This window comes from Crinia signifera, chromosome 8 (genome assembly GCF_055691185.1).
Source record: "Crinia signifera chromosome 8, ASM5569118v1, whole genome shotgun sequence".
Taxonomy (NCBI): Eukaryota; Metazoa; Chordata; class Amphibia; order Anura; family Myobatrachidae; genus Crinia; species Crinia signifera.
Genome location: NC_139224.1, coordinates 110802564 through 110946600, shown reverse-complemented (window position 1 = coordinate 110946600; position 144037 = coordinate 110802564). Strand labels below are relative to the sequence as shown.

General features: G+C 44.1%; 2 protein-coding genes and 1 pseudogene across 3 annotated transcripts; all 3 read right to left on the bottom strand.

Moving 5' to 3' along the window:
- Positions 1-30064: 30064 nt before the first annotated feature.
- On the bottom strand, positions 30065-85090 carry LOC146026368 (flavin-containing monooxygenase 5-like). Of its 2 annotated transcripts, none has more exons than XM_083156983.1 (9): positions 84802-85090; positions 55618-55769; positions 54496-54684; positions 52153-52315; positions 47357-47499; positions 39179-39375; positions 36998-37353; positions 36610-36682; positions 30065-35289 (listed from the first exon to the last, which is right to left on the bottom strand). In XM_083156983.1, the coding sequence occupies exons 2-9, from the start codon at positions 55747-55749 to the stop codon at positions 34944-34946; spliced, it is 1599 nt and encodes a 532-aa protein (XP_083013109.1). In that variant the 5' UTR covers positions 55750-55769; positions 84802-85090; the 3' UTR covers positions 30065-34943. The 2 variants fall into 2 exon arrangements, with proteins under 2 accessions (XP_083013109.1, XP_083013108.1); XM_083156982.1 differs by lacking the exon at positions 84802-85090 and adding an exon at positions 73195-73241.
- A 789-nt stretch (positions 85091-85879) lies between these two features.
- Positions 85880-86027, bottom strand: LOC146029937 (U2 spliceosomal RNA; annotated as a pseudogene).
- A 455-nt stretch (positions 86028-86482) lies between these two features.
- On the bottom strand, positions 86483-121435 carry LOC146026366 (flavin-containing monooxygenase 5-like). The gene is made up of 9 exons (XM_083156977.1): positions 121291-121435; positions 108435-108586; positions 105667-105855; positions 104069-104231; positions 98518-98660; positions 92257-92453; positions 91288-91643; positions 91111-91183; positions 86483-90133 (listed from the first exon to the last, which is right to left on the bottom strand). The coding sequence occupies exons 2-9, from the start codon at positions 108564-108566 to the stop codon at positions 89791-89793; spliced, it is 1596 nt and encodes a 531-aa protein (XP_083013103.1). The 5' UTR covers positions 108567-108586; positions 121291-121435; the 3' UTR covers positions 86483-89790.
- Between the last annotated feature and the right edge of the window lie 22602 nt (positions 121436-144037).

Here is a 144037-nt window from a genome sequence, read left to right as displayed (position 1 = left end):
TACTCCAGTATAGGAGCTTGAAGAGAGTAACGTCCTGGCTGAGCCTGTCACTCTTTCTCAGTGCCTGTCTTGCCGCCTGCGTGTGCTCACTCTCCCCCACCCTGCTGCCTGTGCCCCAAGCTGCAGGGCTCCTGAGTCAGTGTCATTGAGTAGTTTTAACTGCTTAGTGACTGTGTGCTTATAATTTAGTAGTACTGGTAGTAGCTACTGTAGCTAGTGTATATTTAGTTAGCATTCTCCTCATTGCTCTCCTCTAGTAGTATCCTCCTGAGTCCTCTAGTAAAGTAAAGTTAACTTTCTTTCTGTTCTGTAGTCCATCCAGTCAGTGGCACTGACAGAGTCTGTTCCTGTGCCTCATTAATTATATTGTCCGTGGAGTCTGTGTCTGTGCCTGTCTGTGCCTCATCTATTTACCTGACTAGGTGGTAGGTACAGTCAGTGTAGTACAGTTCAGTAGTCCAGTGACAGTGCAGTGGCACTGACAGAGTCTGTGCCTACCTGGAGTTTGTGCCTGTGCCTCATTTACCGGTCCTTAATCTGACCTGCCACAAAATATTATTTTTATAATAACTTGTGGTTTTATATATATAATTAATATATTATATATTAATAATCTTTCTGTCTCTGATGTGTGTGCCTGTTAGGGGTACTCCACACTCCTTTGCCAGCAGCATAATATTTGTCCAATATAATAAAGTTTATATTATTGATCCTTTAATTATTTCTGTCTCTGACGTGTGTGTGTAAGGGACAGGGTACAGTTTTCTCTTCACCTGTGTGCAGGGACCCATAATATTTCTTGAAAAAAGGGGTTACTATTTGTTATATTTAATCCCTTTAATTTTTTCTGTCTTTGATGTGTGTGTGTGTGTAAGGGACAGGGTAGTCTTCTCTTTACCTGTGTGCAGGGCCGCATAATATTTTTTGAATAAAGGGGTTTCTAGTAATCCCCTTTATTTTTTCTGTCTCTGACGTGTGTAATAATTTATTTTGGGGTACACTGCTCTCCTGTGCTGCATATTTGATAACTCCAGAAAGATAATGGAGAACAAAAATATGGAGGCTCAAATAGTAAAGAACAAGAACCACTTCCTCTAAGTGCTGAAGCTGCTGCCACTAGTCAAAACATAGAACATGATGATGAAATGCCATCAACGTCGTCTGCCCAAGGTCATCGTAGAGGGTATGTCAAATCCAAAACGTCAAAATTTAGTACATTGAATAGAAAATAGAAATATAAATCTTTTAGAAATGATTGATTATGGCTCAGTTCTGTCATGTCAGTTCTGGGTTCTGTTTCAGTCTGTTTTTGGTATTGACTCTCTGGTGGCCTTCAGTGGTGAGTCTGTGCCATTACAGCTCAGTCTTCTGTGAGCTGATTTATGCACAAGTCTGACCTCATTATCCCAGCTTGAGAGTTGGGCTGGATTGTTCACAGGTGTCTTAATCACCTGAGCCCTTTTTAAGGCATTCTCCCCAGCACTTCCCTGCCGGTGATAGTGTTAGAGGTGTTCCCCCATCCTGAACCTTCTGTGAAGGGATTCTAACAACTGCCTGTCCTTAGTCACCGGGATTTGATCAATAACCTGTGTTCCTTTACTGCTAGCAGGAGAATTAAATCGACACACACACTGGAGTATCAATGAGAGGTTCTAAAGTTTATTAGTCTAGCTTATATTTATTTGTTTTCTTATCTATTACAGAATGGGTTTCACACATATAATTACATACCATAACTATACACATATCACTACTAACTAATTGGCACACCAGCTTGCTCACATCACTACTGAGATTTGGTTCCCCCACATCTCCTGGGTGTACAGCCAGAAATACAGATAAGCTTTGTGCCCCTTATAAAAGATTTACGAGTCTCCTTCAAGGTAACAAAACTTTTAAACTAACTAATTAATTATAATGAGAACACATTACATTACATATGATGCATACAAAATGGCGTATATGGAGCTACATAGAATAACCAGCAATCTGCCTCTCTCAGTCCCTTCTATTGTTTCTATTTATGGACAATATACGTTATTTGCCCTGAGCCTCTCCGCCAATCAGACCAGGCGATGCCCTGATTAAGTACGTTCTGTCCCCATGGGTCTTTCCTGACCAGATGGAGGGCAACATGCCATCCCGCACAGACAGAGAGTTCAGGTCGCTGTCATATGGACCACCAAACAGATTCCTGTTCTCTTTCCAGGTAGATTGCTTTCACAGCTTTATCCATGGCTTCAGCATCATCATACTGACAACAGATCAAACGAATGTTGTGATGATCATTGTCTTTGTCAGCTTTCTTTTTCTGTGTTCTCTTATTGTGTTTTTTGTTTTCTTGGCAGTACATGCAAAGCAATACAAACAAAGCTTGATTAATACATAGAAAAGCAGAATTACGCATATAATTTTTGCTAACCATGAAAGTATTCCCATAAACCATCCTCCTATACCTTTATACCAATTGGATGGGTTTAACCAACTGAACCAACTATCCTCAGCGAATAACCAATTACCCTTGTGCTGTTCTGTAAATTCCTCCTTGAGAGTTTCAACCATATCTAGATGCTGTTCAATGGCTTCCTCTATAGAGTCAGACTGATTGAGGTAATTACAGCAAGTTTCTGCCACTATCAGGCACAAACCCCCCTCCTTGGTGGTAAGGTAGTCTAGTACCATACGGTGAGCCCTAACTTCTCGTTTAACCATTTTTATGTCGTCCAGTACTAGGTCAAAAGTATCATCATATATCCTGGTTATATTGTCCAGTAATTTGGCTAGGTCACTAACTTGTCTGTCATTGAAAGCGGTCCCTGCGGTCCCTATAGTAAATACGTTTCCTATAGTTACCGCTACCATTGTTCCAAAACCAGTATTAAACAGGGAGTGGTAAGATTTATGATGACTGCCTCTTTCCCTGAATTCCCTCTTATTTAATCTGTTCGGGAACTTTGCTTCCATGGCGTCTTTTACCCCTAGTTTTTCTATTATTTTTGTAGCTGGGATTACTCTGGCTATGGTACGCTAACACAGTTGAGATACACATTAACTTCCACCAGGGCAGATGGTCTGGCCTGAGGTGCGTTATCATTTTGACAACTTAACTTTGCGTGGGTAGGTGATCTGGTTCGTGTTCAACTGTGGGAGGAGTGTATCCACATCTCTCTTCCAAAACACTTTCACTGAGGTTGGGGTGGTCAGCAACACTTGAAACGGACCATCATATCTTGTTTCCAGTGAAGATCTTGACATAGACCCAATCTCCAATCTTTAGTGCATGAGGTTCTGGTTCTGGGCTTTGGTTACTTAAAAAAAAAAAAAACTTGAGAATGCAAATCAGTTAAATATTCATTTAAAGACTTCCCATATGCTGTCATGTTCCCATGCTTAAACTGTAATTCTTGGGGGAAATAACATCCTCATATGGGCCCTTATTCTGGTTGGTGCGGTAATATCCGCGTGCGTTCGTGCCGCCGATGTTTTGTGTCTGCGCATGTGCAGAGGCGTCTATGCGCATGTGCGAGCGGGGCGTACGGCCAAATCCCGCATGAAATGTGAACACTCCGAACAGGGGGTGGAGAGGGGCATGAAGGGCTATTTGGGCTCATTACCATATGCATACGCCCCGCGTTTCATGGGCGTTCCCATGCAAACGCTGGGCGTACGTATGGTAATGCAGTCGTGACGCACGTGTAGGGGGCGGACATATGACATCGCCGGATGTCAGCTGCCCGCCCAGATCCCTGCTTTTGCATGGAAAAATGTCCGTGTGGTCTGAGGTTGCGGGAGCTGGTGGACCACTCGGTCCTGCATTCGATGGTCTGCGACCATCGAATGATGGGGGAGGTTCCCTGAGATGGAGGAGGCGTATTCCGTGAAAAATACATGTGCGGTCCGTTCGGCCAGCTTCTTACCGCGTACGGACGGAGTTGGCGATCCGTATGGAAGGCGGGGTTTCGCACGCACGGTCATGGCCGCATATTCGGATCCGGCCACACCAATCAGAATAAGGGCCATGGAGAGGATCTCATATGGAGAATATCCTGTCTCTTTTCCTGGAGTTGTTCTTACTGCAAATACGGCCAGGGGTAAGCATTCTACCCATGTTTTGCCGGTCTCTTGCATGGCTTTTTGGACTTTTGGTTTCAGAGTGCCATTAAAGTCTCTCGATTTGGGCACTGACCTGTAGGCCTGTATAATATTCTGCATTATTTCTCCTGTGAAATGACTACCTCTGTCTGATTCTATTACTTCTGGTACCCCATATCTGCAAACTACTTCAGCTATTATCTTTTTGGCTGTGGTCAGGGCATTTGCTTTAGATACTGTCCATGCCTCAGGCCATCTGCTGAAGATATCTGTGCAAGTTAGGGCGTACTCATACGTGCCACATTTAGGCATGTGAATGTAGTCTATTTGGAGTCTTTGGAAAGGGGTATATGTTTTTGGCATGTGTCCCATGCTTGTCCTGGTTCGTCTTCCTGGGTTATTTTCTGCGCATATCCAACACTGGTCTGTGTAGTTCTTAGCTGCCACATAGAAGCCTGGAGCCAGACTATTCTTGAGCTGTCTTAGTCATCTGTTCCTTGCCTTTATGGTCTGGTCCATGGGCTACTTGAATCATAGGTGCATATAGTGTTCTTGGCAGGCACCATTTTCCTTCCTTTTTCCAAAGACCCACACAAGATTGCTGGGCTCCCATCTTCTCCCATACTTTCTGTTCTGTCTTTGCTTGTTCTTGTAGTCTGATGAGTATCTTCATATCAATTTCTGCCTTTGTCTTTTTGGACATATATTCCAGCTGTTTTCTTCTCCTTTACAGCTGCTTTCTTTGCTTGTTCACCTGCAAAAGCATTCCCTTTTACTTCTTCTGTGTCTTATTTGGTGTGTGCCTTTGTCTTTATGACTGCCATTTGCTTTGGTAATCATAAGGCTCTGGTCAATCTCTGGATCAGTTCTCCATTCTTGATGGGTTTTACTGTTACAGTAAGGAAATTTCTTCTTTTCCATATAGATGCATAGTCGTGTGCCACACCCCAGGCATAACGTGAGTCCGTGTAGATATTCACTGACTGTCCTTCAGCCATTTCCAAGGCTCTTGTCGGAGCTGTTAGTTCTGCTGCTTGGGCTGAGGTATCGGCTGGGAGTGGCTCTGCTTCCATGACATCATTTGGGAATTTCACTGCATACCCTGCATATCGGTGTCCATCCACATAAGACCTGGATCCATCGGTGTAAAATAAAAAAATCTGGATTATTAATTGTTTTTTCTTCAATTTTCCAATCAGGTTGCACTTATTGTTTCATCATGGATACACAGTCATGTATTATAGGTCTCGAGGAATCTTCCTCCTCTTCCACTTTTGAGGTATATATCTTCTTCTACTCTCCCTTCTATTGAACCGTCAGGTTCATCATCAATAGGTAGTAGAGTGGCAATACTGTGCATCGCTTGATAGTCACATTGCTTGCAGATAGCAAGGCTACTTCATACTTGGTGAGTCTGGCAGAACTCAAATGCCGTGTAGAAGCTTGTTGCAATATTTCTGTCACTGCATGTGGAACTTGGATGATGAGGGTGTGATCTAGGACGACATCAGCACATTTTTCCTTCAGTATTGCAGCTGCTTGTTTGATCTGTTCAACTGCTTCCACTTGGGCTTGTCTTTCCTCATCAGATTGGGTTACTGTTTTCTTGGTTGCATCATAGAGGGGTTGCATGAGGGCTGAAGCTCCCAGTATCCAGTCTCTTACATACGAGATTAAACTTTTCTTTCTTAAGGTGTCTGGGAATGGGACGTCTAGGATTGCTTTCACTCGCTCTGTGGTGAAATGCCTGGTCCCATGTGACATGCAGTGTCCAAGGAATATGGGTACTCTTTACTTAGAAGGGCGCCCATCTCGGGCATCTCGGGCATTGAATGCACTAAAAAATCAGGTGCGATGCGACAGACGAGATACCCGAGATTTCCCATAGGGAACAATGTTAAATGTCTCAATTGACCCGATTTTCCTGTTCAATGCCTCAATTGACCCAATTTTTCCATAGGAAACAATGTTAAATGGGCCACAGAGGCCAAATAGGCACCCTGAAGTGAATAATGGCCACCCGAATTGTTAACGCCACCCCACGATCAATGTCAACCCGAAGCGTGGCGAGCGCAGCGATCCCGCGAGGGGCGGCGGTACGCGTCCTACGACCTTTTCATACCCCCACTATCCACGTCGGCGTGGAGTTGAGAATAGAAAGTGTGGCGAGCGCAGCGAGCCACCGAGCCCGAAGCGTGGCGAGCGCAGCGAGCCCCGCGAGGGGACGCGGATACCTTCACAGGTATCCGCGTCCCCTCGCGGGCTTCACAGCTGTCCGCGTACCCTCGCGGGGCTCGCTGCGCTCACCACGCTTCGGGCTCGGTGGCTCGCTGCGCTCGCCACACTTTCTATTCTCAACTCCACGCCGACGTGGATAGTGGGGGTATGAAAAGGTCGTAGGACGCGTACCGCCGCCCCTCGCCGGCTCGCTGCGCTCGCCACGCATCGGGTTGACGTTGATCGTGGGGTGGCGTTAACAATTCGGGTGGCCATTATACACTTCAGGGTGCCTATTTGGCCTCTGTGGCCCATTTAACATTGTTTCCTATGGAAAAATCGGGTCAATTGAGGCATTGAACAGGAAAATTGGGTCAATTGAGACATTTAACATTGTTCCCTATGGGAAATCTCGGGCATCTCGTCGGTTGATCGCACCCGATTTTTTAGTGCATTCAATGCCCGAGATGCCCGAGATTTTTTACTAACGATGCCCACGATCAAAATCGTGGGCGCCCTTCTGAGTAAAGAGTACCGGAATATGACTTTTTCTTGTGCATAATTTAACTTGTGCTGAGTTACCCTTGCAATCTTCTTCCGATAGGAATATGAGTAGTGCTACTGTTTCTTCCTCGCACTTTTTCTTGGTTGTTGTGGCTATGAGTAGATCATCCACATACTGTAACAATTGGGTTTCATGGGGGTATAGAGGTCCCCCTTTCTTCAGTATCGTAGACATGGCCTCCTTCTTCCATGTACTTCACTTGCGTACCCAGAGCTTGATTTTGTTCCTTGCTTAGAGGATACTGGTGTATTGCTACTGGTACGGTATTTGGCTTGATGATCAGCTGTACATTCATCTTCGCTACATCCTTCTTCCCTTTTGCCCATACCTTGTCTGGAACTCCTAGATGTGACAAAGATTCAAATGCTGTCTTCTCTGCTGGTTCTTGCAAAAGGAATATCTGTACAGCTGCTTGTATCTGGTTGTATTCTTGGGGTTTCAATGCAGTTTGAAATACAATCTTGTCCCCGCCATACAGTATGCTTGCTTGTAGTTTTTGCATTAGATCTGCTCCCAACAGGTTCACTGGGCATGTAGGTGAGACTACGAATTCTGCTGGAACTCCTTGTGGGTGACCTTGCACCTGAATATTCATCTTCTTTGTCTTGTTCAGGTGAACTTCTTCTCCAGTTAGACCTTGAGCTGTTACTGGTTTGTTTGTAATGAGGGAAGGTGGAATATCCTCTTTTCTGATCACTGTTTTGCTTGCCCCAGTATTGAGTAAACAAGAGATCTCTTCTCCCCCTGGTAGAGTGATGTTCACAAAACCCTCTACTGATTTGCTTTGTGAGGGGAGTGCATAAATGTTCTTGACTGGGGCGCCCAAACTTCAGTCTTGTTGGTCCTGTATTCTTGGGACCATCTCCTCTCTTCTCCATGTAGGACTTGTATTACTTACAGTGCCGTTTCATGGGACCGGATTTCTGTTACCAGAAGCACTTTCCAGAGGATGAACTCACAATATTTCTGTGCTGCATACTTTTTCTTGTCTTCGGTCACAATGAACACTTGTTTTGGACTTGCTCCTTTCCTCTCCTTTCCTCTTTCTTGATCTTCCAGAGCTTCCATTGTGTCCATTAGTTGGTCCAGTGGGATGGTTTGTAGGCTGGTGTGCTGGCGATGAGTTTTTGCTTCAGGGATGGTTTCGTGCCTTTCATTGCCTTGGTTCTCACCAGTCTAGCCCCTATCCCCTGTTCTGGGTTCAGTCCTTCTGTTCTGATGAGGTCACTTATCTTCTGGAAGTAATCTCGGTAGGGCCTCTCACCTTGAGGTCCTATTTCTTCTGGGCATCTTTGGTTACGATTGTAACACCATCTCTTGAGTCTTTCGATAAACTGGGTCCCACTGTCTTCAGTTTTTCTAACTTCTGCTGCTACTTCCACAATTTGACCATGGTAATCTGTTGCTGCAGCTTCTTCTGTATCTTCTATGTCCCGTAGATCTGACATCAAGAGCTTACTTTTACATATTTGGGCCACATCCGCCCAGGCTGCTGTGCGTAGGTCAGACATTGTTTCCATATACACACTGAATTGGAAAGGGCTTTTGTATGGGTCAGGACAATCTTTTATGATTGCTGTAGCTTCCATGACAGAAAAGGGTGTGTGTTGTTCTCTTGTTAGAAAGGGTGGTTGATTCTCTTGTCTTGCTCTTGGGTTTACATAAGCATACGTGCAAACTGGGTATAATTGCAAAGTTCCTTCTTCGTTTTCAGTATAAAAGACCTTCCCTGCCCCTGGGGTATTATGTGGCTGCAATCTGGTCAACATGCGAGGGGCAGGAGAACCACATGATGGGCAAATATTTCCTTCACTGTCCATTATGCTTGCGCAGTCGGGGCAAGTCATAATAACTGGGTATCTTAGTGGGGGTCCTTCTGCCACTAAAATCTCTGGGGGTCCAATCTCCTCAATTACTGGTTCGTATGGAGGTGGATTTCTGTGGTTCTGTGGTGGGGCAGGATTATTCTGTATATGGGGGGTTGTGGTTGCTAGACACACTGTCATATGTGAATCATCTTCATTCTGCTTTTTCTTCTTCTCATTTCTCACTGGCCAATACCCATATGTGCCATGTCTGTTTTTCCTTTCTGTCTTAGCCAATCAATATTACATTGCCGGAAGTTTTTCCATTTCTTTGAATCAAATTGTCCTTCAGGAGGAAATTTTCCACGTTTGAAAATGTTCCTTATATCTTATCCTGTACTTCATGTGGACCTTCCTCTTCTCTCATTATTTCCACAGGGGTGCGTCCACCCTTGGTATTAGAAGTTCCCATTTTGCCTTTCTCAACTTATTAATACTATTTTATTTTTATTTATTTAAAGAAAAAATAAACAAATAATAATCCTGGTACCACTTTTCAGTACTGTATTAATTATTGAAAAATGGGTTGTTGTCACTACAGTTTACTTCTGTCCTGCTGATTATATGACACCTATAATCATTTTATACCTTCCGCTTCACAGTCTTCTACTAACTGATCGGCTATTTTTATAATGAGTAGAGTATGGACAAAAGATTCTGCCTGGTTCGTCTCTTTTTATTATCTCCATTCTTCTTTTAATTTGACTGTTCTGTGATATCCTGTAGTCAGGATTCCTTTAATGACACATGCTCTTATGCCATATATGGGGTATTGGTGACCATTTACTTTCTTAAAACCAGTTACATCTTTTTCTGTTCTGGTTATAAATATACAATTTTCTTCTCTCCTGCCTGTCACAAACCACTTCAAACTACCATCACAGCAACTACAACTATCTTTGTGATCTCAAAAAAACTATTAAGATCTATTACAACACACATTTATCGTTTTGAATTTACCTCTGTCTTTGTAAACATAAAACACAAATACAATCTACTGTATGGCAACAATTATCACTATAACAAATGGTACAATCAGACAATATTCAACATTTTCCCTTATAACATTTTCCCTGAGACAAGGAGGCAGGACAATTAGAGAAAGCGCTTGAATCAGAGAGAGAAATAAGTATTCTGGCAGAGATATCAAGGCACGTCAAGTAACAATTGGCGAAAATTGCTTATCAATTTGTTACTTACCGCGGTTTGACGCTTGTTGGGATCTCTGGTCAGATACTGGGCATTCCTCCGTCCAATTTCTTAGCTTTCCCGGGTTTCGGCACCATGTAATGTTAGAGGTGTTCCCCCATCCTGAACCTTCTGTGAGGGGATTCTAACAACTGCCTGTCCTTAGTCTCCGGGATTTGATCAATAACCTGTGTTCCTTTACTGCTAGCAGGAGAATCAAATCGACACATACGCACTAGAGTATCAATGAGTATCAATGAGAGGTTCTGAAGTTTATTAGTCTAGCTTACATTTATTCGTTTTCTTATCTACTACAGAATGGGTTTCACACATATAATTGCATACCATAACTATACACAAATCACTACTAACTAATTGGCACACCAGCTTGCTCACATCACTACTGAGATTTGGTTCCCCCACATCTCCTGGGCGTACAGCCAGAAATACAGATATGCTTTGTGCCCCTTATAAAAGATTTACGAGTCTCCTTCAAGGTAACAAAACTTTTAAACTAACTAATTAATTATAATGAGAACACATTACATTACATATGATGCATACAAAATGGTGTATATGGAGCTACATAGAATAACCAGCAATCTGCCTCTCTCAATAGTTTCCTGTTCCCAGTTTACTGTTCCTGTTGCAGGGAGTTTATTTGCTTCTTGCAGTGTGTCCTGGTCCTGTTCTAGTCCTGTCCTGGTCCAGTCCTAGCTCTGTCCTGGTCCTGTCCTGTTCAGCGTACTGGTCTTGTCCAGTCCTGCCAGTCATTCCCAGCCTGCACTCTTCCATCTGGTGCAGCTGGTTGTCGTGGTCCTGTCACTGTATGTCCAGTTCAGGTCACATAAGTGCTCCAGTGGAGGCTGGTTCTGTTCTTTATTTATTCATATAGTTCTGGCAAGCTGCCATATTCCTTTTGTTATTGACTTGTGGGCAAGCGGCCCTGTTTCCTTTGTTACTTTATATTTTCCCTTGGTCCGGCTCTTCCAGGTGTGGAGAGGCCCAAGGTAGTGGGTATACGCTTCTTTTGGGGTATCGTGTGTTTGTGTACTCATTATTTACTTTGGTTCTGTTGTGTCTGGTGTCTGCGACTGGGTCGCACTTCCTGTCCTTGGCCTGGTGCTGCTAGGCAGGGTGTTACACCCAGTTAGCTAGACCTCCTCTTGTCTCTACCTCTGATGGTCGCCGTAGTCTTGTCACCACATAAAACCTGGTTGCATCTGGGTTGGAGTGGGCCTAACTCTCTCTTTTGAATGTGGCGACTACAGGAGAAACCTTGTTTCCAGCAGACTACGGTCACCTGTCCGAGGAGGTCAATAGAGTCAGTGTAGGTTTCACCATGGCCATACTAAACAGTGGTCCTGACTGTGGGTTCACATCCAAAACCCTAACAAAATCCTTGGAGGAAAAACATAGGCTTGCCAATATGCCATTTACCACATGGAGTGGCAAGGAACGGCTAAGGACCTGGCCTATTTTATTGACTAGTGATCCAGCTTTCCATGAGGATCACAGCACTCCCCCTCATCCTCCTCTTCCTCCTCCCTACAAAACTAAAATGAGTTAATCTGCAAAAAAAAAAAAAAAGCAGCAAACCACTCTTCCTTCTAAAGAAGACCTGGGGCGAAATGTAATAGGGTGCGATTTTTTTAGACATGTGCGATTTTTGGTCAAAAACGGCCGAAATCGCACATTTTCCGAAAATCGCACATTTAATAGGTTGAAAATCACGGTAAAAAAGCGCACTTTTTACCGCGAAATCGCACTTTTAGAAGTGCGATTTTTAGTCACATTTCAAATCGCATCCAGATGTTCTCCCATTATAAAGTATACAACTCGCAAATGTAATAGGGTGCGATTTTTGGTAAATGTTACCAAAAATCGCAAAAAAAATAGACCAGGTTCTGACAGGCGAATTTCACAGAACCATGCACAGATCATTGTGATCTGTGCATGGTCCTGTTAATAAAAATGTGTAAAAGTGTTTTTATTAAAAAAAAAACGCGTGGGATCCCCCCTCCTAAGCATAACCAGCCCCGATCTCATTGAGCCGGACCTGGTTCCAAAAATACGGGGGGACAAAAAGCATAGGGGTCCCCCGTATTTCTGAAACCAGCCCCGGACTCTTGGACCGGTCCTGGTTCCAAAAATACGGGGGACAAAAAATCTGGGGGTCCCCCGTATTTTGAAGCCAGCACCGGGCTCCAACAGCCCACGGTGTCATGCCACAGCCGGGGGACACTTTTTATACAAGGTCCCCCGGCCAAAACATGAGCACCGTGGCTGGTCAGCCTTGGACGGGGTACCTGGAGGAGTGGGGACCCCCCCCAATAAAGGGGTCCCCCCCCCCAGGCTTCACCCGTCCAGGGTTGAAGCCCGGGGCTGTCACCGGCGTCCGTGGCCAGTGGACGCCGGCCTGATAGGGTTGAATCGATCATACGTTACATTGCTTTATACCGGAGAACTACAAGTGCCAGCAGACCTCCCCCGCATGCTGGGACTTGGAGAACCACAAGTCCCAGCATGCGGGGCATTAATGGGCCCGCTGGGACTTGTAGTCCACCTGTAAAAAGAATGTTTATAAAAACACACACACAGAGAAGTAAAAGTTTATTACACACACAACTCACTTTTACACCAGCGTTACTTACCATTCCTGGATCCAGCGCTGGTCTGGCTGCTTCACAGCCGGCTCCCCCCGCACTGACAGGCAGCGGGGAGAACCGGCTTTCTCCGTTGCCTCTAACAGCTTCTGTAGCGCTGTCCCAGCGCTACAGAGGCCGAGAGCGCGATTGGCCGATACGTCTCCATGGAGACGCATAGCTCAGTCCTGATTGGCTGAGCTATGCGTCTCCATGGAGACGCATAGCTCAGCCAATCGCGCTCTCAGCCTCTGTAGCACTGGGACAGCGCTACAGAAGCTGTTAGAAGCAACGGAGAAAGCCGGTTCTCCCCGCTGCCTGTCAGTGCGGGGGGAGCCGGCTGTGAAGCAGCCAGATCAGCGCTGGATCCAGGAATGGTAAGTAATGCTGGTGTAAAAGTGAGGTGTGTGGGTAATAAACTTTTACTTCTCTGTGTGTGTGTTTTTTATAAACATTCTTTTTACAGGTGGACTACAAGTCCCAGCGGGCCCATTAATGCCCCGCATGCTGGGACTTGTGGTTCTCCAAGTCCCAGCATGCAGGGGAGGTCTGCTGGCACTTGTAGTTCTCCGGTATAAAGCAATGTAACGTATGATCGATTTAACCCTATCAGGCCGGCGTCCACTGGCCACGGACGCCGGTGACAGCCCCGGGCTTCAGCCCTGGACGGGTGAAGCCTGGGGGGGGGACCCCTTTATTGGGGGGGTCCCCACTCCTCCATGTACCCCGTCCAAGGCTGACCAGCCACGGTGCTCATGTTTTGGCTGGGGGACCTTGTATCAAAAGTGTCCCCCGGCTGTGGCATGACACCGCGGGCTGTTGGAGCCCGGTGCTGGTTTCAAAATACGGGGGACCCCCAGATTTTTTGTCCCCCGTATTTTTGGAACCAGGACCGGTCCAAGAGTCCGGGGCTGGTTTCAGAAATACGGGGGACCCCTAAGCTTTTTGTCCCCCGTATTTTTGGAACCAGGTCCGGCTCAATGAGCCCGGGGCTGGTTATGCTTAGGAGGGGGGACTCCACGCCGTTTTTTTTAAAACTTTTTTTTTTAGCACAAAATCGCATTTATGAAAATGCGCACATTTTCATGACTAAAAATCGCCCGAAATCGCGGCAAATCACATTTTTTGCCGCAAATTCGCATCTCATTACATATGCGAATTCGCGGCAAAAATTGCGATTTTTAAAGGTGCGATTTGGTGCGATTTTTTTTAGTCTAAAAAATCGCACCCTATTACATTTCGCCCCTGGTATTACAAATCCCTAAGGAGAGTCCAAGGGTGTTGGTGGTTTCGATGCCTGTACGGGAAGAGGTGGCTCCTTCCACCTTTTGCAGCATGCCCTCTGTATATGCTGGAAGGATCACCCACAGTGCAGTTCCTGATTTTGAAGTTGTCAATGTTGTACACCAGGAGGAGGAAATTGATGTAGCTGTCGCTGAGGTGGAAGTTGACGAGGAGGAGGATGCTGCTGATGGTGAAGTGGTTTGCTTAAATGAGGCACCAGGTGAGACAGTTGTTGTCCTTGGGATGCAGAAAGCCATTACCATGCCTGGGCAGAAGACCAAAATATTCACCTCTTTGGTCTAGAATTATTTTTATCCAGATCCGGACAAAAATTGTCTTGCTATATGTAACTTATGTAAAGCTGAAATAATCAGGGGTAGGGGCTTTGCTCACCTAGGGACATCCTCGCTTATGCATCACTGAAGTTAGTTCATAAGTCACTGTTTAGTTCAGAAACTGTGGCTAGGACCGTAAGCAGTCCAGGGACACCTAAATCCATTGATCATGTTGTATCCAAGCGCCAGAAAACCACACCAGCAAGTCACTCCTCGTCAATTTCCTCCTCCATCTAGATCGGATGTAGTCCTGCAGGCCATATCACCGTCATGAGTGACTCCTCTTCCATCCAGGTTTCCACTGGAGGATCCTGCAGTGGTACGCCTACTACTGCTGCCCCTGCTGCTGTTGCTGCTGGTAGTCAGGATTCATCCCAGAGAATTTATAGGACTGCCACGTCTTTCACTAAGCAACTGACCGCCCAACAGTTGTTTGCCATGAGGACAAAGTACAACAGCAGTCATCCAATAGCAAAGTGGATAACTGCGGCCTTGACAGCTATGTTTGTGTTAGATGTCCATCTGGTGTCCACCATCAGTGGAGTGGAATTGTGTCCCCAGTACAAAATCCCATTAAGATTCCACATCACTAGGCAGGTGATACCGAGGATGTACAGAGACGTCCGAAAAAGTGTCCTCGGTGCCCTGTACACTTAACCACGGACATGTGGACAAGTGATTCAGGGCAAACTAAGGACTATATGACTGTGGCAGCCCACTAGGTAGATTCATCGCCTTCTGCAGCAACAGCAGCAGCATCTCCTGCACACACCCTCCTTCCAAGGCAGGCTATCCTGTGTATGACCAGTTTCAGTAAGAGGCACAACGCCGACAACCTCTTAGAGAAACTGAGGGAAATCATCTTGCAGTGGTTTACCCCACTTAGACTCTCCAGGGGATTTGTGGTGTCAGAACATTGTGTGGACATTACAAACGGGCAATTTCCAGCACGTGCCATGTTTTGCCCACACTATACATTTGGTGGTGTAACATTTCCTAAAAAGTGACAGGAGTGTGCAGGAGATGCTTGCGGTGTCCCGCAAAATTGCTGAACACTTTTGCCATTCTGTCACTGCCTGCCGAAGGCTGGAGCAGCATCAAAAACTCTTCAACCTGCCCTGCAATCATCTCAAACAAGAGGTGGTGATTTGCTGGAACTCCACTATATGCTGCAGAGGATGGAGGACCAGCAAAAGGCCACCCAAGCCTACACGGCCACTTACAACATAGACAGAGGAGCAGGGATGCACCTGACTCAAGCACAGTGGAGGCTGATTTCCGTGTTGTGCAAGATTCTCCAGCCACTTGAACTTGCCACACGTGAAGTCAGCTCCGATACTACCAGCTTGAGTCAGGTGATTCCCCTGATCAGGCAATTGCAGAAGCAGCTGGAGAAAGTGATGGAGGTGCTAAAGGGTAGTGATTCTGCAAAGCATGTAGCTCTTGTAGATGAAGCCCTCCATATGCTTTGCCAGGGTACGAGGGTGCTCAGTATGTTAATGTCAGAGAAATACATTCTGACCACCATGCTCGATCCTTGGTTTAAAGCGTATGTTGTGTCTCTGTTTCGGCAGACACAAGTCTACAAAGGTGCAAAGACCTGCTGGTCATCTGAAGTGGACCGTGACACGGCAACAGCTCCTTCCTCATTTTCTCCCACACCTGCGGCTGCAAGGAAATGGCTGCAATTTCCCACACAACCCACTGGCATGGATTCAGGGTAAGCAGGAGCGAGTATGGACATCTGTACAAACTGGCTCTATTTTACCAGAGTTTTCCCCCCTCCGGTGTGTACTCCAAAAGGGTGCAGCAGTGAACCTTTATCAATAGGAATGATCAATTCTTGAACGAAGACCAGCAATTGCCTCCAGAGACTACAGAGGGACCTGGGATTGTGGAGTCCAGAGGCATGAATTGATAATCTGTGAGGATGAGGAAGTACACACTGAAGGGGGTGAGGAATTAGAGGAGGGGGATGCGGATGACATCAAGATGTCTACAGACATCTATAGAGCCAGTTTGTGCAGGGAGAGGTGACTTGCTTCTTTTTTTGTGGGGCCCAAACAAACCAATAATTTCAGCCACAGTCATGTGGCAGACCCTGTTGTTGAAATGATTGGTCCTATTTCCACAACATAAGAGTGGGTGGGCCCAAGGACAATTCCATCACTATTCATTAATCCGACTGCTGAGAGTCATTGATGTGTAAGATAATAAGTGGACTCGTCTTTAATTGCATACAACTGTTTGCCCTTCACTTCTTGCTGCAGCAATGTATTGAGAGACGAGTGGTAATAATTACGGAGCTAAGCAACCAGTTTATCATATGGATTGCTTTTTGTGATTAATTATTATTATATATGATCCGTACGATCAAGCCGGATAGGGGGCTTATTGGGTGTTAAACTGATGCTTTTTGGTGCCTACATTTTCAAACTGCCATCCTGTCTGCTGCTGCAGTGCCACTCCTAGATGAGCCACGTGTTTGTGCCGCACACTTGTGTGGCTTAGCATACCTCGGTGCAACCTTTTGCCTTAAAATCAATATTGTGAGGTGTGAGGTGTTCAGAATAGACTGAAAATTAGTGGAAATTAATGATATTGAGGTTAATACTAGCGTAGGCGCCAAAAAAAAATTATGTGGTTTTTTTTTGCCAAAAAAATACAGATCCAAATCTCGAAAAACAAAACACGAAAATGTGGTGTTTTTGAACAGACACAGATCCATAACACTGACCGAGATACAGACCCAAAGGAAAGTGCCCGGTTCACACCCCTACTTTTAACCCTTTAAGTGCCAAAGTTGCGGTGAGAGATGTGCAAAATATCTGCCAAAAATGCCATCGTTGCTCACGGCGACTGTTTTTTTTAACAAAAATTCATTTGAATTCAGATCATTTGCAGCAATAACTAAAGTGATTCATATTCCTTGACTATGGCCCTGCCATTTTTTAGCAGATATTTTGCACATCTCTCGTAGCAACATTGGCACTCAAAGGGTTAAGATGTGTACCTAGTGCTAGCTTGGTGTCTGCATTTGGGTTATCCAGAAATATAAAGTAAAGTTTGAAGTGGAATACTGATCTCATTAAATTAAGCAAACACCAGTTTCATATCTGCATTGGTGACCTAAAATAAATCAGAAAAAAATTTGCTTTTCATTTCCAGTCTTGCTAATTTGGACTGGTTTTCTGCTGTTCTGGAGGATACAGTCCCTCCCTGCAGCCTAACCCTAACCATCCCCTCCCTGCACCCTAACCCTAACTAACAATACTCTCCCTGCAGCCTAACCCTAGGTCCCCCCACTAGTACCTAAACCTAACCCCACACCCATCACCAGCCATAGCCTAACTTGCTGCGCATATTCACCTATCGGAATAATAGCTATCTTTATTCTGGCTTAGGCATCCTGATACTTTTTGAGGTTCCAGCACTGCTCTTCTGATGGGAGTGGATGCTTGTGTCAGTATATTGAATGCTGGCATCTGACTGCGGGGATACTGACTGCACCCCATTCTATAGCTCGCCATACAGTTTTATTCAGGGCTGCCATCAGAAATTGTGGGGCGGGGGCAGTGGTGCAAGTAGAAAAAATGTCTTAGTGGTACTGTGCTGCGCGTCGAAGGGCGTGGTCAGGGGCGTGGTATTATGACACAAGGGGGAGTGGCTACATGACAAAACTTTATGCCCCCAGTGCCAGATATGCCCCCACAGTGCTAGGTATGCCCCCAGTGCCACACATATGCCCCACAGTGCCAGATATGCCCCCACAGTGCTACACATATGCCCCCACAGTGCAAGTTATGCCCCAGTGCCAGATATGCCCCCACAATGCCACACATATGCCCCCACAGTGCGAAGTATGCCCCCAATGCCAGATATGCCCCCACAGTGACATACATATGCCCCCACAGTGCAAAGTGGGGGCTGGCTCCTGATTGGCTGCCAGCCCGTGAGCTATGATTGGCTGAGAGCCCAGTCACAGTGACACAGGGAGGGGAAGGAGAGATTTCTTACCAAATTGCTTACTTTCTAAATCTCTCATCCTATTAAATCTCACCCAAATGTGCCCAGTAGCAGCAGTTATGTAACTAAACATTTTGGTGCCATGTGCCAGAAAATGAATTTATGCGCCCCCCCTCCCACACACACAAAATACATACAAAAATGTAGGGCCTGGGGGCGGGACATTGCCACAAATTCGTACCAATTCACATTACTCCAAACACTGCACCAGGTAGAGCCCCATAGAAACACTGTACCAGGATTACACAAACCGTAATGCCCATTACACACTCACTGTCACACACCATAATGCCCATTCCATAATTTACAGCACAACGTAATGCCCATTACATATTAAGCCACACACCGTAAAGCCCATATCATATTATGCCACACACCGTAATGTCTATTACACGTTATGCCCCACACTGTAATGTCCATTACACATTATGCACCACGCTGTAATGCCTATTAAACAATATGCCACATGCTGTAATGTAATGTGCTATGTACAACGGTGCCAGGATTCCCCAGTCACAACAGAGGGGGACAGAGGCAGGCTGTTTTAGCGGGGCGCTGCCAGAGGGGCAGGGTGCATTTTGCACTTTAAAAATGAGGCAGGGCGCAGCACCTAGCTAAAACAGCCTAAGCCAGCCTAACACTAGTTAGGTTTAGGCGCAAGAGAAGAGGGTTAGGATCAGGCTGCAATGGGTGGGGAATCCATGTACAGTATGTACACATATGTAGATTAGGATGGAGCCATATGAATGGAGCAGAACAGCAGAATAAAATAGCATGGAGTAAGGAGGGGGAAAGAACTGGGGCGATCAAGTCCAATATACCAGTACTGTAGAGAATGGGAGATGCAGATATGCACTGCAGTATAAGCACACACCATTTGTTTACACATAAATATATACAGTATTTTTTCATGGAATCTTTATCTCACAACCTCTCCCCTCCCCTACAGCCCACTTACTGTAGCCAGGCCAGCCGCCTTACAAAGCCAGCTGGATATCCTTCTTGAAAAAGACCTCAGTGGAGGTCGAAAGCTCTTGAAGCTTGGATGTTCTTCCTTTGGACCGTGCTTTGTGGACTCTGTTGGGACCTGTACCCGAGTGCTCCATTGGATAGGCAGTTAGATCCGGATTCACCTTCTGTTTCTTTATGCGAGTTTGAGGGCTGGATTTGTTCCATGTTCCTCCACCATCTAGGGTAACAGGCTATTCATCCATTTTGCCCACCATTTGTTTTAATGTCTGTGTAATTGTAATAAATTGTACTACACTATAAACAATTTATTTCTTTTTGGGGAATTGTGCGCTATCATGACATCTTTCAAGTGGTACCATTGAGAGAGGAGCGATCATTCTGTATGTTGTGGAAATTGTGTCTTTGCATTGAGGCGAAGAAGAGGATCGTAACCTCAATAAGAGGTATTTAAAAATATGTTTATGCTGTCTTATCCCCCTATTCAGAGAAGAGGACCACTACCCCAATTGGAGGGACGTATTATTTCACCTTAGGTGCCAGTGGAGGGGACTTTCTTCTTTTTGTTCATTCCATCTCATAATAAGTGTCCATTATGTTTTACTGCTTTAGCTAGTCTAAAATCATCTAAATTGCATGATCTGTCTACAAAATTGCTGTCTGACAAGATCAATCACCAATCACCTCATAATCATATTATTATCCTTCCCATTCTTTACTAGAAATCAGAGGTGTGTCATTTACTAATCTAATTAACAACATTTTGGCGGCAAAGTCGTGAGGTTCCTATAAATTGAAACTGTACTTTTGTAGTTTCACGGTGCCAGCATGTGTCCAGCTGCGGGGCTGTAAACTCCATGCCAACGTGGATAGTTCGTACCCCCACTATCCACGTTGGCATGGAGTTGATTTTAGATGAGCAGTGCCATAGCGAGCCACCGAGCCCGCAGTGTGGGTGAGCGCAGAGAGCCCCGCAAGGGGACACAGATGCACAGCGCCATGCTGACGCCGAGAAAGTACACAAGTACCATCAAAACGAGTGTCGAAACAGTTAACTCTCAACATTAAATGGTGAGAAAATGTATCAACTCACTGAAGATGGTAAATTATATTGTATAAAACAACTGTCCTGTAAACAACTGGGGGTGTATTCAATGCGAGCTATGATGATGAGCAGTGTCAATAGCTTGTCATCATAGCACACAGGTCAGTATTCAATGGACCCCCCCTTCACTCACCATTTCCACCTCGCTGGAACTTTTTAGCGAGGTGGAAACAGCGAGTGCGGCTGTCAAAATGGCAAGGCTTGCAGCGGAGAACCTCCCCTTTTTTGGGGAATCTGAGAAGCTAGCAATGGGGCTGGATTTCAAAGATTGCTTTTCCTCGCCAAAAAAGCAATCCTCACCATCCAAACCCTCCTAGCTGCCTCTCACTGAGTGGCATTGAATGCACCCCCTTGCATCAATTCTGCCTAGTTTGCTGAAAAAGAAAATGAAATCCTTGCAAAATTAGTTATTGAAAACTACCAGATACTTATTGGATCACGTTCCCATTGCACCCCAACAAGGTGAAAAAAAATGTGGCCTTTTTGTAAACACTCTGAAGAGACTGGAGGTGGACTTTCATTCAAGATCAACTTTAATACTGTACATGGGAAACATTACTGCGTGATCATTTGTCGAATGTTCTAGTAGAAGGTGTTCAAGGTACAATTGACACTCATCGTGACAAATACAACATGGTCATTTTTATTAATTTATTTTTCTTTATTGTTTAACTTATTAATTTTTTTTTAATTTAACTTAAATTCAAAATAGGGGAGAACTCAAATGAACCAGATCCTAAAGAAACCAGTGTTGATAATCCTATGTTTAAAATCTTTAATCTATCCACCCCGCAGCCTAGCCAAAATCTCCCCCTTAATGATTAACCCCAACCCCAGTACTTCCCTGGTATTCTGGATGTCAGAATCCTGCTGTTGGTTTTCTAACTGTCTTGTTTTTTTATTGCATAACCTATATATTAGGTTCACATTTATAATGTCTATATGGTTATTATGTCAGTAGTGGCCATGTTGACTTGTTCATCAAGTCTACATTGACAATGTAAGCAGTGTGTCAACACAGTCAGAATATTGATATATTGACAATGTAGTTTTTAAGGTACCATATATACTCGAGTATAAGCCTACTTTTTCAGAACATTGTATATGCTGAAAAAGACCCCCTCGGCTTATACTCGAGTGAGGGTCCCACTTGAGTCAATACGTTTTCCCAGTTTTTTTTGTAAAATTAGGTGCCTCGGCTTATATTCGGGTCGACTTATACTCGAGTATATACGGTAATTTGATCTGTAATGCTAACCCTAAAACCTAAACCTAACCCCCTAACCCCAATGCAGAGAAAAATGGTAGGATAGCAGCGCTAATAACCAGTAAAAACAATTATGTAATAAATCAGTTGAAAAAGATTGGACTGATTTTACAATAGATATAAAATATATTTAAAGATATACATTCTGTCAAATATTTAAAAGCAGCATTTCTGATATAGCTTGCTAGCACATGTATGAAATAGAGCCTCACACAAATGAAATATCAGGCTGTCCGTTCCTATAATACCTCAGATAAGGGACCAAACGCACAGTCAATAAAAGGTTAAATTACCGTCCACCTTAGTTGAGGGCCAGTGTGTCCATATATCTCCCAGGGTCTTGAAGCTGTAAAGCTGGAATGTTGTCCCAGAGTGGGGGAGTGATGTGCCACAAGTATGGCCAATTGGGGTGGCGGAGGTGTCCTTATTCCGGGTGCAATGAGGGTCCAATGAAAACTGATGTCATCTGAGGCTTTTCCAGGTAAGTCGAAGGTAGGTAGGTGTGGGCTAATGCATAACGCGCTTCACCGTCTCAGCAGTTTTATTAAACGGTGAAACAAGGTTAAAAAAAAATATTTGTTAAATTGTATTGATGTCTATTACTGTCCCAAGTACAAATATGTTGTGTTGCAAATGGCTGATTTGTACTTTTTTTTTTTTACAAATAGTAAAAAATTATAAAAAGCAAACTGTTTCCATTCACAAATAAAGTTCAAAAAGTTATTTGAGGGTAAATGAGAGCAATTCTGAATCACAGTAATGACTTGTAATTGCAAATTCCAATTGCCCTTTTAGACACTATGGGTGACATTTAATAGGTTGCGTTTTCCGTTTTTTTTGGCGATTTTGTGATTTTGGCGATTAAAAAAGTGGTGAAAAACTCATAAATGGTTTAAACCATCCCAGGTGGTTCACATTGCAATCATGAACTTCCCTACATATACCCCCACAAGATTATGGACACCTGTGAGGGTGTTTGTGATGGAGTTTTTGCAGAGTGGAGTGGAGCTGCTAGTGTGTGAGCTGGGACATTTGGAGGAGCTATGCAGGAGGAGGGATTATGCTGCCCACCAGATCCAGGTACCCCGACCACTTTGTGCTTCTCGTAGGTACCGTTCTAGGGTGTACCTGGACTCCCTCTCAGATCAACAGGTGGTGGAGATGTTTAGGCTGAACTGCAATAACCTGAGCCTTGTGGTACTTCAACGGACAGAGGTAGTGAGGAGGAGGTAGAATCAGAGAAGCGAACACTGAAAGAGTGATTAGATAGGTAGTAAGTGAACCAAGAATGGGCTGTGTTCTGAAGACCTAGGAATTGTAATGTTTGTATGAGAAAAGGGTACTTGTTTAGTTTCACGGTGCAAGCATTGCCGTGCGCTACTTCCGGCTCAGCATCTCCTCTCGCTCACCACACTTTCTAAATTAAACTCATGCCAACGTAGATAGTTCATACATACCCCCACTATCCACGTTGGCATGGAGTTGATATTAGATAGTGTGGCGAACGCAGTGAGCCCCGCAATGGGACGCAGACGCTGCTGCGACTCAGACGCTGGCGCCGTGAAACTAAACAAGTACCGAGAAAAGAGTGGTCCACAGTGTCAAAGGCAGCTAGATCTAGAAGAATAAGAAGTGAGAAATGGCCTTTCGATTTAGCAGTGGCCAGATCATTGACTACTTTAGTCAGTGCTCTCTTTGTGGAGTAAACAGCAAAAGATTCTGAGCGCTATGGGGTAATGTGTGTGTGCTGTGTGCAAATGGCTGCCCTCTAGGAGGGGGTTGCCGCCCCCAAAAAACAAGAGTTTACAGAAGAAAAAGAGATACCAGTAGGCGCCTCTTGCACACAAATAAACAATTTATTCAGTAAACAAATATTAATTGCATTATTCAATTTAATAAACACAGGATGTACACAAATTAGTATAATGAATAACTAAATTTAAAATGAAAAATAATAAATCATAAATCAAAACACAAATAACAAAAATAAAAAATAAAAAATGAAAATAAAAATAAAAATAGAAATAAAATTAAAATTAGAAAATAAAAAATAAAAATAAAAATGAAGAATACAAAGATAAATATAAATGTAAAAATGTTATTATTAAAAAGCATATGCAATAATAGCAGTCATTTAAAGTGCAGTATATAGTTACCAAGTCCTGGTAAATTGATTTCTTTTCATATGCGCATATGAAGCCAGGAAATGATGTCCCAATTGGAGGATAAATCCCCAGCACTTCATGGGGTATTATAAAGGTTGTAAAGTGACCCAACAGGGTATTTGTAATCCACAGCGATAATTTTCCAAAAGCTTTGAAATAGCAGCAGGATAGGTGATGTAGCACTATAGTCGACACTTGTGTCGATGAAGGCGGCAGCTTCAGATTTTGTGTAGCAATAATTGCTCTGCAGCAAATCTTTTGCTGCAGAGCAATTATTGCTACACAAAATCTGAAGCTGCCGCCTTCATCGACACAAGTGTCGACTATAGTGCTACATCACCTATCCTGCTGCTATTTCAAAGCTTTTGGAAAATTATCGCTGTGGATTACAAATACCCTGTTGGGTCACTTTACAACCTTTATTATACCCCCACGAAGTGCTGGGGATTTATCCTCCAATTGGGACATCATTTCCTGGCTTCATATGCGCATATGAAAAGAAATCAATTTACCAGGACTTGGTAACTATATACTGCACTTTAAATGACTGCTATTATTGCATATGCTTTTTAATAATAACATTTTTACATTTATATTTATCTTTGTATTCTTCATTTTTATTTTTATTTTTTATTTTCTAATTTTAATTTTATTTCTATTTTTATTTTTATTTTCATTTTTTATTTTTTATTTTTGTTATTTGTGTTTTGATTTATGATTTATTATTTTTCATTTTAAATTTAGTTATTCATTATACTAATTTGTGTACATCCTGTGTTTATTAAATTGAATAATGCAATTAATATTTGTTTACTGAATAAATTGTTTATTTGTGTGCAAGAGGCGCCTACTGGTATCTCTTTTTCTTCTGTAATCTCTTTGTGGAGTGTTGAGAGTGAAAGCCTGACTGAAGTGGTTCCAATAGGTTGTAGGGGTTAAGAAAGTGTGTGAGGTGACTGTAGGCAAGTCTCTCAAGTAGCTTGGAGAGGAATGGGAGCTGAGAGATAGGACGGTAGTTAGAGAGACAGTTTGGATTAGAATTGGTTTTTTTTAGAATGGGAGTAATAAGTGCATGCTTTACAGGGAAGGAAAGATACCAATAGCGAGAGAGAGAGGTTACAGATTTTAGTTAAGCTTGGGATAAGCACAGGAGACAGAGCTTTACTGACTTGTAAGGGTATAGGATCAAGAGGAGAGTTAGTGTAGAAGGAAGATGAGAAGAGTGTGGATACTTCATCCTCACTTGTGGAATCAAATGAGGAGAAAGTGGCAAAGGGCTCAGGAAAGGAAGTCACTGGCTAAGAAGAGCATGCCATTTCATCTTGGATTTTAGCAATCTTTTCCATGAAGAAGGAAGCAAGCTCTTGTGCATTGATATTGGCAGGTGGGGAGGGTGAAGGAGGGTAAAGAAGTGATTTAAATGTATTAAAAAGTTGCTTGGGGTTAGTGGCATGAGAATAGATGAGACATCGAAAATAAGTTTGTTTAGCAGTGTCCAGAGCATTACGATAGGAGTAGTAGGTAGTCTTAAATGTGACAAAGTCACTTGGATTTTGATATTTACGCAGCGCCACTGACGTTCAAATCTATGTGATAGTTTTTGTAGGTGTCTTGTTAATTTAGAGTGCCACGGTTGGCATCTAAGCCTAAGTGGATTGTGAGGAGTAGCTGGAGAAGCTTCTTCAAGGGCAGTTTGTAGAGTCTGGTTCAGGTGGGTTACAGCTGTCTCAGGACAGGCAAGTGTAGAAATGGGTGAGAGCAGTTGTTGCAGAGAGGTAGAAAGTTGTTGAAAATCAATAGCATTAGTATTTCTGCGGGTTAGAGGAGGCTTGCATGATTTAGGCATTATAGAGATTGGAGAAATGGAGGAGGGTGATAACGTGATACGGTTGTGATCCAAGAGAGGGAATGGGGCATTAGTGAATTCAGAAACAGAGCATAGCTTTGTGAATAAAAGATCAAGGCAGTGTCCCTCCTTGTGAGTAGAGGAGTCAGACCATTGGGAGAGACCAAGAGAGGAGGTTAGAGAGAGGAGTTTAGAGGCATGAGGAGAAAGTGGGCTGTCAATAGCGATATTGAAATCACCCATGATAATGGTGGAGATGTCAGAAGATAGGAAGTGTGGGAGCCAGGCAGAGAAATCTTCCAGAAATTGTTGTTTGGGAAGCCCAGGTGGGCGATGGATAGCTGCAACATGCAGAGAGAAAGGGGTGAAAAACCTGATAGAGTGAACTTTAAATGACGTGAATGTGAGTGAAGGAAACAGTGGTAGGACTGTGTATGTGCACAGCTGGGACAGTAATATACCTACCCCACCTCCTTTACTGTTACCATCCCTGGAGGTGTGTGTGAAGTGGAAACCACCATGTGATAGTGCTGCAGGGGAAGCGGTGTCTGATTGCGTGGGCAAAGTCTCTGTAATAGCCAGCAGATTGAAGTTGCCAGAGATAAAGAGCTCGTGGACTGATGTTAGTTTATTGCAAACAGAGCGTGCGTTTAGTAAGGCACATTTTAGTGATTTGGAGGGTGATGGGATACATGTGACATTTATAAAGTTGGCTAGATTTCTATATTGTTTTGACTCAGCTAATTGTGAGCGTGGCAGGTGGTTAGGGCCTGGATTTGTGGATATATCACTAATAAAAGCAGCAGAGCTAAATAAATGTTAGTGGAGGTTTGTGAATATTTGTTGTAGTGACAAGTTTTGGATGTTAAAGTGCATGTAGAGAAGTAAGTAAAAAGCTGATGAGTGTTAAGAAGAGGGGACTGAATAACGGAAGCAGAAATAAACACAGAGGGGATTGTTGTAGGGGTAGTGTAGGATGAGTAGATGCACGTCGGAGTACTGCACAGGCACAGCCGCTTCATGGCGCCTGGGACACGGGGTGATCAGGTGGGGAGAGCGGGGTAGGTGACCAGAGAGCAGGTCGCTGACTGTCCAGGCACCGCAGGGACCCCTTGGCAGCCCTGCGCTGCCTGGACCCCAGGGACACTCTGCCCAGACCCCACTGCCTGCCACCCACCACCCACCTGGAGTGTGGGGGCCCCTGATGTGTGGGGGCCCCGGGGCAACCGCCCATAGTCGCCCCTTGGTGGATCCACCACTGAGCGCTTTCCACCCCACTGCCCGGCAAATAGCACAACAAGCGCCCAGCCGCCGCTGCCCAGATCCCCATAGTCTTGACCCCGCTGCCCTTCACCAGCTGCCTGGACCCCACTGCCTGGACTCCGCTGCCCCCCTCACACCAGAAAATGCAGGGACTAGGTGGTGTGGAAGGGGCCAACTCGGTAATGTCCCTGCTTGAACCCTGGACTGTATTCCTGGGTAAGTTTTCTGGTGTGAAAGGGATATTAGACATTTTTAATCCCCATTCAAAATTTGTTTTCCTCCTATGCACAATATTTTGATTCTGTCTACTTTACTAAGGTAAATAACACCATGAAAACAAAGATGGAACCCTGCTACTCAGTAACAATATACGTTTTATTCAGGTAAAGAGCATCTGTAATCTCAGATAAAGCAGTGGTGCACCGGCTTAGAATTGTAATTTATGTGTTTTATTATTGTACACATTGCTTTAAGCATCTGTTATGCTGTATACCTTATTATAAACTACCCTCCCTGTATATACTGTAACACGTTATCCAATCACCAGCAACCTCAAAGCAGAACAATGCAGAATTAAGTTTTACACAGTTGGTGAAATGATTGAAAGTGGATAATTGTGCAATGTCAGAAATGTGCTTCCAAAAATATGTTTGGTCCATTAGGTCAATAGTAAAGAGGTCGACAGTGTTTGGGTCAACCCCAAAGGTCGACATGAAAAATTATCACGACAAGCAAAAGATTGAAATGAAAGACACATGAAAAGGTTGACATACGTTTCTTAGGTTATTGGTGTGTTCATTTTAAACTTGCAACATATGCACCCCCAAATAGTGTACTGTGGGACAGATTCTGGTACTTGTGAGTTATCCGGGCGTCCGATTTTAAAATCGGGTCGGATCGGGACATCGCATCGCATCGCATGCGACCATCGGATGCGATGCGATGCGATGCGATGACCCGATTTTTCCATAGGAATCAATGTTAAAATGGACTGAGTCCATTTTAACATGGAATTCAATGGGAAAAAGGGGTCCTTTTCATACCCCTACTATCCAAGTGGGCATGGAGTTGGATATAAACCTGTGGCGAGCGTAGCGAGCCACCGAGCCCGAAGCGTGGCGAGCGTAGCGAGCCCCGCGAGGGGACACGGAATACCGTCCCCTCGCGGGGCTCGCTTCGCTCGCCACGCTTCGGGCTCGGTGGCTCGCTACGCTCGCCACAGGTTTATATCCAACTCCATGCCCACTTGGATAGTAGGGGTATGAAAAGGACCCCTTTTTCCATAGGAATCATTTTAACATTGATTCCTATGGAAAAATCGGGTCATCGCATCCGATGGTCGGATGCGATGCGATGCGATATCGCATCGCATCGCATCGGATTGTATGCCTTAACTTAAGGCATACAATCAAAAAATCGGAAACCCGGATAACTCACAAGTACCCAGATTCTGTATAGCAGAAAAGTAAGTCATTTTGTGTCTGGAACAAACCATGTTGGCATGCAAGGGGAGCAAATACATTTATATGTTTTCTGTACAGGGTAAATAAATACTGCTTGCTTCTTCATGTATCCCACAAATGTTATGCTGGGTACACACCAGAACAATTTGGCCTTAATTCCCCCAATTTCTATACAATCTCGACCGATTGTATGTAAATTGGACATGTTTTAGATCCGATTCTGATCCAATGCACTTTCCCGCTGGTCATTTGGTCGTTTTGCTGCAGTCAGGATATGAAAATGACCCCTTCAACTGGGTACAGATCGGAATCAGATCGAATTGGATGCAGATTGTGAGCAGATCATGGGCAGATCGTGTGTTCCTGCAGATTTTGTGATCATTGCATGGTCGTCTCACGATCTGCTCTCTATAATCATCGTTCAGGTGTGTACTTAGCATTAGACAGCTTTATTTTTACACTGCAACTTAGATTTCAGTTTGAACACACTCCACCTAAATCTTTTTCTCTCCGCACCTGTTACATCTGCCCCACCTGAAGTGCAACAAGGTTTTGTCCATTTGAATGCTTTTTTGCTTTAGTAACAGAGCTACATCAGGCCCTGTGTCCCCTTTCATAGCTTGTTTCGATCACCATGCTTCAAACATGGTGCCCCTTTCGCGAACAGTGCTCTTGGCACAGATAGCCTTTCCTATAATCCTTGAGGATGGTAATATATGATACTTAGGAGTATATCCAAAAATGGGATTTTAGTGGTAAAAATAATAGTGGCTACTGTGACCATTTTTAAGTAAGAATAATAATTACTATTGGTTGAGGTGGCCAGACTCAGCTTTACTGCTCACGTCTTTGCCACAAATAGAATGTTCTCAGGCACTGTGCTCACATCTGCAATCCACAGAATGGCATAGCAAATTTCTAGTGAACAGGTTGGAGCAATTGTACCATAAAAGCACCTATATCCAATTTACAGGATGGATAAGCATGGACATATCTGTAATGTTTCTCACAAAACCCGCAGAAAAATAGAAAAAAATATGGAGATCAGTCTATATAACACCAAAGAGTTTAAAAACTGTATTGGTTAACAGTATAGATCTTATACCGCCCCAATCACAAATATGTTGTGTTGCAAATGGCAGATTTTTTTTTAAAAAGAGGAAAAAATTATAAAAAAAGAAAACTATTTCCATTCACAATTAAAGCCCAAAAGTTTAAAAAAGTAGGAAAAGTTTTTTGGGGGTAATTTAAAGTAATGACTTTTTTTAATTATTGTCCTAATTAAGTTCATTAAAACTTCCAATTGCCCTTTTAGTCATTATGACGGGGTGTCTCAGGGACAAGTCCCAACATTTTTACCTTAAATTAGGAATTTTCCCTGACTTTGCACCTGCTCTGGGGCTGGAAGATTTTTTCAGCAAACTTATGGCTGCATGGGAAATCGTTTATGAAAATTTTGTTTTAAGCTGAGTATTCCTCTACACTATCATCTAATATATGATTTTTTAATACATTCAATTTGTGGACCAATTGCTTAAATACAGCAAGCCCCCATGGGCTTCTTTATTATGCAATTTAGTAGAATGTGTAAAAACACATTATGGGCCAAATGTAATATGGTGAGAGTTTCAGAAAGTGAGAGATTTTGGGAGAAAAGGGGACTTTTTTTTTTAAAGCAGCAATCAATTACACTGCAAAACCAGGTTGATTTTCCCATGCAATTGATTGCTGCTTTAAAAAACATGGGAAACTCTCCCAAAATCTCTCACTTTCTGAAACTCTCACCCTATTACATTTGGCCATATGAGTCTGTGACCTTCAACAGCCAATCAAGCAGAATCTAGCTAACATATCCAGCTGCAAAATTAAAGATAACACCTACTGTAACTTGTGCATTATTATCAAAAACTGCTATTTCAAAGTTAATTGCATTTTTACGTGAACTTTTTGTTTGCCTCCCTAGAGTGACTTGCATTAGCATTTATTCAATTTTGAGTAATAGTCAAATAAAGGAGCACCGATGGCTGATTAAGCTAGAGGTGACATAAATCAGCGAAGGGGGATCATGCTGCCTTAGGGAACAGTTAGCTAGGAAGGGCTGCGTCTGGCAGCCAATGGGTGCAGTGGGAGGAGTTATTAGGGGAGAAGGGTCTGCTGACCAGAGAGTTGCTTCCTCTCTGGAGATTTTTCAGGATCCGGTAAGACGTTTGCCTTGCCGGCTCCTGTGCTGCCCTGCTATTTAGTTGACTAACTATTCTTGCTTTTCTTTCCTGTTCTGTCCCTCTCTCTCTATTATATCTGTCCCTGGTCCTGCACTTATCGCAGTGAATTAGTATGCCCGGCCGTCCCGTATGTCGCGCCCACCCGCCCGCCTGACGCGCTGGACTTACCCATAGCCGGTCCTGCCGCCGGGGCCTCCCCAGGCCCGCAGCGGGGTAGTCGGAAGAGTCCGGCGGGCGTCCAGTGGTCAGCCGTGAGTGCGGCACGTGGGCGCGGGTCCCCCAGTGATGACGCGGCCGGTGGTCCCGGCGCAAGGCGTGCCATCGGACGCCCGGCCGCAACGAGAAGCACACGGGGGGAGAGGCCGCAGGGCATGTCTCCGGCTCCAGGAGCTGGGAGAGGCGTCGCTGTGGGCGCTAGGCCGGCGGCGGCGCAGGCTGTAATCCAGACGCCGGCAGATCAGAGGCAGGCGCTGGGAGGGGGCACATACTGTGGGGGCCCTGGCCAGGTTGCAGGGCGCCCATCTGGCATCCCCATACTTGCAAGCAGGCTGGCTAGAATTAGTGAAGAGGATAGGGGTACTGTGCCACCTGCTGCCCGCCCCTCCAATATACCTAGGTTGGCCAGTCGGATGGCTAGGGGCGGGCGCAGGACTAGTCAGGCCGCATGCGTTCCGGGGGAAACTGGGGAGGTGGTGAATCCCCCCCATCCCCGGCTATATTGGGTATGTCCCCCTTGCGGATGGCTAGGAGGCAGTGGCTGCGGAGGTCCTGGCTATTGCCTCGGCGCGCGAGCGGGGGAGGTGCCCGAAGTGTCCCAGGGTCAGAGGTAACGGCTCCGCCGGCGCAGCAAGCGGGGGGGTCAGTGCAGGCCGAAGACAGGTGGCGGCAGTTAGTGTCGGTGTTGGTCCCACTGCTCAGTCAGACCGCGCCGAGCTCCCCTTCAGGGGGCCGCAATCGGGTAGTTCCACTGCGCTGCTCCCCAGTGTGTCCCTTTCACAAAGTGTAGTGCCTACTTCAATATCAGCTGTTCCCGTGGCTGCACCGATCGAGGAGGCGTCAACATCCGGCCTACTGGTCGGTTCCGGGGGCACGTCCAGCCCAGCGACTCAGACGATGGCAGTTTCGGTGGCAGGAACATCAGGTGGGTCAGCGCGTAAGGCGAAGCGGCGCAGGCGCAAGTCACGCACCTCCTCTTCCTCCTCCGGGTCCAATTCCGTGACATCGGAGGAGGAGGGCGGTCATAGGTCGCGGCGGAGGCATCGGCATTCTAGGCGACGCCATAGGTACTCCCGATCCACCAGCGGGAGCTCTGGATCACCACTTTTCCCAAAAGGAAATTATTTATTTATTTATTTATTAACAGTTTCTTATATAGCGCAGCATATTCCGTTGCGCTTTACAATAGTGGTGCGCTGCGATTATACGGCTGTGTGCAGGGGTTTGCGTCGGAGTGTTCATGAGCGAATCAATGAGGGAAAATACGTGAGTTTCTTCACTATGACTGCGCAGGCTGAGAAGGACTATCGCGCTGCAAAACAGAAAGGGGGTATAGGGGAGGCGGCCTATTGCACTTATCATAGATGGCAGGCGGGGCTCTTCATGTTCGCCGCCTGCTATCTGGAAACCAGGCCGCAGGAACACATGAATGTGGTGCGATATATGCACATGATTCATGAAATGTTTATGTCAGATGGCGGCACGGCATGGAAATCATATGATGAGGATTTCCGGCACAAGCAGTCGGGGTCCTCTATCATAGATTTCGGGTGTAAAGACGTAGAGCTTTGGGTGGGGAAGAGGCCGGTATCTTCCGCTACGCCCCCCCCACCCCCTCCTGCTACACCTACTCCTCCGGCTAAAGGAGTGGTAGCTAGGCGGGCCCCTCCCCCCTTTCGGGGTGGCGCGGGTGGAGCACCCGCAGGTAGATGTTTGGGATTTAACGGGGTCGGCTGCAACCTGGGAACGCGCTGTAGATTTAAGCATGCCTGCGCCCGGTGTTGGGGCCCTCACCCTGTCAAGGATTGCAACCGTGGCAGGCATGGGGCCGCTCCGCCCAGGCAAGCCGCTGGGGTTGCTCCTCAGTAAGGCTCCCTCCCCGGTTCGGGTGGATCGCATGTTCAACTGGCTGAGCGAGTACCCGAACAGATCCTGTGCGGCTTTCCTGGAGGACGGATTCCGTTTTTGCTTTCGCCTCCCCATTCGAGGCGTGGTTAACATGAAATCCCCCAGGAACCTCAAGTCGGCTATGGACATGCCCCTTGTAGTGCTTGAAAAAGTTGCTAAGGAAGTGAGGTTGGGGCGAATGGTGGGACCTTTCGGGGCTCCGCCAATCGGGGAGTTGGTGCTCTCCCCGGTTGGGGTAGTCCCGAAAAAGGAGGCGGGTAAGTTTCGGCTTATCCAGCATTTATCTCACCCGCCGAGCTCATCGGTGAACGACGCAATTCCTGAGGAGTTGTGCCGGGTCACTTATCAGTCTTTCGAGCAGGCTTTGGCTATTGTGCAGAGTTTTGGCGCAGGGGCTTTGCTGGCGAAGATTGATGTGGAGTCGGCTTTCCGCCTGCTACCATTGCACCCGGACTCGTTCCGGGTCATGGGCTTTCGGCTACCCACTGGTTTTTACGTGGATAGGTGCCTGCCCATGGGCTGCTCGATCTCCTGCTCTTATTTTGAGCGTTTTAGCACTTTCTTGCACTGGTGCGCGCAGAGGGAGTCGGGGGAGTGGGGTTTGGCACATTATCTAGACGACTTCCTATGCGTGGGTCCGGCTGGGTCCCCACGTTGCGCGGCACGGCTGGGTATGGTACAGCGGCTGTTTGAGTTTTTTGGGGTGCCCATAGCTGTTGAAAAGACGGAGGGGCCAGTCACCTGCCTCTCATTTCTGGGGATAGAAATCTATACGCTAGGCAGCTGCTGCAGGCTTCCCCTTGATAAGCTTGAACGGCTACAAGGGGTGGTCTCGGTGGCTTTGTGCGCGGGCAAGCTTCAGTTGCGCCAGCTTCAGTCGTTACTCGGTTTGCTACATTTTGCTTGCAGGGTGATCCCCATGAGTCGGGTTTTCTGCAGAAAACTCGAACGCGCCATGGCGGGGATCCGACATCTGTTGCATTTCGTGCGTTTATCTGCTGAGCTAAAGAGGGATCTCCGAATAAGGAATACAGCTGTGGAGCGATATGTATTGGCGAGTGGGGGTGGTGTCATCCGGCATGATGGCATCATTTTTCAGAGAGCAGAGCTGTACAGGGAGGATGGCGTGCATCTGAGCATGGAAGGCATGGCTATGTTTTTGACTGATTTGTTTTTATGGTTGAGGAGTTGGTGCTGAGCGTTTTTTTTGTTGGTGGCGGTGCTGCGGCTTAGGGCCTAGCTTGGCGGTAAAGAACGGTCAATTGTGTAGATGGAATGTGTGTAGATTAGTTGGTGCGCTCTCCAGGCATCGATTGTCACGAGCCATACTTCTGTGCACGGAAGATGGCTGCCTCCACCGACACTGGTGGTTGGCTGGGAGAGTTGGTCACCAGCGGTGTGTGAATGCTATGGTGATCCTACCCACCCCCTTTTCTTTAATTTGACCGTTCTTTAGTGCCGCCACCAATATTATAGTCTTTAGTTTGTTGTCAAAATAAATTTGACATTCGTTATTTTGAAACGCCAGCACTTGTGTCTGTGTCGTTATTTTTAGATAAGTTAGTAAGTTAAAGTGTTAAGGGTTGTTAAGCATGAAGGTACCGATGGTGAATTTAAGGAGCACCGATGGCTGATTAAGCTAGAGGTGACATAAATCACAGAAGGGGGATCATGCTGCCTTAGGGAACAGTTAGCTAGGAAGGGCTGCGTCTGGCAGCCAATGGGTGCAGTGGGAGGAGTTATTAGGGGAGAAGGGTCTGCTGACCAGAGAGTTGCTTCCTCTCTGGAGATTTTTCCCCACCCACCCATCCCTATTTTCTGTCTCTATTTCTTCCTTGGGCGGCGGTAAAGAACGGTCAATTGTGTAGATGGAATGTGTGTAGATTAGTGGGTGCGCTCTCCAGGCATCGATTGTCACGAGCCATACTTCAGTGCACGGAAGATGGCTGCCTCCACTGACACTGGTGGTTGGCTGGGAGAGTTGGTCACCAGCGGTGTGTGAATGCTATGGTGATCCTACCCACCCCCTTTTCTTTAATCTGACCGTTCTTTAGTGCCACCACCAATATTATAGTCTTTAGTTTGTTGTCAAAATAAATTTGACATTCGTTATTTTGAAACGCCAGCACTTGTGTCCGTGTCGTTATTTTTAGATAAGTTAGTAAGTTAAAGTGTTAAGGGTTGTTAAGCATGAGAGTACCGATGGTGAATTTATGGAGAAAACATATCACCGATTAAAGAAACCATTCCTCTATATCTACTATGATGTAAAAGTTTCATCTCTATGGATTAGATGCTTATTTTACACACAGAAATATATCGCAGCAAAAAGAATCAGTATGCCAAAGAGCTTTAGACTAAAAGGGAAGAAACCGTGAGCAGAATAATTATTCACAACACGGGTCTTTGTGGGCTTGACGATACGGTCATGCTGAGTTAAAATAGCTTTTCGGGCATCTTTCCACTGCCCCGGTCCGCACAGTCGGAACTGGTAAGGTGAGCATGGGCCAAAGAACATCTCCCAGGCCAGCTTTGGATCTGTCAGAAAGAGCTTTGTAATATTAGGCTTGCAGCCTATCTCCTCTGCAAGTTGATCCATGTATGGCACATAATCCACTTGTATGGTATGACGAGGACTTTTGACATACCTGAAGAAAGGTAGAGTGAAAAAAATTAGGAGTACAGTGTTTAAAATATCAATGTTCGGTATTTGTGTAATAGCACTGCGCCCGGCTACGCTATGTTTTCAGTGTATGCTAAGCTACGCTGTCAGCATAGCCCAACGTTTGCCTAGCGTAGTGACTCCGCGGCAGCCCGGCTCTGTCCCGGTGTCCATGGCTCTGTCCTCGACATCCATGGTTCTGTCCCCGGCATCCATGGCTCTGTCCCCGGCGTCCATGGCAAGCCTAGTGAGCGCCTCTAACACAGCGCCGGTAACCGCCAGATCCCCTGCGCTGGCGGATGCCGGCAGAGAGGGGATCATGCAGGCGCCGGTGGAGAGGTGCTCCAGCTGTCTGAGATGCAGGTGCGTCTCAGACGCTAATGCATCTCAGTAATTATTGCGGCAGGGTACGGCAACCCTGCCCATGTCCGGGCTAATGATTGTCGGGATCCCAACTGTTGGACCCCAGTACCACACCCATACATCTGAGACAGTAATGATGACACGTGTTAACTGGTAACTGGATATTAGTTAATAATACGCTGAATCTGACAGGGACACTACGCTGGCCGAGGAAACAAAATGCTACTTCTGACTGACTACACTGAATACGCTGGCCGTGCGAACACTACGCTGATTCTGACAGGGATGCTATGCTAACTACGTAATGGGTGCCGTGCTATTACACAAGTACCTAATTTTTCTTCAGATGGTCAGGTAAACATCAAAGAATTTAAAAAAAGCTTTGAGGGCGATAAACTCAGGGAGGGTGCAAGGCATCGGAGTGCCCCAGGCGTGGGGGGAAGGGGGAGGCGAGTTGCTCCACGGGGGGTGAAGATGTGGCGGCCCCAGAGTAGTTAAACAGGGTCAAGTCACTCTACAGGGGTGGGATGGTTGTGGGAGCCGCTCACCTGGATCCAGGGGCAGACCTTCTCCCAAGTTCCGCCCTCCAGTGGCCTGCGTGCCCAGGCAAATGCCTAAAGCTGCCTAATGGTGGCACATGGGTAAAGTAGAGAGAAATAAGTACCAACCCATCAGCTACTAACTGTCATTTTGAATGGTGTGTTTAAAAAATAATGGGAACTGAATGGTTAGTACTTTATCTTATTCTACTTTATCTCTCACCTTCCTTAGATAAATACCCCAACAAGTCTGTTCAAAATATCAAAGCTAAGAATAATTCTTCAGGTAGAAGCTTTGACCAATTAATGCTACTTACTAAGAAACCTGTGACGTCTTAGGCCCAGCAAAAGCTATGTTTTTAAATAAGGGACCTGCTATTTACAATATATTACAAAAGACCCACCTTTTCTCATTGTCTTCCTTTCTGCTGCTTATTTCCATCTTCATTTCATTCATTGATGGTAACTGTTTCAGACCTGAAAACAAATAATATGGAAAATACATTATATGCATGATGATGTGAGCTATGAAGATAAAATAACACAGAACGGTACTTATGTATTATCTGGGCTCCCATGTTAAATGCACCCCATTTTTTCATATCCCTACTATCCAACTACGCATGGAGTTGATTTTATGTAGTGTGGCGAGCGCAGCGAGCCACCGTGCCCGAAGCGTGGCGAGCGCAGCGCGCCCCGCGAGGGGACGCGGTCTCATAAGAAAAACGGGAGCCCAGATATTACATAAGTACCCACAGAACAAATATTAAAATGAAATAAATAAATGTATACCTTTGAAGACTCTTGTGGCCCAGCGAGTATGCATCTCAAAAACAGGCATTATAGCACCAATAGGTTGGATGTAGCCAATGCAAGCTAACGTATGTCTCTCCAGATGTGGAGGAAATACCATTTTATATAAGGACACTTCATTATTTTCCACCTTCATGATAGAATCATCAAAGAAGGGGAATGAGACCCTATATCCTGTGGCAAAAATGACAACATCGATGTCTCTCTCACATGTGCCATCTTCAAAAATGACATCTTTCTCTGTAAACTCTTTCACATTAGTCTTCATAATAACTTTGCCGGCGATAATGCGGTTGGGGAGATCATCATTGATTGTAGGATGCTGGCTGAGGAACCTGTATGATTGTATGAGCAGAGACAGAATCTATAAGTATATAATAAGGAAAATAAACAATAACCAATTCAAAATGGTATCCTGCTATAATTAATTGGATCTAGGGCCAGATTTTCTAAGCTTTAAAAGCGATAAAATAGAGAGTGATAAACAGCCAGCCAATCAGCTCCTGGCTGACATTTTTCAAACACAGTTTGTGACATGGCAGATAGAAGCTGATTGGCTGGCTGTTTATCACTCTCCATTTTATCACTTTTGAAGCTTAGAGAATCTGGCCCCTAGTCCTCTAATATTGCTAAATGGACTTTTTAGCATTTCTATGGTGAGCAAGAATATTAAGGTTCTTCAAATTTAGAAATACTGTACTATGATAGTTACATTCATGTGAGGGCAGCTCGCATGGTGTTATGGTGAGTATTATACCCCGTTCTCACTGCCTCAAAAACCTGGGTATTTGCCAGGGCAAGCAGTAATTTCCCATGTCATGTCTCAGTGTGACACTGGTTTTTTTCAGGGTGTTTCCTGGGAAATACATGGGTGTATGGCAGTGTGAACAGGCTAGACCCGGGTTTTTCTCACAAGATGCAAAAAAGCAAGCTCATTGCATTGCTCAAAGCTGCTTTTTAAACAGCCAATCAAAGATACTTTTTCATCATTCCACACACTTGTTGGCAGGCAGACCAGGGGAAGCAGTGGAAAGGGGCAGATACAGGAATTTCCCGCGCTTAAGGTGCAGTATGAATGGTGTCTGTAGAGCTGAGATGCTCTGTGCCCGCCAAAAATACGAGAACAAAAACCCGGCATTTTGCAGGGGCGGCAATGAGAACGTGGTATTACTTAACTGCCTTATAGCATATAGGGGCGAGATTCTCTATTACAGAAATGCGGTAAAAACCCTGTTATCGTGGTTTTTACCGCATTTCTGTATTCTCTAACGTCCCTCCGCAGTGTCACCGCTGCGGAGGGAATCGCCAGCAAAAGCTGGCGGTTCCCTGCAGAAGCCTATGGGCTTCTTACCGCAGCGGTGTGTGAGGGATCCGTCACGGATCCCTCCCAGCATGCCCTGCGGCCGGCGCGTCAGTCTGCGCATGCGCAGACGGACTCCCGGGTCATAGACCCGGAAGTCCAGTGCCGGCGCCGCATCGCAAGGGACAGCTCTTACCGCAAGAGCTGTCCCTTGCGTTAATGACCGCATATTTTAGAGAATATGCGGTCATTAGAAATGCGGTGCCCGGCGAAGAGGGCTGCGGATTTTAGAGAATCCCGCCCATAGTCTTGAATTTGTTTCCCACCGTGACTTGATCTGTGTGGTGTTTGTATACTCTCTCCATGCTTGCATGGGTTTCCTCTGAGTATCCTTGTTTTCTCCCACATCCCAAAAATATACTGCTAGATTAATTGGTTACCAAATAAATAAACCCCAATATGTATGTGTGTGTTTGTTTTCATGTGATCTGGATTATAACTAGGTAGAGGTAGGGACCAGAGCCGCTGAGAGGGGGTGGACAATAACACCCTCACACCCCCTTGATATTAGAGTGTTCTTTCACCCCCTCTAATCATTTTGGGGGTGTGGCCTAATCACGGGAGGTGGCCATGCCTCCCGCAATTAGGCCATGCCCTACCAAAATTACTGAGGTCCATCATACTTCTCAGCAGCTCTGGTAGGGACTTATGTGAATGGGCAGATATCCCCAGTAAAGTGCAGTGGAATCTGTGTGTGATGAATAAATAACTGGTAAGAAATAAATAATGTCATGTTTTGCAGCAATACTAATTTTCTTTGGAATACAAACATGCTATAATTTCAAATATATAATCTTCACCTGTGCTCTGGTTTTAGACCGAAGTTGTCATGGTTAACTCTGAAGTTGACTTTATTCTCCAAATAGCTGTTTACCAAATTGGGAAATGCAACTTGAATGATGCTGTAGAAACGAGTAAAGAAGACTATATCCCATGGATATCCCTGATCACCAACGCGGTTTATTAGCCATGCTCCTCTCCTGGTGCTCAGATAAACCTGTATAATAGCAGCAGACAGTGGTGAGTATCGCCAGGGTATTGGTATGTTGATTTACTGACACATGCTTGCTTCTTTAAATTCTGTCATGCATATTAGAGATTTATCACTCCTAAAGACCACATGTAGGAGTTCTGTCTATAAACCAATCAGATCCTAGCTATCTTTAACTTGTGCATTCCAAAAATTATAGCTAGATTACATTGGTTGCCATAGCAACACTTCTGTCCTCATAAGGTGTGATAAATCTTCCCTCCTTTACCAGACACAACAGATACCGGGTTGAATGTACCAAGAAGTGGCAGTACATCCCGCTGCCCATTGTCGCAATAATTAACACTTATGTGCTAACATATGCAATGAGCAACGCAAAGGGCAGGTCTTCCGATAACAGCTGGCCTTTGCTATCCCTGCCTCTGCCTGGACTTCCAGACCTGTGACCCGGGAGTCCCTCTGTGCATGCGCAGAGAGGCTGGTGACCGTGGGGCATGCTAGGGGGATCTGTGTCATAGGCTTCTATGGGGTAACGCCAGCCAGAGCTGGCATTACACTCTGCAGTGAAGCCCCTCTGAAGGGGCATTATTATATAAAAAAAAAGTAGTAAAGACACAGAAATTTTTTTTTTTACCACACGCAGAAAATACACTACAAATCTGCAGAAAAAATAGTTATCTAAACTTGTTTTGAAGACCTACAATGATTGTTAGCATGTTTAATGTCAAGCAGGCAGGTTGGAAAACAATTGTTATAAACCAAAACTATTCTCATGTGAACAGGTCATACAGGGATACATTGCGCAGGGTGGCTGAATATACTACTTATTTACTATAGTATTGTATTTGGTTCTGCTGATCACTCTTTTCTTATAAAACACTTCATTCAAAAAATCTTTAGCAAACAAATTCTAAATTGTCATCAAACTTTGCCAACCACTACATCAGTGTCTAATGCCTTAATCAACCTCTTCTTCATTACCTGTACCTGTAATATCACAAGGCTTAGTGATAGGTCTCCTACTCGTCTTTACCTATATTTTTTAAACATATGTTGGAAAACTAATAAATGTGTTTGGATTATATATATATATGCTCTTTGGGTCTCCCCATCAGGGCTGCAATCAGGGGGGACTTGAGTCACAAGCCTGATCAGACATGATGGCCCAGGGGTCAGCGGTGCATCCTCAGTGGTCAGTTGGAAGCAGTAAGCCTGAGCTGCTGTGCTTTGCTACCAGTGCCGGGGATCACGGGAAGGAAGCCCATCAACGAGGGTCGGGAGGAGGAGGCCTGGCAAGGGATCGCGGGAAGGAGGCCCGGCTCGGGGACTGGGAGGAGGAGGAGGCCTGGCACCAGGGATCATAAGGAGAAATCACGGTGTCAGCGGATGAGAGGAAGAAGCCCGACACCCACGGGTGAGAGGAGGAGGCACGGGGATCACAGACAAGAGGTCTAGCACTGGGGATCAGGAGGAGAAGGCCCGGCGCTGAAGAGAAGGAGCACGGCCATGAGGTACACATCACCCCTTAAATTGAGGGGGGAGGGGGGATTAACAGGCACAAAGTATTGGCTTTTAGAAAACTGTCTCCTCTACCCACACCTTCTCCTCCTCTGTGACTCCCCCTCTACCCCCCACCCCCCTCTACAAATCCACTTTCCTCCGCTTGCAATTAAGGTTAGTGTTAGGAGCCCCTCCCACCTTTGCCCCTCACCATTCACCTATGCTCCCTAGGAGAGGGGGGCCCTGCCAATTTTTCAGTCCCAGGCCCCGCGGTTTCTGATGGCAGCCCTGATCCCCATCAGAGTAACTGCTACTCACTGTAATGAATTATATCCATTCCTAATGTAAAGTAAATCTACCTACTCAAGCACAGTGCATACTGTAGATGTTATCTTTGGCTCAAAATAGTAAATTCTTCCCCACCACGAGTCTAAATCATGCTACTTACAAATGATAATCAATTGCTAGAATCAGTAGCGCACGCAGGGGGGGTTTCCGAGTACCCAGAACCCCCCAGAAGTCTAAGGGCCATAGGCTGAAAGCTGAGGGTCCCCTCTTTCCATGGGTACAAGAATTTTAAAAATCGGCCCTTGGGAACCGGAGATATCTGACTTCAAAGCAGTGGTCCCCATCCAATCCTGTTAATTGCTCTTTCCAGTCAGATCTTTCAGGTTCTTTCTGATTTAGAGTTTTTATATTCCAAAAGCTGGGACTCTGCTTCTTTGATGGACATTAGTAGCTTGTCTCTACTGTTCCCAGAACCAGAGATATCAGCCTTCCAGCAGCTGGTTACTGCTCCAGCTCCACACACCTGGTATGTGGTTTTATATGCTCATTGGCAGATTTCTCTGCCTCCTGAACTCTCATCCCCTAGTCCCCAATACCATTTGGTAGATGGGATTCTCTAGTTTTTAATTCCATTACAATCTAAGAAATCTATTTCCGGGAACTGGATATATCTGCAGTCAAGCAAGCTGTCCTCCCACCAGAAAATTATGAATAATAAGCCCACTCCACTATACACCCCTCCTCTGCATATTAAACATCCTCTACCACCCTGGAAGTTCTGTATCAGGGCCCCTTCATTCAGCCCAATGCCTTCATCTCCCACCATCTGTGCAGTAAAGGGGTAATTAGTGGAAATTACTGATCCAGGCCCTACATGCTGAGCGGTTGATATAATACCCCCTACCACCTGTGGGACATCAAAGCTTCCCCCACCCCTACCGTTGGAGGATCGGTAGGGGCCCCAATACATTGCTATGCCCAGGGGCCTACACTGCTGTTGATGCCTGCCCCTGTATATATATATATATATATATATATATATATATATATATATATATATATATATATATATATATGTATATATATATATATATATATATATGTATGTATATATATATATATATATATATATGTATGTATATATTGTGGGGTTTTAGCATCAAACGGGTAGGCACAGGTGAGGATTTGGCACAGACTTAGACAGTGACACCACGGCTTGGGTCCAAAACAGGGCTTGCCTGAGTTTTATTGCAGCACTCAGAGCAAGAAACTAACCACAGCCTTTACACTTCAGGCAAAACAGAAAACAAAACCTGCTCGTCTGAGCTCTAACTAAACAGAATAAACGTCCCTCTCTATACCAGGGCCACACTATGTGACACTGGACACATACAGCAGATATAGATCCAGTAATGCAGTACTTACAGCCTTGTCTCTCTCTAGCAGCAGCTTACTGCCTCCAACACCCAGGGAGAGAGAGAGCCCCTATGGAAAGGGCTGACTCCTTTTTAAAAGAATCAGGTGCTCTCCTGATTACCAGCCCAGGACAGAACACCCTTTGTAAGCTGGAGCTTACCACACAGATTGAAATAGCCTGCAGTCTATATGCCATAAAACAGGATTCTAGGGGAAAAGTACCTGCCATCTATGACTTTCCCTGTCACTGTCTTACATACCCTCCCCCTCTGTTCGAACCTGTGGGGTCGGACACTGTCTGCCAACTGGCAGTATGTTCGGGATAGGGCATCGGCATTACCCTGAAGCCTTCCTGCTCTGTGTTCCACTGTAAATTTGAAATTTTGCAAATTGAGAAACCATCTCATGACCCTTGCATTTCTCTCTTTGGCTTGGTACATCCATGTAAGTGGGGAGTGGTCAGTGATTAATCTAAAGGAGCGTCCTAAGAGATAGTACTTTAGGGATTCAAGGGCCCACTTGATTGCTAAGCACTCCCGCTCGACTATACTGTAGTTTCTCTCCGCAGGTGTGAGCTTCCTGCTCAAATATGTTACCGGGTGTTCCTCTCCACCAACTTCTTGGGAGAGGACAGCACCTAGTCCCACATCAGAAGCATCAGTCTGTACGACAAACTCTTTTTTAAAATCTGGAGTGATCAGGACTGGTTGATTACAAAGGGCCACTTTTAATTCTTGGAATGCCCTTTCAGCCTCTGGGTTCCAGCTGACCATAACTGCCCTACCTCCTTTGGTAAGATCGGTTAGGGGCGCTGCCATGGTTGCAAACTGGGGAATGAACCTACGGTAATACCCCAGAATTCCCAAAAAAGCCCTGACTTGTTTTTTTGTCGAAGGACGAGGCCAGTCTTGGATAGCCTCCACTTTATTTATTTGTGGCTTTATTATACCTCTCCCGATAACATACCCCAGGTAACGTTTTTGGACCTCCCCAGATATGGCCTGTCTACGCGCTTCTGGAACTCGATAGGGTTTTAAGCGTACCCGAACTCCAGGTTCGGTGACAATGTCATGTTTTATGGCTGTGGTGCGCCCTGGAAGTTCTGAGAACACATCATAATTCCTTTGTACTAACTCTTTGTCAGCATTGGGGTATTGGGGCTCACCATTTATGACTTTAGGATTTTCCCTAGCTCTTAATAAGGTGGGATCTCTAAGTTGAGCAGTCCCAAAATTATCACGTGACATCTCTAGCTCAGGCATGTCACATGCTTCTTCCTGCTCCTCAGCTTCACCTGCAAGAACAGCTAGGGGAAAACGGTCAGATTCAATAGTGGTCACCCCTACCGTTTGAACCTCAGTATCCTGATCAAAAGGCTCAGGACTAATCACAGGGCACACATTCTCATTATTAACAGCATTTCTAGTGCAGTGTACATTCTGTTTCCACAAGTCCCAGAACAATGGGAAGTCTCTTCCCAGGATCACACTATGCATCAGGGTCTTTACCACGCCCACTTCATGGGACACAGTTCCACAAGTACTCTTTAGCTGGACTAAAGCTGTGGGATACTCCTTGGTGTCCCCATGTATGCAGAAGACCCCTATGTAACGTCCTGTGAGTGTCCCAGGGTCTACCAAGCTGGCATGGACGAGAGTAACTAAACTCCCAGAGTCCAGTAGAGCCCTCCCGGGATAACCATCCACCTTTACATGACATATTTGCTGTCCAGTTTCTGACACAGTCTCAGCAGAGAAAACAGAACGTGCATATAAAGAGCTTCGCCAGGCTGTATCACACTCCATTGGCTCAGAAGTAAGGGGGCAATTGGCAGCAATATGCCCAGGTCCATGACAACGCCAACACTGTATGCGGCCCCAGTCTTTTTGCGACCCAGGTTTGGACCCCACTGTCCCTTGGGAACGCCTCTCCACTGTTTGTTCCCCATCTAGGCCACCTCCCTTTACAACATTATTCACCCCTCTAGTAAACGGAACAGTCTTACCAGATGATCCGGCCGCTTTGCTGTTCTTGAGGGTGGAATGTCCAGGAGGCACTTCTTGGAGTAGATTTTCAGTAGCTCTGTACCTCTCAACCAAGTTGACAAGCCCCTCGGCATCATTAGGGTCGCCCTGACCGACCCAGCGCTGAACCTTTGGAGGTAAGGAACATCGATACTTGTCCAGCACGACTCTCTCCACGATCTGCGCTGGTGTAGACTCCTCTGGCTGTAGCCATTTCCTTACCAGGTGGACCAGGTCATACATTTGGGACCGCGCAGGTAACTGTTCAGAAAAAGTCCAGTTATGCACCTTCCGGGCACGCACACTCATGTTTACGCCTAAGCGAGCAAGGATCTCTCCCTTGAGTTTCGCGTAGTCGTTAGCATCCTGCTCACTCAGATCAAAATACGCCTTTTGTGGTTCTCCAGTTAGAAAAGGTGCTACCACACCTGCCCATTGATCCACGGGTAACTGTTCACGCTCTGCTACACGTTCAAACACCGCAAGAAAGGCCTCTACATCATCCGTGAGAGTCATCTTTTGCAGAGATTTCTGTACTGCAGCCCGTGTGGTTGGAAGCAAGGGTTGGGGTGTTTGCACAGTCTGCGCCACACTCTTAGCCACATTCTGTATTTGCTCTTGTAATTGCAGATTAATTTGCTGCTGTTCCTTTAAGGCTAGTCTGTTGGATTCAAGCAGCAAAACATTGGTTTCAGCCTGGGCACGCATGGCCTCCTCATGCACCTTTTGCTGACATGCGTTTGCCTGCACCAAGTGTTTTAAAAGGTCCTCCATTTTAACAGTCTCCTGTTGCAGTGTTACAGCAGCCTTTAGCCAGGACATGCAAGTATCAGTGCACTCCAGACACTCACTTGTGGCTGGTTGCCTTTAGCAACAACTTCCAGCTTGCTGTAGCAAAAAGTCCTATAGTTCGATGTATGTCTCTTTAAGTGAGATGCCTGCTCGCATTCTCCACCATATGTGGGGTTTTAGCATCAAACGGGTAGGCACAGGTGAGGATTTGGCACAGACTTAGACAGTGACACCACGGCTTGGGTCCAAAACAGGGCTTGCCTGAGTTTTATTGCAGCACTCAGAGCAAGAAACTAACCACAGCCTTTACACTTCAGGCAAAACAGAAAACAAAACCTGCTCGTCTGAGCTCTAACTAAACAGAATAAACGTCCCTCTCTATACCAGGGCCACACTATGTGACACTGGACACATACAGCAGATATAGATCCAGTAATGCAGTACTTACAGCCTTGTCTCTCTCTAGCAGCAGCTTACTGCCTCCAACACCCAGGGAGAGAGAGAGCCCCTATGGAAAGGGCTGACTCCTTTTTAAAAGAATCAGGTGCTCTCCTGATTACCAGCCCAGGACAGAACACCCTTTGTAAGCTGGAGCTTACCACACAGATTGAAATAGCCTGCAGTCTATATGCCATAAAACAGGATTCTAGGGGAAAAGTACCTGCCATCTATGACTTTCCCTGTCACTGTCTTACAATATATATATATATATATTTGTTTTTATTATTATTATTTATATACATTTGGTCTATCTATAATTCTTTAACTGACCCGGCATATACTGGGTCACCTAAGTGTCCAATTCCGTGCTTTGCTCCGCCCCTCTGGAAACCCCCTTCTGAAAATCCTACGTTTGCCACTGAGAATACATACATACAGTATTTCCAACGACACTGCAAAAATGTTAATTGATATGTCATTATCTCCTGCATTCATAACTGCAATTGCCTCCTTACTTGTTTTTCCTAAACTGGCTACTGCTGATCTGTTAGGTCAATCCCTACATTAGTCGCCTGCATTTTACCATCTTCTTCCACTCTGCCCAATAATCTGTGACTCTCATCAAGTTACTTACTGACATATGTCTGATATGCACTCAGGGGCTCCAATGGTGACAGGTTCCTAGGCCCGAAGGGGGCTTGGACTTGCATGGTAGATAGCTAATCCCACTTACAAAATAGCATGGCCATGTTATGCATGCAGTTTTTTCAAAGTGACCCAGTTTAACATTGGTGCATGTCCATTCCTCAATGACAATGTAGGTCTCAAGTTGAAGTGTAAAGGATAACGCCATCTCAAAATAACATTACAAGTGATTGTAACATCATAGCAAATGAGATGTGAGGAGGGCAGAGGTTTCCCAAACTCTGCCACAACAGTCCAGGAATATATACTACTAATATGTACTAAGCATTGGAGGGTGACAAATTGGACAGACATAAGCTACCAACCAACCAGCTCCTGTCCATATTCAAGCACAGTCTGTAACATGGCAATTAGGTCTATAATTGCGATTCTCCTGTGAGGCCACACCCCGATTTTGCCGCTGTGGGGCATGAATAGGCGCTGTGCGTTATTCACCGGTGACCCTGCCTGGCGGGACGCGGGATAGTCCCCAAAAAATTGGACGTTCCCTCAGAAAGTGGGATAGTTGGTATGCTAAAGAGAACAGTAATGGACAAGGAGGGACTGCAAGAGAAATCAGGGATTTTCCTTTTTTTAATTAGGAGGAAAACTCATGCACCTACAGAGCTGACTCTTATGACTTGATCTACTACATATGTAAATGGCTAACAACAGCTTGAGAATCCAAACATCAGGCGAATGCATGTGCTATAAGTCTTTGCTGCAAACCATAAACAGCACTGAGATAAGTTATTGTGGTCATATCCAATCACAGAGGATGTTTCATACTTAATTTAGCTCAAAAGATATAGATTTAAACTCTATAGAAATATTATACAAACCTGTTTAGCCACAGGGCTAAGCTCCACAACCAGATCCACTGCTGTGTTTCCAATACCAACCACTACGACTCTTTTGTTCCTGAAAGGTTCTGCCGATTTGTAGTCACGGCTGTGAAAGTACTTTCCTTTAAACTTTTCAATGCCTGTGAACATCAACAGATGACAGTGAGAAAACAACAGAGAAAAACTTATTTTGTCTTTCATATCCTGTTTAAAAGAGATTTGTAACATGTAAGTATTAGCTTTTGGGGAACATTGATTGTCATACAGTATAATTCTTTTGTTAAATTGGGAACCTACAGATGTGTCCACATACATCTATCCTCTGTACGATACAAGCCCCTTGACATATAAGTGAGCCCTGCATGACTCGATAGCGCCAAGCATCTGTGCATGCAATTTTCTTAATTAAAATGCTACTCATTCGCTTCTGTTGATTAAAATAATATGCTGTATGCCTATATTGTGGGTGTGACTGTGGCTGTATCTGAATAAGAAATCAGTGCTACTGAGTAACACAATGCTCACTCTTTGGGCCAGATGCACTAAGCTTCAAAAATTATAAAATGGAGAGTGATAAACAACCAACTAATCAGCTCCTGTCTGACATTTTTCAAACACAGTCTGTGAAATTGCAGGTAGGAGCTGATTAGCTGGTTGTTTATCACTCTCCATTTTATCACTTTTGAAGCTTAGAGAATCTGGCCCCTAGTCCTCTAATATTGCTAAATGGACTTTTTAGCATTCCTCTACCCAGACATATTTAAACTGGGCCGCAGGAGAGGAGAGGATGGAGGAGCTTCCATCCCCGTCCCCCGGAGAGAGGGTGCCCTGGATGGAGGAGGATGGAGGGAGAGGACGGAGGCGGTGGACAGATGGTGGCACGGTGACCCCCCCCCCCCCGGCCAGGACAGGTGCACCGCCTCGGCAGGAGAAGCAAGGAGACGCAGCACTGGACCAGGCTGCAGCCGCCGGTGGGTGTACCGCCTCGGCAGGGAGATGCAGGGAGATGCAGCACTGGGCCAGGCCGTAGCCGCCGGCGCGACAACAGCAGCGCACAGCCCGGCCCCCGGGGCACCAGAGGCTCTAGACCCAGCCGCAGGCTCGATCCCCCCGGCATGATTACCCCCATCAGCACCCGAAGGCAGCTCCCGGCCGCGGCAAAGGAAGATCAGGGCCGCGAGCCCCAGCCGCTGTCCCCCAGCATCAGCGCAGATGTGGGAGCCATCTATGCTGCGGAGGAGGTACGATTAGACTATAGGGGGCAGCGGCGTGGAACTCCGCTCACCTCCAGCCCCAGGCCTCACTGTCTCTCCCCCACCACCACCACCACTGGTTCTCCTACAGGAAGTTGGCACCGCAAATGGCTGCCTGGGATCTGTGCACTCAGCCACATGTAACCTTATGTATAACCTCATGTCCCCTGTGTGATAACTGTAATGTCCCTGCTGAAACTGAGCTGTCTTTGCCCATAATTTACTGTCCCTGCCATAGGCGTGCGCACATTGAGTGTTAAGGGTGCACAGGCACCCCCTAATGCTGTGCCCCCACACTTATTGCTGCTAGTGATACCAGCAATACCTTTTACCAAAGACTTTTTAGACCTGTATTCCATTAAAATAAGCACCCATCAATCAATTATGTGTGTTTTGCATTATTAATTGTATTACACCATTGTCATATCACTACATAGTTACCTGTGTCATCCAGATATGATTTTGACTTTATTTGCATGTACTGTTACACAGAGTAATTAGAAGACTAAAACTGAAATAGGCAGGTTATTATGGTGTGGCTGAGAGACGTTTTATATTGTAGTGAGTGCACGCCTGATTGGCGGTGTTAGACAGACCCAATGGCGGTGTTAGACATGCCCAATAGGTGGTGTTAGGCATACCGCTTTGACAGTGCACCCCCTAATAAAATGTGCTGCGCACGCCTATGGTCCCTGCTTATATCGTTACCTACCTGGCGGCTGCAGCGACCAGTGGCACCGCTGATAGCTGCCTAGGCGCTGAGCTGCTCGGCGGTTATGTGTTCCCTGTGTGATACTGTACTGTCCCTGCTTATACCGTTACCTACCCAGCTGCTGCAGCGACCAGTGGAGCCACTGATGGCTGCCTAGGCGCTGAGCTGCTCGGCGGGCATATGGTCCCTGCATGTAATGTCTCAATGTAATGTATGTAACGCCTTCACCCCCCCCCCCCCCCTATTACTGCTGATGCTGCATTGTAAATCCACAAAAAATTCCTAGTGTGCGCAAGCATACATGGCCAATAAAGTTGATTATATTCTATACATGTCTGTATTAGAGCCCACGCCCACTTTTTGAAGAGGTCACTCCCGTTTTACAAAGCCACGCCCACTTTTCCGGGAGCATAGGCACACATGAAGGTGTGTGTGGGGGGAATCTCCAGGAATCGAAGATGCCTGAGGTGGCAGCTGACCAAGTGTCCCCAATTCTAGGGGCCTTCAAGATTGGGTTGTGTGCATCTGACTCCTGAGATTATTGGGAGGCAGTAGATAATGCTGCTTGGTTGCTCTGATTGTGAATTACACACTATCAGTGCAGCCAGGCACCATTCTCTGCCTGCTTCCCAGCCTGCAGCCAGACAGTGAATGGCTGTCAAAATGCTGGTCCTGGTATGGAAATGCACATTGAACCGTTGTTTTATGCGAAAAGAGGCTAAATGTATCTGTAAGCTTCTTTGGTCCTAGAATAATGTCATACTAAAGTACCCTACATATGCAGAGATTTGTGCCAGAGATTCATAACGGGAGATTCAGCATGAGAGATTTCAAATCTGTCACACTTGTCACAGAAAGTGACGTAAAAAACTGCACTTCATCACAATAATAATGTTAGATGGTATAGACAGTAATTTCCTAAATAAACTTATAAATAAATACATTGCTTTAATAAATAAAAATTGATGGCATAGTGTGTCCCCCCCCTCCCCTAACCAAAGAAACATTGGTGGCCAGTGGAATAGAAAAATATATATATATAAAAAAATTATGGTGTGCTCTTTGAGTGGTCCCGGTTCCCAAAATATGGAGGACAAGGTGAGTGGGGGTCCCCCATATTTTGGGGACCAGAACCAGACTCTTGAGCTGGCCCTGGTTTCCAAAATACGGGGGACAAAATGAATAGGGGGTCCCCCGTATTTTGGGGACCACCACCAAGCTCTACTAGCAGGGGGTATAATGCCATAGCCAGGGCACACACTTGACGTGGTCCCGTGGCCAAAGCAATACCCACCCTAACTAGTCAGCCCAGGCTGGTAGGGACCTATAGCCCCCCCCCCCCCCCCCCCCCCCTGTAAAGGAAATATTAAAATAAAAACACAAACACAGGTTTTTAAATATTTTATTAAACTGCATCTTGTTTTCACCCAGGGGAATTCCTGCCACCCCAGGGCTTCTGCGGAGTCTTCACCTGGACAGTTTGCAAATTTGCTATCAGTCAGTGGAAATTTCCAGAGACATAAAGGCTTATGGGCCCCAAACACAGGGCGACATTCAGGCATTTTCTGAACGATTTTACTAAATCACTCAGAAAATGCCTGAAAACGCATGTAAAGCGCTGTGTGTGTAGACCACAGAGCGATTTAAATACGTGTCCCCGCCATTCTAAATTTGCCTAAGATTCAGAACAGATGGGTCAGATGTATGCCTGCAGTGCGGGAGCTCCTGCTGGCAGTCTAGAGCCCGATTCACATTGCAGTTTTAACACCGCATATTGCCGATTTTTAACTGCTTTAAAACGGTACCAGCTGCAATATGAAAGCTCCACAATCAATTTACCGGTTACAAAATACCGGTATTTTGAAACGTGTTAAAAGCAGGATCCTACACGTTTCAGAGCCGTTTTCCCTGCAGTCTGAACAGCTCAGAAACGGTATTTGCAATGTGAAGCCAGCTTAGGTGAGGGCTCTGGTGCCTGATCCCCTCTCTCTATACCTCCAAGAGGTCACTGCCCATCTCCGGGATGTCTCAGCTGCTTTAGACCAGGTATTTACATGCAATGTGAAAGGGGTTAAACTTGCTCTGACCCGCTTTTAAAAATGTTTTAAATACCTGGTCTAAGCAAGTTTTGCGGTGTGAAAGCAGCATTACAGAGCAGGGTGCAGTACAGCTATGCTTGGTTACAGATAACGTGCAGGACTAAAGATACTAAAACCTTTCTGCAAAACAGTGTTCGTGCAACACCGCATCAACCTGCAATTTAGTTATGTATTTTCCTTAGCAGAAAATAAATGATTAAGAGGAAGTGCTCTATTGAGATCATTTGTATTATAAAGTATAAACTGAAAATGTACACACTGGCTTTCAGGAATGTATGGTAAAACATTCAGTATGTCAACTTAAATGTCAGTATGGTCTAAAAGTCAAAATTCAGAATGGTGATATACTGTAAACAGCATGACAACTTGTCAAATATCATTATAATGTCAACATTGCCAATGTCTATAATGCCAGAATGTCAACATTGTGACTATCGACAGAAGGCAGGCCAACATTGACTTAATCTGATAACTGCAGCCTAACATAAACTGGGGACATTCGGTCCAATGCCGACATCCTCACTTCCTCTCTGTTGACCTGCTGAATGTATAACAACAGCACAAGGGATCACAGAGAATAGTTGTTAGACATTCACTCCTGTGTGTCTCTGATTCATTTATTCCGCTTTAGGTGGGTTAGCAGCAGGTAGCATACTGTACATATGAGGACTGCACTTTGATCTAATATTACTCATGCATAATATGTGACTAAACAATGTAGAGCAATACCTGGGAAAGTATGAAGTGGTAGAAATGCAGTTGAGTGGTGACCAGAACAGACCAGTACAGCATCAAAGACATGTGACTGCTGTTTTCCTTCAGTCTCCGTGACCACATCCCACTGACCAGTGGTGAGAAAATCTGGACATTTCTTAACGCTTACAACAGCGGTCTTCATGTAAAGAAAATAGGAAGAGAGTTATTTCAAATCAGTTGATTTATCGGTATTGATGATCTATCCCCATAGTTTGATCTAAAAAAACAAAACTTCAGTGACACATACCAATAAGTTACAGGTAAGGGCGACAAAACCAACAAACCAACTCGCATTCACATTTATCAGTGAGTTTTATCAACTGTAACTTGTATTAATATTGTTGCGTATGATAAATGGTGCTCTAGACAATCAGCTCCCTATTGCATATGCTAAATGGTGCTCCAGCCAATCAGCTCCCTATTGAATATGATAAATGGTGCTCCAGCCAATCAGCTCCCAATTGCATACGATAAATGGTGCTCCAGCCAATCAGCTCCTAATTGCATATGATAAATGGTGCTCCAGCCAATCAGCTCCCAATTGCATATGATAAATGGTGCTCCAGCCAATCAGCTCCCAATTGCATATGATAAATGGTGCTCCAGCCAATCAGCTCCCAATTGCATTTGATATAACTTATGTATAAATCAGCCACAAAAATCTATATTAGGCAACTAAGCTGAGTTTGTAGATGCATAGAAGGAATATAAAATTATTGTAGCAAATGTGAATGTTAGTCTTCTACTGTATGAAGCTGCTATACAATTCCTAAGTAACCAAATCTTTTGCCACATATCAAAATATGAACAATATAATGGAAACAATTTTACAGGACAGGATACAGCTAAATGAAACCTCCCCATTGAGTGGGAACATTGGCGCACTTCATATCTGTAGTAGCCAGGCTATGACGGACTGATATTAAAGGGCCGATTCAAACCCATTCGTTCGGGTCCAAATTCATCCCCTTCCCTGATGTTCAGGGTTTTTGCATGTACGATGTATTGACTTACTGTTCAGACTGAAGGCTGCAGAAATCATTCCATGTTCAGTGTTATGCCGCAAGCAAGAGGATGTATTTGCGTACACATCCCGTCGCCTGTTAGCGAGGGGATTCAGCTGCCGGGGTGGGGGCATTCGGTAAGCCGGCGGTGAACATACGCAGCCTTGCGAACAGGTCTGAAACAATCACTAAGGGTGTAACTTGGACTTATTGGGCACTTACACAGAAATTACACCCGGGTTTACATCCCACTCCTCTCATGCCTTGTGTTTAAGGCCACGCTTTGGTTATTTTTATATCGAAAATTAATTTTATATTGATTAAACATATAAGTATTACACTACAGCCCTTATTCAGATCTGATCGCAGTACAAATTTGTTCTCAAAATGGGCAAAACCATGTGCACTGCAGGTGGGGCAGATGTAACAGCGAGAGTTAGATTTGTGTGAGTTATTTTGTTTCTGTGCAGGGTAAATACTGGCTGCATTATTTTTACACTGCAATTTAGATTTCAGTTTCAAGACACCCCACACAAATTTAACTCTCTGTGCACATGTCACATCTGCCCCACCTGCAGTGCACATGGTTTTGCCCATTTTGAGAACAAATCTGTACTGCTATCAGATCCTTGCAGACGCACTAGCGTCTGTGCCCATGCAGACGCACGGAAAGCTTTATAGGGAGGCAGGATTTTTTGTGTGTTAAATATACAGTAACTGACCTACTGTAAATTTGTTTAAAAAAAATAAGTTCCCTTTATTACTCAAACTCAGGCATACTGTACTTTAATGTACAACATCTAGAGCGGTGCGCTTATCCACTAGCCTACACACCTGATAAAAGCGGCCAAAGCTTCCACTCAGATTCATTCTAGCACCTTTTGACCAAACCAATGAGACGCATTACTGTCTGTGCCCGTAGCAACTTATAAAATAGTGTAATGATACGCACTTCAATGTACAGTAATTGTATTTCTTAATGTCTATCTACAGTACTGTAGCTTACTGGACAGTCAGTAGTAGCAAAGTATTTCCTGTGCTACAGAGATTTTTAATACTGTAGTCACTTCCTGCACACGCTGCAGCACACATTTCACGCATGCGCTGTGAAGAGTTGAAAAAGTGACATCTTGTGGATGATCACTGGTATTGCACTCGTCCAGCAATGCCACCACCAATCGCCAAGCTGTTAAAATGTATTGCGACGCTTTGTGCCGTGGGCCGCCATGGCGGGTGGGCGGTATAACTGCCATAGGTAGGCTGAATGGGTGTCGCTACATCTGTACATCTGAAATAGCTCCATGGTTATTACCTTTACTTGGATAAATTTCCTGAGGTGAAAATGTTCAGCATATTGGCGGAAATACTGTAGCAGTTTGGCATTATGCATATAATTCGGGAGGTCATCAGGAATGGGGTAATCGCTGTAACACATCATCTCCTTGGATGTATTGATGATCACAGATTGGTAAATACTGGCTCTGCCATCTTCTGGGGCTTCCTGCAATAATCAAGATGTATGTAACTTTAGCCTTGGATGCGGTGATGAACTGTTTATATCATACACAACACTGACATCTAACTCTATGTGTGTATCTGAACAGAAGCAAGTGACCTAAAATAGTAAAATGTCAGAACAAGTACACAGTGCATACAAGTGGTATCATTCACTGCCATGGTGCCACATGCTTTTTACACCGAGGGGCCGATTCAGGATCGCTCGAACCAATCCGAATTCGGCCCCGGACGAAATGGATGGAGTTTGCGCATGTGCAAACCCTTGGTAGCGGGGGCAGACTCAGGGAACATGGGTGGGCCGATGCCTGCCGGGGGGCGGGAGGCTGATGTCACTTGATGTCAGCACCCGCACCATCTTCGGCAATTTGCGGAGGAAATAAATGTCAGTTCAGACTGATTTTTATTTCTGAAGGCAGGATAAATCACTCTATGGTCGGCCACCTTCTAATGATGTCTCCTGCTAGCGGCCACATACGAAGGAATATGTTAGCGAACATATCACCTCACAAGGTACCGAGGGGATTCGTTAACAGAGGGGGGTGGGGTTTGGCATTCGGCTGGATGGCGTTAAGCCAGTCGCTTAGCAGTGAACAGCCGCTGCTCATTGAGAGGCACAGAATCAGGCCCCTTGTTTGGTGTAACACTTCTCTGTACTGTATCTTATTTGTTGCTTCCTCTAAGACACCAGGGTATGTCCATGTAATGTCCTATGATTCACCAACTTAACCCGTAACTACCATGTGATGCAACAAATCTTTTTCTTTAGCCTAACCTACATTCAGTATTAACGTTGGGTACATACAGAAGGTGACAGATTAAACCCTGTGGAGGCCTCTAGGTAGATGAACGTGCACCATGGGCCTGATTCAGACCTGATATACCAATAACCATTAACTAATAAATATTTACTGTATACCTTAAATCTCCAGAGTCCTCCAATGTCATCACTCCTTTCAAAGCAGGTGGGCTCCAGACCTTCATCTAGGCAGCATTTAATGGCAGTTAAGCCACTGCAGCCGGCACCAATCACTGCGACTTTCTTCACCATGGTTCCAGAATGGAAAATTGCTAAAAGTGAGAACATCATAATCCATTTATTTTGGTGAGTCATAGGATCAATATAAATCCCCAAATACTTATTGGACTATACTAGTTAGATAACAGTAACTTAACATTGGCAGAATTAGGACACAATTGGAAAATTAGAATTAAATAATAACGGGTGCTTGATAACTGCCCGACAATCAGGATCCTGACAGCCAGTATACCGACATCAAAATCTCGACTTGCCGGTGCTCCAACAGGGGGATCCCAACTGACAGGGGCTATTCTCCCTTGTGGGGGGCCCTCGACCCCATAGAGGGAGAATAAAACCTGTGGCAAGAGAAGCGAGCCACTGAGCCCGCAAGGGGCTTCTTTGCGCTCGCCCCCCTGTTGGGGCACTGGCAGTCGGATTTCGATGTTGGTATACTGACATCCATATTAACATGATGGATTTAATGCAATGACAGAAGAGCTGAACTGATACAAGACTATAGGCAATGTTAGTTACATGGGGACATAATAGAGATTTGTTTACAAAGCAAAAAAGCACACAAATGGGCAAAACTATTTTGCCCTGCATGTGGGGTAGATGTAACATATGCAGAGAAATGTACATTTGGGTGGGGTGTATTAAAACTGAAATCTAAATTGTAATGTAAAAATAAAGCTAAATATAAAAATAAAGATTTTAACTCAATTAGCTACTTTGAGCTCAAAATCTCCAGGTGTGTATGGGTGGTCGATAAGCGCTGATGCGCGCATCCACATCATCGCTGACCACCACCGGCCATTGCCGACTGTTAGCCAGTATTACAGGGCAAGTGAACCACTTTCCATAGTCTCCTACTGTGGAAAGGATTCACTGACCAAATATTGACCAGCGATTTTCATAGCATTGCTCATGAGCAAAAACACCCAGTATGTATGCACCTTAACATCTGTGGGCTACGTGCAAAAGCAAAGCGTATTTACACTGCAGAGAAACAATATACATTTATTTGTTCCCTTTACAACATGATTTGTCCAGACACGAAATTACTTGCTTTTATACTTTACAGAATCTGGCACATTTCCCAAACCCAAAAAAAATGCTTAGGACAAACACAAAAGGTTAAAATAGATCAGTCCATTGAAAGACGAATGCATCAGCCATGCATAATCCATACAAATGCTTTCTTATTTCTAATTCAATTGATAGATAAGCCCATTACCATGTATACATACTGTAAAATATCTAGTTGGTAAGAAGAGTTGCAAGTGTATACTAGATTACATAAGAGCCGCATTCTGTACTTGCAATTCTGTCAGTCATTGAGTAGGAGGAGCCTAAAGCAGATTCCAAATAGACTGGAAGAAAGGCAGCTGAGACAATGCATGCATGTCACACCAGGGGGCTTAGTCGACGAGACTGAGACCTCTGGTGGGGACCTGGACCGGTACCTGAACCGGGAAGGTTGGAGAGGACCCTTGCGCATGGAGTGCGTGACAGTGCACCCAGAGCCAATAAGCAGTCAGAGGTAAAATACAACCGGAGTTTATTTGCAGATGGTTGTAATATTAACAGACAGTAAAGTATGCAGGAGAAATGACAGTTTATGCAGATTGCAATACTTTACAGATGTGATGATATGTGGGATCGATGGTGGAACATCGGATGTGGAGACTGTGGGTCCGGAGTGACGGACGGAAGACTTGAGCTTGACTGTGGGTCCGGAATGACGGACGGAAGCTTGGCTTGGAGATCCGGAATATCGGACTATCGATGATGATGTGGGAACATCGGATTCAGGTATCGGATATGGAAGATGACTGTGGGTCCGGAATGACGGACGGGAGATGACTGTGGGTCCGGAATGACGGACGGAAGCAGGAGATCCGGAATATCGGACTAGCGATGAAACATCGATGGTGGATGATGCTGGAGCATCGGAAGGACCAGAGTCCCGGAGCTAGGCTTGGTCGCTGGGCTGAGAGGCAGGATCACAGGCGGTGGAATAACCTGGACTTCACAGGAGATGGAACAACCTGGAACACACTGCAGCATGGAAAACAACACCAGCAGAGAAATACACTTGCACGGAGACAAGGACAGCTGACCATACACTGGAGACAACTGAAGCACTAGCAATGGTTCTGAGAGCTCCCAGCATACTTATCCCCACTGAGTGGCCAGGATTGGCCGAGGAAGTATGACAGGGAGATCAGAACCAACAGGATTGGACAGCACAGACATGTGACTGGGAAGAACATGGCAGCCCCCATGTCTGCTATGGCGGGAAAGTGTGTTTGTGCACACCATGCTGGATACTGGGAGCAATGGCGGCGGACAGGTGGATTGCCGTGCACTGGGGACTGTCACTGGGAGACAGGAGGCCGGCAGAGATGACGTCTGGACCGCAAGCTGAACCTGCGGAGGCATTTAGCCGGTAAGAAAGTCTGTCTGACAGCTCGGATCGTGACAATGCACATGAAATAGGACAGCGAGACAGGAAGAACAGATAATGGGGAAAAGAACGGAGATGGAGAGCTAGTATAGGGGAACAGGTATGAAGGGAAAAAAAGGGGGAGATGCTGAAAGAGAATATGGAAAAAAGAGGCCAAAAAAAGTTCTTCCTTTAAGATGTCAAGGGGGTGTGACCATTGGGATCAATTATGAAGCTGATTGCTGGAGCATCCCAATACTAGGTCATGCGACTTGGGCAGCACAGCCCTAACACACGATATATAAGCTGTAGAGAAGTACAGGGGTGAAGGGAGGGAAGAGGTATAGTGTAAAGTGGACTACACACACGTATATTTATATATATATTATTATCTAAGAGTTCTGAATCCTATTTTCTATTCTCGCAATGTATATTAACCCCTTGTCTGGCACGGTCCCCTATCATCTGACAGTATCAGTGCTGCCTACTAGTGGCTGCTGCAAGATAATTCTCCACAAGGAGGCACAAAGTTTGTCCAATGGCTCTTTCTGATCCCTCCTCCCTTCCAATTGGTCCTAACTGCAGTTTACTTGGTTTAGGCTTGTTTTAAGGTCTACATGAGTCTGAGGCTGAAAATGATCAAATGCCTTAATGTAAAAAAAGAAGAAATATTGCAAAATTTTGTGAGATAAATAGTAAAACAATATTAATATAGTACTTGTACAGATGCTTAAAAATATGTATAACAGATGTGGGCAAGGAGGACAGTACTCCAACGTTGGCTCCCAATCAGAGTAGGTTTTATTTAAGATAACAGGATACAATTGGTAAAAAATAAACAGCAGTCAATAAGATTATGTGCGGAATTTGCGGTACATGTCGCTACTTACCACATTGTTACTAATGTCATATGTACTAACATATGCAAATTAGTACCACATATGACAGCTCTCCTGATGAAAGCTGTCATTTGTGATGACTGCGGGTCACTGGCCTTCTGGGGTTTATGGCACAAGCAGCTGCAGGGACTGCTGGGAGTCATCGATCGGAACCCTCTCCGTAAAGTTGTGGAAGAGAAACCCATAGGCTTCTATAGGGCGAAAACAGTGTTTTTTACAGCATTTGCCATTCATTTCATCCCATTTGATGTATCATTGTTTCCTGGGTTAAGTACTGTACAGATATACAGAATTGTGCTTCTCCAATAACACAGTGACAGGCTTGGGCATATGCAGATATGCTCTATGGTACTATCGTGCTATCTAATTATAGCCAATTTTCAGCATGCAGTAAATTACCAGTTTTCTGGCGATAACACATGGTATAAGGATCAGTCTGCTTAATGGAGATTCTGCTTTGCATGGCTGAGGCACACAAGGAAAAATCCCAATAAGTGCCAGTTTGTTAGGGCTAATTGAAGAGCCACAGTATTTTATAGCAGATTTTGCGTGCTTCTTTCAAAGTTTGTGGTTCTAATAATCTATTATTGGCAAATCCCTCACTATGGCATTAAACTTTTAACAGTTTGACTTACAAAATAGGAAATCTAGGGATTTAACGGGTATTTTTTTATAGCATTGTAAGTTTTTAACACCTACTATTTCTGTCTGCACGACCCCTATCTACTCACAGTCAGTTGCAACTTCTCAGACTAGATCCATGCTGAATTACTGTAGGCCATATGTGCAGCATTAATACTGTGGCATTAGTGTAAGGGGCACTTCTAGTGTGGGCGTTATGTGTAAGGGGCACTGGTACTGTTGGCATTATTTGCAGCACTACTACTTTGGACATTGGCACTTATTTTGCTTGACTCGCAAAGCTGCAAAATTCGCAGTTTTGCAAGTCTACCAAACGCTGCACGCCACCCGCAAGCATGCCCGCCCCTCCTGGCACGCCTAGTTCCCACTACTTCTTTGTGAGACAACACCCCTTTGGCACACACTGTCCCTTTGTTGCCTTTGGGACAAATGTATCATTTGCTGGTGGCTGCTGAACACCCTAACACTGTCCCTGATGTTACCCAACACGAACTGTAGTAACATGAATGTAATAGCAGAGCATAGTGAACCTTCACATTTGCAGGTCCCCATGTTTGCTTACAGGAGTAGAACCAGAGCAGCAGATTACTACTCCCTCACATCCAGGTATGGGCCGGGCAATGTCCTGTCCCACCATGAATGATGCCCACTGCTACTTTCCCATGTGTAACAAATGAAATCACCTGTACTGCTTATGTAGTCCAAATAGAAGAACAGATTATTTCACCTTAGCTATTTGTGGGAACTGCAAACTTTAGTGAGTAAAGCTCTAAACCAGGGAAAGATTATTACTCCCTTTAGGAATACTTGATACTTGTCAAATTCAAATCTATATGGATTCCAATACATCTTCTAATGAGCTGCCAACACAATTAGATTGTATTGTCTATATCACAGGCAGTCAAATGGCTAACACCCATAACACACACAAAAAGTTGGGAACAAAAAAAACCAAATAATTAGCTGTAACATTGGCAGAGATAGTTGGTAAATACTGCAGTAATACCAAAGATTAAATGACAAACCATAGCCTGGCTGATGCAATACACTAGGTTTGAATTTAGTTGAATTTATTGTCAGATAAATCTTATCTATATTATTATAGTTTTATATATATACTATTTTTTTATCACCAGTTATTTATATAGTGCACGTTTTCTGCAGTGCTTTTCACATCTCTACTCCTAAGGAGAGTAATAAGCCTAGGGTGCCAAAATTGTTTGCCACGGCCATGCTTGCCATATGTATACACACACACATGCAAACACTAGGGTTTATATTTCAACCTACCTAAAAAAAAAATAGTTTTGTGGGAACACTTCTTTTGTGCATAATTTCTGCAGATTTTTTGATACATCAATGTATTTTGGAATTTGACAGATAGCATATCTAAACCTGTATATAACAGCCAAATACTGCCAAAATAATGGTGGCACACTACTTATTTATCTAATTGAGTCAAATTTCCTCCTTAGGGAAATCTCATATACACAGTTTGGTGCTTCAAATTAAACATTTTCATAAAAAAAAACACATTACTATTTGCTTTTCTGCTTGTTCTTTTCAAATATATCCTTCCCTGGAATTCAGAATAATCGCTTGCCAACATAGCCCACACTCACTATCTGAAAATTTCAGGAACAAATATCACTTGTTGTATATTTCTGTTGCAATCAGTCTTCACCTTGTCTCATCCACATACAGTATTGGTTCTTATTGCGGTTCATTCACTCTCCCACGTGTTTTCATTCTGTGCATGTGCATTTCTGCCCACGTGCATATGCTGGGTGCAAGAGGGCAATGCAAACTGCTAGTTTGCTGTCCCGTTGGCACCTAACAGTGCAGGCAGGGGTTGTGGGGCAGCAGCGGGGGGCTGCACCTATGAGAACGCCTAGTGTTTCATGGGTATTCCCATGAAAACGCTGGGCTTTCCCATGGAAATTAGGCAGTGATGCGAGTGCCGGGGGCTGGCAGCTGATATCAGCAGATGTCAGCTGCCCACTCTCTTCCCATACAGGGAGCACGCAAAGCTAAGAAACCAGAGTGTGTTCGTTTTGCGTGTACATTCCAAATCATACAATGGTCAGTGACCATTGAATGATTTGACCTCCACACCCAAGGCTGCAACATGCTAAACATCCACTCGCAGCCATGCGGGTTAATTTTAATTCGCCGGACGAAGGGGGGGGGGGGGGGGGGGCTGCTGTGGGAGTGTTAAATCCACACTCAACGCTGCAAATTTCACATAACATATTGGGCCTTATTCTAGTTCACTCTTTCTGACAAAATCCTTCTTAGATGGACAAAACCATGTGCACTGCAGGTGGGGCAGATGTTACTTGTGCAGATAGAAATAGATTTGGGTGGGTTTTTACTTCAAAGTGAGATCTATATTACAGTGTAAAATAAAGCAGCCAGTATTTACCCTGCACGGAAACAAAATAACTCACCCAAATCTAATTCTCTCTGCACATTTTACATCTGCCCCACCTGCAGTGCACATGGTTTTGTCCATCTAAGAAGGATTTTGTCAGAAAGAGTGAACTAGAATAAGGCCCATTGTGTGGACCAGAATAAGGTCCTTTGGCCCCTCTTGGAAAGTAGACAACAATTTATCCTCCCACAAGGAATACGTCCAAGAACAACGCCCTTCCTCAATGCACTTGAGCTTAACCATAAACCTCCCAAATTGCTGAAGGCTTAGAAGCTCGTAAACACATTTTGTGCATTCTGTTATTCTGCATTGTAGTGAAAGGATTTACAATCCAGTGCTCTTGTGCCATCTATGGTTATAGAATGCTATGGATAAAGCTGCATAGTGAATACTATCTAACCACTATTTCTACTATAACAAAATGTATTTACTCTTCGAAATATTATATATAATTGACATTCATGCTTCTTGTCCACTAACCAGTGGCGGAACTACCGTGGGTGCAGGGGGTGCAGCTGCTATGGGGCCCGTCGGCTGGGGGGGCCCGGGCCCCATGGACAGCAAGCAAGCACTCCCCTGCACACCGTGACTGCGAATATAAAGAGCTGTCGCGTCCGCAATAGAGACGCCGCTTCCGCCATTAAGCAGTGCTATATGACAGTGACGATTACACGGGGCAGGCAGTGTGCAGGACTGCTATGTGCGAGGACGCGGCGGGAGATTAGAATGTGAGTGCACTATTGATGCACTGCCGTGCTGCTGACAATTTGTTGGTCTGGTCCGCTTTGGCTTCAAACACAGCAGCTGCGCTGGGACCCGGCCGTGACATGCACGCTTCAGCTTTCTGTCCCTGTAAGGCTTACAGCTCTGCTGTTTACAGACAACGGCAGCCACACACACACACAGACCCCCGCGGTTGACAGCATTCCGGTCACCCCCCGCTGTTGACAGCAGCCTGTTCGAGCGCAGCAGCTGGGCGAAGTTGTTGCCATTAGGGCTGGGACCATGAGACTATCTTTTCGGAGGCTGCCACCACATCCAGGACCATCTTAACAGCATTATGGGCCCCCGGGCAAGGTAATCCAGCGGGGCCCCTCCCTACACAACCTCGTGAGTGCCGCTGTACTATATGTATGTGTGTGTATATATATATATATATATATATATATATATTTATACAGGGGCGGATCCAGGAGAAAATGACAGGGGGGGCACCATCAGGGCCGCCTTATTAGCAGTGTGGGCCCCTGGGTAAAGCAATGCACTAGGGTCCTTACCCATTCTCCCCTCCTAGGGCTGGGAGGTGCTATCAACAGCAGCTTTGATGTCCCATGGGTAGCAGGGGGTGCTCTATCTTCCATTTAACATGTAGGACCTGGAGCAGTAACTTCTGCTAATTACTCCTTTACTGCACAGGTGGTGGGAGGGAGAACACTAACGTGTGGAAGGGGGCACTGAGCTGAATTAAGGGTCCCTTGTAAATGACTTCCAGGGAGGTAGGGGGTGTTTTATAAGCAGGGGAGGGTTGGATAATGCAGTGGGCTTAATATTCGTCATTTTCCGGTGGAAGGGCAGCTTGTTTGACTGCAGATATCTCCATTATCTGGAAATAGATTTCTTAGCCTTCAATAGTATAAAAACCTAGAGTCCCAACTTTCAGAAGGTGCTGGGAACTTGGGGATCAGAGATCAGGAGCCAGAGCAATCCATTGAAAAACATATAAAACTGTACACGAGACGTTTGGAGCTGGAGCAGGGACCGCCTGCTGGAAGGCTGATATCTCTGGTGCTGGGCAAGATCGAGACAAGCCGCTCATGTCGCCAGAAAGAGGAGAGTCCCAGCTTTTGGAATATACTCTCAGAAAAACTCTAAATCAGAGAGAACCCGAGAAATATGACTGGGAATTGCAATTAACAGGTCGGATGTGGACTTCTGCTTTGAAGTTGGATATCTCCAGTTCCCCAGGGCCGATTTTCAAAATTCTGGTACCCCTGGAAAAAGGGGATCCTCAGCTATCAGAAAAGGGCCCTTATCCACCTGGGGCCCCTGGGCAAGTGCCCATTAAGCCCATATGAAAAGACGGCCCTGACCACATCCGGAATCATGCTCAGGGAGACAAACGGCTCACTTGCTTTCAGGTCAGAGAAGGTCTCTCTCACTCCCCCATTACTATAAGGAAATGTGACACATTACCCCTATATTCGCTTGTACAGAGCCCTCAGCCTCTCCCCATCACCCTTTGCAACTCATTGGTCTGTATGCTTCTCCCTCAACTTGTCACCATCTCCCTTCTCACTTTCCTCTACTTTTCACCCTCTCTTTCCCCCCTATAATCCACTGCCTACTGCTAACACTGTAAGACACTGCTAAAAAAAAAAAAAAAAAAAAATGTAATTCCTCTTTACATACAAATTTGACCAAGTTACATTTGTGGGCCACACACTGCACATCCTGTGAGCCCACACTCTCACTCACGCTCATAGACCTCCTTTTTTTTTTTGCATTATAGTGAAATTGGGGGGGGGGGGGGGGCCCTTTCCAGATTTTGCTATGGGGCCCACAAACTTATAGTTACGCCCCTGCCACTAACCATATGTTTTACCAAGAAACCCAGAGATACTGGCTTTATTCTGAGTGGGGAGTAAACTGTGCTGCACTGCAGGTGGGGCAGGTGTAATGGGTGTAGGGAGAGTAAGGTTTGGGTGGGGTTTGCTCAAACTTAAATCTATATTGCAATGTATTTGTTGGATACATGCAGAGGCTACAAGTATTTATCCTGCATGAAAAAAATAATAACTGTATTTGCAACCCTTGCATTTGTTTTTTCCATATGCAAAGTTACTTGCTTCTTTTGCTTTGATCCCACCTCAGAATAGCCCCACTGTCTTTCCCGATATGAATTTCAGGTATTTATGTCATTTTGGGGAAAATTTACTAAAGGAAATTTGTAAAAAAAAAGGTGTATTTGTATTTAGAAATACACTTATTTTTGACATTTACTATACCCAAAATACAGCAATTCGTATTCGTATTGATAGCACATCAATACGAATACGAATTGCCGTATTTTCGGGATAGTAAATGTCAAAAATAAGTGTATTTCTAAATACAAATACACCTATTTTTTACAAATTTCGGTACTTGTGTATTTGGCGGCGCCCATCGCATCGCATACCATAAGGCATACGATGGTATGCGATGCGACGCGATATCGCGCGATACTGTACAATGTCATACAATTTTTAAATTGTATGACATTGTACATGGCCTACAATGCCATACAATGCGATGCGATTAAACATTGTATAAGCACCCTAATGGGTGCTTACAATGTGAAATGCACCCCCACGCAACTCCCCCCCCCCCCCACTAAAAAATGTGAACCCGAAGCGTGGCGAGCGCAGCGAGCCCGCGAGGGTCGGCGGTACGCGTCCTCTGACCTTTTCATACCCCCACTATCCACGTCAGCGTGGAGTTGAGAATAGAAAGTGTGGCGAGCACAGCGAGCCACCGAGCCCTAAGCGTGGCGAGCGCAGCGAGTCCCGCGAGGGGACGCGGATACCTGTGAAGCCCGCGAGGGGACTCCGATACCTGTGAAGGTATCCGCGTCCGCTCGCCACGCTTCGGGCTCAGTTTCTATTCTCAACTCCACGCCGACGTGGATAGTGGGGGTATGAAAAGGTCGGAGGACGCGTACCACCACCCCTCGCAGGCTCGCTGCGCTCGCCACGCTTCAGGTTCACGTTTATAGTGGGGGGTGGCGTGGGGGTGCATTTCACATTGTAAGCACCCATTAGGGTGCTTAAAAGCACCCTTTATGGTGCTTATACGATCTTTCATCGCATAGGGGGCAAAAATCGCGTCGCATCGCATGGCATGCGATGCATGCCATGCGATGCGACGCGATGAAAACATCGCACGATGCACATCGGGGGCGCTGCTATAATACACAAGTACCCAAATTTCCTTTAGTAAATTTCCCCCTTTATGTCTGCAATTCTGTTGCAAACGATTAATGTAATGCCAGCACTAGGCATGGAATGGGTTAACATCCCAGGCTGTGTGTGTGACCATTAGGGAGCATGTGACTCAGGGATCCAATAAGTTGCTTGGGAATGGCAGAGCTAGCTGAGTATGGGGTCAGGAAAGGGAGGAGTCTTCCTCTCTTTCCTGCTGAGATTTTGGTGAGTGGACGTTCTGCCAGGCTGCCTGCCCGTTTTGCTGAGGATGCCCAGCTGCCCAGCTGCCCGCCGCCGCGCTTACCGCGCGGTCACCCGCGGCAACGGCGTCCGCGCCTCCCGCAGGTCGGCGTGTGAGGAGGGCTGTGTCTGCTAGCCCCAACCCCCCCGGGCTGCGGGTGCGGCTGCAGCCTCCTCCTGGTCGGCTGGTGGCCGGCGTGGAGCCGCGTCGCGGCACGCATCCGTGGGTGGGCGGGGGCCTAATGCTGCCTCAGCTCCCCCGGCCCCTGCTAGGAGTCGGCGGGGGGGTCCCGGGAGGGGTGAATCTGCGGGGTCCCAGAGGAGCGTGTCTCCTCTGCCTGATAGGGGCCTCATTCAGAGCACCCAGCCTGCTGCTGGGGCTCAGAGGGCATTGCTTGCGCGCACGCCAGCTAGGGCACGGGGAGGTGTGGGGGCACGGCGGTATCTGGGAATAGCGAGGGATTCCCCACCGGGGTCCCCGGGGCCATATATGCCCACCTTGCTGGGCAATAGGTCCCGGCTTGCCGGGGGTGATGCTGCGGAGGGGGGTCCTGGGCATTCTGGACATGCTCGGGGCAGTAGCTCCGCCCGCGGGGGTCGACACGTTTGGAGGACTGGTCGGGGCCTTGCGGTGGGATCTGCCGACATGGCCTTTGACCCTGAGGCCCTCTCTGCTGCTTGGTCCTCGGTTGCTGGGGCTCTGGCTCCTTTGGTGCAGGCAATGCCATGGGACGCGAGGGGTGACGGCGCTAGTGGGAGGTCACCTGCTTCGGCCAGTAGGGGTGTCACCCGGGGCTGCTCCCAGTTCATGCGGGCCATCCAGGATATGGGGGACGCAGTATGGGGGAGGTCTGCCCGTAACCCCAATACCGTTGATTCCACCCCACGGCGGGCCAGTAGGCGGGGTCCCTCACGCCGGGCCTCAGGCCGCTCAGCCCATGTCCCGGATGAGCACGATACGGCCATGGAGGAGGACTTCCCCGATGTCGACGATTTTGTCGATGAGGAGGTCGACACGGCTGACGATGCCGACACGGATGATGATACTTGGGCTGCTCAGCTAGAGTCGGCAGGTGAGGCCTCTAATGAGGATGGGGAAGGGTCTGCTTCTGGGGGGTCTTCAGGCAGGTCCCAGGGTACCCGATCCACCTCTTCTTCTGCCGGTGGGTCTGACCACAGCAGCGCGGCGAAGGCCCGCAAGCGGGCCACCAAGTATGCTAAGAAGGCCGCTGGGCGCTTGGCGCAGGGGACAAAACGGTGGAAGAAGGTGGCCTTATCATGTAGGGAACGCAAGAGGAGTAACCTTCCCGGGGTGGTGCACTGTGACTACACGGCAGTGTTGAGGGGCCTTAGAGAGAGCTGTAGGGTAAAAATTCAGAAAGGAGATTTTGTGGATGTGTTTAGCCTTACGGAGGAGTCCAAAAAGGCGTTTAAAGAGGCCAAGGGTAAAGGGGGGATAGGGGCGGAGGCGTACCGCTCCTACGATAATTGGCTGGCAGGTTTCTGCGTCTTCGCGGCCTGCTACCTGGAGGACAGGCCAGAGGAGCATATGAAAGTCATAAGGTACATCCATATGGTCCATGACATGCACCTCAAGTATGGGGGCACTGCTTGGCGTACTTACGATGAGCAGTTCCGACGCAAGCAGGATTGCTTGCACATATTGGACCTAGGGTGTAAGGATGTGGAGGTGTGGATGGAAGTGGTCAGGGTCCATCTGAGTGCAATTGAGGGTGTAGCTACAGCGGCAGCCGCGGCCACGCCCCCCTTCACTGCTCCCAGGGTTTCACCGGGCACCCCACAGGTGCAACGTCCTGCCCCTGGGGCCAGGCCTGCGGGAACAGGACAGGCAAAGGGGAAGTGTTATGCCTATAACAACTCCTCTTGCCAGCTGGGACAGAAATGCAGGTTTAAACATGTCTGCATCAATTGTTCCGGGAACCACCCAGCCTCAAATTGCTTTCGGGGGGGCCGCCCTGGTAGAGGGGTGGGCGCAGGTTCCTCCTCCAAGGCGGGTCCCTCCGGGAACCCTCGATAGGGCTCATACCCCGGTTAGGGTCAAGGCGATGGGCGGCTGGCTTAACCGATACCCAGATAGGGCGACTGCAGAGTTTTTGTTTCAGGGTTTTAGTCAGGTTCCAGTTGCCAGTTCAGGGCGTAGTTAGAGGGGGCTCCTTCAGAAACCTGCAGTCTGCTCGTTCACTCCCTGAAGTGTTAAGGGATAAAGTGGACAAAGAGTTACAGTTGGAGCGTATGGCTGGCCCTTTCGATCAGCCCCCAGTTGATGGCTTGGTTATCTCCCCCGTAGGAGTTGTGCCCAAGAAGGTCCCTGGCAAATTTTGCCTAATTCAACATCTGTCTTACCCTGCGGGTTTCTCTGTCAATGACGCCATCCCAGAAGCCTGCTGTTCAGTGGCTTATCAGTCATTTGACGACGCCCTGGCTATGGTTAGGTCGTACGGCGCAGGGGCCCTTATGGCTAAGATCGATGTTGAGTCCGTGTTTCGGCTGCTCCCATTGCACCCCAATGCTTTCAGGTTAATGAGCTTTTGCATAGGAGAGGAGTATTTCATCGACAAATGCTTGCCGATGGGGTGTTCAGTATCCTGTGCCTTTTTTGAAAGGTTCAGTACCTTTTTGCATTGGTGTGTGGAGCAGTCGTCAGGGGGGAACGGGATCGCTCATTACCTCGACGACTTTCTGTGTGTGGGGCCGGCTGGGTCCACCCGTTGTGCGGCCATCCTAGAAAATATCCGTTCTCTTTTCCATCAATTCGGGGTTCAGATTGCGGAAGAGAAAACGGAGGGCCCTGTCACGTGCCTTTCCTTTCTGGGGATCCAGATTGACTCAGTGCAGGGGCTTTGCTCGCTGCCACTGGATAAGGTCACAAAACTTGGGGAGGCCATAGAAGTGTGTCGCCAAGCCAGAAAAGTCCCATTATGTCAAGCTCAGTCTTTGCTGGGGCAGCTGAATTTCGCCTGCAAAGTTATCCCTATGGGCAGGTTGTTTTGTAGGAAGTTGGAACGTGCCACTGCTGAGGTGGCCAGAGCGCATCACCTAGTCCGCCTGTTGAGCAAGATCAGGCGAGACCTGGAGGTCTGGGCTGCATTCCTCCAGCATTTCATCGGTGTGCGGATCTGGTTGGCTCCGGTAGTGGACAATCTTCAGTTGCAGTTGTTCAGTGATGCCGCAGGTTCCACTGGTTTCGGTTGTTTTTTAGCTGGAAGTTGGTGTGTTGCTCCTTGGCCCCCTGGTTGGTTTGAGTCGGGCCTGACGCGTGACTTGCTGCTGTTGGAGTTGTTCCCCATTATGGTTTCCATGGATATCTGGGGGCCTCGCCTGGCAAACAGGAGTCTGCTTTTCTGGTGTGATAATTTAGGGGCGGTTCACGCCATTAACAACCAGAGGGCCAAGTCGCTTGTTGTGTTGCGCGTGTTGAGCCATCTGTTTCTTCAATGTTTGCGCTTCAACATAATGTTCAAGGCACGACACGTGCCTGGTGTCGACAAAGAGGTGGCTGATGCCCTTTCTCGCTTCCAGTGGCAACGCTTTCGGGAACTAGCCCCCAATGCTGACTCTGTGGGGGTTCCCTGCCCCTCTTCTGTTTGGCAGGTGATCGGGCTGCAGTGGAGGGGTTAGCCGAGTCCTCCCTGGCGCCTGCTACCCTTAGGACATATCGTCAGGCCTGGACGGAGTGGGAGGAGTTCTCTGTAGGGGCCATGCGTGCAGGTAGGCAGGGGTACAAGCGATTGTCGTTCTTCTTGTGGCATTTGTACAGCTCTGGCAGGTCCAGGGCAGTGGCGTCCCACTATTTAGCAGGGATATCCTTTTTCTGTAGTCTTAAGGGCTACCCTGACTACACAAAAAGTTTCTTAGTTACCAGAGCAATGAAGGGCTGGTCCCGTGTTTCCCCAGCTGCGCTGACTCAGTATACGAGACCCTCTTTATTCGCCTGGCCTTGTCTTTGGCATTCCAAGGGGCTTTCCGGGTATCTGAAATTGTGGCACCGGCTAAGACCAGGGAAGCAGTCCTTTTGCTGTCAGATGTGCGTTTAGATTCTGGGACACTATGGGTAAGGCTTAGGCGGTCCAAAACAGATCAAGCGGCTAGGGGTAGATGGGTATCATAAGCGCCCGTGAGTCCGGAGGGGGTTTGCCCGGTGGCTCTTGCCTCGCAGTATGTATTAGTGCGGCCGCCCCGCGAGGGCTCTTGGCTCTTGCATTATGATGAGTCCCCGGTGACTCTTTATCAGTTTCGCTGGATGTTGCGTCACTGTTTGGCAGGGATGGGTCTCTCCCCTCGGGAGTTTGGTACCCATTCCTTTTGCATTGGGGCGGCCACATCTGCTGCTGTGGCCGGGCGATCTATTGGGGACATTAAGGCCTTAGGGAGGTGGCGCTCTGCTAGCTATAAGAAATATATTAGGCCTCACCTCCTGCCCTGAGCACGCTGTGCTGTCTTGTTTGTTTGTTTGGATGCTGAATGATCCTTTGTTAACCCTACCCTTGTCCTTCCTACTCGGGGATTAGCTACGCTCTGCTGTTGGGCCAGCATCCGGAGTTTTTTCGCTTTTTGCCTGACCTGACGGACTGAATTGACCTTTTAATTCGGCTATAATCTTAATTAAGAGTCCCTCAGCAGGTCCCTCAGCAGGTCCAGTCGTTTTTTTCTCCGGACGAGTACACCTTTCATTCCGCATTTCATTCCCTTTCCACGTATTTGTTACCCCCAATTGTTTTTGGTTCTTCCCTTTTGTGTCCTGGTATGGCTTAAATTGTGATTGAAGCATGTCTCCGGCACCAATATGTGCCTCAATCAGAATCTAAATTTCACGTTCCTTCATAACAATTCAACCGTACTAATGACTTCTTTTTTCTTCTCATTTATAGGTGTGGGGTACGATAGGTTAAAGGTGTGGGTAGTGGGTCACTCCTTTATCTATTGGGCTGCTAGGTTGGTTGCCTCTGGGGGGGGGGGGGGCTGAGTTTCCTTGCTCCCAATCCATTCGGTGGTTGGGTGTTAGGGGAATGACTTGGGGCGCCCTGAAGTCATTCCTTATGTTGAATGTTTGCAGGTTTGGTGTGCCCGAAGTCCTGGTGCTTCAGCTCGGTGGCAACGACCTCGGGAAAATGTCCCAATTGAGATTGCGGGCCCAGATCCTGAGTGAGCCATTTGTGCAGCCTGGCCACACTGTACATTAGTGTGGTCTTTTATTGTGCCTCGTATCTGTTGGAGAGGGGCCAGAGATGCTAAGGCGGTTGACGAGGCCAGACAGAAGCTTAATTCGGCTGTTACAAGGTGGGTTTTAACGGCCGGCGGTGCTGTTATACCTCATACTTGGACTAAGTTTAAGTGCCGTCACCTGTATAGGCCTGATGGGGTTCATTTAGTTCCAGAGGGGCTGTTTATGTTTCTCGAGGATCTGCTTCTGGTGGTTGCTAGGGTGTCTTAGACTGGTGGCGGGGCTGTACCCTGGGATCAGGGTTCATGCCTTGGCGGGAAAGAACGGCAGGTTAATAGTTTATTAGCCTTCATTACCCGTTTATGCAACGCATATAGATTGTTTTCGGTGCGCTCGCCTATTCATTGACTTAGGCCTTTCGCTCGATCTCCCGCTCGGGGGCAGCGAGACCACCTGGCTGGGTGGTAGTCAATGTAGTAGGTCGAGTGGATACCGCTTGGTAGGGTAGTTTGATTACATGTGCTGAGTTTGGGGGTGGAGTTTAGTTTAGTAGCCGTTCTTTCTTGGCCACCATTTATTTAAATTAGTTTAATCAAATCAAAAAGTAGCTTAAATATTCAAATAATAAATCAGCTAACAAATTCTGCCAAACCTATGTCTCCGAGTCTTTATTTCAGGTTTAATGTTAAGATAAATTAAGTTAAGGTTTAACATGCTAGAGGTACACACACATGAGGTGCTAGGATGTTTAATAAGAACGTTAACAGTAAATATATTCTAAAAGCAGACAAATAAGCTGCATCACAGATATTCAGAAAGAGGGTTTCTGTCTGTACCATATACTGTAGCCTTCCTCTACATAAATGAAATCTGTGGTACTTGTGTATTATCACTGCGCCCGAATTTACTACGTATGCAAATGTAGTGAAATCGCATTGCATCGCATTGCATGCCGTTATGGTAAGGCATGCGATGTGATTTTGGCATTTAATGTACTATAGCATTAAATGACATATAATGTAATTTATTAATCCCCCCCCCAGTATTGGCGTGATCCTGAAGCGTGGCGAGCACAGCATTCCCCCACTATCCACATCGGCGTGGAGTCGATTCTACATAGTGTGGCGAGCACAGCGAGCCACCGAGCCCGAAGCGTGACGAGCGCAGCGAGTCCCGCGAGGGTACGTGTACTATGTTACATGTATTACGCGTCCCCTCGCGGGGCTCGGTGGCTCACTGCGCTCGCCACACTATATAAAGTCAACTCCACGCTGACGTGGATAGTGGGGGTATGAAAAGATCGGACGCGTACCACCGCCCCTCACCGGCTCGCCACGCTTCGGGTTGACGTTGATTTTTTATCGCATCCTATATTTTTAATGGATTCACTGACACAGAGCAGTGAATACATTAGATAGTAAAATCGCATCACATCGCATGCCATACAATATGGCATGCAATGCGATGCGATGCAATTTCACTACCCTGAATAGCCCTCTACGCAAATGGAGTAGTGGGCGCCGTGATAATACACAAGTATCAAATTTGCCAAAGGAGCATACAGTGATACACTATTCAAATGTGCCCAAGTAGAATGCAGGCTCTAAAGATTATCTAAGATTATTATTACAACTATTATAGCATTATACTAATTATGTAAGATCACTTACCTGAGTCGTTCAGGAATGATATATTTCTTTTTGGGTGCTGCACTTTTAACAAAAGACTCAAGTGTTGGTTTTTTTTATCCCTTTCCCCTCCTACTTTTTTTTGTATCTCATGAAAAACAAACTTAGAAGTTGGAGAGTTGCCCTATATCATGTTAAAGGTTCGCTAAGACACAAATCTGAATACACCAGAAAGATGGAAAAACTGGCAGTGGTTATGTTGACATGTGATAGTCTACTTGGCTAGGTCAGTGAAATAGTTCAGTAATACATGGTAGCTAAACAAAAAATTAAAAGTGCACTGATAGTAGTCACATACCTCCCAACTGTCCTAAATTCACCCGGGTAGTTGTTTTTCTATGACTGCCTCAGCTGCAAACATGATGCCAGTTGGGAGAAGGGTTAAGGGGCCCATTTACCATGTAAAATTTGCAGCTGATTCCCCAGAAACACCAGTTTTGTGGGATAGCTGCAAATATTAAGTATCCTATAACTATATCATGGAGAGACCGTAGCAGGAATCTCCAATCCCTGCTATGATCCCTCCTGCACCGCCTCCCCTACAGGCAGCATCGCAGTGTGTCCTGGGGCTACCACCAGTCTGAGGTGGCGGTAGCCCATTGTAGACCCATTGTAGCTAGGGATGTGCACTTGCCACTTTTTGCGTTTTGGGTTTGGGGTTTTGAGTTCTGATTATCTTCAGGTTTTGGGTTCTAATGGGTTTTGCCAAAACACCCCCTAAACGTTTTGATATTTTTTTTTTAAAGCGGTACTTGTTTCCTAGCAGGGTGCCCACTAAGCTATTTGCTTAGTGGGCTATTCTGCGTAGTGAAATTGCATCGCACATCACATTGCATGGCTTTTTGTGCCTTGCGATTGCTTCGCACATCGCAAAAAGGGCCATGCGATGCGATGTGCGATGCAATCTCAGTAGTTAATTTAGTTAATTTATTCACTGCACCCTGAGTGAAATCGCATCACACATCGCATCGCATGGCCCTTTTTGCGATGTGCGAAGCAATTTCACTATGTTAGCGTACGTAGGAAATCTGGGCTCCCTGCTAGGAAACAAGTACCTTAAAAGCATAAAACCTGCTTTTTTTTGCTCCTACGCTATTATTAACCTCAATAACATTCATTTCCACTCATTTCCAGTCTATTCTGAACACCTCACAATATTGTTTTTAGGGCAAAAGGTTGCACCGAGGCAGCTGGATAACTATGCTAAGCCACACAAGTGTGCAGCACAAACACGTGGCTCATCTAGGAGTGGCACTGCAGTGGCAGACAGGATGGCAGTTTGAAAAACTAGGCCCCAAAAAGATCCCTATCTGGCTTGATCTTGTTTACCACCAGCCGAGGAGCAGTGGGCGATTGGTGCAGCAATGCAATAGCTGCAAAGGGGTGGAACCTTCTGACCACAGGCGGCGACCAGCCGAGGAGCAGTGGGCGATTGGTGCATCACTGAGTTGGTCTGCGAGTGTGCTGTGCCGTTTATCTGTTTTTATCAGTTTAATATCTAATAAGACCACTATCTGTCTTGATCGTGTTGTTTACCACCAGCCGAGGAGCAGTGGGCGAGTTGGCAGCCTTCTGCAGGCAGTGGCAGAAACGCTCCTGTCACTTAGGCCGTCTTCTGTCGGCATCTGGTTGTGTGATGCAGGGTGAGAGCGGCAGCGGCGGACTCCCGGAATAATATAGGGAATTCAATCTGCATTACACTGTCTGTGACATAGTCATGTATCAGTTATCTGTGATTAAGGTACAGTGCCTACATTAACGACACTGCAGAATGGCTTCCCGGAGACATATGTAACAGCCTATCTAAGGCAGTAGATGCACCAGCAGAGAGGTATTATATGTACGGCAGTAGAATGGAATGGAATCTACTGACCAGACATAACCAGGCGACGACCAGCCGAGGGGCAGTGGGCGATTTGTGCAGCAATCAATGACTCTCAGCAGTGTGATTGGTCAGCTCTGTGATTATTATTTGAATGCAAACAGTTGTCTGCATGATACTTATGTATTAGCAGGGCGCCCAAATAACATACATACGGCACCGTAGGGAAATCGCATTGCAGCGCATGCAATTTTTTGCATGCGATGCAATTTTCCTATGTAATTTATTGACTGCTCTCTGGCCTTGGGCGGTGTGATGAGATCGGATCACATGCGATCGCACCGCACATAAAATCGCATGTGATCGCATGTGATTTTATAGGGTGTACTATACACTTATATGACATACAATGGGATTTAGCAACCCCCCCACTATCCACGCCACCCCGAAGTGTGGCGAGCGCAGTGGAACGCGTCCTCCCGACCTTTTCATACCCCCAATATCCACGTCGGCGTGGAGTTGATTTTATATAGTATGGCGAGCGCAGCGAGTGGACGCGGAATACATGTAATATAATTCGCATCCGCATCGGGCCCGGTGGCTCGCTTCGCTCGCCACACTATATAAAATCAACTCCACGCCGACGTGGGTATGAAAAGGTCGGGAGGATGCGTTCTGCTGCACTCGCCATGTTTTGGGGTGGCATGGATAGTGGGGGGGTCCCTAAATCCCATTGTATGTCATACAAGTGTTTAGTAAACATCCAATGCAGCGACAGTAGACATGTCAGCAATCGTTGCCAGGTCCTTTAGTCCGGACCAGATGTCCAAACTCCCTCCTGCCTGCCCTGCATCCCCACCAGCGGGTTGTGGGGGAAATCACAGCTGTTTCCTCGCAGACACAAGTGTGGGAGAAAATGAAGGAGGAGCTGGGGCCGTGTCACAGTCCCCTTCAGATGACAATCTCTTGACCAGCAGGTCTTTGCACCTTTATTGACTTGTGTTCGCCGGAAACAGAGACACAACATACGCTTTAAACCGAGGATCGAGCACAGTGGCCAGAATGTATTGCTCCGACTTTAACAGACTGACCACCCTCGTATCCTGGCAAAGTGTATGGAGGGCTTCATTCACAAAAGCTACATGCTTTGCAGAATCGCAACGCTTTAGCTCCTACTTCACTTTCTCCAGCTGCTTCTGCAACAGCCTGATCAAGGGAATCATCTGACTAATGCTGTCAGTGTTGGAACTGACTTCACGTGTGGCTAGTTCAAATGGCTGGAGAACCTTGCACAACACGGATATCAGCCTCTACTGCGCTTGAGTCAGGTGCAGCCCCGCTCCTCTGCCTATGTTGTAGGTGGCGTGTAGACTTAAATGGCCTTTTGCTGCTCCGCCATCCTCTGCAGCATATGGAGGGTGGAGTTCCAGTACATCACCACCTCTTGTTTAAGCTGATGGCAGGTTGAGAAGTTTTTGCTGCCGCTTCAGCCTTCGGCAGGCAGTGGCAGAATGCCGAAAGTGTCCACAAATTTTGTGGCCCACCGCAAGCATCTCCTCCATGCTCCTGTCACTTCTGATGAAATGCTGCACCACCAAATTTTTTGTGTGGGCAAAACATGGCACGTGCTGGAAATTGCCCATGTTTAATGCCCGCACAATGTTACTGGCCTTGTCCGACACCACAAATCGCCAGGAGAGTCTAAGGGGGTAAGTCACTGGGAGATGATTTCCCTCAGTTTCTCTAAGAGGTTGTTGGCGTTGTGCCTCTTCATGAAACCGGTGATACACAGCGAGCCTGCCTTGGAAGGAGCTGGCGTGCAGGAGATGCTGCTGCTGCTGCGGAAGGCGATGCATCTACCCAGTGGTCTGTCACAGTCATATAGTCCTTAATTTGCCTCATCCACATGTCCACATGTTCGTAGTTAAGTGGACAGTGGGTGCAGCCGCATTTTTCAGGGCACTGAGGACACCTTTTCTGACGTCCCTGTACATTTCGGGTATTGCCTGCCTAGTGAAGTGGAATCTAGACGGGATTTGGTACCGGGGACACAATGCCTTCATCAACCGTCTAAATCCCACTCCACTGATGGCGGACACCGGACGCACGTCTAACACCAACACAGCTGTCCAGGCCACAGTTATCTGCTTTGCCATAGGATGACTGCTGTCATATTTCGTCCTCATGGTAAACGACTGTTAGACGGTCAATTGCTTAGTGAAAGACATAGCAGTCTTACGACTTCCCCTCTGGGATGGTAACTGACTCCCAGCAGCAGCGGCGGTAGTAGGCGTAGCGCTTCAGGATCCGCTGGAGGAATCTCGGATAGAAGGCGAGTCAGTCATGATGGTGACATGGCCTGCAGGACTCCCCCCGATCCGGATCGAGGAGGAAATTGAAGAGGATGGAGTTGTTGGTGTGCTTTTCAGGCGCTTGGCTCCAACAGGAGGACCAAGGGATTTAGGTGTCTCTGGACTGCTACCCGCAGTTCCTGAACTAAACACTGATTTATGAAGGGACTTCAGGTGACGTATAAGGGAGGATGTCCCTAGGTGGGAAAGATCCTTACCCTTGCTTATTGGAGCTTTACATAAGCTACATATGGCAAAACATTTGTTGTCTGGATTCGGATAAAAAAAATTCCAGACCATAGAGGTGGATTTATTGATCCTCTGCCCAGGCATGACGATGGCCTTTTTCATCCCATGGACAACAACTGTTTCCCCCCCTGGTGCTTCATTTAAGCAAACCACCTCAGCATCCTCCTCGTCAACTTCCTCCTCAGCTCCAGCTACATAAATATCCTCCTCTCGGTCTACACAATTAACACCTTCAATTCCTAAATCAGGAACTGCACTGTGGGTAATCCTTCCAGCATATGCAGAGGGAGTGCTTAAAATGGTTGAAGGAGCCACCTCTTCGTACAGCAATGGGAACGCCAGGCATCGCAACCACCAACACCCTTGGACTTTCCTTGGGGTTTTGTGATAACGGGGGAAATTTACCAAGATGAAAAACCTAGTTTTTCGTATTGGTATTTCCCCTACGGCTGCATACGACTGTTTTAGTCGTATGCAAAGCCGTGTTCCGGAGGGGAAATTACAAAGCAGTCAGATACGACTGCTTTGTAACCCTCCGATGGTGTAACAATTCATATTAGCGGCACATATATACGGCCGCTAATACGAATTCGTACAGGCAGTCTGCACGGATCAGTCAGATCCGTGCAGGCTGCAAGGTGTAAAAAAATAGAAAAATTAAATAAATAAAAAAAACGGCGTGGGCCCCCCCCCCACAGCCGAAACCATGCGATGCAATTTTCCTATGTAATTTATTGACTGCTCTCTGGCCTTGGGCGGTGTGATGAGATCGGATCACATGCGATCGCACCGCACATAAAATCGCATGTGATCGCATGTGATTTTATAGGGTGTACTATACACTTATATGACATACAATGGGATTTAGCAACCCCCCCACTATCCACGCCACCCCGAAGTGTGGCGAGCGCAGTGGAACGCGTCCTCCCGACCTTTTCATACCCCCAATATCCACGTCGGCGTGGAGTTGATTTTATATAGTATGGCGAGCGCAGCGAGTGGACGCGGAATACATGTAACATAATTCGCATCCGCTTCGGGCTCCTCCATGCTCCTGTCACTTCTGATGAAATGCTGCACCACCAAATTTTTTGTGTGGGCAAAACATGGCACGTGCTGGAAATTGCCCATGTTTAATGCCCGCACAATGTTACTGGCCTTGTCCGACACCACAAATCGCCAGGAGAGTCTAAGGGGGTAAGTCACTGGGAGATGATTTCCCTCAGTTTCTCTAAGAGGTTGTTGGCGTTGTGCCTCTTCATGAAACCGGTGATACACAGCGAGCCTGCCTTGGAAGGAGCTGGCGTGCAGGAGATGCTGCTGCTGCTGCTGCTGCGGAAGGCGATGCATCTACCCAGTGGTCTGTCACAGTCATATAGTCCTTAATTTGCCTCATCCACATGTCCACATGTTCGTAGTTAAGTGGACAGTGGGTGCAGCCGCATTTTTCAGGGCACTGAGGACACCTTTTCTGACGTCCCTGTACATTTCGGGTATTGCCTGCCTAGTGAAGTGGAATCTAGACGGGATTTGGTACCGGGGACACAATGCCTTCATCAACCGTCTAAATCCCACTCCACTGATGGCGGACACCGGACGCACGTCTAACACCAACACAGCTGTCCAGGCCACAGTTATCTGCTTTGCCATAGGATGACTGCTGTCATATTTCGTCCTCATGGTAAACGACTGTTGGACGGTCAATTGCTTAGTGAAAGACATAGCAGTCTTACGACTTCCCCTCTGGGATGGTAACTGACTCCCAGCAGCAGCGGCGGTAGTAGGCGTAGCGCTTCAGGATCCGCTGGAGGAATCTCGGATAGAAGGCGAGTCAGTCATGATGGTGACATGGCCTGCAGGACTCCCCCCGATCCGGATCGAGGAGGAAATTGAAGAGGATGGAGTTGTTGGTGTGCTTTTCAGGCGCTTGGCTCCAACAGGAGGACCAAGGGATTTAGGTGTCTCTGGACTGCTACCCGCAGTTCCTGAACTAAACACTGATTTATGAAGGGACTTCAGGTGACGTATAAGGGAGGATGTCCCTAGGTGGGAAAGATCCTTACCCCTGCTTATTGGAGCTTTACATAAGCTACATATGGCAAAACATTTGTTGTCCGGATTCGGATAAAAAAAATTCCAGACCATAGAGGTGGATTTATTGATCCTCTGCCCAGGCATGACGATGGCCTTTTTCATCCCATGGACAACAACTGTTTCCCCTGGTGCTTCATTTAAGCAAACCACCTCAGCATCCTCCTCGTCAACTTCCTCCTCAGCTCCAGCTACATAAATATCCTCCTCTCGGTCTACACAATTAACACCTTCAATTCCTAAATCAGGAACTGCACTGTGGGTAATCCTTCCAGCATATGCAGAGGGAGTGCTTAAAATGGTTGAAGGAGCCACCTCTTCGTACAGCAATGGGAACGCCAGGCATCGCAACCACCAACACCCTTGGACTTTCCTTGGGGTTTTGTGATAACGGGGGAAATTTACCAAGATGAAAAACCTAGTTTTTCGTATTGGTATTTCCCCTACGGCTGCATACGACTGTTTTAGTCGTATGCAAAGCCGTGTTCCGGAGGGGAAATTACAAAGCAGTCAGATACGACTGCTTTGTAACCCTCCGATGGTGTAACAATTCATATTAGCGGCACATATATACGGCCGCTAATACGAATTCGTACAGGCAGTCTGCACGGATCAGTCAGATCCGTGCAGGCTGCAAGGTGTAAAAAAATAGAAAAATTAAATAAATAAAAAAAACGGCGTGGGCCCCCCCCCCCCCCCCACAGCCGAAACCAGCACCAGGCTGAAGGAGCCGGGGCCGGTAATTAAAAATCAGGGAACCCGACAAATAGGGGTTCCCCGATTTTTAACAACCAGCCCCAGGCTCCAGGTCCGGGGCTGGTTCCCAAAATACGGGGGACAAAATGACTAGGGGTCCCCCGTATTTTAAGAACCAGCCCCAGGCACAACCAGCCAGCAGGGTAATGTCACAGCCGGGGGACACTTATTATATAAGGTCCCGCGGCCAAAACATTAACCCTACCGACCAGTCAGCCTGGCCAGGGGCCCTGGGGGAGTGAGGACCCCCCCAATGAAGGGGTCCCCCCCCTCCAGGACTTACCTGACCAGGCTGAAGCCTGGTGCTGTCCCCGATGCCCCTGGGCGGTGGGCATCGGGCTGATTCAAGTGTTAAAAAAAAGATGTTTCACACCACTTAGCAGCCGTATTATCAGTACGGCTGCTTAGTACATCAGGAACCACCATTCTTTTGAATGGTGATTTCTGTCGTATCCTATCGATGGTGTAGACATTCGTATTTGTAAAAACAAATACGAATGTTCCATCTTTAGGACTACGAATTGTTGTATTTTTGGGATTGTAAATCCCGAAAATACAAATTCGTAAAAAAAAGGTGTATTTCTCCCTACGAATACACCTTTTTTCTACGAATCCATTTTGGTAAATGTCCCCCAACATGTCTTCTTTAGTAGGCAGAGATGCTTGCTGTGTTTTTGATGACAGCTGAAATCTCTTAAAATTTCTAAAGGGGGGAGTAGGAGGGCTTGCATGGTCATGTATAGTTGAACAACCAGTCATGAATACAGGCCTAGGCCTTAACAGTTCCTTGCCACTCTGTGTCGTAAATGGCATATTGCTAATTTTTCGTTTCTCCTCCAATTATGTAAATTCTTTTTTTGGTCCTCCTTTTACTCAACTTTGGCTTTTTGGATTTTACATGCCCCAATGTTGATGGCATATCATTGTCTATGTCATCATTACTACTTGCATTTGCAGCACATTCAGAAGTAAGAGGAAGCGGCCCTTCATCTTTCCCTAATTGATTATCCATATTTTGCATCTCCATTATTTTTGTGGAGTTATGCAATATACTATTACACCACAGGACAGCACCACTGGAGTGCAAGTATATATGGCAGCAGATGCACCAATAGAGAGGTATTATATATACGATTATACGGTTATCAATCAATTAGGCCCCACCACAAAGATATATGGTAGCCAAATAATTACGCACCATCAAAAAATATACAGGAGTCACTTAATAATTACACACCACCAGAAAGATGTACGGTAGTCAATTAATAATTACACACCACCAGAAAGATATACACATCTCTAATTGTAGCCACTGTAGCATACCCTCCAATAGTACCGATTTAGCCGGTACAGTACCGTTTTTTAATGGTCTGTACCGGCAAAATTCAAGAGTACCGAATGTACCGCTTTTTTGGCTGCCAAGCACCCGTTCCCAAGGGTGCATTGCGGTTCCCGGGCCAGCGTCATGCGTCATGCGCCGGCACCGCGGACCCACCTTACTGCACTCAGGGAACAGGTCTCTGTGTCGGCTAGCCCTCTCTCGCATGCGCAGTGGTGTTTTCTGGACACCAAGCGGCAAGTGCTGCAGAGAGAGGAGAGCTAGCACAGAATGGGGATGCAGCGGCTGTGGGAGTGACATGGGGGGAATGACTACAGCGGTGCACCCAAGGTAAGGGACGGCATCCTGCGGTGCACCCAAGCCTGACTGAAATCGCCCCACCCCCCCCCCCCTCTTTCCCTAACACCGGACACGTCCTCCCATCACTTGCAGTAGTCACCACTTCACAGATGTGTGTGTATATATATATATATATATATATATATAGATTAGCGCTCACTTTTTATTGTATTTTAAATACACATTCGGAAAGGGGTGGCCACGCCCACTCTGCCAGTAACCACGCCCACTTTACCAACAGCCACGCCCCATTCTAGATGTGTACCGAATTCTGACTTGCAGATGATGGAGGGTATGTTGTAGAGCTCTGGTCCCTGTATATGCAGACTACTACATTCTGAAATATTTTTTCTGCAAGTATCCTGGGATACTTCCAACTGTTGCTCCTTATTGTTGCTGACTTTGCACTCCCACTTTCAAAGTGGTTTGGAGATTTACCATCTGCTTCTATCCACCTTTGGATTACAAACACATCAGCCAGATCCACTGCCGTAATACTTTGAGGATGACTGCTACAATGCTATCCCAAGGGATTGAAAGCCTCTAGCGGCACTTGGTAACTAGAAGTCCAATATGGGCCTAAAAAGCTACTGTACAATCGTTTTTGTCTTGCTACAACTTTTTGTTGTGCAACAGCTGAGACAGGACATTCTCCACCCTCATTACCTTCCCTCTCTGCAAATCCCTGGTCTGGGTCCTTTCATCACAGTGTTTATAGTTATTTGATTTTTTTTTAAATGTCTTATTATTTTTTATACATGTATATGTTTATATCTAATGTGACCGCTATAAATATATTGGTCGTTTTTCATCAAACAAGCGCCACTTCTTTATATATACAGTATATTTGCTTTACTCCTTGGGACTGACAACCCCATTACTAAGCGGCTGCTATTGACGAGACACCTCTGGTAGCACCTGCTCATGCTACCTAGGTAGCACACCCTCTTTAGTACATTCTGATGAAAGGATTGCATATTGTAATGCAATCCTGGGTGGTAAATGCCACCCAGATTGCATTGCATATGCAATCCCTTTATAAATGGACCCCTTCGAGAGAGACTGGGGGCTGACTAACGGCTCCTGGAGCGCAGGACAGGCCCCCAGCATTTAAAAATACAGGGGAATAGTTTGCAGATTTAGCATTTCTCAAGAAGCTACGCCCCTAATTTCAGGCAAACCGACCCTCTTTACAGGCTACAGAAGTTGGGAGGTATGTTGTCGTAACTAACTGCAGTTAATCACATTTTACTAACTATCAAAGCTAGCCATGTGATACATTTATATGTTCAATTTTATTTTTGAAGGTCCTTATAATTATGTTATTACAGTTTAATCCTCCAGTACATTAAAATGCACGTACATGGTGCATTCACAGGTAAACGCGTCCCTTCGCGGGCTTCACAGGTATCCGCGTCCCCTCGCGAGGCTCGCTGCGCTCGCCACGCTTCGGGCTCGGTGGCTCGCTGCGCTCGCCACACTATTCTATTCTCACTCCACGCCCTAGTGGATAGTAGGGGTATGAAAAGGTCGGAGGATGCGTACCGCCGCCCCTCGCGGGCTCGCTGCGCTCGCCACGCTTCGGGTTCACGTTGATCACGTGGTGCCGTAAACTACTTTTGGGGGGACATTTCAATGTTCAGGGGTGTTTTTGGCCCATTTACCATTGTTCCTATGATAATTTGGGTAAATTGAGCCATTTCCCATTGTTTCCTATGTGAAATCGTGGTCATCGCGGGTAAATTGAGGCATTTAACATTGTTCTCTATGGGGAAATCGCGGGCATCGCGTCTGGCCCATCGCACCCGATTTTTTTGCGCATGCGATGCCCGCGATGGCCCCGATTTTCCCCCGATGACCGCGATTATGATCGTTGTGGCCGTGCTAGGAAACAAGTACCGTCATTTTTTTCAATAAATAATACCAGAGCTCTGTTTAAACACAAGTTAGTGTGTGGATATAAATACAATATTGTATAGCACAAAAAGTATCTGCAAGCAAAAAAAAGGCAAGCAAAAAAACCCGGCAAAAAACGCATTGCATCGCATCGCAACAATACAGTACTGTACATCGCATCCCCTACAAGTGCCAAAATCGCACGGCACCTTGAAGTTCAAAACGCACAGAATGTTGCAATCGAAACATGTATGGGCACCTTAAGTCTCTGAAGATTCCTGAAAAGAAGCCCTGCACATGCACATATGCAGGGCAGAAACATTGGTCCCCAGTTTGAGCACAGAACGAACCAGAATGAGGGCCAGTGTTTAGAGAGATTTAGATTGGGGATCGGTATGCTCAACATCACATCTAAATTGCAATGTCAAAATAAAGCTGCTCAGCCTTTGTGGGCTACATGCAAAAGCAGCCAGTATTTTCCCTCCATGCAACAAAAATAAATGTACTTGAACCCTTTGCACACTTACCTGATACACATATACACATAAAATATACTGTATATGCCAAAACAATGAATGCCTTCCATTGGAATAAACTATCCCCTTCCTTTAACCCTGCCCTTAGATTTTCTTTCCAGTGCAAATTTCAGTTATTTTATATTACAGTGACACGCTATTCAAAGGTGCCAAAGAAGAATACAGACTCTAAAGATCTATCACAATATTCCACTTAGTAAGATCACTTGCCTGAGATGTTCAGTAGTGATATTGTTTCTTCTTGGGTGCTGCTCTTTTAACAAAAACAAGCTTCTTTTTTTAAGCTTGCCCTCCTCCTTTTTTTGTCTCATACAGTATGAGAAATGGACTTGGAAGTTGGAGAGTTGCCCTGTATCAAGTTATTGTTCACGAAAACACATATCTGAATCCTTGGCAGGAAGAATAGGGGAAAACTGGCAGCAGCTATTGACATGTGTTAATCCACTTGGCTAGGTCAGTCAAATTGTTCAATAATGAACGGTAACCTAACACAAAAATAAGACTGTCATAAGGCACTGCAGCTAATCACAGTTTGCTGAATATGAATGCTAGCCTTGTGACAAAATTCTATGTTCAATTGTGTGTACATGGCCTTAGAATTGTGTCACAGTTGAGTTGAACTCCAGCCCATTAGCCTTGTATAAAAATGTTATATTTTGCATTTGCTCACAGGAAACAAAAACGGCATCTCTGGCAGCTCAAATGTGTACCCCCTCCTTTTCCCTCCGTTCCTTGACCTATCAAGCGCCTCAACAGTTTCACTGGCTCCTATCTGCTTCTCTCCTTTTAATTCTTTAGTGTTTACTGTTATACAACATCAGGAGTAAAAACCTTGAAGCTGAGGTCATCTTTAGTACACTGCTCTCATCCTGCTGGGCACAAGTCCCACTGGTACAGCAAACATGGTTCTCCCTGACTCATTACTCCCAACATGACCCTCTCCAGAAGGGACACACTGCCCTGCTCCTGTGCTTTCCTCTTGATGTATTGTATGATTGCCATCACCTGTGGAGAAGCACCTTTCTTATTAGTTAACCTGTTCAAAAACAGGTGATGGCAATCATAAGAGGAAAGTCCAGCAGCAGAGTATTTTGTCCCTCCTGGCATAGGTCACGTTGAGAGGTATGCAGCCTTGCACACAGGGCAGCACTTTTGGACTGGTTGCACCGTCCTTGGTACAGATCAGCCTCTGGCACAGCTTGAGATTAATATTTTTTGAGCATGACAGGCATTTTCTTACTCTTGCTAAAGCTTTGCAACATTCGATATCCATTTAAGGGATTACAATATAACTTTTACATTCACTCAATGATTGTAGTTGAAGACAGTATATACAATTTTTTTTGTTTAAGCATATAATCCATTAGACAGTTGATGATTATCACTGATAAGAACAGATACTACACTTGATCTTAGCCAAAAGGCCGAGAAGCCATGAAATACTGAGTGCCCACCCCGAAATGGCCCCTGCCTGTCAATCAGGCACCAAACAGATGCTTCTGCGAATAAGATAGTTTGTTAGTAATCTTCCTGTAGTTAAGTAGGTTTATTTAGAGTACCATACATATAAACTCGAGTATAAGCCTACTTTTTCAGACCATTTTTTATGCTGAAAAAGCCCCCCTCGGCTTATACTCGAGTGATGGTCCCACTTGAGTCAATAAGTTTTCCCAGTTTTTTGTTGTAAAATTAGGTGCCTCGGCTTATATTCGGATCGACTTATACTCGAGTATATACGGTATTTGGTGTCTATACTGCTAATGCTATAATGTTGTGGAAAACAGAACATCCAATAAATATAGGTAGTGTCTACAAGTTGCAGACAGTACAGTATTCACAATAAAATAACATACATTACACCAAACACATACTCCTTCCAATTCACACAAGGTCAATTTGCATTTGGAATTTATTGCATATGAATCACATGTATACTGTGCTGACTGAGAAGAAAAAAAATATCACAGCGGATATAAAGTTGTAAACACAAAACCCCATATTGCATGTATATTGCACAGCTGTATACTTGCTATAGTATAAAGGTGTAGATTATTAGGTCATTGATAACTAGTGCGACAGTCATTAGGTTGACCACTATTGGTCGACAGTGACAAGGTTGACACAGGAAAACAGTTTATATGCACTAGGTCGACATGGAAATGGTCCACATATGAACAGATCGACATCTGTTTTTGGCGTCTATGTCAACATCTATCATCATGTAGCCCCAATTAGTGTAACGCATAACCCCCACATGGCTTGCTTCACTCGCTATTCTTCGGGCATAGGGCCTGATTCTAATCTGATTGGTCCCCCACCGGATAACGCAAGTCTAAGTCAGCTAAGACTGAGGTTTGCGAAGAGGTGTCCTAGTGTACGCTCTCGTTTTCACCTGTATTAGTGAAGGTGGGTCGGCCTATCTTAGACATTTTTAACCCCCATTCCACATTTGTTTTTCTCCTATGCACAAGATTACGATTTTGTCTTCTTTACTAAGATAAATGCAAATAACACCATGAAAACAAATGAGGAACCCTGCTACTCAGTAACAATATATGTAATGTTTATTCAGGTAAAGAGCATCTGTAATCTCAGATAAAGCAGTGGTGCACCGGCTTAGCATTGTAATTTATGTGTTTTATTATTGTACACATTGCTTTAAGCATCTTTTATGCTGTATACCTTATTATAAACTACACTCCCTGTATATACTGTAACATGTTATCCAATCACCAGCAACCTCAAAGCAGAACAATGCAGAATTACTGTAAGTTTTACACAGTTGGTGAAATGATTGAAAGTGGATAATTGTGTAATGTCAGGGGAAGAAATGTGCTTCCAAAAATATATGTTTGGTCCATTAGGTCAATAGTAAGGAGGTCGACAGTGTTTGGGTCAACCTCAAAGGTCGACATGAAAAAGAACAACACAAGCAAAAGATCCAAATGAAAATAAGCGACACATGAAAAGGTTGACATACTGTAAGTTTGTTAGGTTATTGGGGTGTTAATTTTGAACTTGTAACATATGCACCCCCAGATAGTGTACTGTGGGACAGATTCAGTAAATTAGCAAAGTAAGTAATTTTGTGTCTGGAACATACATTTATATGTTTTCTGTACAGGGTACATACTGTATATACTGGCTGCTTCTTTGTGTATCCCACAAATGTTAGACAGCTTTATTTTTACACTGCAACTTAGATTTAAGATTGCACACAGCCCACCTAAATCTAACTCTCTCCGCACCTGTCGCATCTGCCCCACCTGAAGTGCAACATGGTTTTGTCCATTTAAAGGCTTTTTTTTGCTTTGCTAACAAAGCTGCATAAGGCCCTGTGTCCTCTTACAAAGCTTGTTTCGATCACCATGCTTCAAACATGGTGCCCCTCTAGCGAACAGTGCTCTTGGCGTAGATTGCCTTTTCCCATAATCCTTGAGGATAGTAATGTATGATACTTAGGAGTATATCCAACTAGGTGTCCAATTTTAAGATTAAAAATAACAGTGGCTTCCGTGACCATTTTTAAGTAATGTAGGTATGAGCCCTCATGTAATCCAAATGAAAAAAAAAATGGGCTGAGGTGGCCAGGCTCAGCATTACTGCTCTTGTCGGCATTTACAGGTCTTTTGCCACAAATAGAATGTTCTCAGGCACTGTGCTCGCATCTGCAATCAATAGAATGGCACAGTGTGCACACTACAAAATTTCTAGTGAATAGATTGGAGCAATTAAAGCAAATTTGCACCCGCATCCAATTCACAGGATGGATGAGCAAGGACATATCTGTAGTGTTTCTCACAAAACCCACATAAAAATAGAAAAAATAGAAAAAGAAATTATTGGTTAACAGTATAGAAGGCCTTGTCCCAATTACAAATATGTTGTGTTGCAACACTTTAACCTTTAGGAATTTTCCCTGACTTTGCACCTGCTCTGAGCCTGGAAGATTTTTTTCTCAGGCAGATGAATAGGGAAAAAATTATGACTGCATTGGAAATTTTGTTTTAACTGATTATTCCTATCATATAATAAATTATTTTTTGGTACTTGTTTCCTAGCACGGCGCCCAGATTTGCTACATACGCAAACGTAGTCAAATTGCATCGCATCACATAACGCATAGTACAAGCATGCGATGCGATGCCATGCGTTTTTCATTAATGAATGTTCTTTATTTATGCTACATTAATCAAATTTGTTAAGTAAATTAGTTATTAGTTAACACATGTCGTCATTACTGTGTCAGCTGTATGAATGTGCAGGTGTTAATGTGTTCCTAAAACACCAGCACTATCCACGCCACCCCGAAACGTGGCGAGGGGCGGCAGAACGCGTCCTCCGACCTTTTCATACCCCCACTATCCACGTCGGCGTGGAGTTGACTTTATATAGTGTGGAGAGCGCAGCGAGCCACCGAGCCCGAAGCTCGGCGAGCCCCGCGAGGGGACGAGGATTTCTTTACATGTATTCCGCTGCGCTCACCACGCTTCAGGCTTGGTGGCTCGCTGCGCTCGCTACACTATATAAAATCAACTCCACGCCGACGTGGATAGTGAGGGTATGAAAAGGTTGCAGGACACCATCACATCTCATGGCATGGGTACTTGTACAATGAAATATCGCATCAGATCGCATCACATCGCATTTGGTGCCATGCGATCCTATGCGATATTTCATTGTAGAAGCACTCCTGTGCACTTAATATGGACATCGCAATGCGATGCGATTTTCCTACGCAGAATAGCCCACTAAGCTATTTGCTTAGTGGGCGCCGTGCTAGGAAACAAGTACCGATTTTTTTATTTCAGTAAATTTGTGGACCAACTGCTTAAATATAGCAAGCCCCCATGGGCTTCTTTATGATGTAATTTAGTAGAATGTGTAAAAACAAACTATGAGTCTGTGACCTTTAAAAGCCAATCAAGCAGAATCTAACTAACATTCTCGGCTGCATGATAAAGGATAACACCTACTGTAACTTGTGCATTATTATCAAAATCTGCTATTTCATAGTTAATTGCATTTTTACGAGAATGTTTTGTTTGCATCCCTACAGTTACTTGCATTAGCATTTATTCAATTTTGATTAATAGTCTATCAAATAATGGAGAATACATATAACCGATTAAAGAAACCATTCCTCTATTGATAGAACTATGCTGTAAAAGTTTCATCTCTATGGATTAGATGCTTATTTTACACACAGAAATATATGGCAGCAAAAAGAATCAGTATGCCAAAGAGCTTTAGCGTAAAAGGGAAGAAACCGTTAGCAGAACAATTCACAACACGGGTCTTTGTGGGCTTGACGATACGGTCATGCTGAGTTAAAATAGCTTTTCGGGCATCTTTCCACTGCCCCGGTCCGCACAGGCGGTACTGGTAGGGTGAGCATGGGCCAAAGAACATCTCCCAGGCCAGCTTTGGATCTGTCAGAAAGACCGTCGCAATATTAGGCTTGCAGCCTATCTCCTCTGCAAGTTGATCCATGTATGGAACATAATCCACTTGTATGGTATGACGAGGACTTTTGACATACCTGAAGAAAGGTAGAGTGGAAATCATTTTGAGTATTTAAAATATAAATTTTCCTTCAGATGGTTTTCCTTCAGGTAAACATCAAAGAATTGTAAAAAGCTTTGAGGGAGGTAAAGTTGAGAGACATACAGTTGGAGCCACTGTCAACTTTGTTCCTTAGGTCGTGGCTCGCCATGGCTAGCCATGGCTATCCTATTGTTCTCAGCAGTAATACAATATATAGAACAATACAGTAAGGGATTCGTATAGCAATCCTATTACTCACTTAATCCAATTAACAGGCTAAATGAGGAGGGCTCCATCTGTAAGTACCAACCAATCAGCCCCTAACTGTCATTGTGCAAGGTGTGTTTAAAATATAATGGGAACTGAATGATTAGTAATTTATCTCATTCCACATTATCTCTCGCCTTGCTTTAATAAATACCCCCAAGTCTGTTCCAAATGTCAAAACTAAGAATAATACTTCAGGTAGAAGCACTTTCTTTGACCAATTAATGCGACTTACTAATACCCCTTTCACGCCAGCCAAAATTCCTGGGTTGACCCGTGACTATCGCTGGTGTGAAATGTTCCTGGGGCTGGCTTATCTTTTGAATTTTCAAATTCTTCCGCCGCTGTCCACAGTGTCCGTTCACTCAGCACTTCCCGGACACTGCGGACTGCCCACTCTACCGCTGCACCCACAGCCCCCACTTCACTCTGCCCGTAGCACATGCTGACCAGGTACTACCTTCCTCCCCTCGTATCCGTCCCTTCCCAGACTGCCTGCTGCACCCACAAACCCGCCTCCCGCCACCTGTCCCCTCACACCAGAAAATGCAGTAACTAGGCTGGTGTGAAAGGGGCCAACGCGGGAATGTCCCTGCATTTTGTGCTGTGAAATGGGTATTAGAAACCTGTGACCTCCTAGGCCCAGCAAAAGCTATCATTTTAAATAAGGGACCTGCTATTTACAATATATTAAAAAAGACCCACCTTTTCTCATTGTCTTCCTTTCTGCTGCTTATTTCCATCTTCATTTCATTCATTGATGGTAACTGTTTCAGACCTGAAAACAAGTAATATGGAAAATACATTATATCCATGATAATGTGAGCTATTAAGATAAAATAACCCAGAATAAATATTAAAATGAAATAAATAAATGTATACCTTTGAAGACTCTTGAGGCCCAGCGACATTGCATCTCAGAAATAGGCATTATAGCACCAATAGGTTGGATGTAGCCAATGCAAGCTAACGTATGTCTTTCCAGATGTGGAGGAAATACCATTTTATATAAGGACACTTCATTATTTTCCACCTTCATGATAGAATCATCAAAGAAGGGGAATGAGACCCTATATCCTGTGGCAAAAATGACAACATCGATGTCTCTCTCACATGTGCCATCTTCAAAAATGACATCGGTCTCTGTAAACTCTTTCACGTTAGTCTTCATAGTAACTTTGCCGGCAATAATGCGGTTGGGGAGATCATCACTGATTGTAGGATGCTGGCTGAGGAACCTGTATGATTGTATGAGCAGAGACATAATCTATAAGTATATAATAAGGAAAAGAAACAATAACCAATTGGAGTCTATTAGTGTGTGTGTGTGTGTGTGTGTGTGTGTGTGTGTGCGCGCGTGTGTGGGGGATATACTCCTCTATTATTGCTAAATAGACGTTTTAGCATTTTTATGGTGAGCAAGAAAATTAAGGTTAAATTTAGAAATAATTTAATACTGTATTTACACCCATGTGAGGGCAGAACGCATGGTGTTATGGTTAGTATTACATAACTGCCTTATAGCATTTAGTCTTGGTCTTGGGTTTATTTCCCACCATGGTTCTTTCTGTGTGGAGTTTGTATATTCTCTCCATACTTGCGTGGGTTTCCTCTGAGTATCCGATGTGTATGTGTGTTTGTGTTCATGGGATCTGGATTACAGTTAGGTAGGGGCACAGACTCATGTGAATGAGCAGATATCCCCAGTAAAGCACAGTGGAATCTGTGTGTGATGAATAAATAACTGGTAAGAAATATATAATGTCATGTTTTGCAGCAATTCTAATTTTCATTGTAATACAAATGTCATGGAATTTCACATTTAGAAGACAGAAAAGGAAATCTCTGCACCTGTGCTCTGGTTTTAGACCGAAGTTGTCATGGTTAACCCTGAAGTTGACTTTATTCTCCATATAGCTGTTTACCAAATTTGGAAATGCAACTTGAAGGATGCTGTAAAAACGAGTAAAAAGGACAATATCCATTGGATAGCCCTGATCACAAACACGGTTTATTAGCCATGCTCCTCTCCTGGTGCTCAGGAAAACCTGTAAAATCAAAGCAGACAGTGGTGAGTATCGCCAGGATATTGGTATGTTGACTTACTAACACAGACTTGCTTCTGTAAATTCTGTACTGCATAAAGGGGAGATTTATCGCTCCTAAAGAGCACATGTAAGGGTGATATCTATAGAAACCAATCAGATCCTAGCTATCTTTAACTTGTGCAATTTAAAAATGATAGCTAGATTTTGAATGGTTGCCATGGGAACATCTCTGTCCTCATTATATGGTGTGATAAATCTTCCCTCCTTTACCAGACACAACAGGTCACAGGTGGGATGTACCAAGAAGCGGCAGTACATCCCACAGTCACAATAATTATCACAGGTGAAGTATCTGCATTTTTCTCTTCCTCCCACTCTAATACCTCTCCTCTTGACCCTATACCCTCACAAATAGGTAAATCTCTGTCTCCTGTGCTCATCCCAATCTTAACTAAAATCTTTGACCTCTCTTTCTCTACTGGTGTCTTTCCTTCATTGTTCAAACACGCAGTTATTACTCTGATTCTGAAAAATAGAATTCTGACCCAAGGGGGGAAATTTACTAAAGGAAATTTGTAAAAAAAAAATAGGTGTATTTGTATCCAGAAATACACTTATTTTTTACATTTACTATCCCGAAAATACGGCAATTTGTAGTTGTATTGATGTGCTATCAATATGAATACGAATTGCCGGATTTTCGGGATAGTAAATGTCAAAAATAAGTGTATTTCTGGATACAAATACACCTATTTTTTACAAATTTCCTTTAGTAAATTTCCCCCAAGGTCTCTCTCAAACTACCGTCTCATCTCTCAACTTCTATGAACCTCCAAACTACTTGAAAGACTGGCCTACACTCGCCTCACACACTTTCTTAACTCGCACAACTTACTGGACCCCCTTCAGTCAGACTTTCGTGCCCAACACTCCACAGAGACAGCACTGACTAAAGATGTGAATGATTTGGTCACTGCTAAAGACCACTATTCACTACTTATTTTCATACAAACACTACAATCCCTACGTCTTCAAGACACAGCCCTCTCTTGGTTCTCATCCTAACTATCTAACAGCTCCTTTAGTGTTCGTTTCTCTGATTCTACCTCCTCTTCGCTACCTCTTTCAGTTGGAGTACCTCAGGGTTCAGTTTTTGGTCCTCTGCTTTTCTCAATCTATACCTCAACTCTTGGTAAACTAACCAGCTCTTTTGGATTTCAGTATCATCAGTATGCGGATGATACTCAGCTATATCTATCCTCCCTGGACCTGTCCCCATCTGTATTGAGCCGTGTCTCTGAATGCCTTTCTACTGATGTCATCTCAAACTTAATATTTAAAAAACAGAAATAATTATATTTCCACCAATAAATAGTAGTTACAACCTGATATCTCTATTGCTGTTGAGAATATGACAATCATTCCTACCTCTCAAGCTCGCTGCCTAGGTGTTATTCTTGACTCTGAACTTTCCTTTGTACCCCACATTCAGTCTGTCTCAAAATCATGCCACATGCACCTAAAAAAAACATATTCAGAATTCGCCCTTACCTTACAAAATACACTGCAAAAACTCTAATCCATGCTCTCATCATCTCACGCTTTGATTATTGCAATAGTCTCCTTATTGTCCTTCCCCAATACAGATTCTCACCACTACAGTCCATCATAAATGCAGCTGCGAGGCCAAACTACCTAGCCAGGCGTTCATCGTCTGCAAAGCTACTCTGTCAGTCACTTCATTGGTTACTTGTGTTCTACCGTATTCAATACAAAATTATTTTACTTACACACAAAGCCATAAACCAAACTATACCAACATACATATCTTCTCTTATCTCAAAATATGTTCCAACATGACCTCTACGCTCCTCCCAAGCGAGTAATGAGTGCGTCTCTCATCCACATTCATTACTCGCTCCCATTCCCAATTGCAGGACTTTCTTCGGGCTGCACCCACTCTGTGGAATGCCCTCCCAAGCACAATAAGACTCTCCTCCAGTCTTCAAACCTATTAGCGTTCCCTGAAAACTCATCTCTCCAGGCAAGCTTATCAAATTCCAGAACAAGTCACAGAACCGTGCATTCTGGTGGAATTGATGCAATAAAGAATACAGTATCTATCCTTATGTATCAATGCCTATTTCCCTATAGATTGTAAGCTTGCGAGCAGGGCCCTCCTACCCTTTGACTGTCTGTGAATACCCTGTTTGTTGTATCACTGTCTCCTTTTGTAAAGCGCAATGGAATATGCTGCACTATATAAGAAACTGTTAATAAATTAAATAAATAAATATACAATAAGCAATGCAAAGTACAGCTTTTTCAATTAGAGCTGCCCTTTGCTATCCCTGACGTTGCCTGGAATTCCATGTCTGTGGCCCGGGAGTCTCTCTGCACATGTGCAGAGAGGTTGGTGTCCATGGGGCATGCTGGGGGATCTGTGTCGCATCCCTCACACCATATTTGCCTACCCTCCCAGAATTGGGTCCCCCACCTGGCTGGCCCCCCGGGAAAGTGGCCAAGTCTCCTGTAGCCCCCATACTTCCCTTTCCCTACTGCAACACATACCCGATTTTGCGGGTCTGTGGTGAGGAGGCTGGGCTAAATGTTGCGAATAGCATCATTTTAGCCTGTCCCCAGTCCGTGGACCTGCGAATTGCCGCATTTGGCTGGCATGGGGGGCAGTGCTTGGTGACGTCAGACTCGTCCCGTCCCCCTGACATGTAGTATCTGGTCTCCCCTCTGGGCTTCTCCTGGATTTCTTTAGGAGAGGCTTCTATGGGGTAACACCAGATAGAGCTGGCATTACACTCTGCACCAAAGCCCCACTGGAGGGGCATTAGTATATTCGAAAATGCATTAAAAACCCAGAAAATTATGTTTTTACCACATTATTTCTTTAGTTCATGCCCCACAAATGGTTTGAAAAATACACAGACAAATCTGCAGAAAAAAATAGTTATCGAAACTTGTTTTGGAGTCATACAATTATTGTTAGCATGGCAGGTTGGTACACAATTCTTATAAACAAAACTATTCTCATGTGAAACAGGTCATACAAGGTTAATCTGCATACACTGCACAGGGTGGGTAAATTTATTTCTATAGGCAGGGGCAGATTGGGCCACCGGGCCATTTCCCGGTGGACCAGACCGGATTTGGCCGCTTTCCCCCCTGACTGGATAGCCGCTGTCTCTCCCCTGGCCGGCTGCCAGGCATAAAGATGGTGGCCACAGAGCTGGAGGGAGCCCGGTGAGTGAACTCCCCCGCCTACAGCACGCCCCCTACAGCCGGCCGCCGCTGTATCTGCTGTAAAGATGGCGGCCTCGGCGGTGGAGCCATGCTGTCCTCCCTGTGGGTGAGTGAACGCCCCCCCTTGCTGCAACCCGGTGAACAACCTGCCGCCACCGCCCTCCCCCTTCCCCCAGCAAATCCACCCGACAGCGCCCACCCCCCCGGCCGGCGAACCCGACAGCACCCCCCCGGGTGCTGCTGTGCGATGTCTTCCGAGCCGGTTAGGGTCATAGGGTCACCAATCCACCCCTGACTATAGGATTGTATATAATTGGCTCGGCTAACCACTCTTTCCTTATAAAACACTTCATTTAAAAAAATCTTTTTAGAGTGTGGGCACCTTATTTCTGATTAATTTAATGTTATCTTCATTGAAAAATGAACAGTGCTTTTCTTTCAAAAATAAGGACATTTCTAAGTGACCCCAAACTTTTGAACTGCAGTTACATACAGTATTTCCAACAACACTGGAAAAACTTGAATTCATATGTAATTATGGGGTAGATTTATGAAGCAGTGATAAGGGAGGAGAAGTGATAAAGTGCCTGGTACTTCACCGGCCAATCAGCTCCTGACTGTTAAGTTACAGGCTGGGTTTAAAAAGGGACAGTCAGGAGCTGATTGGCTGGTGATAAAATACAAGTCAATTTATCACTTCTCCTCCCTTATCACTGCTTCATAAATCTACCTCTGAGTCCTGTATTCATAACTGCAATAGCCTCCTTACTGGTTTTCCCTAAACTGGCTAGAACCCTGACAATTGAATGCAGCAGCTAGACTACTTTTTTCTTGCAAAATGTCTCTATTGCTGATCTGTTATGTCAGTCCCTACATTAGTTGCATCTGTTTTATCATCTTCCTCCACTCTGCCCAATAATCTGTAACTCTTATCAAGTTATTTACTGACAGATTTCTGGTCTGAACTCAGGGTGACAGGTACCTAGGCCCAAAGGGGGCTTTGACTTGCCAGGTAGGTGTAATCATGCTTACAAAATAGCATGGACATATCTTGGTATGCATGCAGTCAGGGTCATTGGAGGGAGGAACTTGGGAGCAGCCCCCCCCCCCCTGGATCGAAGCGAGCGGCGCAACTATCCTCTCCCCCACACCTTAGTGACTCAGTGGCTGCCAGCCCCTGCCCCCCCCCCCCCCCCCCCCCCCCCGTGGAGCGATGTAGCATTGGCTGCATTACCCACCAGAGAGAGAATTTGCTTTTGCAAGTGAACCAGGATCAGGCCCTTAGACCCCAGGTGAGCACAGCCACTTAGCAGCTGCAGAACCACCCAGGTGCCGTTACTAATTTCCTGTGTGTGGGCTCAATCATATTTAGTAGATGGAAGGTTATTATTGCTGATAGGGGCTAATTCAACTAGACCTACAGATCTTCAAAAACACGATTGTGCAAGGCTATAAACTGCAGTTGCATTTTGTAAAATGCAACTGCAATTCCCAGAGAGATAGAGGGCGATGACAGAGCATTGTGGAGGTGGAGACCTAACATCACATGCAAACAGTGTGACCAAAAAATGGCCATCCTGCACCCGGATCTTTTTTTTTTTTTTTTTTAACACAGTTGAATGAGTAAAAGTGGTCTTGTTTGAAAGGCACATTTTGTTCTGTATATACTATGGGGTTTATTCTAGTTCATTCTTTCTGACAAAATCCTTCTTAGATGGACAAAACCATGTGCACTGCAGGGGAGCAGATGTAACATGTGCAGAGATAATTAGATTTGGGTGAGTTATTTTGTTTCTGTGCAGGGAAAATACTGACTGCATGATTTTACACTGCAATATAGATCTCACTTTGAAGAAAAACCCCACCCAAATCTAATTCTCTCTGCACAAGTTACATCTGCCCCAGCCGCAGTGCACATGGTTTTGTCCATCTAAGAAGGATTTTGTCAGAAAGAATGAACTAGAATAACCCCCTATGCTAGGTGGCACCTGTTATGACTAGCCACTTCTCACTGGTCAAGTGGCCACAACCCTTCCAGTAAATGGCCACGCCCCTTAGTGGGTCTCTGTGATTGCATTTCCCTGGTGGGCCCTTTATGCCCCAGTCCGACACTATTTATATCTCTCTAATTTATCACTCTCCAGGGTCTAGTACAGGCATGTCCAACATTGGCCCTCCAGATGTTGTGAAACTACACATCCCAGCATGCTTTGCCACAGTTTTGCTATTAGAGAATGCTAAAACTATTGCAAAGCATGCTGGGTAGTTTCAAAACATCTGGAGGGCCAACGTTGGACATGTCTGGTCTAGTACATCTGCCACTAGCTTACCTGAGCTCAAGCATGGATATCCTTAATAGCTGGACTGTAAGGGAAGAGTTGGGAAAACTATGGTATATGATATAATGTAATCTGAACAGATGAGACATTGCAGGCCCCACAGCAAACTAAACAGTTACAGTAATGAACAAAAAAAGAAGGGACTGCTAGAGAAATCAGTGATTTTCCTGTTTTTAATTAGGAGTAAGAAGACACGCACCTACAGAGCTTACTCCTATGACTTGACCTACTACATATGTGATTGGCTAAAATGACAATCCAAACATCAGGCGAATGCATGTACTATGCAGTAAGTCCTATAGCAGGCCTTTGCTGCAAACCACAAACAGCACTGGTGAGATAAGTGATTGTGATCATATTCAATCACAGAGAACGTTTCATATTTAGTTTAGCTCAAACGACATATAGCTTTGAACTCTATAGAAAGAGTAGCACTCTGTAGCAGTCATATGAGCTCCTCTAATACGCACCTGTTTAGTCACAGCGCTAAGCTCCACAACAAGATCCACTGCTGTGTTTCCAATACCAACCACTACGACTCTTTTGTCCCTGAAAGGTTCTGCCGATTTGTAGTCACGGCTGTGAAAATACTTGCCTTTAAACTTTTCAATGCCTGTGAACATCAACAGATGACAGTGAGAAAACAACAGGGAAAAACTAATGTCTTTAAACTACTGTTAAAAAGAGATTGTAACATGTAAGTATTAGCTTTTGGGGAACAATGATTGTCATATAATTCTATTGTTAAATTGGGAACCTACAGATGTGTCTACATACATCTATCCACCGTGCACTACAAGCCCCATGACACAAAAAAAAAAATAGCTCTGCGTGACTTGGTAGCGTCAAGTATCTGTGCATGCAATTTTCTTAATTAAAATGCAACTCATTTGCACAACAGAGCAAATGTAATGCACAAGCAGCTTCTGTTGATTAAAATGATATGCTTTATGCCTATACTGTGTGTGTGACTTTGGCTGTATCTGTATATGATTTTCCGTGAAAACTCTGTACCACAGCATTTCCTATGTAGATACAGCTGTAGTTGCACACACGTTTTTATGGAAAAGTTGCCTGCAAAGATGCTCGTGCTACTGAGTCACACAAAGCTCACTCTTTATGTTGTATGGCACTTGTAGCGCATGGAGCAGGGCCATCTTAATATATGGGTTCAATGGGCAGCTGACCAAGGTTCCCCAATTCTAGGGGCCTACAAGCTGGGGCAAATTGGGTTGTGGGTATCTGACTACTGAGATTATTTGGAGGTAGTAGAGAATGTTGATTGGTTGCTCTGATTGTGAATTACACAATATCAGTGCAGCCAGGCACCATTCTCTTCCTGCTTCCCAGCCTGCAGCCAGACAGTGGGCCAGATGTACTAAGCTTCAAAAGTGATAAAATGGAGAGTGATAAACAGTCAGCCAATCAGCTCCTACCTGCCATGTCACAGACTATGTTTGAAAAATGTCAGGCAGGAGGTGATTGGATGGATGTTTATCACTCTCCATGTTATCACTTTTGAAGCTTAGTGCATCTGGCCCAGTGAATGGCTGTTAACATGCTGACAGGTAGACCGCTGTAAATATAGACCAATTAGAATGGTGATAGCCATTGACTGTATTGGAAGCAAGTGAAGTGATGATATGGGACCACAGGAGGGGAATGTTATTATGTTTTTTTGTTTACATGGGTGTGACGGGTCCCCAAATGCATTGCTTTGCCCAGGGAATATAATATGGTTAATTCGGCTCTGGCATGGAATAGCACCATGAAGGGTTGTGTAACGTGACTAGAGGCTAAATGTATGTGGACTCATCTGTAAGCTCCTTTGGATCCTAGAATAATGTCATACTGACATTTGGGGGTAAATTTACAATACGGACAGTTTGCAATTTGAGGTAAATCAGTGGAAATTTCCAGAGGGATAAAGGCTTAGAAACTGGTAGGTATCAACCATGGTTTTCAAAAATAGTCGCAACCAATAGCCATTAAATATTGTATTTTTGACTCCCCTCCCCAAACTGCCAGTGAAGCCCATTGGTTTTTAGACTACAGGAAACCCACCTAGACTACAGGAAACCCACCACTTAGTACACTTAACCCTTGGGATCACAGCTGAAAGATATTGAGCAGAACTGCTTTATAAAACGTAATTCAGCTTCAGTGAGGTTATTTTCTAATATAAAGCTATTAAACTCGTCGTTTAAACAATAGATGACAGCGTACCCAGCCAATGTGACGGGTGACGGGGTCTTGCACTAGCATGTGTATACACTCTTGCCGATACAGGGTGTGGCACAGGATGCGGCATGGGTAGAAATGTCTTCTGACAGCCCTGCAGCAGGGTTGACCAGAGGACATCAGTAACAGTGGGGGAGAGTGTATTGGGAAAACACACTGTCTGATATGCACTCATGTAAACACTCCCAGCCAGTAACATGGCAGTTAGGAGCTAATTGGCTGTTTTTTTTAATCAATCTCCATTTTATAACTTTTTAAAGCTTGATACACCTGGCCCTGGGTCTACAACCTTCTAGCTTATTCACTATTAGTGCAGCAAGTTCCATTGTGCTTTACAATTGCAAACAGTGATTTAAAAAAAAAAACTGGATAGAAGTGACAGTGAAAACGGTAAAATAGCCTTGCTCGCAAGCTTAAAATCTATAGGGATATAGGCATTGATACAAAAGATAGCTGTTTTCTATTGCATAATGGTCTAGTCAGGCTGCAAACAGAGGCGTAACTAGATATTCGTAGGCCCCATAGCAAAAGTTTGTAAGGGCCCCCTGTTTAGCAACTGATGGTGATAAATGTATGCAAAACATATTAGTTTGACAGCAAAGATGGGCCCCCTTCAGCTCTGGGCCCCATAGCAGCTGCACCCCCTGCACCTATGGTAGTTACGCCCCTGGCTGCAAAGGTTGTTGGTAGACTGCATGATACAGTACGTTGACCCAGCAATGGTGGCCAGGGGTCAGGAGAATGGGAAAATGGGAGAGAAAATAAGGTAGGATATGTGTGCACTGTGCAGTGGGGATGTAATTGGATAGGAAATGTTTATGAAGATTATGTGGGGGCTCAGGGATATGATAAGTTTGCCTCAAGAGGTGAGTTTTCAGGAAACGCTTTAAGGGACGGAGATTAAGGAGAATCTTATTGTACATGGGAGGACATTCCTTAGAGTTGGTGCAGCCTGAAGAAAGTCCTGCATTTGTGAATGGGAGCAAATAATACGTGTCCATGAGAGACGTAGATCTTGTGAGGAGCGAGAACATCAAATTATGAAATATTTTGAGATAAGCAAAGATGTATGTTGGTAAAGTTTGGTTAATGGAATTTTGTGGAAGTAAAAGTATTTTATATTGAATATCGAAGAATACAGGTAATCAATGGAGGCACTAATAGAGCAGTTTTGCAGATGAAGCACTATGGATTGTAGTGGTGAGAGTCTGTATTGGGGAAGAGCATTAAAGAGACTATAGCAATAATCAATGCGGGAGTTGATGAAAGCATGAATTAGAGTTTAGCAGTGTCTTGTGTAAAGTATGGTCATTTCTTGTATATGTTTTTTAGATGCATGTAGCCAGAGCCGGCCCTAGCAAATAGATTTTGGCTGGTGCCCCCTAGCACTGCCACTAGTTGCACCTCTGACCCTGCACCCCTTTCCCAGCACCATCATCACTCATGACAGCAGTCATCATTTTGGTGCTCCTACCCTCTTTATTTTAAATAGAAATAGTGCACACATTTGGCACGCATCCCAAAAAGGGGTGTGTTCTCACTGGGAAGGGGCATGGCCACACAATAGTACCCCCAATTCAAATTATGCCACACAGTAGTGCAACTGTATTCACATTATATCATGCGATAGTGTCCCTTATTCACGTTACATCACTTATTAGTACCACTTAACCTTATACATAGGTGCGCGCACATTGAGAGTTAGGGGTGCACAGGCACCCCCTAATGCTGTGCCTACCCTTATAAAAACATCCCTGCCACTAGCAACCAGCAATACCTTTTACCAAAGTATTTTGCCTTTTAGAACTGTATTCCGTTAAAAGAAGCACCCATCAATCAATTATGTGTGTTTTGTACTGTTACTTGTACTAGACCATTGTGATATCACTGCATACCTGTGTCATCCATATATGTTTATGACTGTATTTGCATGTACTGTTACACAGAGTAATTATAAAATTAAAACTGAAATAGGCAGGAGATTATGGTGTGGCTGAGAGATGTTTTATTTTGTAACGAGAGCAAATAGATGATGTTAGAATGGCCTGATTGGCTGTGTAAGACACACCCAGTAGGTGGTGCTAGGCACACCCCTTTGACGGTGCACCCCCTAATTAAATGTGCTGCACACGCCTATGACCTTATATACTTTACTTCTCACAGTCGTGCCCATTATTCACATTACATCACACTGAATTGCTCTTTTTTCACATTAGACCACACAGTAGTGCCCATTCTATGTTACACCATACAGTAGAGCACCTTTTACACATAATGCCACACATTAGTAAATGCCTTTATACACATAATACCACACAGTAATACCCCTTACACATGACATACTGTACATTATTAATGTCCTTATAAACATAATGTGCATTACACATTATGCCAACCTTTATTAATGCCCATATACACATAATGCCACATAGACATATGCCGTACATTATTAATGCTCTTATAAACATAATGCACAACCAACCCACCCGCAGACAGCACTTGCACAGCCGCTAACACTGTGACCTCTGCCTCTGCTTGGATACAGATGTTTCCTCATACATCTTGCCTCAATAGGCCATGCAGCACCTGGCCAGTTCTGCTAACATCGGGCACCTTTTTTGCTGAAAATTAATCTTATTTGCATTGTTATGTGACCAGGACACACAAGCAGCTTCCAATAATTAAAATGATATGCGGCATGTCTATATTCTGTGTGCGACTATGGCTGTACCTGCATACGGAATGCTATGTTACAGTGATTTCCATGAATACACTATTTCATATGCAGATACAGCCTAACTCACACGCAGAATATAGACATGCTGCATATCATTTTAATCAGCAGAAGCTGCTGGTGCCCCTAGGCATTCCAAATGCCCTAGGCAGTTGCCTAGTTTGCCTATGCCTAGGGCCGGCTCTGCATGTAGCATGATTTTGAGGAAGATTGAATGTGGGGAACAAAGGACAGTTCTGCGTCAAGAATGACACCAAGCAGCGAGCTTGAGTGGTAGGAGTGATTGTCGTGGTTTCAACAATGATAGTTATAGTTGGTAATTACTATTGGTCAATGGAAATCTAATTGATTCTGGGTACTTGTTTCCTAGCATGGCGCCCACGATTTTGATCATAGTACATCTTATACAATCACATCGCATGCAATATAGCGGCATGCAATGCATGCAATGCGATTCGATTTTTAATTGTACAAGCACCCTGATGGGTGCTTACAATGTTAAATGCACACCCGTTGTCAATGCCACCCTTACTATCAATGCCAACCCAAAGCGTGGCAAGCGCAGCAAGCCCGCAAGGGGCGGCGGTACGCGTCCTCCGACCTTTTCATACCCCCACTATCCACAACGGCGTGGAGTTGATTTTAGATAGTGTGGTAAGGACACGGATTACTTTACATGTATTCCGCGGTCCCTCGTGTGAGCCCAAGAAAGCTCCAATCAGCAGCTTTTTTAAAGTCCCGTGTACCCAATCCCGGGTACAGAACCGTTCACACTGACCGCATCCCGGGTCGATTCCGGAATCTACCCAGGTCAGGACCTGTTGATGTTCATCCCGGAATATTCTTTCAAGACCCTTTCACACTGAGCTAAATCCCGGGTTGATGCGCGTTCATGTGCAAAACCCCGGGATATTTTTGCAAGTGTCAAAGGGGTATGATTTATTCCCCCTTTGGTGGATTAGCAGCAGGTAGCATACATGTGAGGACTGCACTTTGATCTAATATTACTCATGCATAATATGTGACTAAACAATGTAGAGCAATACCTGGGAATGTATGAAGTGGTAGAAATGCAGTTGAGTGGTGACCAGAACAGACCAGTACAGCATCAAAGACATGTGACTGCTGTTTTCCTTCAGTCTCTGTGACCACATCCCACTGACCAGTGGTGAGAAAATCTGGACGTTTCTTAACGCTTACAACAGCGGTCTTCATGTAAAGAAAATAGGAAGAGAGTTATTTCACATCATTTGATTTATCTATATTGATGATCTATCCCTATAGTTTAATCTATAAAATAAAACATACCAATAAGTTACAGGGAAGGGCAACAAAACCAACAACCCAACTAGCATTCACAGCGCTGAGGTCATGGGTTCAATACCCACCATGGCCCTAACTGTGCGGAGTTTGTATATTCTCCCTGTACTTGCGTGGGTTTCCTCCGGGTACTCCGGTTTCCTCCCACAATCCAAAAATATATTGGTAGGTTAATTGGCTCCCAAAAATTAACCCTAGAATGTCTGTGTGTGCGTGTACATGTGGTATGTGGTATGTGGTATGTGGTTTATCAACTGTAACTTGTTTTAAAGTTGTTGCGTATGATAAATAGTGCTCCAGCCAATCAGCTCCCTATTGCATTTGACAAATGGTGCTCCAGCCAATCAGCTTCCTATTGCATTTGATAAATGGTGCTCCAGCCAATTAGCTCCCAATTGCATATGATAATTGCTGCTCCAGCCAATCAGCTCCCAGTTGCATAAGATAAAACTCATGGATAAATCAGACACAAAAAATCTACATTTGGCAACTAAGCTGAGTTTGTAGATGCATAAAAGGAATATAAAAGTATTGTAGCAAATACAGAAACAGAGGCTGTGCAGGACTGATTTTAAAGGGCCGATTCAAACCTGTTCGTTCAGGTCCGAGCTCGGCCTCTTCCCCGATGTTCGGGACCAGTTCTGTATGTGCCTGGACGGGTCCTGTGATGTAGGAAGCAGACCGGCATCAGACTGTCAGTGAATGCAGTTTGATGACATTTGGGGTCATGGAGGGGGAGGCAACAACCTCTGTTTGTGAAAGCAGAGTTTTGTTGTGCTTTTAGGGGAAGGAAAGAGGACAGTGATCTCCATTGCTGGATGGAGATTTCCTGACCTCTGCCATGGGTGACTTGTGTCCCCTGGGAGCTGCATGGCACCCAAAGGTGAGTCAGTGATTTGATTCTGTGTCCTAGGATGCAAGTAAGATCATTACTGCAGCAGGCGTCTGCTTGTAATAGAGAGCAGTGATAGCCACTCCGCCTACATCTGAATTAGCTCCATGGTTACATTTTAGTCACTAAGGGAATCATAAAGATGACTTACTCAAGTCAGTAGTTACAAGTAAATAGGTTGAACTTAATGGACTAAAGTCTTTTTTGAACCTTAATTACTACATTGTGTTAGTATGGGCCACATGTATCAAGATTCAAAACGTGATAAATGGAGAATGATAAAGAAGAGGCCAATCAGCTTCTACCTGTCATTTTTCAAACCCAGTCTGTAACATGGCAGGTAGGAGATGATTGGCTGGCTGTTTCTCACTCTCCATTTTATCATTTTTTTTTAAGCTTGATACATTTGGCCCTATGTTACTAGGTCATTACCTTTACTTGGATACATTTCATGAGGTGAAAATGCTCAGCATATTGGCGGAAATACATTAGCAGTTTGGAATTATGCATATAATTCGGGAGGTCATCAGGAATGGGGTAATCACTGTAACACATCATCTCCTTGGATGTATTGATGATCACAGAATGGTAAATACTGGCTCTGCCATCTTCTGGGACTTCCTGCAATAAACAAGATGTATGTAACTTTAGCCTTTGAAGCAGTGATGAACTGTTTATACAATACATAACACTGACATCTAACTCTATTGGTGTGTACACACATTGGCCCTTATTCTGATTGAGTCGGATGGCTGTGTGTTCGGTCGGATGGCCGATGTTTTGAGTTTGCGCATGTGCAGAGGCGTTTCTGCGCATTTGCGAACGCCGCGCATGGCTGAATACGGCGTGAATTCCACACAGAAAACAATCGGTCGAGCAGGGGGTGGTGAGGGGCGTGAAGGGCTGTTTGAGCTCATTACCATATGCGTACGCCCCACGTTTTTATGGGCGTTCCCATGAAAATGCTGGGCATACGTATGGTAATCCGGCCATGACGCACGTGTGGGGGGGGGGGGGGGGGCAGCTGACATAGCCAGATGGCCTCCGATATCCCTGCTTTCGCACGGAGAAATGTCCGAGTGGTCTGGAGCACTCAGGGCTGTCTGACCGCTCAGTCCATCTGAGGATGGGGGAGGTTCCCACAGATGGGGGAGTTGTTCACATGAAACATCCACTCGTGGTCCGTTCGCTCAGTGTCTTACCACATTCAGACAGTGTGAGCGACCCATACGGGAGGCTGGGCTAAAAACACTCCGTGGCCATCTGAAAATACGCATCCGTCCGAGTCAACTAGAATAAGGGCCATTGTAAGATTACTTTGCTATTTGACTAATGCTGTGTACACACGGTACAATTTGACATTCGATTTTGACTATATAGTCAAAATCGAATTGGGATTGCATAGACATCCAAAGTCGATAAAACATGTTTTTAAGCTTTCTATCCCGATTCGATGCTGATGCGCGCTCCCGTTCAGCTGAAATCGAAAAGCCAAATAGTCAGGGCAGCAATGACTATATAGTGCAGATTGAATGTAGATATGCGCATGAGTTAGCAAAGATTGCATAGCAATTGAATCTTATGGTGTGTACACATGGTACAACTTAGCCTACAATTTTTTACTATATATTCAAAATTGCATCAGGATCACATGCAGATCGCACAGGTATTTTAACCTTGCAATCCCAATGCGCGATCCTGCACAGCACAAATCGAAGCCAGATAGACAGGGCTGCATTGAGTGTACAGATCTGTACTATATAGTCAAAAATGCATGCGTGTCTTTTGGCTTGCCGTGCGATTTGATCCAGATGCAATCAGGTCGCATCGGAATCAAAGAGCATGGCCACCGGCCGTGTGTACACACCATTAGTCGAATAGCAAAGGAATCTCACTGTGTGTACACACCATTAGTCGAATAGCAAAGGAATCTCACTGTGTGTACACACCTTTAGATTCGATTGCTATGCAATCTTTGCTAACTCATGTGCTATTTACATACAATTCATACTATCTACATTCAATCTGCACTATATACTCATTGCTGCACTATGTATTTGGCTTTTCCATTTCAGCTGAACGAGAGCTCGCATCGAATCGGAATAGAAAGCTTAAAAACATGTTCTATCCCCTTTCTATGTCTATGCATTCCCGATTCAATTTTGACTATATAGTCAAAATCGAATGTCAAATTGTACCGTGTGTACACAGCATATGTATGTATCTGAAAAGAAGCAAGTGACCTAAAATAGTGAAATGTCATAACAAGTGCACAGTGCATACAAGTGGTATCAATGGTGTTGATCAATGATCAACAAGATGACATCATTATTGGATAATGCTTCACACCCGCTCAAAAACGTTTTGACAGATCGGTGTAGCACTTTCAGTGATAGGTTGCTTCACCCTAGATGCTCAACGGAGAGATATCGCAGATCTTTCCTTCCGGCTGCAATTAGAATGTACAACTGTCATGGTCTGAAGACCTGCATGTTCCTAGATTCTTGAGTTATATTGTTTGGATCTTATCTTATTATGTGTGTTCTTATTATATCTGTACTTGAACCTTGCTGTAACACTGAAATTTCTCCATTGTGAGACGAATAAAGGGATTCTATCGATCTATCTATCTATCTATCATTCATTCACTGCCTTGGTGACACATGCTTCTCACACAGAGGGGCCGATTCAGGATCGCTCGTGGCAATCCGAATTTGGCCCCAGCCAAAATGGACGGAGTTTGCGCATGCGCATTTCTGCGCATGAGCAAACCCTTGGAGTGAGGGCCCAGGGTCGGACACAGGGACGGACCAGAGGAATGCACAGCGTTTAATGGTCGTCCCCATAATAATGCTGGCCATTCCCCTGGCAACATGGGTGGGCCGATGCCTGCCGGGGGTGGGCGGCTAATGTCACAGGACGTCAGCACCCGCCCCATCTTTGGCGATTTGCAGAGGAAATAAATGTCAGTTCAGACTGATAAATCACTCGATGGTCAGCGACTATCTAATGATGTCTCCTGCTAGGGGCCCCTTGTTTGGTTCTTGCACCTGGGCAGTACAACAACACTTAACATGGGTACATACAGTCAGTGACAGATTAAACCCTGTGAAGGCCCCTAGGTAGATGAACGTGCACCATGGGCCTGATTCAGACCTGATATACCAATAACCATTAACTAATAAATATTTACTGTATACCTTAAATCTCCAGAGTCCTCCAATGTCATCACTCCTTTCAAAGCAGGTGGGCTCCAGACCTTCATCTAGGCAGCATTTAATGGCAGTTAAGCCACTGCAGCCGGCACCAATCACTGCAACTTTCTTCACCATGGTTCCAGAATGGAAAATTGCTAAAAGTGAGAACATCATAATCCATTTATTTAGGTGAGTCATAGGATCAATATAAATCCACAAATACTTATTGGACTATACTAGTTAGATAACAGTAACTTAACATTGGCAGAATTAGGACACAATTAGAATATTAGAAGTAAATAATAACATGATGGATTTAATGGAATGACAGAAAAGTAGCCAGGAACTGATATATATTTATTTCTTATATAGCGTGCACATATTCAGCAGCGCTTTACAGACAATACTTGTATATTCTCATCAGTCCCTGCCCCAGTGGAGCTTACAATCTATATTCCCTGACCACATGTACATTACACGCACCCATTCATTTTGGGGTTAATTTTTGTTAGGAGAAAAATAACCTACCATATATATGTGTGTGTGTGTGTGTGTGTGTGTGTGCGCGCGCGCGCGCGCGTGTGTGTGTGTGTGGTTTTTGGAATGTGGGAGGAAACCGGAGTACCTAAAGGAAACCCACGCACGGGGAGAATATACAAATTCCACACAGTCAGGGCCATGGTGGGAGTCGAACCCATGACCTCAGTGCTTTGAGGCAATAATGCTAACCAATACAATATGCATACTGCCCTCATATAAGATATAAGACTATAGTTAATGTTAGCTACATGGGGACATAATAGAGCTTTGTTTACAAAGCAAAAAAAGGACACAAATGGGTAAAACCATGTTGCCCATCTTGCAGAAGTAACATATGCAGAATAATTTAGATTTGGGTGGGGTGTATTAAAACTGTAATCTAAATTGTAATGTAATAATAAAGCCGTCTAAAGGCCGATACACAATAGGAGATTTGAACTCCCATTTTGAGGTACTTTGAGCTCAAAATCTCCTAGTGTGTATCAGTGACGTGCGGTGAGGTCAGTGGCTGGTGAGGCACTGGTCTGTAAGCAGTGGTGCAAGTACAATTTTTTTCTTAGGTGGTACCAAAAATGGTTGTGGTCAAGTTTCATAACAATAGCGGCATGGTCACATTATGCCAAACAAAGTAATGCCCCTTAAACATTATGACACACACCGTAATGCCTATGACACAATATGCCACATACCGTAATACCCATGACACATTATGACACACAAGGTAATACCAAGTACATATAATACCACACTACATAATGCCCATTACATATCATACCACACACTGTAATGCCTATTGCATATTATACAACGCAACATATTGCCCATTACATATTATGCCACACTGCAATGCCCATTAAATATTGTGCCACACACCGTAATGGCAATGACAGAATATGCCACACAGCGTAATGCCAATGAAACATTATGCCACACACCGTTATGCCCATTTGGACATTATGCCACAAATAGGTATGCCGCTGACACCTTTTTATGTCCCACACACAAAAATGCCCCTAGCAAATTATGCCCCAATAGTAAGGTTTCTAATTACTCATTGCCCTGAGTTTCTTGGCAAAAGATGCAGCTTTCTGCATCTTCTCCCAGAAGCGGCAGCACTTCCGGGTATTACTACACATGCAATGGTGTAATAATACATTTTGGGCCCTTTCATGGAATATTAGTGTCGTTTAAATGCAGAATACCCTGTGCAGTGTGGGTTAGATGCATAATGCCCCACTTTTGTTGCTTAAAATAATGCCTCTAGTAGGACTTAACGTCCTACATGCTTGTTGCCATGGAGGTTACATGCTCATTTCCATGGGGGTTACATGCTTGTTGCCATGGAGTTTACATGCTTGTTGCCATGGGGGTTACATGCTTGTTGCCATGGGGGTTACATGCTTGTTGCCATGGGGGTTACATGCTTGTTGCCATGGGGGTTACATGCTCGTTGCCATGGGGGTTACATGCTCGTTGCCATGGGGGTTACATGCTTGATGCTATGGGGGTTATGGCTGGCTGACACTTAGTAGAATTTGACGACAAGAGGCATTAGTGCATACTCACCCTGTCCTCCTAGGCCTGCAGCTCCAGCATGGTGATGACACGCAAGTTGATTGATTGACAGGTGAAGACCTTCGTCGGCAGCCTGGACTGTGGCCTCTCCACCATGTCCGGCAGAGCAGCCAATGTCCATCCATGCAGCGGGCCAGGCGGGTGGAGGGCTTCAGGACACCGCTGCTCCTGGCCTGGGGACAGATGGTTGGAAGGTTTCGGGACACCACTGCTCCTGGCCCGGGGACAGGCGGATGGAGGGCTTCAGGACACCGCTGCTCCTGCCCTGGAGACAGCGGTTGGAGGGCTTCAGGACACTGCTGCTTCTGCCCTGGAGACAGCGGTTGGAGGGCTTCAGGACACCGCTGCTCCTGCCCTGGAGACAGCGGTTGGAGGGCTTCAGGACACCGCTGCTCCTGCCCTGGAGACAGCGGTTGGAGGGCTTCAGGACACCGCTGCTCCTGCCCTGGAGACAGCGGTTGGAGGGCTTCAGGACACCGCTGCTCCTAGCCTGGGGACTTCTCTCCCCCCCTGGCCGCCGCTGGAACAGCCTTCACAGCAGCACTCCAGCCAGGACTCCTCACTGCCACACTAGCAAAGTTCTACAGCAGTCGCAGCTGTCCGGTCTAAGGTAGCGCATCCCACCCACATTGATGAGCAGGCTCCGCCGGACATAGGTGCCGATTTATGTTTTTGCTGGTGGGTGCTCAAGCCAAAATATAGTGGAGTGGCTTCATGGGGAAGGGGTGTGGCCACAAAATAATACCAATTTATATTACAGAACACAGTTGTCTCCAATATTCAAATTACTGCAACAGAGTTCCACATACATAAATGCCCCCACAGTGCAGGTATATAAAGGCCCCCACAGTGCAATTACTCCGCGGACAGAATACACTCTTCCCGGCATACCGTTTCCCAGGTGGTGGGTCCGGCAATGTGGGTGCTACAGCCGCATATTAGCAAGTTAATATGGCAGCCCAGCAGTGGGATTCGGGTCTGTGGGTGCTCATCAATTTCTGTGGGTGCCCGGGCCCTTGAGCACCCACAGAATCGGCACCTATGCCGCCGGACACAGATGTTCCTGTGTCCCGACCCTCCTGGCCTGCCTGTACTGGTGCCATCACTGAGGTGGGTGAGGGCAGTGCAGTACGGGTGCCGACAGCGAGGGGAGAGGGGAGGGATGGGGGTGGCATTCCGATGGCTTCAGTGACAGGGCTGAATGCACGCCCCTGTCACTGCGGCACTTGTAGTGGTGCCGCTTCTACTAGTTTTTTTAAATGGGCTTTTACAGCCCTCTGCATGTCCCCAGCCCATGCCCGCCCCCTGCTTCCAGCCTTTTGTAAGGGGCAGCTGGAGGCACCGCCTTCGGTGCCTCCGAAATTACATAAAAAATCTAGCAACAATGAGAAGGATTAAATTAACATAAAGAAAATACTTATGACACAGACTGTGTCATAAGTATCTTCTTTGTATTATTTTAATCATTAATGACAGGGGAGGCTCTGCCTCCCCTGCCTCCCATGACTGCACGTCCCTGGTGTGTATAGGTGGCCGATGAGCGCTGATGCTTGCTGCGACATCATTGCTGACCACCGCTGGCCATTGCCGACTGTTAGCCAGTATTACAGGGCGAATTAACCACTTTCCATAGTCTCCTACTGTGGAAAGTGGTTCACTGACCAGTTTTTGGCCAACAATTTTCATAGCATTGCTCATTTGAAAAAATGCCCAGTGCGTATGGGGGTATACATGCAAAATCAGAGAGTATTTACATTGCAGAGAAACAATATAAATGTATTTGTTACCCTTACAATATGGTTTATAATGTACTTAATCTGGCCCATTTCCCAAACCCAAGAAAGATGCTTAAGACAAATATAAAGGGTAAAAAGAGATGTAACTTCAGTCCATTGAAAGATGAATGCATCAGCCATGCATAATCCCTACAGATACTTCCATATTTCAAATTCAATTGATAGCTAAGCCCATTACCATGTGTACATACTGTACAATATATATTTGTTGAGAATACGCAGGGCATAAAGTGGTCATGCAGAGGTGGGGGAACTTATTTCTCTATGCCACCTAATTATACCCCATCCCCTCATTAGGCAGAGACAGGGCCAGTGGTAGGGTTTTTGGCATCCCCATAAACTACAGTAGAATGATTTTCTGTGAGAATTACTGTGCAGGGCCTGTGTGGAGGTTAAATTGTTGCACCTCACCATTAGAGGAGGTGGAACTCCGTTCCACCCCATTCCATCTCACTTTAACCCCCACCCGCCCACCCGCCAGCCAGCCACATATATACTTACATACCAGGACGGAGTCCGCCTGTCAGCGATGTGGGTGGGAGCCAGGATGTGATCAGTGCGGGTGGGAGCTGGGATGCCTGTCAGTGCTGCGGTGGTCCCAGCTCCCGTCCTGGCTTCATTCTGATATGAAGAACGGACCATCAAAAAATGTCTGCCCCCATACAGCAGACAGTTTCAGAGAACTGTCTGCTATATGGGGGCGGACATTTTATGATGGTCTGTCTCCATAGGCTTAGAATGAAGCCAGGACGGGAGCCGGGACCACCGCAGCGCTGACAGGTAAAGCTGCGGGGTTGGGGGGGCATTGCAATAGCACCGCAGCCACCCAGCACCCGCACTTCCACTGCGCTGCCCCGCGACCGCGGGGGCTGCGGTGCTATTGTTACGCCACTGCCCAGTGCCCTGCACAGTCACTCACCACCAGGGCAGTCCAAGGCTCCAGCTCCCAGGCCTTTGGCACACCTTCTCCCATCGGCGTCTACTGAAGGTGGGAAAGCAGGGAGGGGAGGCAGCATCTGCGTATTGGCCCCTCTCCCCTGCACAGATCATGTAATCTAATGACATCTAAGGGTGGGCTTACAGGCTGACTGGCAGCCAGCCCAGCCCTATTATTATATACAGAGTCCGGGGCAGCAGGTAAAATGAAAAAAATTAGTAAAAAAAAAAAAAAAGCAACTAAACGACAGGAGGGGGGGGGGGCACGTGCACAGTGCCCCCCCTAAATCTGCCCATGTAAGTGGCTGCAGGGACTGCTGGGAGGCATTGATTGAAACCCTCTCAGTAAAAATGTGGAAAAGAAACCCATAGGCTTCTATAGGGTAAATCCAGAGAAACCATTGCTGGGCTGAGTACATATGAAAATGTGGTAAAAACCCTGCACAGTGTTCCAAATCCCTGGAACTTGTCTATAACGATCCCTTTTTTTTTTCTTAAATACAGATCCAAAACACAAAACATGGAAGGGCTGTGTTTTGGAACAGATCCAGTCCCAAAACACGTCCGAAGATATAGACCCAAAACACAAAACACAAAAAGTGCCCGGTGCACACCCCTACAAAAAAAACCAAGTAGTTGGAAAACACTGCAGTAATACCAAAGATTAAATTATAAACCATAACCTGGCTGATGCAATACACCAGGTGTGAAGTTGAATATATTAAGTCAGATAAATCTTATCTATATTATTACAGTTTTATATAAAGTATTTTATTTCTCACCAGTTATTTTTATAGTGCACATTTTCTGAAGTGTTTTTCACATCAATCTCTATGGGATATTGTCATTAGGTCGACAAGCATTGGGTCGACACCATTAAGTCGACATGCAGAAAGGTCAACATGGTTCTATGACTTACAAAAAAAGGGGGGTTTTTTTAGTGTAGCGCTCCGCTCCTTGGGTGTTGGGTGTGTGGCTGACCCTGATTTGAAAGAATATGCAGTGGGTTGGTTTTAAAACAATTTTACTTCAAATGGTGCAGTCACATAAATGATAAATTACATATGAAACATTTGTTGTTACAGTTGTTGCAGTTAATTGATACATACACTGTTTACAATAATTGTGCAATAAAACAGCAACTCAATGAGTGTTGCGGGAGTGGGGGGGGGGGAAAGAAGGGTATTGGGGGTTTTTGAGGGTTTTCCCTCTGATGCGGATGGATTCTGGGGGGGCAGTTTGTTTTTACAGTACAGTCCCGATGTTCCCACGGCTGCGGCGTCCCGCTGTGCCGTTCCTTAAGTTAACTGTGCTGGTGCCCGGCTGCCGGAGGCTGCCCGTCAGGTGTTCTAGGCTCGGAGGGTGGTGGGGAGTTCTATCTCCTCGGCGTGAGCGGTGTTCTGGCTTGCTTGGGTAAGGGGGCTGTGGTGGTGGGTCTGGGCGCTCCGTGTGTACCCTCTCCCTATCCAGCCGGCAGCCAGAGGTGTCCGGTGTTGAACCGTATCCCCCGGCCGTCTGGCGCTGTGGGTATGGGACGTGGAGCGTCTGGCAAAGGCCGTTGGCAGGGGGAGCTTTTGATCACTCCTTCCCGCCCCGGTGCCTTGCCTACGGATCCACCAACTCACCTGCTCCCGTTCCCTGCGTCGCTTGCTGTTGCCCGTCTTGTAGCGCTGGCTGGATGGTGTCTCGTGCCGCGGTCTACTTGCTGACGTCACCGCTCCGTGCCCGGCTTTGTCCTTCGTGCGGCAGTCTTCTCCCTGGTTCCTCCGCTTGGTTCTTACCACTGCAACTGTGTATCGAATCATCACAAAGGTCAACATCTCATTAGATGTCAACACACCGAATCGGTCGACATCTGCAATTGTCCCCATAAATTGTCCCCACATGTCAACGCATCATTTCTGTCGACATCGGTAATCAGGCACTCATAATATGTCAAGACAGCAAAACTGTCAACATCCGCAACATTGCACCAAATCATCACAAATGTTAACATCTCAGTAGACGTCAACACATCAAATCGGTCGACATCTGCAAATTGTCTCCACAAAAGAACATCACAAGAAAGCATGACATTTCACCAGCCATATACCTGCAACAGAGGATCACTGAAAAAGACTGACATTGAACCAGCGTAACCATGGCAACATGAAGCAAGAAACCTCAACCAATCAGCACGCAAGCCCGCCCAAGAACCCGCCCACTGCCTATAACTAGGAGTGGACAGAAACATACCACAAACTCCCTAGAAGAAGGCCAGCACAAGGCTGAAACGCGTTGGAGAAGCTACAGCAATCCACACAATCCATACCCAAGCGAGTAAGAACCAAGCGGAGGAACCAGGGAGAAGACTGCCGCACGAAGGACAAAGCCGGGCACGGAGCGGTGACGTCAGCAAGTAGACCGCGGCACGAGACACCATCCAGCCAGCGCTACAAGACGGGCAACAGCAAGCGACGCAGGGAACGGGAGCAGGTGAGTTGGTGGATCCGTAGGCAAGGCACCGGGGCGGGAAGGAGTGATCAAAAGCTCCCCCTGCCAACGGCCTTTGCCAGACGCTCCACGTCCCATACCCACAGCGCCAGACGGCCGGGGGATACGGTTCAACACCGGACACCTCTGGCTGCCGGCTGGATAGGGAGAGGGTACACACGGAGCGCCCAGACCCACCACCACAGCCCCCTTACCCAAGCAAGCCAGAACACCGCTCACGCCGAGGAGATAGAACTCCCCACCACCCTCCGAGCCTAGAACACCTGACGGGCAGCCTCCGGCAGCCGGGCACCAGCACAGTTAACTTAAGGAACGGCACAGCGGGACGCCGCAGCCGTGGGAACATCGGGACTGTACTGTAAAAACAAACTGCCCCCCCAGAATCCATCCGCATCAGAGGGAAAACCCTCAAAAACCCCCAATACCCTTCTTTCCCCCCCCCCACTCCCGCAACACTCATTGAGTTGCTGTTTTATTGCACAATTATTGTAAACAGTGTATGTATCAATTAACTGCAACAACTGTAACAACAAATGTTTCATATGTAATTTATCATTTATGTGACTGCACCATTTGAAGTAAAATTGTTTTAAAACCAACCCACTGCATATTCTTTCAAATCAGGGTCAGCCACACACCCCACACCCAAGGAGCGGAGCGCTACACTAAAAAACCCCCCCTTTTTTTGTAAGTCATTAACCGACCCGGAACGGTCAACCGGGCAGTGAAGCAGCTAGCACCGCACAAGAGAGGACAGTGCGCAGACTACCAAAAAACTTTAACAACATGGTTCTATGTCGAGAGGTCATCGTGTTGACACAAGAATTAGATCGACATGGGCAAGGTCGACAGTCAAAAGGTCGTTCACTGTTTTTTGAGCCGATATGTGCCAACAGTCGGTATTTCATGCCCTACCATCCACTAGGGCATGGTGGGAGAATAAAATAGTGTGCCAAGCATAGCGAGGCACCATGCCCGAAGCATGGCGAGCGCAGCGAGGCTGTACGGGTTCCTGCAATTTTGAGCAACGCCCCTGGCTTTCATCACTATGGGGGCTTGAGTTCACCAGTGAAAAAAAATCTTATTAACCCTCTGCAGCTGAAGTCAACCAAAATGAAAAGTTCAATCACCAATCCAGACACATTTAGAAAATAAATTAATTTGGGAACTAGGACAGAGTTCAATGTCTTTGTCTCATATATAATTCAATGTTCTGTAGGTATTTTCCCCAAAAGAAACTAAGCAAATATGTTTCACCTTCATGTAAATTCAATACAGGAATAACATTCCAAAATTTGTGGGAAAGGGTGTTGTCATGCCTTATAGCATAACTTTCTATTGTGTTCAATTGTTTCTGTGTTTTGCATAATCCACTCCTTCCTGTGGTCAGCACAGATCTATACCAGGTAGTTTGTCCCCCTTAGCTTTTTGTAGCTATCTAGCAATGCATTCTGGGACAATGATGATGCTAGTGGCCATATTAAGTTTCCACATGGATTCAGGCAGACAGCTCACATGGTCCAACCTGATGCAGCATTCGATGGTGAGTTTATCACTCAAAACTATGTCACCCTAAACTCATTTAGGCAGTTATGTATGCTAGCAAAACTAGTTACACTCTAGCATATACCTTTTACCCATAATGCCATGTCTGTATGCACAATGTTATGTGTGCTGCATGTTTACCTTGCATTTTCCTATGTGCAAATTGTAATTGCATGTTTGTTTTATTTACAGTTTTACCACAATTCACTTGTATATGCAATTCACATCAACTACAGTATATGCATTAATTTCAACTATATGCAACTCCACTTCATTTCATGTCTATGCAACGTTATGCCTATTACACTATCTAATCAATCATCGCATATATACACGATCCCTTTACTGAATAATAAATACCGTTCTTCAGACATCGTATCAAGATTGATTATTGAAAAGTAAATGGAGGGTTATGCTGTAAGTTTAGAATTTGCCAAGTGGCTTATGCCCCTTTCCCACTGCAGCCTTAAAACGGTATTTTGCCGATTTTTGAGGGCAAAATACCGTTTAAGGCTGCAGTGGGAAAGCGCCAGAGTTGAAATACCGTTTAAAGTTAAATGGTATTTCAACCCGTGTTCAGAGCAGGGTTTTACACGGTAATCTACCGTTTAAGAGGCAATGGGAATGCATCTTAAACGGTAGAGATGATGGCTAATTTTTTTCAGCCATCATCTCCGTGTGTGTACGCTGCCGGGCTGAAAGATTAACCACTTTCAGCCCGGCGGTACGCCCCGCTGCCACCCCCCGCCCCCCCCCTCCCCTCTCCTGTCATACTCACTTGTCCACGGCGCGCTGCCCCGCTGTGTCCGGCTGGCTGCTGCTGCGGTGGATAATCGCGACGCTGGCCGGGTCCGCCCACATGCGCCGCCTCCCTCCGTCCTGCTCCACACGGAGCAGCACTGGCCACCAATGTTTGATTTTGTAAGCCAGTAATATATAGATTGCTGGCACATGCCAGCAATCTATATATTTCTGGAACCACTGGGCACCAATGAGAATCGTAAGCCAGTAATATATAGATTGCTGGCACATGCCAGCAATCTATATATTTCTGGAACCACTGGGCACCAATGAGAATCGTAAGCCAGTAATATATAGATTGCTGGCACATGCCAGCAATCTATATATTTCTGGAACCACTGGGCACCAATGAGAATCATAAGCCAGTAATATATAGATTGCTGGCACATGCCAGCAATCTATTTATTACAGGCACCACTGGGCACCAATGATGCTATGGGAATGCATCCTTACTGTTAATAGGCAACAATTCCACTGATTGGTTGTTGCCTGTGTAGTGTCATTTGTGCTGTAAAAACGTTTTGAAGAGCTAAAACGTTTTACCTGCAATGGGAATGGTACTTAAATGGCATTTGAAACTGTAATCTGCTGCAGTGGGAATGCTAAATACCATTTAAGATTACCTGTAAACTTAAACGGGTCTGCAGTGGGAAAGCAGCATTAGTGAGAGACTGAACAGGTGTCACAGCATCCAAGCAATATAATCAAGTCTTTCCGGCTGGCCATATACTCTCTTAATTTATACACATTCATGGGGGCATGCCTAGTACTCTGTGAGCTGCTGGCCATGTCCCCAGTTCCTCTATCTCCCACATCCACACAGGATCTATTCATGGCTGGTCTGCTAAGCAGAGCAGCGAGTGACAGGTGGTCTCCCAACTGCCACGCCCCACTACAGGACACGGTTGTCTGTGGGTGAGTCAACTGGACAGACTCAAAAAAAATGGGGCTACAGGACTTTCCCATGAAAATTGGGACATTTGGGAGGTATACTTTCACCTGACTTCTGAAATGGCTGGTGGTGACAGTAGTAAGCCTAAGGTGACATGGCCGTGCTTGCCATTTGTATACACATACGCACACAAACAAACAAACAAACACTAGGGTTCATTTTTTAACCTTCCTGAATGTTTTTTTTATTGTGGGAGGAAACACTTATTTTGTTAATTTTATGCAGATTTTTTGATGCATCATTGTATTTTGGAATTTGACAGATAATATATCAAAGCTTGTATATCACATAGCCAAATAGTGCTAAAATAATGGAGATACTTGTTTATCTAAATTAGTCTAATTTCCTCCTTAGGGAAATCTCATATTTTCCCAATTAGAACCTATTTTACGTGTAATATTTGGGGCCTTATTTTGGTTCATTCTTTCTGACAAAATCCTTCTTAGATGGACAAAACCATGTGCGCTGCAGGGGGGGGCAGATGTAACATGTGCAGAGAGAATTAGATTTGAGTGAGTTATTTTGTTTCTGTGCAGGGAAAATACTGATGCTTTATTTTTACACTGCAATATAGATCTCACTTTAAAGTAAAACCCCACCCAAATCTAATTCTCTCTGCACATGTTACATTTGCCCCACCTGCAGTGCACATGGTTTTGCCCATCTAAGAAGGATTTTGTCAGAAAGAATGAACCAAAATAAGGCCCTTGGAGAGGAATAGTACAGAAATTACAGAAATTCATGTAAGCAACACAGTTTAATGCTGCAAATTAAACATTTTAATTAAAAACACACTACTATTTGCTTTTCTGCTTGTTCTTTTCCAATATATCCTCCCCTGGAATTCAGAATAATTCATTGCCAACATAACCCACGTTCCCTTTCTGAAAGATTCACTTGTTGTATATGTCTGTTGCAATCAGTCTTCTCATTGGCTCATCTACATAGTGGCCCCTCTTGGAAAGTAGACAACAATTTACCCTCCCACAAGGAATACGTCCAAGAACAACGCCCTTCCTCAAAGCACTTGAGCTTAACCATAAACCTCCCAAATTGCTGAAAGCTTAGAAGTCCGTAAACACATTTTGTGCATTCTGTTATTCTGCATTGTAGTGAAAGGACTTACAATCCAGTGCTCTTGTGCCATCTATGGTTATAGAATGCTATGGATAAAGCTGCATAGTGTATACTATCTACCCACTATTTCTACTATAACAAAATGTATTTACTCTTCGACATATTATATATAATTGACATTCATGCTTCTTGACCACTAACCATATGTTTTACAAAGAAAGTGATACTGGCACTGATTCTGAGTTGGGAGTAAAACTACTGTATGCTGCACTGCAGGTGGGGCAGGTGTCACGTGTGTAGGGAGAGTTAGATTTGGGTGGGGTTTGCCCAAATTCAAATCTAAATTGTAATGTAGAAATAAAGCTGCCAAGTATTTGTAGGATGTGGCTGAAAGTATTTATCCTGCATTAAAATAATAATAACTGTATTTTCAACTCTTGCATTTGTTTTTACATATACAAAGTTACTTGCTTCTTTTGCTTTGACCCCACCTCAGAATTAGTTCCACTGTCTTTCCCGATATGAATTTCAGGTAATTATGTCATACTGTGTCTGCAATTCTGTTGCAAACATAAAACCGTTAACAAATATATTCTAAAAGCATACAAATAAGCCGCATAACAAATAATCAGAAATAGGGTTTCTGTCTACACCAGGGCCCTTATTCTGGTTCACCCGCGAAGGCAAATTCCTTCTCAAATGTACAAAACCATGTGCACTACAGATGTAACATGTGCAGAGAGAATTACATTTTGGTGAGTTATCTTGTTTCTGTTCAGGAAAAATACTGACTGCTTTCACTTTACACAGCAATATAGAGTAAATCTCACTTTGAAGAAAAACTCCACCCAAATCGAATTCTCACTGCACAGGTTACATCTGCCCCCCCCCCCCTTCCCACACACACATACACACACTCCTGCAGTGCACGTAGTTGTCCATTTGAGAAGGAATTTGTCTTTACAAGTGAGCCAGAATAACCCACCATATACTGTAGCCTTCGTCTACATAAATGAAATCTACCACAGGAATATACAGTGATACACTATTCAAATGTGCTCAAGAAGAATACAGGCTCTAAAGATTATCTAAGATTATTATTACAAATATTATAGCATTATACTAATTATGTAAGATCACTTACCTGAGTCGTTCAGGAATAATATGTTTCTTCTTATGTGCTGCTCTCTTAACAAAGAATGAAGTGGGTTTTTTTTTTTTTTTTTCACTTTCCCCTCCTACTTTTTTTTATATCTCTCATGAAAAACAAACTTGGAAGTTGGAGAGTTGCCCTGTATCATGTTAATGTTCACTAAGACACAAATCTGAATAGAACAGAAAGACGGAAAAATGGGGGGGGGGGGGACTGGCTGTGGTTATGATGACATGTGATAGTCTACTTGGCTAGGTCACTGAAATAGTTCAGTAATACATGGTAGCTAAACAACAAATTTAAGAGTGCACTGATAGTAGTCACATACCTCCCAACTGTCCTGATTTCACCAGGACAGCGTTGTTTTTCTGAGACTGCCTAATCCAAAGACATGATGCCAGTTGGGAGAGGGGTTACATTTACCATGTAATATTTGCAGCTGATTCTCTGGAAACACCCATTTTTTGGGGTTAGCTGCAAATATTAAGTATTCCCTAAATGTATCATGGAGGGACTGCAGCAGGAATCTCCTATCCCTGCTACGTTCCCCCTTGCACTGTCACCAACCGCATCCCCCACAGGGTTCTATGGAGGATGTGCTGCTGCCTGATGTATCAACATCGGGCAGCATCGCAGTGGCTCCCGGGGCTACCGCCAATCTAAGATGGCGGTAGCCCATACAAGGCCCCTGTCCATATCATGGCCGGCAACAGAAATCTTGGGGCCCCATAAATTGTTATTACTCGGGGCCCCCCACCCCTTGCAGTCAGCCGCCCGGCACTTGATTGCTGTGGGTGGCTGACACATAACACCCCCCCCCCCCCCCAACAAGAATATTTTCGCTGCAGACTCGGGAGGGGAAGCTTCCTGGGGATGCCTGTTTAAACATGCAGCTCGCAGCCACCGCGCACTTACACACATTGACATCTGACATGAGCCCGTGCTGCTGCGGTGCTCATGTCGGTGTATGTAAGCGGCGGCCGGAAGCTGCTTGTTCTGACAGGCATCCCCAGGAAGCTTCCTCTCCCGGGTCTGCAGCGCCGTGGCCGCAAATATTCTTGTTAGGGGGGGTTATGAGTCAGCTGCCCACAGCCATCGAGTACCGGGCGGCTGACTGCAGGGATGAGTGTCTGATTCTGGGGCCCCTCCGATGGTCGTGCCCGGGTCAGCTGTCCCCTTTGACTTTTTTCATATCTCTCATGAAAAACAAACTTGGAAGTTGGAGAGTTGCCCTGTATCATGTTAATGTTCACTAAGAAACACAGTCGCCGGGCCTGGTCCCTGTACATTGCAGAGTACTACATTCTGATGAAAGGAGTGCATATTGCAATGCAATCCTGGGTGGTAAATGCCTCCCAAATCACATTGCATAAGCGATCCCTTAATAAATGGGCCCCTTAGAGAGAGTCTGGGGGCTGACCAATGGCTCCTGGAGCGCAGGACAGGCCCCCAGCATTTCAGAATTTAGGGGTGTGGTTTGCAGATTAGCATTTCTTACGCAGCTACTCCCCTAATTTCAGGCAAACTGACTCTCTTTACAGACTACAGAAGTTGTGAGGTATGTTGTCATAACTAAAAAACACAGATATACAGCGCTTGGGTTTGGCTGATCAAAAAGGCTAGTACATGAATAAAATCATACACATTTATTAAACAGTTATGACTTAAATATACAAATATAAATGTTAAAATTGCTAGCATATTGCTCCAACTGATGAAAGAAAAGCAACAGTTCAATGCACTTGGATATAAATGGTTACCAGACTGATGAGTGATATAGGCAGGAATGCTGAGGAGGCTATCTTATTGTGGAAATAGAAGGTGTTGAAGTCCCAGATTAATGCCCAGTGGAGGATCTCAGGTAACTCAGAGGTATCAGCATAGAAGTAAGCAGTCTTGATGGTATAAGAATATGTGGCTTGATGGCTGCATGCAGGTCTGAGATGAATTGGTCCTCTTTTGTATGAATAAACTGGTCCATAATGGTAGAAGGAAACAGTCTGATATTTCAGTACTTGTTTCCTAGCACGGCCACAATCGTGGCCATCGTGTACCTTAAAGTTAAGGTACACGATGGACGCGATGGACCCGATTTCCATTGAAATCAGGTCCATTTTGCCGGCAAAGGCAAAATCGGGGGCATCGCGTCGGTCGCGTGCATTAACATGGCCCCCGACGCGACCGACGCGATGCCCCCGATTTTGCCATAGGCTTCAATGTTAAAATATTTTTAACATTGAAATCGGGAGCATCGCGTCGGTCTTATGCCATTATAATGGCACAAGATGAGATGGATTTGATTAAGTCCATTTTACATAGGAAACAATGTGAAATAGGCCAATATGACCCATTTCACATTGTATATGGCCCCGTCATGGGTTACGCAACCCCATTGTGAACATCACCCCACGATTGACGCCAACCCGAAGCGTGGCGATCGGCGGCGTTGCGCGTCCTCCGACCTTTTCATACCCCTACTATCCACGTCGGCGTGGAATTGAGAATATAACGTGTGGCGAGCGCAGCGAGCCACCGAGCCCGAAGCGTGGCGAGTGGACGCGTATACCTGTGAAGTTATACGCGTCCCCTCGCTGCACTCGCCACGCTTCGGGCTCGGTGGCTTGCTGCGCTCCCAGGGGCCCTATTCACATTTGATTCAATGTAAAAATCGGGTCGATCACATCGCATGCGATTTGGTCGCATGCAATGCGACCGACGCAATTTTTCCGACACGATCACCCCGATGCAAATCGGTGTGGCCGTGCTAGGAAACAAGTACTGATATTTCAGTGGCACATGCATGGGGGTTTCTGAGTACCCAGATAAACCACCCCCAAGAATCTAAGGGTCCTAGACTAAAAGCTGAGGATCCCCTCTTTCCATGGGTACAAGAATTTAAAAAAAAAAATCGGCCCTGGGGAACCGAAGATATCTGACTTCAAAGCAGTGGTCCCCATCCAAGCCTGTTAATTGCTCTCCCCAGTCAGATATTTCAGGTTCTTTCTAACTTAGCTGAGGATATATTCCAAAAGCTGGTACTCTCCCCCTTTGTTGGACACTAGTAGCTTGTCTCCACTGTGCCTAGAACCAGAGATATCAGCCTTCCAGCAGCTGTTTACTGCTCCAGGTCCACACACCTGGCATGTAGTTTTATATTATCATCGGCAGATTGCTCTGCCTCTTGAACTCTGATCCCCTAGTACCCATTTGGTAGGTGGAATTCTCTAAGTTTTAATTCAATTAAAAGCTAAGAAATCTATTTCTGGGAACTGGTGATATCCGCAGTCAAGCAAGCTGTCCTCCCAACTGAAAATTATGAATAATAAGTCCACTCCACTATACACCCCTTCTCTGCATATTAAACATCCTCTACCAGCCTGGAAGTTATGTACCTCTTCATTAAGCCCAATGCCCCCTTCTCCCACCTCGTCTCCCACATCTGTGCAGTAAAGGGGCAATTAGTGGAAATTACTGATCCAGGCCCTACATGCTAAGCGGTTGATATAATACCCCCTACCACCCACGGAACATCAAAGCTTCCGCTCATAGCACCCCCCACCCCTACCACTGGAGGATAGGTAGGGGCCCCAATACATTGCTATGCCCTGGGGTCTACACTGCTGTAGTGTGTGTGTGTGTGTGTGTATATATATATATATATATATATATATATATATATATATAGATATATATATATATATATAGATATATATAGATATAGAAAAAAGATACTGTTGTGAGCAGCGCTGATGATAAGTCCAATATTAGTCCAACCACAACTTTTTTCACAAGAAGGGTATATGTGAAAAAGTAAGCACTTAAGTCCAATTTGATGAACTGCTGCAACCTCTCACGCAAGGGGCATCCAGGGTCAGGATGAAACAAATATCTAAAATATACAGGAAAGAAAGGTGCGCCTCATAGTGCAGGTAAAAGACTTTTTTTAATGATACATATAAAATGAATCCAGGTATGTACAGACAATTGCTCGTACCATATATAAAATCACTGTGGGCTGATTACCACATGATATAAACAATACCCAAGGCAAAGCAGCTCCTCTCACGCCAAGGACGTCTTCAGGACAGGTAGTGGGTGCAGACGCTGGATTGTGCCGCAGGAACCAACCGCACAAGCCGACGGAAAGGCAGGTAAGCCGGAGAGATGCCAGGGGGTGGACGAGACGGATGTCACAAGCCACGCCCTAACGCGTTTTGTCAGGAGACTTCGTCAGAGATATAGAGAGAGAGAGAACAGACTCTAGTTTCGCGCCACAGAACTTTGGATATTTTAGTTGGGCTGCCTGGCTTACAAATTCCCGTGTTGGATGGAGATGGATAGGATGTGGGAAAAAATTGTAAGATGGCACCCTTTAAGGTGACCTTACAGATTAGGTCAAACAAGCCTTCAAGTAATCCTTAAACTTTCTAAAAGTAAATAAAGTAAAGTCCATGAATTTTCAAGCGTTTATTAAAAATCTCTTTTTTTACACTCGGTATTGGTGGTTGGTTCAGACCATTAAAAGGTCAAACAAATATTCCCAACGTTTTTCGTCCCCACACGGGTCTTCATCAGGGGTTCGCTACAAACATATATAAAAAACATATTTTTAAAATACTGGTTTTGACAGTTTGTACAGGTTCAAGTAAAAAATGATATACATTTCATTCAAAAAACTTTACTTTAAAACTGTCAAAACCAGTATTTTAAAAATATGTTTTTTATATGTTTGTAGCAAACCCCTGATGAAGTCCTGTGTGGAGACAAAACGCGTTGGGAATATTTGTTTGCTATCTTGAAATATCTGAACCTTTTAATGGTCTGAACCAACCACCAATACCGAGTGGGAAAAAAAGAGATTTTTAATAAACGCTTGAAAATTCATGGACTTTACTTTATTTACTTTTAGAAAGTTTAAGGATTACTTGAAGGCTTGTTTGACCTAATCTAAGGTCACCTTAAAGGGCGCCATCTTACAATTGTTTTCCACATCCTATCTATCCCCCATCGAACAGGGGAATTTGTAAGCCAGGCAGCCCAACTAAAATATCCAAAGTTCTGTGGCGTGAAACTAGAGTCTGTTCTCTATTTACTTCGTTGTTGGTAACTCTTGTACGCAGCTAGGCAAAATAATGCCCCTGTTTAAGGACAGGAAGAGTAGAACACAGAAATGCAAATCTATCTTCACGGACGATGAACAGGTGATGGAACAGACAATACAAAGTTATGATGATTATTATAGCTTTTTAAACTATATGGAAAAGATCTCCACCAAAGAACTAAATAACTGGTACGATCTCATTACCCTAGAGAAGTACCTTGAAGTCGGAAGAATCCCAAGGGGTCTAAGACTCAACAAAACTCCCACTATGGGCACACTCACAGAAGAGTTCCTAGAAAATTGGAACAAAATATTGGATGAGAGCGCAGTTAAATTAGTAGGCCTAATCATCAGTGAGAGAAAAAAAGAACTTATAAAGCTTGATGAAGAAATGACAAAAATTGAATCAACTCTAGCAAAATTTGAAAAGGATGAAGACTTCCAGAGAGACGTGGAAAATTTACAACAAAAACTGGATACCCTAGAAAACGACATAATTTCCCGCAAACAAAAAAGTTCACGAGGGATAAATGGGATTATGAAAATGGCAAAGTTCATGAGAAACCTAATAATGATTTCTGTAGGCCCGACTCAAGGAACAACAATCCAGCCCGGAGGTGGCGGAGGCAAAGAGACGACCATAATGAAGTCTTTATCAACAATAGAGAAAAGTACTACACATACCAAAGACCATACAAACATATATAAAAAACATATTTTTAAAATACTGGTTTTGACAGTTTGTACAGGTTCAAGTAAAAAATGATATACATTTCATTCAAAAAACTTTACTTTAAAATACCTACGCAATGATTAATTTGTCTATCCTCATGAAATATTATTTAAAGAGAGGATTTAAAGGAATAGACAAGGGAACAGGTGATAAGAAACAGAGAACAAAAAACATCATGATCCAGGATGGTTTGTATATATCGGATTACATACCAGATTGTGTAAAAAATTACTTTCTACAGCTTTCACAGAAGTTAATTTCAACAGATTTCTTAGATGGAGTAAATCCACAATAGGAAGGTTCAATTTGATAATTAAATGTCACAATCTCTGGGATACCTAGCAGAATAATACAATTATTTTATTTTTTATTTTTAGACTGATGGAAAATAGACTCAGCTATCTGGATCCCTTATTTTAGTGGAGACTTGATCATTTTATTCTTATTGCAATATTTTCATCAAAAAGTTGTTTATTGCCTATTAAACCATAACAAAATAAGTAATTACTTACATAGTGACTCAGGCTAATTGCATACAGATGTTGAGTCCGTGTGTGAGCCTCTCAATATTCATACATGGTCTTGCCTACACATAAATACGTTATTAGAGTAGTAAAGATAACAAATTGAACTATTCCCCCCCATAGGGAGTTATATTAGCTGATCACATACATTCGTACCTTAAAAGGTTAAAAGTCTGTAGACATCACCATTTCTTGGTTTAAATCAGACAACTGATTTATTTTAAAGCCAGATAATATTCATAGTAGGATATATTGTCTCTAATTGAACGAGAAAAATTATATGATAAGTATCATCTGCGGTATCACATGTTTTAACATGCAGTGGGGTATGAGGGGGTATACATACCTATGCTTGATTAAGATACAGGTGTATTCTGCACAGAATCTGAGTGACTCAGGGTACAATTCTCACTGTTTGATACAAAGAGGTTTTCTTTTTACTTAGCCATATACTTTGTAGGAAAAATCTTATTTAATATTTAGATTTACACTAATATTCATGTGTCCCACAGCAGTATTTTTAGTATGGTTAAAGGTAAGTAAGTATCATAACCGGGGGTACTTAGATACCATTAAAGGTAAATGGAGTATAGTTGGTTTCATATGGCCTTTAACTTTTACTCCCATAGAAAAAAAAATGCACATTCCCAAAAGTAAATATACATATCATTATATAGGGTGGACATTGGCAACAAAATATTACCTAAGCATGCTTTAATAAATGCAGAGTTTAGCATACTATCTGTGTATTTATAAAGTTTCCCCATTATGGGTAGCTTACCTTCCTGGAGATGTGTACTCATGAAGGGCTCTGTCAGAATCAGACTACCCTGGTTCACAGCCCAGGTTTATATAGGGCTGATTGATGACATCACTTCCTTTCAATTTAATAGGGATTAGGCTATTCTAGAGTTTGTTTTGATGCTAAGGTCTCCCTTAAACCATTTTATATTAAATTTCTGAATACCTAATTACATTCATATATATGAGTGAATATTCTACAATTACGTGCTACCTGTGATATTTAAATTATTAATTACTGGTAGTTGATTAATTATTGGCTTATTAGTGATCATTTTAAACAAAAATAAGAAAAAGTGAAAAAAAATATAAAGATTTTTTTTATTGTCTTTTGATTAATTCAAATATTTAGTTGTATCAATTTGTTAATTTTGTTTAATTTGTGCGTTTTGTGATTCGATAATGATTTATTTGTTCTTATTTATTAATTCTGTTTAATAGTGTGACAATTATTTTATTTATATTATATTTATTAAATTATTAATATGTGATATGTGCCTTTAATAGTTAATTAACTGTTGAATTTTTTTGATCATCCAATCCCTGAATCTATGACACATTTAACATACTACCCAATCACCTAATAAATGGGAAAGAATAAATTGGTAAAGTGGAGTTAATTAATTCACTAAAGGGCATGCAGTCTCCGCAAACTGTGTTTACGGAATAACTCAAACCATGTATCCCAAACACTGCATTTATCATTACAATAGCATACATATACACTCCAAAAATGAGGTGGACTATTTGGAATCAACTTAATCATCTGTACTTTACTTCACATGGGTCATGTTTTAACCAAAGACTGAGTGGGGTTATTACAGTCAGATTGGCTACATGATCGAAACATGGGGGCCTGGCTACATGTATTCCAGATATACTTTAAGGCAGGTTGTTTAAAGAAATGAGACCATATCAATGTTCTCATTGAGACCTTTTGGGCTCATGGTGTCTAGATGGAATATCCAAAAGGACTCCCTTTTGGCTAAGTGGATATCTCTGTCGCCCCCTCTATCATTGGGTTTGACATGTTCTAAGACCATGACTCTCAGACTATCTGTTCTGGACTCATGTTTGTGTTGAAAATGACGGGGAATGCTGTGGTACTGTACCTTATTCTTGATGTTCCTGTATTCTTAGCTTTATGAACCTTTTTGTCTTCCCGATGTACAGCATGTTACAGCCACATCTGATCATATATATTACGTAATTTGATTCGCAGGTAATAGCCTCTTTAACTTTGGCTAGAGTGGTAAAATTTTGTCTTTCTCGATGTGTTTTCAGCAGATGCATCTGTTGCAAGGAGTGATTCCTTGTCTCTTTGGGAGGAAACCTCTATCATTTTGAATCTTCTCAATGGGTTTTAACTTGCTAGGAGCCAAGATATTCTTAAGGTTTAGCACCTTTCTAAATGTCACAGTAGGTTTTTGTGGTAAATGGGGACCCAAGATGGGGTCTTTCAGCAAGAGGTGCCAGTGTTTGTGAAGACATTTTCTTATTTTCTGATTTTCTTGGTTAAATTGGTGATGAAAGATCTCTGTTGGTAGGACCCTTGGGGATTTGGTTCCTTTTCTTCAAGTAAGATCTCTCTTGATATTTCGAATGCCTTCTTCTGGTCTCTATTGATCTTTTCTTCTTCATATCCTTTGTCTTAAATAAGGTTTTTCCTACAAAGTATATGGCTAAGTAAAAAGAAAACCTCTTTGTATCAAACAGTGAGAATTGTATCCTGAGTCACTCAGATTCTGTGCAGAATACACCTGTATCTTAATCAAGCATAGGTATGTATACCACCTCATACCCCACTGCATGTTAAAACATGTGAGACCGCAGATGATACTTATCCTATAATTTTTCTCGTTCAATTAGAGACAATATATCCTACTAGGAATATTATCTGGCTTTAAGATAAATCAGTTGTCTGATTTAAACCAAGAAATGGTGATGTCTACAGACTTTTAACCTTTTAAGGTACGAATGTATGTGATCAGCTAATATAACTCCCTATGTGGGGGAATAGTTTAATTTGTTATCTTTACCTACTCTAATAACGTATTTGTGTAGGAAAGACCATGTATGAATATTGAGAGGCTCACACACGGACTCAACATCTGTATGCAATTAGCCTGAGTCACTATGTAAGTAATTACTTATTTTGTTATGGTTTAATAGGCAATAAAAAACTTTTTGATGAAAATATTGCAATAAGAATAAAATGATCAAGTCCCCACTAAAATAAGGGATCCAGATAGCTGAGTCTATTTTCCATCAGTCTAAAAATAAAAAAATAAAATAATTGTATTATTCTGCTAGGTATCCCAGAGATTGTGACATTTAATTATCAAATTGAAGCTTCCTATTGTGGATTTACTCCATCTATGAAATCTGTTGAAATTAACTTCTGTGAAAGCTGTAGAAAGTAATTTTTTACACAATCTGGTATGTAATCCGATATATACAAACCATCCTGGATCATGATGTTTTTTGTTCTCTGTTCCTTATCACATGTTCCCTTGTCTATTCCTTTAAATCCTCTCTTTAAATAATATTTCATGAGGATAGACAAATTAATCATTGCGTATGTATTTTTAAAGTAAAGTTCTTTGAATGAAATGTATATGATTTTTTACTTGAACCTGTACAAACTGTCAAAACCAGTATTTTAAAAATATGTTTTTTATATGTTTGTAGCAAACCCCTGATGAAGTCCTGTGTGGAGACAAAACGCGTTGGGAATATTTGTTTGCTATCTTGAAATATCTGAACCTTTTAATGGTCTGAACCAACCACCAATACCGAGTGGGAAAAAAAGAGATTTTTAATAAACGCTTGAAAATTCATGGACTTTACTTTATTTACTTTTAGAAAGTTTAAGGATTACTTGAAGGCTTGTTTGACCTAATCTAAGGTCACCTTAAAGGGCGCCATCTTACAATTGTTTTCCACATCCTATCTATCCCCCATCGAACAGGGGAATTTGTAAGCCAGGCAGCCCAACTAAAATATCCAAAGTTCTGTGGCGTGAAACTAGAGTCTGTTCTCTATTTACTTCGTTGTTGGTAACTCTTGTACGCAGCTAGGCAAAATAATGCCCCTGTTTAAGGACAGGAAGAGTAGAACACAGAAATGCAAATCTATCTTCACGGACGATGAACAGGTGATGGAACAGACAATACAAAGTTATGATGATTATTATAGCTTTTTAAACTATATGGAAAAGATCTCCACCAAAGAACTAAATAACTGGTACGATCTCATTACCCTAGAGAAGTACCTTGAAGTCGGAAGAATCCCAAGGGGTCTAAGACTCAACAAAACTCCCACTATGGGCACACTCACAGAAGAGTTCCTAGAAAATTGGAACAAAATATTGGATGAGAGCGCAGTTAAATTAGTAGGCCTAATCATCAGTGAGAGAAAAAAAGAACTTATAAAGCTTGATGAAGAAATGACAAAAATTGAATCAACTCTAGCAAAATTTGAAAAGGATGAAGACTTCCAGAGAGACGTGGAAAATTTACAACAAAAACTGGATACCCTAGAAAACGACATAATTTCCCGCAAACAAAAAAGTTCACGAGGGATAAATGGGATTATGAAAATGGCAAAGTTCATGAGAAACCTAATAATGATTTCTGTAGGCCCGACTCAAGGAACAACAATCCAGCCCGGAGGTGGCGGAGGCAAAGAGACGACCATAATGAAGTCTTTATCAACAATAGAGAAAAGTACTACACATACCAAAGACCATACAAACATATATAAAAAACATATTTTTAAAATACTGGTTTTGACAGTTTGTACAGGTTCAAGTAAAAAATGATATACATTTCATTCAAAAAACTTTACTTTAAAATACCTACGCAATGATTAATTTGTCTATCCTCATGAAATATTATTTAAAGAGAGGATTTAAAGGAATAGACAAGGGAACAGGTGATAAGAAACAGAGAACAAAAAACATCATGATCCAGGATGGTTTGTATATATCGGATTACATACCAGATTGTGTAAAAAATTACTTTCTACAGCTTTCACAGAAGTTAATTTCAACAGATTTCTTAGATGGAGTAAATCCACAATAGGAAGGTTCAATTTGATAATTAAATGTCACAATCTCTGGGATACCTAGCAGAATAATACAATTATTTTATTTTTTATTTTTAGACTGATGGAAAATAGACTCAGCTATCTGGATCCCTTATTTTAGTGGAGACTTGATCATTTTATTCTTATTGCAATATTTTCATCAAAAAGTTGTTTATTGCCTATTAAACCATAACAAAATAAGTAATTACTTACATAGTGACTCAGGCTAATTGCATACAGATGTTGAGTCCGTGTGTGAGCCTCTCAATATTCATACATGGTCTTGCCTACACATAAATACGTTATTAGAGTAGTAAAGATAACAAATTGAACTATTCCCCCCCATAGGGAGTTATATTAGCTGATCACATACATTCGTACCTTAAAAGGTTAAAAGTCTGTAGACATCACCATTTCTTGGTTTAAATCAGACAACTGATTTATTTTAAAGCCAGATAATATTCATAGTAGGATATATTGTCTCTAATTGAACGAGAAAAATTATATGATAAGTATCATCTGCGGTATCACATGTTTTAACATGCAGTGGGGTATGAGGGGGTATACATACCTATGCTTGATTAAGATACAGGTGTATTCTGCACAGAATCTGAGTGACTCAGGGTACAATTCTCACTGTTTGATACAAAGAGGTTTTCTTTTTACTTAGCCATATACTTTGTAGGAAAAATCTTATTTAATATTTAGATTTACACTAATATTCATGTGTCCCACAGCAGTATTTTTAGTATGGTTAAAGGTAAGTAAGTATCATAACCGGGGGTACTTAGATACCATTAAAGGTAAATGGAGTATAGTTGGTTTCATATGGCCTTTAACTTTTACTCCCATAGAAAAAAAAATGCACATTCCCAAAAGTAAATATACATATCATTATATAGGGTGGACATTGGCAACAAAATATTACCTAAGCATGCTTTAATAAATGCAGAGTTTAGCATACTATCTGTGTATTTATAAAGTTTCCCCATTATGGGTAGCTTACCTTCCTGGAGATGTGTACTCATGAAGGGCTCTGTCAGAATCAGACTACCCTGGTTCACAGCCCAGGTTTATATAGGGCTGATTGATGACATCACTTCCTTTCAATTTAATAGGGATTAGGCTATTCTAGAGTTTGTTTTGATGCTAAGGTCTCCCTTAAACCATTTTATATTAAATTTCTGAATACCTAATTACATTCATATATATGAGTGAATATTCTACAATTACGTGCTACCTGTGATATTTAAATTATTAATTACTGGTAGTTGATTAATTATTGGCTTATTAGTGATCATTTTAAACAAAAATAAGAAAAAGTGAAAAAAAATATAAAGATTTTTTTTATTGTCTTTTGATTAATTCAAATATTTAGTTGTATCAATTTGTTAATTTTGTTTAATTTGTGCGTTTTGTGATTCGATAATGATTTATTTGTTCTTATTTATTAATTCTGTTTAATAGTGTGACAATTATTTTATTTATATTATATTTATTAAATTATTAATATGTGATATGTGCCTTTAATAGTTAATTAACTGTTGAATTTTTTTGATCATCCAATCCCTGAATCTATGACACATTTAACATACTACCCAATCACCTAATAAATGGGAAAGAATAAATTGGTAAAGTGGAGTTAATTAATTCACTAAAGGGCATGCAGTCTCCGCAAACTGTGTTTACGGAATAACTCAAACCATGTATCCCAAACACTGCATTTATCATTACAATAGCATACATATACACTCCAAAAATGAGGTGGACTATTTGGAATCAACTTAATCATCTGTACTTTACTTCACATGGGTCATGTTTTAACCAAAGACTGAGTGGGGTTATTACAGTCAGATTGGCTACATGATCGAAACATGGGGGCCTGGCTACATGTATTCCAGATATACTTTAAGGCAGGTTGTTTAAAGAAATGAGACCATATCAATGTTCTCATTGAGACCTTTTGGGCTCATGGTGTCTAGATGGAATATCCAAAAGGACTCCCTTTTGGCTAAGTGGATATCTCTGTCGCCCCCTCTATCATCGGGTTTGACATGTTCTAAGACCATGACTCTCAGACTATCTGTTCTGGACTCATGTTTGTGTTGAAAATGACGGGGAATGCTGTGGTACTGTACCTTATTCTTGATGTTCCTGTATTCTTAGCTTTATGAACCTTTTTGTCTTCCCGATGTACAGCATGTTACAGCCACATCTGATCATATATATTACGTAATTTGATTCGCAGGTAATAGCCTCTTTAACTTTGGCTAGAGTGGTAAAATTTTGTCTTTCTCGATGTGTTTTCAGCAGATGCATCTGTTGCAAGGAGTGATTCCTTGTCTCTTTGGGAGGAAACCTCTATCATTTTGAATCTTCTCAATGGGTTTTAACTTGCTAGGAGCCAAGATATTCTTAAGGTTTAGCACCTTTCTAAATGTCACAGTAGGTTTTTGTGGTAAATGGGGACCCAAGATGGGGTCTTTCAGCAAGAGGTGCCAGTGTTTGTGAAGACATTTTCTTATTTTCTGATTTTCTTGGTTAAATTGGTGATGAAAGATCTCTGTTGGTAGGACCCTTGGGGATTTGGTTCCTTTTCTTCAAGTAAGATCTCTCTTGATATTTCGAATGCCTTCTTCTGGTCTCTATTGATCTTTTCTTCTTCATATCCTTTGTCTTAAATAAGGTTTTTCCTACAAAGTATATGGCTAAGTAAAAAGAAAACCTCTTTGTATCAAACAGTGAGAATTGTATCCTGAGTCACTCAGATTCTGTGCAGAATACACCTGTATCTTAATCAAGCATAGGTATGTATACCACCTCATACCCCACTGCATGTTAAAACATGTGAGACCGCAGATGATACTTATCCTATAATTTTTCTCGTTCAATTAGAGACAATATATCCTACTAGGAATATTATCTGGCTTTAAGATAAATCAGTTGTCTGATTTAAACCAAGAAATGGTGATGTCTACAGACTTTTAACCTTTTAAGGTACGAATGTATGTGATCAGCTAATATAACTCCCTATGTGGGGGAATAGTTTAATTTGTTATCTTTACCTACTCTAATAACGTATTTGTGTAGGAAAGACCATGTATGAATATTGAGAGGCTCACACACGGACTCAACATCTGTATGCAATTAGCCTGAGTCACTATGTAAGTAATTACTTATTTTGTTATGGTTTAATAGGCAATAAAAAACTTTTTGATGAAAATATTGCAATAAGAATAAAATGATCAAGTCCCCACTAAAATAAGGGATCCAGATAGCTGAGTCTATTTTCCATCAGTCTAAAAATAAAAAAATAAAATAATTGTATTATTCTGCTAGGTATCCCAGAGATTGTGACATTTAATTATCAAATTGAAGCTTCCTATTGTGGATTTACTCCATCTATGAAATCTGTTGAAATTAACTTCTGTGAAAGCTGTAGAAAGTAATTTTTTACACAATCTGGTATGTAATCCGATATATACAAACCATCCTGGATCATGATGTTTTTTGTTCTCTGTTCCTTATCACATGTTCCCTTGTCTATTCCTTTAAATCCTCTCTTTAAATAATATTTCATGAGGATAGACAAATTAATCATTGCGTATGTATTTTTAAAGTAAAGTTCTTTGAATGAAATGTATATGATTTTTTACTTGAACCTGTACAAACTGTCAAAACCAGTATTTTAAAAATATGTTTTTTATATGTTTGTAGCAAACCCCTGATGAAGTCCTGTGTGGAGACAAAACGCGTTGGGAATATTTGTTTGCTATCTTGAAATATCTGAACCTTTTAATGGTCTGAACCAACCACCAATACCGAGTGGGAAAAAAAGAGATTTTTAATAAACGCTTGAAAATTCATGGACTTTACTTTATTTACTTTTAGAAAGTTTAAGGATTACTTGAAGGCTTGTTTGACCTAATCTAAGGTCACCTTAAAGGGCGCCATCTTACAATTGTTTTCCACATCCTATCTATCCCCCATCGAACAGGGGAATTTGTAAGCCAGGCAGCCCAACTAAAATATCCAAAGTTCTGTGGCGTGAAACTAGAGTCTGTTCTCTATTTACTTCGTTGTTGGTAACTCTTGTACGCAGCTAGGCAAAATAATGCCCCTGTTTAAGGACAGGAAGAGTAGAACACAGAAATGCAAATCTATCTTCACGGACGATGAACAGGTGATGGAACAGACAATACAAAGTTATGATGATTATTATAGCTTTTTAAACTATATGGAAAAGATCTCCACCAAAGAACTAAATAACTGGTACGATCTCATTACCCTAGAGAAGTACCTTGAAGTCGGAAGAATCCCAAGGGGTCTAAGACTCAACAAAACTCCCACTATGGGCACACTCACAGAAGAGTTCCTAGAAAATTGGAACAAAATATTGGATGAGAGCGCAGTTAAATTAGTAGGCCTAATCATCAGTGAGAGAAAAAAAGAACTTATAAAGCTTGATGAAGAAATGACAAAAATTGAATCAACTCTAGCAAAATTTGAAAAGGATGAAGACTTCCAGAGAGACGTGGAAAATTTACAACAAAAACTGGATACCCTAGAAAACGACATAATTTCCCGCAAACAAAAAAGTTCACGAGGGATAAATGGGATTATGAAAATGGCAAAGTTCATGAGAAACCTAATAATGATTTCTGTAGGCCCGACTCAAGGAACAACAATCCAGCCCGGAGGTGGCGGAGGCAAAGAGACGACCATAATGAAGTCTTTATCAACAATAGAGAAAAGTACTACACATACCAAAGACCATACAATTATGTACCTGATTATGAAAGGAGATCCTACCGCACACCTTCATTTGGCGAGAGAAGGAATACACAGGCTTATAGACCTAGGACACCCACAAGAAGGGATTACCATCCTCCACAAAATAGGAGATACCATCTAAAATCATCTGGTTCCCCAACAGGACGGCCTTTTTTAGGGGAAAGAAGGAGAGTTGGCTTTCCCAGATTACAGGAAGAAGAATAATTATACACAAGGCTAGACTCCCCGCAGGGGAGGAAAAGATCTTTAAGAGGAGAGGATGTAGAGGAGGCAGACGACTCCCCCAGAAGGAAGAAAAGACCCTTAATAGTGGAAAAGGAAGCAACATCTATAACTTATCCAAAAAGACGCTATCAGAACCAGAGACCGCAGTTTTAGAAAAGGGCTTAAAGTTTGCCCCAAACCAACATGTCGACCAATTCCAACTTTTTGACGACCTTAATAAATTCATCAGAAATCTGACATTGCAACGCCATTTCCTAAAAAATCCTAACAAGGATCAGCCATCATTGAAACCAAAACCATTGGTGTCCCAGCTATCGAAATATTATCCTGTGGAATCTAGAGGTAGCCATATCGATATTTTCTATGAGACGGTGAAAGATGATTTCAGACGTATGAAGAACAAAAACGACAAGTACAACCGAAACAACAAGCTCTAAAAAAGATAAGGAAATTGTGATAAAAACAGCAGACAAGGGGGGCGCTGTGGTCATACAAGATCGAACGAACTATATCATTGAAGCTAAAAAACAACTCGAAGACCAATCCACGTACTCCACAATTCCAAGCGACCCCACATTACAGTTTAAGGAAGAGATGTTAAAAATACTGAAAAAAGCACTACAAGAGGGATATATATGCCAAAAAGAATTTGATTATATGGCAGTAGATAAAGCAAAAATCCCTATCTTCTACCACCTTCCCAAGGTGCATAAGGACAATAAACACCCACCAGGTAGACCTATAGTGGCTGGCATTGACTCCCTCACAGCAAATCTGTCGCATTACCTGGACCTCAAATTGCAGAAGTATGTAAAGGCTCAGAGATCATACTTGAAGGATTCCACCAGCCTATTGAGAGAATTGAGATCATTCCAATGGTCACCAGAGTATTACTGGCTTACCATTGACGTCCAGGCCCTATATACATCCATTCCCCATAACAAAGGGCTTGAGGCAGTCTCTAAAATTCTATCAAAGGATAACACCATTAAAGAGAAAGAATGTGAATTCTTAATTTTGGGCAAATAATTTATTCTATGCCACAACTACTTTGAATTTGAAGGCACCTTCTACATGCAAAAGAGAGGAACAGCGATGGGGACAAAATTTGCCCCATCATATGCAAATATCTTTATGAATGACTGGGAAGAAGAACACATGTATGAAGGGACTGGTTACAAATATTCTAACATCTGCTTTTATAAAAGGTATATTGATGATCTCATTGTTGTTTGGAAGGGGGACCTACCAAGCATCGAGAAGCTCACAGAAACGATACAAGTGAACCTCCACAACCTTAAATTCACATTCAAATGTGACCCTAAAAGAATAGATTATCTTGATGTGGTCTTCGAGACAGAGAATGGTAGTGAAATTACCACCATGACTCATTTTATAAAAACGGACGCGAACAGTTTTATACCATCAGAAAGCTGTCATTTACCCCTATGGAAGGAGAACGTCCCCTATTCTCAGTTTCTCAGAATCAGAAAAAAATGCAGCTCAAGGGACACATATTGGACACAATCCAATAATTTGAAAAAACAATTAATGGACAAAGGATATGAAGAAGTAAAGATCAATAGAGACCAGAAGAAGGCATTCGAAATATCAAGAGAGATCTTACTTGAAGAAAAGAAACCGAATCCCCAAGGGTCCTACCAACATTCATCACCAATTTTAACCAAGAAAATCAGAAAATAAGAAAATGTCTTCACAAACACTGGCACCTCTTGCTGAAAGACCCCATCTTGGGTCCCCATTTACCACAAAAACCTACTGTGACATTTAGAAAGGCGCTAAACCTTAAGAATATCTTGGCTCCTAGCAAGTTAAAACCCATTGAGAAGATTCAAAATGATAGAGGTTTCCTCCCAAAGAGACAAGGAATCACTCCTTGCAACAGATGCATCTGCTGCAAACACATCGAGAAAGACAAACATTTTACCACTCTAGCCAAAGTTAAAGAGGCTATTACCTGCGAATCAAATTACGTAATATATATGACCAGATGTGGCTGTAACATGCTGTACATCGGGAAGACAAAAAGGTTCATAAAGCTAAGAATACAGGAACATCTTACGAACATCAAGAATAAGGTACAGAACCACAGCATTCCCCGTCATTTTCAACACAAACATGAGTCCAGAACAGATAGTCTAAGAGTCATGGTCTTAGAACATGTCAAACCCGATGATAGAGGGGGCGACAGAGATCTCCACTTAGCCAAAAGGAGTCCTTTTGAATATTCCATCTAGACACCATGAGCCCAAAAGGTCTCAATGAGAACATTGATACGGTCTCATTTCTTTAAACAACCTGCCTTAAAGTATATCTGGAATACATGTAGCCAGGCCCCCATGTTTCGATCATGTAGCCAATCTGACTGTAATAACCCCACTCAGTCTTTGGTTGAAGGGTAACATGACCCATGTGAAGTAAAGTACAGATGATTAAGTTGATTGGAAATAGTCCACCTAATTTTTAGAGTGTATATGTATGCTATTGTAATGATAAATGCAGTGTTTGGGATACATGGTTTGAGTTATTCCGTAAACACAGTTTGCGGAGACTGCATGCCCTTTAGTGAATTAATTAACTCCACTTTACCAATTTATTCTTTCCCATTTATTAGGTGATTGGGTAGTATGTTAAATGTGTCATAGATTCAGGGATTGGATGATCAAAAAAATTCAACAGTTAATTAACTATTAAAGGCACATATCACATATTAATAATTTAATAAATATAATATAAATAAAATAATTGTCACACTATTAAACAGAATTAATAAATAAGAACAAATAAATCATTATCGAATCACAAAACGCACAAATTAAGCAAAATTAACAAATTGATACAACTAAATATTTGAATTAATCAAAAGACAATAAAAAAAATCTTTATATTTTTTTCACTTTTTCTTATTTTTGTTTAAAATGATCACTAATAAGCCAATAATTAATCAACTACCAGTAATTAATAATTTAAATATCACAGGTAGCACGTAATTGTAGAATATTCACTCATATATATGAATGTAATTAGGTATTCAGAAATTTAATATAAAATGGTTCAAGGGAGACCTTAGCATCAAAACAAACTCTAGAATAGCCTAATCCCTATTAAATTGAAAGGAAGTGATGTCATCAATCAGCCCTATATAAACCTGGGCTGTGAACCAGGGTAGTCTGATTCTGACAGAGCCCTTCATGAGTACACATCTCCAGGAAGGTAAGCTACCCATAATGGGGAAACTTTATAAATGCACAGATAGTATGCTAAACTCTGCATTTATTAAAGCATGCTTAGGTAATATTTTGTTACCAATGTCCACCCTATATAATGATATGTAGATTTACTTTTGGGAATGTGTATTTTTTTTTCTATGGGAGTAAAAGTTAAAGGCCATATGAAACCAACTATACTCCATTTACATTTAATGGTATCTAAGTACCCCCGGTTATGATACTTACTTACCTTTAACCATAGGAAAAATACTGCTGTGGGACACATGAATATTAGTGTAAATCTAAATATTAAATAAGGTTTTTCCTACAAAGTATATGGCTAAGTAAAAAGAAAACCTTTTTGTATCAAACAGTGAGAATTGTAGCCTAGGTCACTCAGATTCTGTGCAGAATACACCTGTATCTTAATCAAGCATAGGTATGTATACCACCTCATACCCCACTGCATGTTAAAACATGTGAGACCGCAGATGATACTTATCCTATAATTTTTCTCGTTCAATTAGAGACAATATATCCTACTAGGAATATTATCTGGCTTTAAGATAAATCAGTTGTCTGATTTAAACCAAGAAATGGTAATGTCTACAGACTTTTAACCTTTTAAGGTACGAATGTATGTGATCAGCTAATATAACTCCCTATGGGGGGAATAGTTTAATTTGTTATCTTTAACTACTCTAATAACGTATTTATGTGTAGGCAAGACCATGTATGAATATTGAGAGGCTCACACACAGACTCAACATCTGTATGCAATTAGCCTGAGTCACTATGTAAGTAATTACTTATTTTGTTATGGTTTAATAGGCAATAAACAACTTTTTGATGAAAATATTGAAACAAGAATAAAATGATCAAGTCTCCACTAAAATAAGGGATCCAGATAACTGAGTCTATTTTCCATCAGTCTAAAAATAAAAAAATAAAATTGTATTATTCTACTAGGTATCCCAGAGATTGTGACATTTAATTATCAAATTGAACCTTCCTATTGCGGATTTACTCCATCTACGAAATCTGTTGAAATTAACTTCTGTGAAAGCTGTAGAAAGTAATTTTTTACACAATCTGGTATGTAATCCGATATATACAAACCATCCTGGATCATGATGTTTTTTGTTCTCTGTTCCTTATCACCTGTTCCCTTGTCTATTCCTTTAAATCCTCTCTTTAAATAATATTTCATGAGGATAGCCAAATTAATCATTGCGTATGTATTTTAAAGTAAAGTTCTTTGAATGAAATGTATATAATTTTTTACTTGAACCTGTACAAACTGTCAAAACCAGTATTTTAAAAATATGTTTTTTATATATGTTTGTAGCAAACCCCTGTTGAAGTCCCGTGTGGGGACGAAACGCATTGGGAATATTTGTTTCCTATCTGGAAATATCTGAACCTTTTAATGGTCTGAACCAACTACCAATACCAAGTGGAAAAAAAGAGATTTTTAATAAACGCTTGAAAATTCATGGACTTTACTTTATTTACTTTTAGAAAGTTTAAGGATTACTTGAAGGCTTGTTTAACCTAATCTGTAAGGTCAACCACAAAAGGGCGCCATCTTACAATTGTTTCATATATATATATATATATATATATATATATATATATATTCCACAGACGTGTCACACTCCGGCCAGTTTTCAAAATGCTTTATTGCAGACAACGATGACACAGCTGTGTCATCGTTGTCTGCAATAAAGCATTTTGAAAACTGGCCGGAGTGCGACACGTCTGTGGATTATAAATAGCTTTTTTGCTGTGTGGGCACCCGCCGAACCTCCACCTTCGTGTGATATTCAACAGTGGGTACAGATTCTTACATTCTTACAATATGTAAAATGATTTTATTAAAACATGGATGATATTATTGATGTCAGACACTATTAACATTACTAATGATACATTGGTAATACAGAGATTTCCGGTGAGTCGAGACCCAACGCGTTTCGTCGCTGAACGACTTCCTCAGGCGTAATAGACTCTATGAGAATATAAACAGCCCTTTAGATACTTATAGTTTTTTGTAATCTGTGGTGCTTAACGGTACGAAACAATTGTATACATACCGAGATTCTGAGCTTTGGAAGGTATGCATAGAGTTTTTAAAAAAACTTCTTATGACGCTATGACGACGTCTAAAATATTAAAAACATATATATGCAAATAGTCAATGGGGAGTGAGCATGTAACAAAAGGATATGAGTGAGCAAAATGTTACGTATTAAACCTCTTGGAGGATACATACCCTTCGATGTCAGAGGGTTTTTCATACAGATAAAAATGGATTCGCTGTCCAAGAATGAATAAAGTCCTAGATGATAATGCACCTTATTACAGGTGGGGTGTCTACTATTATTCCAATTTTAATCTCGTTAAAGGATCTACCGTGAAAACAGTTTATAGTTCTTAAATTATTCATTCTGTAATCATGCCTACATGGGGTCCATTGGCAACAGGCTTTGTTTAAGGACCGTATCTATCATATCTATTCCCATGTATGTATATAATTTGCTTTAAACTAATGCTGCATAATGAACATCATCTGTAGTAATAAGTTTTACATTTTGAGTTTTATAATATATGGAATTAAGTGGTATTTTTTGCTTTGAAGGCAGATTTTTTTCAAGATTTTTAAACTCATTGTTGGCTGTTAGCATCAATAACGCTCCCAATTTAAAGGTACCTTAATCACATATAAATGCATATTTAAAAAGAACATCCATACGCAGATATGAAAAACTATTCAGATAGAGCTTTTGCGCTGAAGCAAATCTAAGATCATAGTTCAGTTGAAAGCAATACAAGCCATTTAATACAGGGTCTTACCGGAGGTGTATCACTAGATCCTTTCACGTGTCTGCCTACTTACGTAGTGTACAGAATTACATGTGGCTGTGGAATGATTTATATCGGCAAGACAAAAAGACAAATAAAATTAAGAATTCAAGAGCATATTAGAAAAATCAAACATAAATTAACATTGCACAGCCTTCCCCGACACTTTAATGAAAAGCACGAATCCACAGTCAACAAAGAGAATTTCACATTTACAATACTAGAGCATATAACCATCAATCCGAGGGGAGGCAACAGAGATGAAGATCTGTTGGGTAAAGAAACCTTTTGGATTTACTCCCTGAATGCCTTACAACCAGCAGGACTAAATGAAAATCTGTACATAGTTCCTTTTTAGGGAAAAAATAACCAATTT

Bases quoted from the DNA above. Each gene is read 5' to 3' on its own strand.
- LOC146026368 (XM_083156983.1), bottom strand. From the start codon at position 55,749: ATGGTGAAGAAAGTCGCAGTGATTGGTGCCGGCTGCAGTGGCTTAACT. The intron at 54,685-55,617 runs GTATACAGTAAA...TGATTATTGCAG, and splicing joins GAGGACTCTGGAGATTTAAG to GAAGCCCCAGAAGATGGCAG. The intron at 36,683-36,997 runs GTATACATTTAT...ATTTGTTTTCAG, and splicing joins GGCCACAAGAGTCTTCAAAG to GTCTGAAACAGTTACCATCA.
- LOC146026366 (XM_083156977.1), bottom strand. From the start codon at position 108,566: ATGGTGAAGAAAGTTGCAGTGATTGGTGCCGGCTGCAGTGGCTTAACT. The intron at 104,232-105,666 runs GTAATGACCTAG...CTTTACATGAAG, and splicing joins TGAAATGTATCCAAGTAAAG to ACCGCTGTTGTAAGCGTTAA. The intron at 92,454-98,517 runs GTGCGTATTAGA...TTGATTTTACAG, and splicing joins TTAGCGCTGTGACTAAACAG to GTTTTCCTGAGCACCAGGAG.